The sequence below is a fragment of the Bactrocera tryoni genome, chromosome 1, assembly GCF_016617805.1.
Source record: "Bactrocera tryoni isolate S06 chromosome 1, CSIRO_BtryS06_freeze2, whole genome shotgun sequence".
In the NCBI taxonomy this organism is placed as follows: Eukaryota; Metazoa; Arthropoda; class Insecta; order Diptera; family Tephritidae; genus Bactrocera; species Bactrocera tryoni.
Window position 1 is genome coordinate 13,097,614 of NC_052499.1, and position 103,543 is coordinate 13,201,156.

The following is a 103,543-nucleotide window of genomic DNA, read 5'->3' on the forward strand; positions in this document are numbered from 1 at the left end:
TTAAGTTTTGGTAACCCAGCCACCGTTGTTATGCCAGTCGTAATTACTTTTACATGTAACGATTACTACAACAAATAAAACTAACAGGGTTATTCAACTGAAAGTGCGCAACGCAATCCTTGCTCAACTTTATATGTATCACCTTCACTCCAGCCGCTGTTATCACGCTTGGAATGCATAATTTCTTTTCTACTTTCCTTTCTTTTCTTACTTCTTGCCTTTTTGCCTTCAATGTGTAATTCACCACACAGCTGTTAGCATTTTCAATCAAAATTCTGGGCTGTCGCTGGCGGTTGACGCCATTACAAGCGTCTCAACGCGCTAAACTCCTGAAATCGCGCAATAAAATTTCATTATAGCTGCTACATTTGTCGCCGGACCATTTAGTATCTTTGCAATATCCATATGTATGTATAGAGTAGTAACCAGGATTTCCTGTCGCTTCGCCGTGCGCCAACAGTATGAAAATAAGCGCAAGACTACGAAATTCATCACTGCTTCATGGAACAGGCTCGCCGGTTGACAAGAACTATGTAAACGTGTCCGTAATGCACGACCGGTAAATAAGCACAGTATTTGCATAATTTACATTTGAGTTTCACTCAACTTTTCGCAGCCAGTTGAAGTGTTTACAAATGTATGTTAGCTTTTCTTTAATTTTTTATGTCATAGTTTGTATGACAGCTATATACAACTCTGGTACGATCTGGAGAAAGGTTTGTATCTTTCGGGGAATTTAGCAGCTTTTGAGGGACGCGAGCAAATTCCAGATTAGTGTCTTTAAAAACTTAGGGAATAGTTAAGCTTAATATTAATTATTTTTTTATAGCAATTATAATATTTCCATCCAAATTTGAAGAAATAGATATAACACTTGCTTTTCAAAGCCCTACGATATCAGCTGCTCCTTACTTATTCATACTTTATTTTTCTGTTTAATATTTTTGCGTAAGTGGATTTTAAAAATTATGGAAATGCCTTATTCTCTCACATTTTCTTCTTTCTGCAAAGCTGTCAAAGTTGCTTATCAACTGTCAATACTCTCAAAAAAAACATTTAATTTTCCGCTTGTCAAATTTTTAATTGTCTGATTTTAGGGTGTACGTAATTACTTCCACACTTCCACAATATTTCCACACTTAATTTCAACTTGCCAAAATCCCGCTAATTATAGCTTCACTGTGGCCATCACTGTCGGTCATTAGCATTTCTTTGGACATCGTAATCTTCGTGTTTCGCAGCAAAGTCTTATACGAAATGTAAATAACGGTAAAATATGCAAACCTAATTTTGTTTTTGTGTAGGTTTTTTCTCCTTCGCTTTACTTTTTTTTTTAATATATTCTTTATTGTTTCACTTTTAACGCCCTTTTTTATAGTTCATTAGCATTCACCGCATAATAACCGTTATGTTAATACTTATATTAAAAATGTAGAGCAGGTTGCTGAAATTAGTATATATGTTAAAATATGGCATAATTTTTGTGATTTTGTGTGCATCTTCTTTTTCTTCATTACTGGCGTAGACACCGCTTACGCGGTTTTAATGGCGGTTACAGCCGTGTTAACAATAGCGCGCCAGTCGTTTCTTCTTTTCACAATGTGGCGCCAATTGGAGATCCCAAGCGAATCCAGCTCCTTCTCCTCTTCCAATGCTTCCCCCGCCGGGTACTGCGCCGAATATTCTCAGAATTGGAGTGTTTTTATCCATGCGGACGACATGATCTAGCCAGCGTAGCCGCTGTCTTTTAATTCGCTGAACTATGTCAATGTCGTCGTATAACTCGTACAGCTCATTGTTCCATCGACTGCGGTATTCGCCGTTGGCAATGCGCAAAAGATCATAAATCTTCCGCAGAATCTTTCTCTCGCAAACTCGTAACGTCGATTCATCAGATGTTGTCATCGTCTATGCGTCTGCACCATATAACAGGACGGGAATAATGAGTGACTTACAAGTAGCACCTGTTGGCAATATTTATTTTGCATTGGATTTCGAGGTTGACATTGTTGCTGCTGGTTCCAAGATAGACGAAATTATCTACGACTTCGAAGTTATGACTGTCAACAGTGTCGTGGAAGCCAAGTCGCGAGTGCGACGACTGTTTGTTTGATGACAGAAAATATTTCGTCTTGCCCTCGTTCGCTACCAGACTCTTTTGCTTCGCTTCCTTATTCAGTTTGGAGAAAGCAAAACTAATGGCGCGATATCAATATCATCGACGTACACCGATACGCGTTTATACTAGAAGATTGTGCATTCTCGATTCAGCTCTGCCGCTCGAATTATTCTCTCTAGCAGTAAATTGAAAACGTCGCACGATAGTGAATCGCATTGTCTGAAACCTCGTTCTGTATCGAACGGCTCGGAGAGGTCCTTCCAGATCCTGGCGGAGCTTTTGGCATTGCTTAACGTCAGTTTCCTTATGAGCTTGTGTTCTTACTTTTAACATGTTATAATATTTTTTTTAATTGATTACTAATCCGTAGCGCTATCGATTACATTGCGAGATATGTATTACAATGAGATGCCTAAAGTCCCTTCTAAAGGTGGTTTGAAATTACGATCAAGATCTAAACTCCATATTCAACCCAATTACAATTCATTTGCCCACATTTGCCAGCCATTCTCGGTAGAGGTACGCAAATAATGCTTGCTTTAATGGCGGTTTAAACTGCTCCACATTTTAACTAATTGGAAGTTTATGATGGGAGAACAATTTCGTACATCAGCAACTGCGGAACAAACTAAATAAAGATATTCTTATACGCAAAGTCCGTGCCTGCAATATTACAAAACTGTTTTTCAACGTCCTATTTGATATCCTACCATGCCACAATTCCCTAAACTACGATTTGCGCCCTGTAAACGTTTTGTACATTTGCCCTACGCTCAAATTATCACCTGCAAATGCCGAAGTCGTGAGATCTCCGAGCTCTCCCACAATTATTGATTGGTTATTTGCACATTTATTAAATCAGCGTGTCAAATGGCAAAGGAAACAAACGCGCATGCCAATGCCATATTGCGCTTGGCTGAAATTTAAACACATCTACTCCCACATGCAGCTCACAAGAAGCTCCACGAAAGCGACATTAAATGCTCAGGAGCAGCCAAATGGCAAAACAAAGCCTTATCGAAATGTTGAACACGTCAAATGTAATAACGATTTTGCACAACGCGGATGTTGTATTTCCTTACTGCCGTTGGCGGGAATATCTTGAGGTATTGCTGCTTCGCAGGCCGCCTGTGCGCCAAAGCCGTCTTCACTTTGCTAAACGCTGCTTTTTATCCCATTTCCACTACTCGTGTTTCAGCTCGATTTCGCTTTGAATGCTGCTGAATGCTAGCGCGATTATCTAAAATGATTGCACCCGAGGCACCTGAGCATTGATAGTATTAATACACAGAGGAGCGTGAGAGATGTGAGATGTCGAGCTGACGAGTCGGGCTATGAGACAGGTGTGTGTTTTTCAATGCGGCTTCATCGTTACTTTTGTGCCTGCCGATTTGGAGTCATTTCACTTGGCTCCATGCGACAAGATACTTATACGAGTGGGATGAAAATCGCTATCGCATTATTGTTTTAAAAGGGAGAGTTTTTAGAGAATTTTCGCAAGGATTACACATACATTAGTTTTCTCCAACTATGCGTGTATTTATAATAGAAAGCACGAGATAGATATAGAATTAGGTATATATACCAAAATTATAGGAATGTTTCGGCTAATCGAATTCCGGATGTCTTGAAAACTTAGAGATAAAGAGGAGGTTGGTATCACAGATGAGCGGAATCGGTCCATTGACACGCTCACAAAAAGTGGTTAAACGAAATATCATCAACTGTTTTAACTTCATCAAAAGTAAAATCCTTCTGTGAAAAAACAAAGATTCAGCGCTTGGACGTATTCCAAGTCTTGACTCTGGCATATGATGAAACTAAAGAAAGCAACATTAATCGGTGAAGTGCAGTGGAAACTTCGATAAGTCGTGAAAACCTCGATAAGCGAAAAAGCCTTGATATTTCATAGTATTTCTTTCGGTCCCTAGAAAAATTCGCGAAAAAATGCATGTATTTCGGTCCCTTTGATATCGTATTTTTCTTGAGACAAAAATTGAAAAATGTGTATCAAAGCCTCTACTAGCTCGTATCCTCAAAAAGCCTCGACTCGTATTTTTTCACAAAAACCGTACGACTATTAAAGAAAACAAATGATTTCGAGGCTTGCGGTTTTGTTAAAGAAAGACGAAATGTGTAGTCGTAATCCCGGCGAAGATGTACTTCACATAGCAGAAGTGGGCTCCGTTGATGATGAGTTGAGTGATTACCAGAAACCTCAATGAAGATGGAAATTCTGGGTTTCGGCAAACATCGACGATAGAGAAACGGTGAAACATTTGAAATTCCCTCAGTTTCCACAAAGGTTGCAGAAAGCTTCAATTAAAAATTTGCGTCTTTTTTCCTGGCATCAAATGTTGAAGACACTATTTTTATGACATTGTAAACATTGATGGTACCATAGACAAATGCGCCAAAATAATGTCAAATCAAAACATATTACGGATTTCTTTAAAATGAACACTTTTCTTAATTTTTTTGTACAAATTTTAGAAATACATACATACATATATTGATTGAAGAACATATGTACTTTATATTTTAAAATTTAAATATGTACGACTCTTTGTTTTATGTAAAATTGAAAAAATAAATAAAAAAGCTATATAATTCGTATATTCTGTATGTTGCCTCTATAAGTTGTATAGCGATAGCAGAAAAACTCCATAGCTCGTATTTAAATTGGTCCCTTGCAAATACGAGTTATCAAGTTTCACTAATACATAGATGTTTTCATAGAGGAGTCTAGAAGATGTGAATGACGACGAGCGTGCCGGAAGCCCGAGCAAGAGACGAAAACATTAATGAAATAAATGAAAATAGTATTGGACAATCGTGGGTTCACCATTAGAGAAGACGACAGACAGACGAACTAAACATATCGATTTTTACCAATAGTTTAGGTATGAGTCGGACCTTCGCGAAGTTTTTGTCAAAATTACTCCCTTCCGACCAAAAATAGCGTTGCGTTGACATTGCTCAGGAGATGTTGGACTCAGTCCATAGCAACCCAGACCCAGATCTGCTCAAGAAAGCAATAATTGGTGACGAATCATGGGTTCATGGCTATGACGTCGAAACCAAAGCTCAATCATCCTAATGGAAGCTACGGCATGAGCCTGCACCGAAAAGAGCGTACCAAGCTAGTTCAAATCTGAAGGTTTTGCTGAAAGGTTTCTTCAATTACAGATGTGTCGTGCCTCACAAGTTCTTACCAAAGAGTTGTACGGTCAATAAAGAATTTTGCTTGCAAGTTATGCGCAGTTTGCGTAAAGCAATCCACCAGAAACAGTCAGAAACGCGCGGATTTGTGGAAGAACAAAAATTGGCTTTTACCATGATAACGTCCCTGCTCAGACATCGTTGGTTTTGCGCGAATATTTGACCAAAAAACTTCACATAAATGGTGCCGCAGCCACTGTGCTGTCCAAGCTTGGTCCCTGATCTTTAAATGAGTACGTTAACTTACTAAAGAGAAACGACAAAGTCAATTAATTTTACCTCTAAGATGGTATGGCAGGGCTGCATGCACAATTGCCGTAACACCAAGCAATTTTAGGGGAAACCCTATACTCAGGAACCATTCGACCAATTTTAGCAAAATTTGTTACTTAGCATTACCTTGATATCTTTATATTAAATAATCGAAATAAAATATTTACAAACAGTGACTTCAATGTGTCTCTGAGACTGCAATCAAACTATACTTTTCCGTACTAATTTTTCCCAAAAAGATATGTAACTGTACCACTGTAACACTGTACGCTGTACTATAGCCATGAGCAAGTTGTGCTGCGGAAGGTAATAGGCTTCCTAGTGGTTTCAATGAGGTGCGCTTGCCGCATACTCTCGGCATGCTCTTGCACTGGGCCACTGAGCCACATTGCTACGTCAAACCTCCTTTCAGAGTCTCCTTAGCTTTTATTAGTCTCCTTTTCTTGTGCAAACCCGGCAAGTATACGAGCATTGTGTTTGCGTTTTTGTTGTGCTCATTCGTATTATTTTGGGCTTTTAGTATTTTGTACCTTCCGCCCCTGTCGAAATTTATTTCCTCCGGTTTTTTGCTCATTTTTTCTTTCCATTAACATTAGGCGAACAGAATGTTTTGTTACCGCGCTTATCTTTGTTTAGTGGCTGCTACCAGCTTTTGTGCAACGCCGCTGTGCCAGTGCTCCATATCGATTGTAATTTCTGTAGTTGGTTTTGCTTTCATTTCGCTGACATATTTACACGATTTAATGCTCTAATGATGCGCAATTTGTCGTTAATTTTTTGGTATTTTGGGGCTTACTCATTTCATGCGAACGCAGGTTTCGTTCACATTCGTACACGTATATTACGGACATAGTATGTATGTTCCTATCATACAGCGCTAATTACAGTTCATGTTTTGTAGTACTTACCAGAACTGGCGAACATTGCTTGGGCGCTTTTACGATTTTGAAGATTGAAATTGAAACCGAAACGTATTTCGTTAAATATTTTACATTTTGTTCATTTTTTCAGCGAAAAACTTCTCAAACAAAAACTGATCTATGGGAGATAATAACGAGGGGTTCTAAAAAAAACGGCGTTAAGAACACAAGCATGGTAAAAAAATTAAAAATCTTCAAATCTATTAAAAATTAGATTTGATTTTCTTGTGTCTTTCATTACTCAGATCTTAAAACCCAATAATTTAATATATTAATATAAATATTATAATGGAAACCACATACATTTTTATTTATTAAAAGTCCATCACTATTTCTTCGAAGCTTCCTCTTTTTGAAATATCGAAATTTAAACCTGATTCCCTTGAGTTTACAACCACAACCGTTCATTAGCGATGCACCTGTTAAATTTCAATGTTTACACGTGTATAACATAACCGTTCAACCAGGCATTGAACATTTATGTACAACAGCGCTTACAATCAACCAGGCGCAGATACACACTCATATCATATACATATGTACATATTTATATACATGTACATGTGTATGTCTAGACGTCTCGCTCAAGGCAATTTAATCCATTACATTTATGAGTAATATGATCGTAAGTGCTCATAGATTACATTGTATGTACGAATGCATAAATAATACCGGCAGGCAGAAAAGTATTTACATATTTACGGCCTAAACATACATTTGTATATAGGTAGACAGGTAAATCCAATCATATAGTACATATCATATACAGCGGTATGATAGTAGCAACTTATTCAAAAAATGTCTTTTCCTACGCAAATTCAATTGAAACGATTGATAAAGGGCCATTAACATTAAATAAGTATATAAAATATTTCCGCTAAATTGTATTCAAAAGTAAACAAATTTTATCTTAAATATATCTGAAATTGTTATTGAGTTGAAAAAAAGAACTATTGACCTAAAAGTTGTGTTCCAAAGTAAACTTTTTGAATCTAGCGCCCCCTGGTGGCGCCATCTATATGTCGACTGGTGCGTTAGGATCTGTGAAAATTTCATGACATTTCATCGATAGGCAGTGAAGTTATTGCGTTTTAAGTGTCAGTATGTTTGTGTTATCGGTGCGAAAATGAGCTTCGAACAAAGTGCCAACATTAAATTTTGTTTTAAAATTGGTAAAACCTTTACCGAAACGTTTCAATTGATGAAACAAGTTTATCGCGATGATTGCCTATCCCGTAGCAGAGTGCACGAGTGGTTTCAACGTTTTCAAAGTGGTCGTGAGGACATAAATGACGATCAATATGTGGGCCAATCAAAATCTGTGATCAACGGAAATTCCATCGAAACTGTGCGTGAATTCAACAAAAATCAGTCGAAATCATCATTGAAATTCATGGAAATGGAATTGAATATCTCCAAAACATCAATTAATCGCATTTTGACCGAACATTTGGGCTTACGAAAGGTGTGTGCACGGTTTGTTCCGCACAAATTGACTGACGACCAAAAATAGCTCAGAATCCAGCATTCGATTCGACGCTCGTGACCGATTATTTGACCAAAAATCATATTTTAACCATTAACCACTCCCCGTATTAACCTGATATGACACCGTGCGACTTCTTCCTTTTCGGAAAAATTCATTTGCCCATGAAAGGAAAGCGTTATGCAGACGTAAAGGCCATTCAAAAGGCTTGCACCGGCATACTGGCGGCCATACTGGCCAACGAGCTTAAACACTCGTTCGACATGCTTTTGGACCGTGCAAAAAGCTGTATTGAAGCAGAAGGAGACTATTTTGAATAATATAAATTGATTTTGCCGAAAAAACCATTTATTCTGTTTTTTTTAAGTCCTGTTTACTTTGGAACACAACCCGTATAAATAAGATTTTCGTCGAAAATATAAGCAATTGTTGTTTGTAATTTTTTATACTGTCATTAGAAAGTATTTTTGAATAATGTTTCGTCCGAACTGTGTGGAGGTATGTTCTTCAAGATATTGCCCCTTTACACCGAAAAGTCTACATAATGTCCTTTATAAACTTACTCTTTACTGCAATTAGAAGTTGTTATAACGGGTGTATAGTTACTTTTATCAATAGCCTCTTTTTCACAGATCATGCGGGAGTCGTGTCAAGTTGACATGTTATTTTTGTTCAGTTCAATTCATCATAGAAAGATTTATGCCTGAACAACGTTTACAGATGGTTCAACTTTATTACGAAAACTCACGTTCTGGAAAGAATGTGTTTCGCGCGCTTCGCTCAACTTATGGTCCAAATAATCGGCCTACTAAGCATAGTATTCGTAACACTATCACCCATCTTAAGACCCAGCATTCATTATTGGATAATATTTGACCGAATAGATCACGTCCAGTAGGCAGTGAAGAAAATATAGCGCCCGTAGTTTTAGTGTACACGAAGACCTTGGAGAGTCTTCGGCGCCGTTCGCAACAACTCGGACTGACGTATGAAATGATCGAGATCTTCAATTGAATGCGTACAATATACAACTTGTGTAGGAACTGAAGCTGCTCAACTTTAACAAGTGACATCGCTTCGCTTTATGGGCTCTTGAAAAGTTCCAAGAAGATCCGACATATTCGAGCCAAATTATGTTCAGCGATGGGGCCGATTTCTGGCTAAATGAGTATGTAAACAAGCAAAATTGCCACATTTGGGACGAAGAGCAACCTGAATAGATTCAAAAGCTGTCATTTCATAAAAAAAAATCGGTTTAGTGTGATTTGTGTACCAGTGGAATCATGGGTACATATTTCTTCAAAAATGATGCCGCTGAAAACATAACCGTCAATGACGAGCGTTATCGCGCCATGATAACCGACCATTTGATGCTTGAAATTAAAGCTTGTTGTCTCAGGGACATTTGGTTTCAACAAGACCCTCATAACCCATCAATCAATGGATTTATTAAGAGAACATTTCGGTAAGCAGATAATTTTGTGATACCACACAGTTAGTATTTTTGCTGTGGGGATATGTAAAGTCTAAAGTCTATGCGGACAAACCCGTTTTGATTCAGGCTTTGCTAGTTACCAGTCAAAATTCAAGAACGAGTCATCAAAAATCATACTAAACTGTTTTTGATGCTTGGTATATACAATAATGAATGACAAGCGTATGCTTGTATCTTCAGGCAAGCAAAGGTGCGTACATATGTTAATATCAGCTAATGAAATGCTCGTGAATGTAGCGAAAACTGTCAGTTTGCATGCATAAAACAACCGTTGCGCACAATAAATGGTTGGCGGGTATCATTTACGGCTATCAATGGAGAATTATCTAGTCAATATACGTACATACATAAGCGGTTATAAGACGAGTATGTAGAACGGAGAAATAAGGCCACAAGGCATACCATAAACAGGCCTGTCTGCGTGTTGACAAGAACGTCCAAGGAGGCAAGGAGATAAGCAACTACATTGCGGCTGCAAGTTACTTATTCATGCCAACACTTATGCTACCGCCTAATACTGTGTTAATCGTATGTGTAAATATGGACGTATATGCAAAAAACCTAGAGGCGCCAGAGCACATCAAGAACAGCATGTCGATGATGTTTCCCAGTTGCTGTTATTGTTGTGTTGTTTCAACCGATTATGCCATAATAATCGCTGTGATAATAACCGCCGCTGTGTTGTTTATTGTCATTTTACACATTAAATTCGCTGATATGATTCGGTTCTGCGCTTCTTCTCACTTCCACGTATCCTTAAATACATATTAAGACAGCATTCTTCGAAATTATTATATGTAAAAATTAAGGATTCTTCAATATGAGCGCATTCTGAAACTCTACTTATTGAACTGTTTGCCTGAGCACTTAGATCACTGCGTAGTACAGTCTTCTCGTGATACACGAGCGATATGTAAATGGAATGAAGTCGCCGGCAAAGAAGCGCAGTGAACTTTTTCACGGACTGGTCAAAGCTTATACAGAAGCTTAGAGAGGGAGTTTTCTACAAGGTGTTCATCGCCAAGCATAGCTTCAGGCTACCGTATCACTGTAGCGTTTTTAGTAGCAAAGGACGTATTGCTCCGAAGTACAGCCTCTTTCATGGAGGTGAGCAATCACTCCACACTGACAGCACAGCGCCAATATTAACAATCATTTCGCTCAGTGTGCATTAGTTGATAAATTAAGCTCCTTCATTATCAGGTTTCTTTGAGTGTCTGATCCTAACAGAATCACTGGAAATTGCAAAAGCCGATGAGCTTGCAATTGATAGTATCCTTGTCTCGCTTACATCAGATTAGAAACATGCTGGGTTCGTTGTCCGCCATTGTCATCTTGCGTTCAAGCACTGGAGCTGTGGACCACGTGTGAACTTAGCAAGCAATGGTCAGCAACTAGCTCCTGTGCATCTACGAGAACGTCCTCGTTTAGAGTAGAATGCATGAGATCCACTAACTATATTAATATACCTTTAGCAAACTTAACCTTGCCGAAATTATAGAAGTTCTCACTGAATATTGCCCAATCGGCGTACATCCGGTAAGTCTAAAAACTCTTTTACAAGACTGATTTTCACGGAGATTAGATAGTTTAATATATACTTAACTAACGAGAGCAAGAATAAATATCTCCTGTCATCAAACAAACAGTCGTCGCACTCGCGACTTGGCTCACATGTCACTGTTGACAATCAGAACTTCGAAGTCGTAGATAATTTCATCTATCTTGGAATTGGAACCAGTATTAACACCAACAACAATGTCAGCCTCGAAACTCAACGCAGAATAACTCTTGCCAACAGGTGCTACTTCGGACTGAGTAGGCAATTGAGAAGTAAAGTCCTCTCTCGACGAACAAAGACCAAAATCTATAAGTCACTCATTATTACCGACGTTACGAGTTTTCGAAAGAAAGATTCTGCGGAAGATTTATGATCCTTTGCGCATTGGCAACGGTGAATATCGCATTGGATGGAACGGAGAGCTATACGAGTTATACGACGACATTGACATAGTTCAGCGAATTAATAGACAGCGGCTACGCAGGCTGAGTCATTGGTCATGACGTCCGAATGGACAAAAATACTCCAGCTCTGAAAGTATTCAACACATTACCCGCCAGTAGAAGTAGAGGAAGAGGAAGACCTCCACTCCATTAGAAAGACCAGGTGGAAAAGAATCTGGCTTCGCTTGGTATCACCATTTGGCGCCACATTGCGAAAAGAGGAAACGACTGACGTGCTGTTGTCAACTCAGAATAACATATTTGCGACAGGCTCAAAGCACTCTGTCGATTTATGAGAGTCTTTTGGGTCAATACTTAGGAACATTTCGGCATCACCTAACCTTAACTTAAAACAAAACTTCTACAACAACTGTTCAGTTACTTTAAGCTAAAGAAAGCATATCTTTAATTGATTTCCTTTATCAAAATTAAGCTTGAAACGGAGTCTAAAGTTCAGTTTCACCCACACTTTCATTACATATTAAATCTCACCCAGAATTACGGTTCCAGTATGCATTCAGGTAAATAAGATGCTAATAAGCTGTTTAGTGCCGCGCATTTGTTTATTTATCAGCTATCGGCAGCTGCCAGCTGCCTCAAAGCATTTTACCCAAACCAACAAATGAGGCATTTGCGCAGGAGTATGCACATAGTTGTCATGATATACTCACATATGCACATTTATGGCAAATATTTTGAGCATGTGCAATATACTTAGTAGCGCTTATAAATAGCTCCACACGCTTGCCGCGTCTCGGCATATTCCATATGGAACTCTTTCATTGCCGCAGCACACTTCCGCCACGCTGCAACCATGTCGGTCTTTGCCAACCCCCGCAATGAGTTTGTTGTTATTTTTATCCGGGAATCCGATTTTGCAGCATAAAGAAGTGCCAGCGTTCATAGGTGTGTTTAATCTATCTCGTTGCTTTGATTTTCCAACCATCCAACCATTTCATTGGTTGTTGTTGTTGGGCGCCAGTGCTGTCGCCTTAAACACAATATAAGCGCTTGCAACAAAAGTGCACTCAATTGCATATGCTAATATACATATATATATTGTATGTACATATATAGGCAGCCGTGCAGGCAAGCTGCCAAGGATTATTTTTATACCATGCACGTTTCTGGGTGTGTGTGTGTGCCCATATACAACATACGTGCACTTTTTCATGCACTGAAGTGGAGATTAGTCCTTGACATTAATGAATGGTTTGGCTTACAAAGAGTCATGTCAACTATAGACACGCTGCACACATATGCATTTTAGCGCATATTTATTGTATTAAGTCAAAGACATGTGGCATTCCTTGGGGCAGCATGTGAAGCAGCTGCTCAGCTTCTTAGCTGTAGTAGGTGTATGGTGTGTGTGTGTGTGTGTGTATAAGGGCATGAGTAAATATCATTTAGCTGGCAGGCGTGTGGCGGCATTTAAGTCAATGAAACTTGTGTTTAAAGTGTAAAGGATACTTAAGGAGCGCAACTGCGCAAAGTCAAAGTGAGCGCTTTGTATTATACTTGTACTTTTGAATTAAAGCAATGACTCAAATAAGAGTTAAATAAGTGAACATGCCGCGTGTGGATTAAACATTAGTAATTAAAGTGTATTCAAGTCGGCTTGCTGTAAAATTTAAAATTTTTATAAATATTTAAATACTTTTTAATACTATGTAAGTAAGCGAATATCACAAATTTATAATATAAGCTGCATTTCTCATAGCATAGAATGTTTAAAAATGTCTTTATATTGATTTTGATCGGTCAGTTTTTAGCGCAGCTATATGCCGTAGTGGTCAGAACTCACAAATCGTTTGACGATTCATGCCCAAGTCGTAAAGATTTATTTTTAAATAAAAAATTTTCTACACAGAACCTGATTTTTATCGGTCAGTTTGTATGGCAGATATATGCTAAAGTGATCGTATCTGTCTGAACATATCGTACGAAGACTATAGCCTGACAATAATACCGAATTGTGTGAAGATATGTTGTCAAAATAGTTTTCCACACAAAGACTTCATTTTGATCGATCAGTTCATAAGGCAGCTAACAGGTCAATTGAAAAGTCTCCGGCCTACCATTTTAAAACATATTTTTATTTTTTTGGTTTTTTTTTTATTCAACATAGTTCTCTTCAAGGTTGATAAACTTATTATAGCGACCCTTCAACTTTTCAATACCAATACCAAGCAAGCATTCCTTTGAGATGTGAGAGCAGAAAAAAGTAGTTGGGCGTCAGATCTGGAGAATAAGGTGGATGCGGAAGCAATTCGAAGCCCGATTCGTGGATTTTTGTCATCGTTTTCACTGACTTCAGACATGATGCAGTGCCTTGGTGAAACAGCACTTTATTTTTCTTCAAATATTATTCATACGGTCCAATAACGCTATGTAATAGTAGCTGTTTATGACCCTTTTAAGGCAGTCAAGAAAAACTATGCTATACGCATTCCAAAATACAGACGCAATAAACTTCTCAGCCGGCTGTTAAGTTTTTCCACACTTTGTAGCGGGTTCAACGTGTGCAATCCACTGGGACGGCTGTCGATTGGATTGAAATAAAGAGTGAAATAATCCAACGATGCTTCATCCATTATCACATTTCGATGCAAAAATTCAGGTTTATTTGGCTTGAACATCGCCAAATATTGCTCCGAATCATCAACTCGTCATTGTTTTGGTCGAAAGTGATCACGCGCGTCACCCATTTTTCATAGAGCTTTCTCACACCCAAATATTTGTAAATGATATAATGTACACGTTCAGTTGATATCTTTAGAGTACCTGCTATATCCAACAACTTCACTTTATGGTCATCCGAGATTATTTTGTGAACCTTTTCATATTTTCGTCACTGTCTTCGGTGTTCATTTTACTTAGCACCTCAACGCACTTAACCCTGATGGTTGATTTCTCTGGAGCAGTGTCCGGAAACTCGCTATCAAGCCAATTTTTTGCTTTAAGTGTATTTTTTTGCTCCAAAGAGCAATATTTTATCAACAATTTATATTAATTTTTAATAATTTTTTCACCATAACAAAAGTTGCTTCTTTTAAAGTGATATATAGCAATTCACAAAATTATAATCCGACTGCTGTCAAATTTCTGAAGGTTAGGGCTTACTAAAAATCCATGTGTGCGGACGGGAATTTTTCAATTGACCTGCTATATACTTTAGCAGCGCGATACCGATCTCGATGCCGACAAGTGAGCAACTTTTTGGTAATATAAGGCCATGTGCAGATTTTCATACCGATATCTCAAAAACTGAAGAACTACTTCGCATATATACAACGGCTCATCTTCTCGACAATCGCCGAAAAAGCAAACGTTCTCAAGTCTATCGGGCGGAGTTCGCAGAATTAGTTTCTAATGTTAATTAACCTAAATAAGCAATAAGAATACGCTTAAAACCCAAAAGATTTCACAATTAAAAACTAAAATACTCTTAGTAGAACACAAGATTCCTCAAATCCAAACAATATTTAACACCAGCAGATCTTTTATATTTGGCGCAAGTATTAATTGCCAGCTGCACCTGAGTAGCTTTTACAGCACTCATTACTTTTAGTTTGCACACACAAGTTTTACTTGAAAAGTTTTCAATTACTTTCAGTAGTATTGGTTTTAAATATATGTAGTATAAGAATTCCCAAAAAAGCAAACTTTTATCTTTACCATATTCTTTATCTGCTGGCAATTTACGCAAAGACACCACAACACAATCTCTAAGAGGGATCAGCAGCGCTGCGCTTCGACCACAAATACAGTTGAAAGTTTGTTCGAGTTAAAAACAGCATTGCGGCATGAATATGTACGTAGATACATACATATATACTATAGTATACAGGGTTTGTCCGGAAAGTAATAGGACTGATTTTCTTCCGCCGCGACTGGACTTCGGAACGTGCGCGCACCGACTGGATTCGGTAGAGGGCGTTCCTAGCTAAGGAACGAGCGGCTCAGTTAGCGGTCAGTTGTCTCCGAGCACCTGGAGAGTCAGGACAAACATTTTCCCACGACGTGTTTCTATAAGAGGTGCAAGCCGAAACTGCAGATCTCGTTAGAGCAGAGTTACGCGATTAAATTCTGTGTGAAACTCGGTAAATCTGCGACAGAGACGTTTGATATGACCAAGCAGGCTTATTTAGATGTTGCTTTAGCAGGAAGTGAGGTGTTTCTGTTTGGAGGGCCGGGAAGAGGTCGCTGATGAAGACCGGAAAAATTAGCATCTTAAGTGAAAACGACGCTTATTATCTTTTTTGACATCAAAGGCATCGTTCACCATGAATTTGTTCCAGGTGGACAAACCGTCAACGCCTAGTTTTAAGTGGAAGTCCTCAAGAGATTCAAACGAAGAGCCACTCAGTGGTCAGAGGGGACCCAAGCAGCATGTATCTCACCACTCAAGACTATTCCAGACAATGCCTTCCGTGACGGTTTCAATGGTTGGAAATCGAGCTGCCAGCGCCGCATCGACGCAGAAGGAGCGAATTTTGAAAGTTTTTGAGGAATTGTAACGATTGGTTCAATAAATATTTTTAAAATCGACTCAGTGCTATTACTTTCCGGACAAACCCTGTATATACATATATACCGTAGTAACCTCGTCAATGCAACAACTACACGCTACAGCAACACGCTCAGCTCTATATCCATTTTTGCGAGTCGTTGCATTGGAGAACATTTTGCGCTGCGTCTGCATAGTCTTCAAAGCGCTTTACATCTTCCTCTTGCAATGCATGAAGTGTTGCAACAACTTACTGCATTTATTATATGTAAATAAAACGAATATCACGGCTTTAATGCTTCCATTACTTGCTGATATCCTTCCGTTTTTCGAACTTGAAACTTTGTTGCATGAAATTGTAGTTGGGTTAATTACAATGGCACCCAACTAACAATAACAACCACAAGTCGGCAGGAATAACACGATTTCTCAATTTTCGGCTAACAAACTTTAATGGTCGTCTGCACACACAATGTGCAACGCGTTGCAGCAATTCACCGAAACTACCGCTGCCACTATTACTGCTGCAAATACCAGCTGAATGGCAGTTGCAACATTGCAGTAACTGCGGCCAGCACCATGTGAACGCATGTGTGCAAACACATTGCACAACGAAATTTGCAAAACGTCGAAATCTGGGTTTTTATATGCATAAAGTAAACGGTACAAAAAGGAAAACGCAAATTAAAAATCATTGCCACATTACCACCATCATGTGGCAAGTGGCAAGTGGCGGACAATGGCAGAGAGATATCAATGGACTGACAGACTTTGCGAAAATCGCAGTTTAAGAGCGCGAAATTGTAGCAGCCAAATTGAACAACAACAAAAAGAATGGGACAATGCGAGGAGAGCAAGAAAGTTAACCAAATTTTATTGCGGTCAGGAATAAAGCATTGTCGGGCTATTCCCACCATTTCGCATAATCGCATAACTATATGTAAGCATATTGTATGCCAGCTGCCTCCTCCAAAAAAAAAAAAAAAAAAAACAAATAAAAATGAATAATATCAAAATTGCATTTGTCCAGAATCGCTAAATTTTTATGGCTTTACTTTGACTCTAGTCGAACGGCAGCTTTATTGCCACCAAAATGCGTCATTGCACTTTCCGCCACACTTTCGAAATAGCAGCGGTCATAGCAACACCAATACGTAGTAGCACGTTGCATGCAACATTTGTTCAACACTGCACAACTTCCAGCTATAAAAATTCAGCTTCAGCTGCACTTGTGCGGGCCAACACGTCGCACTGGCAGCTCGTTAACTCGTGACTAGCGTCGTGCGCACTCAGCAGCTCCTTTACAGCTGCGGCTAAGAAAATCTTGCAAAAACGTAGCAGACGCAACTACCGCATGTTCAGTGTAAAAAGTATCTCAATGTCTATAATTAGCTGTAAATGTGCACTTTTCACACCCAGTCGCGTACACAAACTCATCTGGTCGCCGCATCTTGCTGCTGGCAGTTTTCAAGCAGACAATGCCGTAAAATCAATTGCCAAAAAAAACTACGAAATTTTCTTGAAATTACTATTTGCTTTATTCTTATATGCATCGCTGGCACGGCCGGGTCTATAAAATACTTGTATGCTATGACCAATCAATTTTCAGGGGTTCGTTTTCCAGCCATATGATACACCCTAGAGGCTCTACATCTACGTATAAGAATTTTGAACCGTTGTTGCATGATGACCTGCTACCATGTGACATTCTGAACTGCGGTTCAACAACTGCACTACCGAGCCAAAGAACTTGAGGAACTGGTTTACTACAGGTTTTTAGGTTAAACAAAGGTTTGGTTTAGAAAATGTTTAATGGAATTATCTTTCCCCTAAAATCAGTAGTTGTGCTCTCAAAATTGTATGACGATAAGCTTTAATAAGGTAATAGACCCTTTTTGAATGTAAATACGGTTCCGTTCCAGCTCTCCAGACCCTCAGGCCCATTGAAATTGAAAATGCCATACAAAAAATTTAAATACCGAGTCTTTCGTAGATTCAAAAGCTCATCAATACATAAATCAACACTTTGACAGTTTTCAGTTCCTTCCAGTAGTTTCTATTGCATCTTTAATCCACATAAGAGGACAGATCAGTAAGTAGACTGATTTTCTAAACTGAGATGTAAAGAACAGTCAAAGTTGCTTTGTTATGCCAATATTTGTTAACATGCCGTTATCAAATCTGGAGCTTAACCAATCTATTCAGAAATATAGGAGATTTAATCGTGGAGCAGGATACATTTTATTCGAGCTATTTTCTATTCAACAACAACAGGCAACAACGTCAGGCTCGAAATCCAATGCAGAATAACTCATGCCAAACAGTTCCTACTTCGGACTGAGCAGACAATTGCGAAGTAAGGTCCTTTCTCGACGAACAAAGACCACAATCTATAAGCTACTCATTATCCCCGTCCTGCTAGATGGTGCAAAAGCTTGGACGATGGCAACATCTGACGAGTCGACGTTACATGTTTTCGAGAAAAAAGTTCTGCGGAAGACTTATGGTTCTTTGCGCATTGGCAACGGAGAATATCACATTCAATGGAACGATGAGCTGACATAGTTCAGCGAATTAAAAGACAGCGGCTAGACTGGCTAAGTCATATCGTCCGTATGGATGAAAATACTCCAGCTCTAAAAGTATTCCACGCAGTACCCGTCGGGAGAAGTAGAGGAAGCGGAAGGACTCTATTGGAGGCATCAGGTGGAGAAGGACCTGGCTGAACTTGAATTAGCGCCAAATTGCGAAAAGAAGAAACGACTGGCGTTCTGTTGTTAACTCGGCTATAACCGCGTAAACGATGTCTACGCCAGTAAAGAAGAAGAAGATTTTCTTTTCTGGCTTGCGTAACTTCGAAAAATTCAACTTACTGGCTTTGAGGGTTTAAATTCAATTGAACTACTTGAACAATTTTCTAATTTGTTTAACAAGATCATTTTTTTGGAGCAAAGGAAGGTATCCATTTTGGGAGGTTCCAAAAAAACAGTTGTTCAAATCAACGTCGAATTACAAGGTGATAATTTTTGATAGAAAATCCTCCGTCAAATCATATTCATATTTTGATTATTTGCTTTTCGAACTTTGACCACTGTGCCACACTTTCTTTAGCCTTTCATTGCCGCGCTTGCTTTATCTTGCGAATTATTGCTGCGAAAGGCAAAGTTACTACAACAAAAGAGCCAGCGAAACAAAAACAAATGCAACAACAACAACTAAAATCGTGTAATAAACTGCCTGGGTCTGGTTAAATTGCATAAATGCAAGCACGCGACCGCGACTGCAGAACGCATACACTTGGGTGTCTTCTATAATTGTTTGTAAAATTTATGGGCGCATAAAAGTATATATATATGTATATGTACTTACGTATGTTTCTGTCAGTGTGTTTGTTTATTTGAAATTTAATAGCCTCACACTGATATTTGCTCTATCTTCTTTCATGGCTTTCAACCTACTGCTTTCATAAAGCAAACGCAAAGTGCAATGAACTCCACAATCGACAGAGATAACAAACGAATTGCAGATGATTAACAATTCAAATAAAATTTGTCACTATCGCACTGTAAGTGAAAGAAGAATTACAGCAATTAAGTATGTGTTATGAACTGGAGTTTTTACTCATTTTCTATTAAAGGAATTTCCCTTGTTTCTACTTGTGTTCATTCCGTGACGTTTAAAGGGAAACAATAACTTCTCGTTGATTTGACGCACAGCATATGGACGTGCTATATTTATAAATTAATATAAGTATTTTTTTGTGGACAAATAAGCTTCAAATACCTCCTTTAGCTAGCTCCGAATGGTTATTGGAATTCAATAGTTTTAGCACACAGGTCACCCATCATCACAAGTTCTCAACAGGGAACTAAATAAAATACCTAATTTCTTTCAGTCTTATTTCCGGAGATTGAATACTAATATACCATCTGATCAAATTTGACTCGGACTAACGAAAGTTACAATTTCATGTATTTTAATTTTTAATGCAAATCTTTATTATCGTCTTCAAAATAGGCATATAAACATACCAACGTGGAATAACAGTTTCCGTACACTTGTTATAAGCCTTGGCTGGAATGGCCTTTTAGGTCTTCAGCGAATTTTGTGTGTAAGGTCCTCAACCACACTGTCAAGCATCTCGTTTGCGAACTCTACTCGACTCGCATGATATGAATATTATAAACACCAAAGACATGGAGTCTGGTCCAATAAATACTTGTGTCCTTACTAAGCCATTCCACTTGGCTGCGTCAACAAACACCTTTATAACAGCTGTAAGTACATAAGTATATAATGGGTGATCGAAGTAGAGGTACTTTTCCTATAGCCTCTTCTTGACAGATCACGTGTGAGTCGTGTGCTGCCATGTTATTTTAGTTTAGTATGGTGGGAACAACATTTAGAAATGATTCAATTTTATTACGAAAATTCACGTTCTGTAAAGAACAGCACGCAGCATCAACTCGGAGTGACGTATGGAAGGACTTGACGCATTTTACGTCCAGATCTTAAATTGAAAGCGTACGAAGTACAGCTTGTGCAAGAGCTGAAGACGCTCGACCTTCCCAAGTGACATCACTTCGCTTTATGGGCTCTTGAAAAGTTCCAAAAAAATCTGACATTTTTGAGCAAAATTTTGTGCAGCGATTTGAGCCATTTCTAGCTCAATGGTTATGTAAACAAACAACATTGTTACTTTTGAGATTGTTAGTTTTGAGAAGAAGAGATTCAAGAGCTGCCATTTCGTCCGAAAAAACAACGGTTTGGTATGCTTTAAGGGCCGGTGGAATCATCGTTACATATTTCTTCAAAAATGACGCCGCTGAGAACGTAACCGCCAATGGCGACCGTTATCGCCCCATGATAACCGACTATTTGTTGCTTGAAATTGAAGCTTGTGGTCTCAGCAACATTTGGTTTTAACAAGACGCTGCCACTTCCACACAACGCATCAATCAATGGATTTGTTGAGAAAACACAAACTTCGGTGAGCAGATACTAACACGTTTTGGGCCGGTCATTTGGCCACCAAGATCGTGTGATATCACACCGTTAGACTTTTTCCTGTGGGGATAAATAAATTCTTAAGTCTTTGCGGACAATGCCGCTTCAATTCAAGCCTTGCTGCAAAACATAACGCGTGTCTTTCGCCAGTTACCAGTCGAAATGCTCGAACGAGTTATCGAAAACTGGACTCAACGGATGGACCATCTGAGACGTAGACGCGGCCAAATATTTGAAAGAGATAATATTCAATAAGAAAATGCCAAAGAATGTTCTTTCGAATGATAATAAACATTACCCATTAAATTTAAAGTTTATGTGTTTTTTCTTTCAAAAGTAGGGAAACTCGAAATGGATCACCCTTACATATGTACTTATATACAAGTATTTGATACTCACAAGTATGTAATTATTTACTTGTACAGCACAATTATACGGGTCCTTTCACTACATTTCATGCGATATGTGCACACTTTACTCAAATTTCACGCTCTATTCGTCTACACCCGAAATAGATGATGCACACACGCATATACTATGCGTACAAGTGTGTTGACTTTGTCTTCTATTACTCTATATTCAATTTGAATAATGTCTATTTTTTGAGTTTTAGAAGTAAATACTATTTCGTTGTACATACATATGTGGCTTAGAAGTGTCTACGACAGCAGCGGACCTTTGACAACGTTGAGATTTCAAATAACAATACCCTAATTTTCCGCAAACCAATTTTGTATGTTTGTTAGCCGGTAAGTGTGCTGAAATATCTTGTTTTATTTACATGATACTTGGACCATGCTCTCGATATTTGTTGAACTTCTTTTGTGCGAATAGTGTGTTATCTATAGCACAGATTCTATGCTTTAAGCATGTATGTATATGTATGAGTGTGTGTGTGTGTATCTGTGATTGTATGAAGCATGGTTCAATGGAGTGCAGTATAACTGTTTGCCGGCAATTTGATTCTTTTGTGTGCGACATGTGTATGAAAAAAAATAGAGCAGAAAGAGGAAAGCGGAAATAAATAAATTATGCAAAAGATAAAAAGTAAGGCTTGGTAAAATATGATGCATATAAGATAAAGGATAACGCATAAAGTACATATTTTATGTGCCACTACGGGCAGTTGAAGACACGGCGTACAAAAGCAAATACATGAGAATGAAAATAACTAAATAAAAATAAATGTGAAAGCAAAAAATTCTTATGAAGCAGAAACAAAGCAAAATAAACGTAAACAAAGCACATTCTACAGCGTCAACGTGTCCTTTGCAAAACTGCGACCATACCGAAGCGTTTGTAAAATGCAAAAACAACAACAACAAAGCCTTAGCGGATTTAACAAAACGACCATTTTGTTGCGGACAAAGCCACAATTTCTGCATCGCCACAACTCCCGCCCCCCTACACGCTCGACATAGTCAGTGAAATACTATTTGCCACAACAAAATGCTTTCGCCAGCATACATACACATACATGCAAAACATAAATATGTCTTCCTTGCAGCATAATTTTCTAGCCACTTACTGGTGCTTTGCTTTACTTTAGCCGACCGGTACTGTTATTTATGCTGCCACAAGATGTTACACGTTCGGCGTGTTGATCGTCGCCTTTTTTTGTTGTTTTTACGTGTTTTACGGCATTAACTTAAAATTTGCATTTAAATGTATTTGCACTTTGTGAAAGTTTTGAGTTGTGTAGACTGGAAAAATCTTTTACCTCTTTTTTTTTATTTCAGAAATTTAACTTAGACTAAATTATACGAAAACTGCTACAACACGCTCGCAATATACGCACGCGAACTTGAATATACTACACAAGTTTATTATGCAACCAGCCACTTTGTTGTGCTGGTGGAAGGCGCGCATAAGATTTCCAGAATATGTTAAATTTTTTCACTTTATTGCCATAAAACGCTACTAATTTTGAAGAAATCATTGAGGTCAAAGGTTGTGCTCAACTCATTGCAGTTTTAGGCAACTTATGTTATAATAAGTAAATACAGTTCTGTCTGTCCCTAAAGCTAATATTCTTGCGTTTACTTTGCAATTTCAAGCCAAATACAAGCTAGATTCTCCGAGTTTAAAAGAATTTATAGCAGCAGCAGCAGAGGTCAGCTACCACGACAGTCGGGTCGTGGAACGGAGGAACGGAAGCGGAACGGAGCTGGATTTTTATTCCTCGAAATTACTGCGGGAATGCTTTCTTCCACAACAACATGAGATGACTTATGTGCTGTTGTCGCTGAAAGAGTTATCAATACATTTAAGAAAATCTTATTTTTATTCCCCAAAAAAATCAAACTTAATACTGTACAGGGTTTGTCCGGAAAGTAATAGGATTTTCTGATTTTCTTCCGCCGCGTCTGCACTTCGGACCGTGGGCGCACCGACTGGATTCGGTAGAGGGCGTTCCCGGCTAACGAATGAGCGGCTGATCAGTTGACTCCGACACCTGGAGACTGCGACTTCGACAAAAATCGACAATGTGATTCGTGTGCGCAAAGTTTTGAACTCAGATCGTCGACTAAGTATTTTTTTATTTGTCCAGATGTTAAATTTATCAAAATCTGTGGTTCATGACATTGTGACGGAACACATGAACATGCGCAAGGTGTCGCAGCTGATTGGAAGTTGCACCACGACAACGACGCGGCTCACACCTCCTTTCTTGTGAACAGTTGCCTAACGAAGGTCGGCATCTCAATGCTTCCGCCCTACAGCTCTCCCAGACTTTTTTTGTTTCCTTGCCTGTAAAGGCCAATGAGAGGCCAGCATTTTGAGATAACAGAGGATCCAAAACAAACAACAGGGATCCAAACAGCATGCACCTCAGCTCACAAGGCTATTCCGGTGAATGCCTTCTGTGACGCCTGCAATGCTTAGAAATCGCGCTGACAGCGCTGCATCAACGCAGAAAGAGCCTCTTTTAAAAGTTTTTGAAGAATTGTAACGATTGATTCAATCAATTTTTTTAAATCGACTCAGTGCTATTACTTTCCCGACAGACCGTGTATAAGGTCTCTCACGTTTCCTTCTGGGTGTTGCAAACTTCGCGGTAAACTACTTGGGTTTCGAGGTATCAACATTCAGATGGCACTCATCCCTGGCAAGAAAGTATAGCTGTAAGTTCAACAAAGAAAATATAATGTTTCTCAATGAACGCTGCAGATATGGAAGTTACCAGAGACGAAGTTATAGCCTACAAGTATGAAACTCCTTATACATACCTACAATGTAAATACTTGTAGAGGTCTAACCCGCTTCGGATGGTTGTACTTTTGAACCGCGTACAGAATAGTTAGGCTGACGACCATTTGACGCTTTAAATAAAGAAAAGTGTGACACTAGTTTGCATAGGCATAGCGTTTCAAAGTAACATAAAAAACATACTGACGTCTGACCACAAATATTAGTTTTCTTTGTTTCCATTGGATCTTACAAACAGAAATATTTTAGCTTTCATTGTTATTGTACAGCTGCTAGTGTTACACGTTGTTATCATCTCTTCCATTTGTCTGGCTATTCTTATACATAGTATATGCATATAATGCATTCCCTTCGATTCGTCAGTTAGATAAGCTTTCTTAACTTAACCGAGTACGCTGTACGAAATGGTATACCACTATTTTCGCTATGTACTTAACGAATGCACACGTTTGCTTGTTGCACGTTTCTATCGGGAGATGCGTGCGCCGCATATGCAAGCAATATAGGTATACTCGTAATGTCGAAGAAGCGCCGAGTGCGAGAATTCGATGAAAAACAAACAACAACAATGTACAACCATGCGCTTTTGGTGACAATGAACGCCAACGACCGCTGTGGCAGCGCAACGCCTCATACGAACAAGGAGCAATGACAGCGCACGTTGAGTTTGTGGCAGCCACGAGTTCGCTTTGTTATTATTGCCGGCAACTGTGACATACCGCCGCACAAGTACACACACACATATACATATATATATACAATTTTGTGTACGTATGTAAGGTTGTACGGTAATAACGTACCACACGTTAAACAGACCTCGCTTCCTGCCTCTCACTCGGTTCTTCGCTTAGTCGCTTTTCTGCCCGCTCAACCAGCGTCATGGCCAGCCAAATGCCTGTGGGAAAGTCAGTGTCGGCAAAATCAAAAACCAACAGCTCGAAAGTTTGCAGTTTTGATGTTTTTGTTTAACTTATAACGTTTTTTTGTTTTCTTTTCTTTTCGTGCAAATCAACCCCTGACGTTTCGTACTCATATTATACTCGCTCCCTTGCCACATGTCGCCGCCGCAGGCGCATGCTTCCACCCCGCTATGCGTTGGCCTCTCGTCAAGTCAAAGCGATGATAATGGTGTTCACCAATTTTCGGCCAGCCACACGCCATTTACTTTTCATACATTTTGAATGTCAGATTTTTTGGACTGCTAGTATTTATCTAATTCAGTTTCATGGTGCAAGCACTTTGATATACCCATGTTTATGCCGACACATGTACTTACATATATACTTAGCTAGCGAACAGAAAATCGTGACTTTGCTTTCGTTAAGATTCGCACATCCCAGACCAAAGTCTGGCTAATAAGTAGGCTTCAAGTAAAGCTTTTGGAAACAAGGATTTTTCGTAATTTCATAATGGCAGTCGAAAAAGTCTTTTCGTATTTTGTCAATAGATGTCGTTGCAGTCCTATATCTCCAGTGCTACCAATCACATTGTGTCATAACATATAGTGTTAGAAGGTGAGATTTTAAACTTCATTTAACCAAAAAAAAATTAAATTCGGGTCGATCTGTCGTTGAAAAAGTCGATGAAATTATGGAAACGATTAGCCAGGACCGTCACATAAGCAGCCATCACAACGCTAAGAAACTTAACATTCATCATCAAACGGTTTTGAACCATTTAAAAAAGGGTTGATTCAAGAAGAAGCTCGATGTTTGGGTACCACATAAATTGTCTGTGAAAAATTTAATGGACCGAATTAATATCTGCGATTCTTTGCTGAAACGAAATAAAATCGAACCATTTCTGAATCGAATGATAACAGGAGACGAAAAGTGGATCAAATACGACAATAATATGCGAAAAATATGATGGTCCAAGCGTGAAGCTCAACAAATGGACGAAAAGCCAGGATTAAAGCCTTGAAAGGTGATGGTGAGTGTTTGGTGGGATTGGAAAGGAATCATCCACTATGAGCTGCACCAGCCTGAACGAATGATTGATTTTACATTTTACTGTCAACAACTGATGAGATTGAAGCAAGCAATCGGAAAAAACTGCCAGAATTGATCAACGGAAAGAGCTTCGTCTTCCATCAGGACAACGATAGACCACGCACATCTTTGATGACTCAGCAAAAACTGGGAGAGCTTAGTTGGGAAGTCTCTAGCGGAAAAATGGGAAAAAGTGGTGGATCGAAATGGTACATATTTGGTTCGTTATAAATATTAAAAAAAAAATAAGTTGAAGTTTGATTAGAAATGCGAAAAGACTTTTTCGACTACCCAATATCAATAAGTTACAATAGTTTCAACTTAAAATTTTTTGCACTGAATATGAATATTTAAAATTTTTTAAAAATTTTTACATTCATTAAAAATAAAAAATAATAAAAATATATACTTAAAATAATGTTTCTAATGTTATATACATATGTATGTATATCTATGTAAATTTTCTATGCTTTATAAATATCCTTTCAGATATCAGCAGTCCAGCGTGTACCATGCCTCCATTGCTCAAGTTTCTAACAAAAGCATGCACAACCAAAATATAAATACCCACATACCACTTACCACAATTCCACAACAGACCTTCTAACCCAACGAAACAACTTGCAGACGTCAAACATTTTATTTGTCTGTATATTTACATACAAAGTTATAAGTACATAAAACTTTATACATACATGCAAATGCCCTTTATGTAGTTATGTACGCATATGAGTATAGGATATAGTATTTTATGCAGCATTTCGCCGGCAGGCGCACGTGGCACAAACAAGCGGTAAGCAGGGCGTCTAAAGGTTGTTATAGGAGTGAATATTTGTATATGTGTGCACATATAATAGATGATGTACATATGTATATGCAAGTATATGGAAACGTGTTGGCAATGGAAGTACAAAACGTATCCTGCGATAATTTATCTATCATTGCAACATACACAGATATATATATTTATACATACACATGTAGTTAGGGATAACTGTAGTTGGGATAAATATAGTCTGCTCTAAATGTGTGCAGCTATTGTGTATTCAAACCAAATTTTCCTTCTATATAAATCCACCACTAGTCCTCCGGACGTTGCATATACTTTATACTCCATAGATATTTGAATTTAAAAATACTTATATTTGAAGGCATTGAAAGTATTTTTGATATTATAAGTTTAAGTGTGAAAAACTATTCAAAATCACGCCCTTATAAAAACTCGTAAACCAGTCTTCACAAAAATAATAATTTCAGAATTTCATTGCACACATTTGCATTCCCCATATCGGCAGTTCCAACAAATAAGAAGTGGTTTGATTTAAATCTCATCGGGTGACCTCTCGGACCAACTGGTTCTATAAACGAAAAGGCAGGCATCGTGCCTGACCGGCGCTTAGGTGACTGTGACGCCGTGTTGTAATGTGATTTGGAAGCCAGAAGCTGACTTCAGGCGAAGTTGGCTGCCAGCTGGTTCTATAAAAGAAAGGCAGGCATCGTGCCTGAGTAGTGCTTAGGTGACTATGACGCCGCTTTGTGATGCGATTTGGGAGTCAGAAGCTGACTTCAGAGGAAATTGGCTACCAGCTGGCTCTATAAAAGAAAGGCAGACATTGTGACTGAGCAGTGCTTAGGGGACTGTGACACCGCGTTATGATGTGATTTGGAAGCCAGAAGCTGACTTCAGGGGAAGTTGGCTGCCAGCTAGCTCTATAAAAGAAAGGCAATCATTGTGCCGGACCAGTGCTTAGGTGACTGTGACACCGCATTGTGATGTGATTTGGACTTCAGAAGCTGACTTCAGGGGAAGGTGGCTGCCAGCTGGTTCTATAAAAAAGAGACAGGCATCGTATCTGACCAGTGCTTAGGTGACTGTGACGCTTCTTTGTGATGTGATTTGGAAGTTAGAAGCTGACTTCAGACGAAGTTGGCTGCCAGCTAGCTCTATAAAAGAAAGGCAATCATTGTGCCGGACCAGCGCTTAGGGGACTGTGACGCTACGTTGTGATCGATTTGAAAGGAAGGCATCGTGCCTGACCACTGCTTGGGGTAATCTCATGTCGTTATGTGATGTGATTTGAATCTGAACAATTTCTTCGAAGATTGCATTATTTACTTAGATAATAACTCATGCCAAATTTCATGAAAATGTCTCTTCAAATGAAAAGGTTTTTCATACAAATAATCGATCGTTCAGTTTATATGGCAGCTATATGCTATAGTGGTCCGACATCGGCGGTGCCAACAAGTTTTTTAGTGCAGCTTCTTTTTCAAAAACTAAGCGACTAGCGTATACACATATAGACGGATAGACGAACATGGCCAAAAGGACCCAACTCATTATGCTGATCATTTATATGCATATATATTTTATAGGGTCTCCGTCTTTTCCTTCTGAGTGTTACAAACTTCCTGATAAACTTAATATACCCTCTTCAGGATATACATAAAAAAAATCGACTAAAAAAGAATTATGAAATAAATTTACTAAATGAGGTTAAAAATATCAACTTTTAAAGCTTTTCAACTTACGCACAAGGTACGAATAGAATAGAATGGCTTATAAATTATTTGTCTTAATGCAAAGAGGGATATGCAGTAAGGCCATGAATGTACAGTGAATAATATAAATATGACAAGCGGCTTATTTGCTTAACAGTCACTGACTCGCTACGATTGGAAAGCAGTGGTTTCAATATTTTAATGCATATACACATACTCATATATATTCCTTTGTATAATGCATATATGTACATAAATGTAGGCACAATATGCCCCTCTGAGGTGGTTATATAATCGTGAATGAAATACCTACTCACACGCCGCCGCAAAAGCAAAAATAGAAAATAGGCAATAGGCAATAAACAATACACAATGAGCATACGGGATTATTGTATCAATAATTATGCCGGGAAAATTGTTCATTCATTATACTATTTGTTTGTTGTTTATTTGTTTGATTTGTTGAAAGTCGAACTAACTAGCTGATCAACTGATTGTTGTATATTTGTTAGGAAAGTCGGATTGTTACTCAAATATTAATTCAGAATTTATATGTACTATGTTTATGTACATACATATATTAAATGAGCTGTGAAAAATTTAAAAAGCCTTAACAAGATAGACAAAAAAAATTGCAAAAATTTACCCGAACTGACAAAAAAACGAGTTTTCGCTTATTTTATTAAAAAAAATGTTTATCAACCATTTTCAAGGTTGAAGGCTACTGAGGCAAATCCAATTTTCTATACATCTGCACCCGAGACTTATAGCTGTGATGTTCTTCAATGCTTTCAGCGAGGTTTTGGTTATGCGATTTCGGTTCATTTTGGAGCGCATCTTTACATATTGGCGACGACGTATTCTTAAGCCCACGCCTAATAACCAGTAGTGATGTTTTTGATGATGAATATAGGGTCCTTAACTACGTTTCAAGCATCTTTTTTCGACCACTACTCGACTTCGTTTTTGTCAAAGATTTAGGTGTCTAGCATTGACATTATATGCTACCATCTGATATCCTTCTGATACCAAAACGTCAATCAAGCAGTGCTGCCTTTTTAAATTTGTCGATATTTTCAACATTAACAAAGATGGATTAGGCAAGTTTTCGATTACTTCACAACCTGCACTGTAAGCTTTGTGCCACTGAGCTATTTGCGTTCGTGATAAACTAGACAACCCAAAACAATTCTGTAAAAGATTCAACGATTCAAAATTCGCCGTTTAAACTTTTCGCGCCATAAACAAATAACTGCCAAATGCATACCAATTGACATATGGCGATCAAACTTCGCACGAACCTAAAAAGAAGCTTAAATTTTCCCATTTTCCCCCCAAAAAAAAACTGTACTCTTTCGCTTCTTTCGATTTCAGCACAATAACAATTATAAATCACGCTCGAAAATATAACGGTATACAGCAGATTCGAGTATTAAGCGAGTGACAATGATGTATTTGTATACCAATACAGAGACAATTATGCAAAACAGCAGCAGTATATACAAGAACTGTGGCTGCAGCGTGTGGAATGCATGCAACCTATGCGACATTCGTACATGTTAAAATTCCAACTGATGCGCATTACATGTGCAAACGCCTAAAATTATGCTTAGCTTTACTATATGCTGAAATAGAAACTGTAGCCCCGCATATCTTTAAACATAAATTATATGTATGTATGTATGTTTATGTGAAAGTATAAATGCACTTATACAGTGTATGTATCCGACATGCCTTGACCACCACGAAACAAAATGTCTGAGTTTATACATACATACATACATATGCGCGTTCAACAGCACTACGTATATACATATGCATACCATAGACATTAATTCAAATTTGCCATCAGCATCGGCATGCAGACACAACAATGGCATGCATCACAATGTTGAAACGAACACGTCAATCGTTTGCACAATGTTCAGTAATGAAGGTTTTTGAGTGGATATGCTTTAAAACCGAGCATACCATATAATAAAAATATGTATAAGTGGAATACAATATAATAATAAAATTGAAACATTTTCACTAAACAACTTACACTTAGTTACAACATTTCTGAGCTTTTTTTATTCGAAAAAAGTGAGTAATTGCGAATTTGTAACCATTTAAAGTGTGTTTAATTTTTTTGTGCTGATATTCTCTTATTATTACGAGTACATTTTTATTTTGATCCTTTAAACATTTATAACAATATATTATTTTAATTTTTAGTTCATAAATAATTAAAATTTTAACAAAGAGTTCATAATTAATGCAAATATATATATAAAACTCTTTCGGAATGCATTATTTCATTATGCGATTTCATTTAAAAAAGTCGGTGATTCAAAAACTTTTCAACAGCAGTCGATACTCGCCATCACGTTTTTTGTGAACACGCACTGTCTATGTACGATGTGTGTTCTTTTTTTACGAATGTTAAAACGGTGTCGAACACAAATACAATCAACAAATTAAACTTTTATACGCCGCCCAAACATGCAGACATACAGAAAATTGCCATACTCGCTATGTTAATGTTTCCGCACAAGCAATCTGCGCTCCGATAGGCTCAGTGTTGCCACTATTACTGCGATTTGTTAGTTTAAAAAATTGTTGTTTTTATAAAATAACAAAATTTAGCTTGTCTTTTATTATCACTTGTACTGTCTCGCCTATAACTGTCAATAGCTTATTATTCTATGCAAAAACTTATAAGGGAAACACAATACAAGCAAACAATCTGACGACATCTGGTTGCAGGAGGCTTAACGCTAAGCACTGAGAATTTTTATAGACAACAAACGAAGCTGTTCAGAATATTAACTGGTAGTATGCAATTCCTCAATATAACAAGATATATCAATCGAATATGATTATATTATTTGCACACTAATATTGTTTGTGCTATGCGTCGATAAAACCATAAATAGGTTCTAGAGTGTTTTGATATTTACTGGCTGTTTTCCGTTTCAAGTAAAACATCGTAGCTGTTAAATGTCTTATTTCACGGTGTTTTCCTACCAAATGCATTTACGTCAGCGCTCAGTAGTTTTTAGTTGTGCAAAAATAGCTCTCAAATTTAGTGTAAGAAAAACTATTAACCACAAAATTCATAATAATTTCGTGATAGTTTTTGCATTTTCCATTATAAAATAATTTTTGTATGTTTTTTTATAACATCCGCTACAAATGGCAACACTATTCCCTTGCTCTATGGGTGGCTGGTTGACTTTGGTTGATCCATTGGATTCCAATTGTTGTTTTTGTTGTGGTTGGTTCGATGGCAACGAGCAGAGAGCATAACGTACTTTTAAACGACAGTTTGAAGGTTTGAACTGTTTGTTGTCTGGCTAAATATGTTACGCGAAAGCCCCAAGGTAGCTTGTTGGGGTTGCTGTGTTATTGTCGGTTGCTTTGCTTTCCTATTATCTTTTTTTTACCGGTAAAATACGGCGACAATAACAAACCAACGACGGAATGCGATGGCTATAGACGCGAACCACCCTCCGGTGTGTCGCAAGCAAACAAATACACCTGCAAATATGATTACGAGAAGCGTGGAAAGCGTGTTGTTTGCCGAGTAGTGAAATGTTGGTGCATGTTATCGATGCTTTGCGTCGTCTGCAAAGTTTTATTAAGCAAATGTGTCCGAAAAGGAAGTCAGTCAGTGGGGATAGCATGAAGCGATGAAAATTATGCGTAAATGTGTGCACAAACACAAGATACTTGATGGAAATGGATTTGTATACGAAGTTTGACTGTGTTAGAAAAGATATTTTCCGGAAGTAAACGATATGATAGATACACTTAGAATACACGCATAAGAGTGAAAAAAGCGATTGCAATGTTTTATTGGAGACTTTATATTAATATTTGTATTAACAATCTAATTGGCATGCTTATTTTTTCAGTGAAAGTATATTTTAAATAATAAACACAAAATAAAAAAAAATTACCTAAATTAATTTTTTACTACAATATATCTTTAATAAATCAATATCTAGAGCCACCAAGAGCCATTTGAATTGGCAATTGGATTATATTTATTAAGCAAAATTTATACAAGAACCACAGCAACGCACAGAACATAAAAAAAATTCTGAAAAATACTTATTAATGTACTTGGAATTAATAAAGCCAGGATATAACCTACCGAAAAAAGCGTCCTTAACAAAAAAGGAAACAAAAACAAAAACAGAAAATTTATCACCTTCGGTAAACCAGAGAACATAAAACATGTTCTCTGGGTAAACAGACCTAAAACCAACAGATCGTGTATGCCACATTTTAAATCCAATGAGAATTAGAGCAAGTTTAACTGTTATGCGCCGAAGTTCTTGGGACAGCTTGTAAAAAAGAAAAAAACGAGGAATAATGTACTGTTTCTACAAAAAAGAGAGCAATATTCAGCGATGGATGCGGTCTCTTAGCAAAAAAGACATTAAAATGTTTAGCGTTAATATATTCAAAATAAAAAAAAATAAAAAAAAAATTAAGAAAAAAGAACAATGTACAATTGCAAATATGAATATAAGCATAATTGCAAAATTGGCACAATAAAACTATGAATGATTTATATTTCAAAAAATCATGGTGTTGAAATCACTTTTTACCTAAATAATCACTTATTTAATGAAAAAGTTAATAACTTACCAACTCTTTAAAACACTTCCGCAAATTTTTGTTTTCTTATAATTAATCTTGCTTTTCCCATAAACACTTATTTGCCGAATAAACAAATTTATACTTTTCACAAATAATTTTCAAATTTTTATAAGCTTTCATAAATACTAAGCATTTTTGGCATACATGTATATAGACACATATTTATATTTAATTTTGATATTGATTTACTTTTAACAATAGATTTTCTTATTTTTTATCATTTCATTTGTTTACTTGTATAAATTATTGTTTCCACAAATCACACTGTTTTGGTTACATCGTCTTAATGAATGTAATGTGTGCGTATATATTTCTATAATTTCTATTGATAAATAACTGTCGCGATATTTTGTAAAAGAAATTCACTTCCTTCGCTTTTCAACATAATAATCGGTTATACACATACAGGCATGCATACGTATCACATCGACACACATATGTATGTGTGCATTTTTGCCAGACACCAAGCACTTCATCAATTTACAAAATGTTTTGCACACCTCGCTTGACTTTCAACAAATTTCCGATTTGTGCATCATATCTTTGAAATCACTATCTAAATTCCACTCGCTCTGAATTTGTTTTGTTTACTATTCAATATTTTTAACATATAAGCAACCTTTTAATTTAACAAAATTTGTTTGTGCTCCTATGAAAACGAAATTGTCTTCCGCGGAAGAATCGCACTCGAACAATACATCACACGAAATGACGCATAAAAATGTTGCATTGCATAGCGGAAGCGAGAGAACTCCAAAATAGTAAACTGTTATACGCAACGAACGAATGCAACCGGAGAGAATGTTAACGATTATGTAAAATGAGAGAAATGAGAATATGTTAACACGACCGTAAAAATGAGGAAAACAGATCGTAAATTTTCCAAATGATTGCTGATTCAGCTGAACGGTTCATAACTTTGATAGAAATGGCATAAAATTAAAAATAAATAGCAGAGAACGTAAATTATTTCCAGAGAACGTTTATCATGACAGAGAACGATATACGATATACGTTCTCTGTAATGCATTATATTAAACGTTTTCTGGCATTTGTTCATCCGCCATTATTACCAGCAATTTATTCGCCATTTTGCCGTTTCTTTCGTTAATATACATATGTACATATTAGGACGAAGTAATAAAATAATTATATAGTGCTACTAGCAAATACCATTTTTTATTTGACAACTCTTTAAAAAACTACACAAAATATTCCATTCCACAGAATCCAATTGACTTCCACTTACTTTGTTATACAAATACTATTGAAATCAAATACAATGTGTCCATTTCACATCTATATTAATTAAAAGATCTAATTTTTATTTTAATTTCTTGTTAACAAATGTTACACCAAATGGTTTTGCGGACATACATACATTTTAAAACGGAAAATTTTCTTATTTTAAATAAAAATGAACGTTAAAAGTCTACAGTAGCGTAGATCTGTTGTGTGCTGTCTTCTTTAAAAATAAACTGACCATTTTATTCATTTCTAAAATATGGTGCAATTCTGTACATGCAAAAAACTATTATTATGATGTACCCTTAATACTATTCATTTACTCTAAATCCAGAAGAAAGTAGACAAGTACTAAAATTAGTTGAAATGCTTAGAGATACATAATTATAATAGTAAAACAAAACTTACATATATACACGAATAAAAACAGAATATACTCTTTATCAATTATGTCCATTTACAACAACTTCCATTTGTACATCCGGTGATTTATTATGTGTTTCAAGTAGTAATGATTTTACTAAATCAGTGGTGAACTTCTCTACCAATAACAAAGCGTCCTTTTGATTCATTTCAATCAATGATGAAGTTAAAAACTGCCCAAAAGCAGTAAACTTGCACAAGTTTGGATTAACATTATGGCTGTTATCTATTTGTTTGTCGGGACTTGACGGTCTCATTTCATGATAGTTTGAATTATTATTTGGCTCATTTGCATTATTGGATAAATCTGTTCTTAATTGCCTCTCTGGCGGAGCAGCAACCGGAGGGGTTCTACAAATGGTCACATAAACGTTACCTTTTTATCTAACAAAATAAATAAAACATAAAATTAAGCTAACTTACGGTGGATAAGGATTCGCTTCATCGCATCCATCAGTATCACTGCAATAAGCAAAACGCACAGGTCTTATGCTTTAAATAATTTTTAGTCATACAAATAAAAAAAAAAAACAATATTGAAGTGCTCACCTTGAATTCGAAAATGGTGCCGATTTTGGTCTTACAATTACTTCTTTAGTAAACGATCGACGAGCTTTTATGTGATCACCTAAATATGTTAAATAATTATACATTGGCCATTGCGATGTAATACTTGGATCGTTATATTGGTCCTGTAACATCTCCACTCGACGTTTTTCCAAGTTATAACGATTGCGTAGTTGAACCATACGATTTTTTACTATAGCAACTGTCGGAATTGAGAAAGTAGTTAATATTTTTAAGTATTTACTTATTACTATACCCATTATTGATATTAAAAAAATTCAATACCTTCGCATAAATGAAATACTAATTTAAACATCTTATCTTACCATTTTGTCCCACACTTTCGGCCATATCCATCCACATTCCTTCCAAGTAATCTCTATTCCTATATTGAGGATGATTGCGATCATAAAATGCTGGTCTTTGTTGAAATTCACGTGCAAGCAGTACATCGATATCATCAAGCGCGGATCCTTCGCCGCGACGTGGGCGTCCACGTTTCCGTCTTCCAGCCATTAATTTTTTTGTTACAAGCCCCCCAAGTGTTACTCAAAATCAATATTTTATAAAACAATTTGTATGTATATTTTTCCTATTTTTATATTGTTCTTTGTCACGTTTTATTAATTTTTTTACTGCGGCGTTTATTGCAAAATATAGACATAGATCGATTTTAACATATTTTCCATGACCGCTTTTATAATGAAGTTTAGTTAATAATTGTAAAAATTATCGCTAGAAAATAGAAATATACAAAATGTAGAGGTGCCACCGGTTTATTTTATTTGAAATACATACTAATCTTTAATAATATTTTTTATCAAATTAAAATATTAGACAAAGCTTATTTAAGCTGAATAATTATTTCACCTTAACAATTTAAGATTACTTTACACAGACAGACAGAGTTACCGGCTCACAAAGTACGAAAAGAGTAATTAAAATGTTTAGAGAAATAATTTATTTTAAATATGTTAGAATTTTTAACGCAACCAAATATTACATTTCATAAAAACAATTAATTATTTTTTTAGAAATAAATACCTTATAATACAAAAAACGTATAAAAATATATATTTTTTATAGAATTAATCAAAACGAAATTTATTTAAGAAATGTAGGTTAAGATTTCAAATCCGTTTTTTTGATTTTGTTTTGTTTATGAAGGCCATACTAAAAATTATGTATATGATTTATATCCTTAAGAATATTAAAGTATTGTTTAAATTTAAGTGTGTATATATAATATTTTCATATTCAGTTAATGGATTCTCCATCATGCATATCTGTTTATTGTATTTAGTCAGCTGATATGTAATGTCTAAAATTGTCATTATTTGTTGACGTATTTCCAATGGACTTATTTTTATAATTCGTACGGTTATATTATAAAATCGTTTGAACTTCTCACTATACAATTAATATATGTTTCACTAAACTACTACTTACGAAATGGTTGATGTACAAATTGGGCGAAGAAATGCCTGCATTGTTGTACTTGGCGACATCGGACGCAGTCCACGCATGCAATACCACGCAGTTAGTTTGATCGAAGAAAATTATAACGTTGACTTTATTGGCTATGTTGAAACAAAACCGCTGGACGCCCTAACTAACGCACACCACAAATGCAAAATACATGAATTATCACCAGTGCCTGTTACAAACCTCACACCTAAACTGAAGTTAATTTTCAAAACATTCTGGCAGACTTTAAGTTTGCTCATGGCGCTAGTTTCTATTCGTCGTTCAAACTTTTTACTTGTGCAAAATCCACCAGGTGTTCCAACCTTAATAGTTTGCTACCTTTATTGTGCATTTACTAGAACAAAATTTATCATTGACTGGCATAATTACACGTACACTATTTTAGCTTTGGGCACCGCCAGCGGTGAAAAGAGTTATTTTTGCCGTTTAGCTAAATGGATAGAGCGATCATTCGGGGGCAAAGCAAATGCACATTTTTGTGTTACCAAAGCTATGCAAGAGGATCTGTTGCTAAATTGGAATATTGGGTAAACACAATGTAGATACCAAAAATATTATAATCAAATTTATATCATTCTTTAGTCCAATACCAAAAATGTTATAATAAAATTTATATCATTTTTTAGTCCAGCAGTTGTTCTATATGATAGACCGCCAACACAATTTCATCCAATTGAATTGGCCCAAAAGCACGAACTCTTTATGAAATTGTCCAAAGAATATCCACAATTTCTACCAAAATGTTACGCAGATCTAAAAGAATCGGGAGTTATTGAGACAACAGCTTTAACACAAAAACTAATTAATGGGAATGTTTCTTATAAACCACAACGAATAGCTATTGTTGTATCGAGCACTAGTTGGACGCCAGATGAAGACTTTGGGATACTCCTTAAAGCATTAGAAGGTGAATTTATTTGCTTAACATAGATACTACAACTGTCATAAAAAATAATGAATTAAATATTGTTGTTCAGATTATGAAAGCACTGCCTCTGTGCGCCCAAACAATTTCCCGCACATTTTATGCATTATATCCGGCAAAGGACCACAGAAAGAAGAATATGAATGCATAATTTCTAAACTTAAGTGGTCTAAAGTTTCAATAATAACACCTTGGTTGGACGTGGAAGACTACCCTCTCATTTTAGCTTCTGCTGATTTGGGGGTATGTTTACACTATAGCAGCAGTGGCTTAGACTTACCTATGAAAGTTGTTGATATGTTCGGTTGCGGGCTGCCAGTTTGTGCTTATAATTTCAATTGGTGAGTCAAATCTTTAAAATACATAAGAGCTTATATACAAAAATAATAACTAATGAATATGTCTTCCAAAAGCCTTGGCGAATTGGTAACCCACGGACAGAACGGATTCATTTTCGATAATCACAAAGACCTAGCCGACCAACTAAAATTTTGGTTTGAAAACTTTCCTAGTAATCCAAGTTTACTAGAATCGAAAGAACGCTTTCGTAAAAATTTGCACGAATTCCAAGCATTGCGTTGGCACGAAAACTGGAGAAATAACGCCCTACCTATATTTAATTCTTACACTTAATGTAATTTTTTAATACCACACATAATATAGTAAGTATGTTAGTATTTTGCTATATTATTTATTAATGTAATTATTATCATTTTGTTTTTGTTTTACATACGCTTTGTAATTTTAAGATTCGATTTGTGAAATAAAAATATTTTAATACATTGTAGAATTGTTTTTTTTTAGGACACATTTGAAACATAGTTAAATGTATGTGAGTTCTAAAGAGAAATTGTTTATATAAACTCAATTAGTAAAAAATAAATAAAATGTCAAATAAGATAACTTCGTCTTTTTATAAACTGCTATACTTCTTGCCATCATCATCAGTCTAATTTTTTCCCATTTATATAAAAATATTTAATAAATAGTTATCCGCGTAACCCGCGCCCGCAAATAATAATTCTTCATAAATCCACCCTTAAATCATTATACTTCGCAAATGGAAATTGTGTGATGGAGTACGAAAAGAAAAATGTTAACAGATATGTATAACATTAAAAAACTCTCACATGCGTTCGCGACAAAGTGGACAATATTCTGTATGCTGCTTGCATTGTTTGATGCAAGAATCGTGCAAAGCGTGGCCGCATCGCAGATATGTCATATTATCATTCTCCAATTCCAAAAGACAAATGGCACAAGCATCTCCGGGAGATCTGCAAATTCAAAACCAATTTACAAACTTATAACCTAATAAATTAAATACACTTACGAATTAAATCTTGGTGTATATCCATCTGCAGAGCTTGTACTTTTTCGGCGTCTTTCTTGATGATAGCCAACCTGTGGTGGACGCACAAGTAAAAATGCAACCAGGCCTACACAAACACCCAACATCATTTGCCATACAGGAATCATAGTTCAATTTGTTTTTATATACAGAATATACTAAATTTTTATGTAACGGGCGTAATAGTACCGCTTTGAAAAACAATCGCTTTTGCGCGACAATTAATAGAGTCAAAATCTCGAACAACAAATAACTAGTGATGAGTGATATTTCACTATTTTGATTTTTTCACTGCGATCACTTTTTGTAAATAGCAGTTCACTCTATGAATAGCGATAGCAGTTCCATCCCGTGAATTGTGATATCAGTTCAATTTCTGAATCGCAATATCGCTCATCACTACAAATAACAAATAAGAAAACTGACACGAAAATACAACTGTCAAATAAACAAAATACATAAAATTTACAAAACGAAGGATTTTTTGGACCAAAACGAAAATGAGACACATTCTACCCAATTCTATATTTGGAAAAATTGCTATCGATTTTTTTGGAATTTTGCGATATAAATTTAAAATTGTGAAAACGCCACAGTTTAAATTTGTAATTATGAAAATGAAGAGTATGGCATCAACGTCAACAATCATATGTCTTTTATTTATTTACTATATTATGTATCCTTATTTATGTGATATGTGATAATGAAAGGAATTCACATATTTGAGTGTTTCCGTTAATTTTTACTTTGTTTATTTGTTCGTAATATTTTTCCTCAGCAAATTTCACTGTACATAAATTTTACCGGCCAAAACATGCGACTGAACGAGAACACGAAAATCGTTGGGAAGAAAGTAATTTTAGTGCCATACTGTGCAGCACATGTACAAAAATATCACGAATGGATGAAATCCCCGGAACTACAAGAGTTAACTGCTTCAGAGCCACTCTCGCTTCAAGAGGAATATGAAATGCAACGAAGTTGGCGTGAAGATGAAGACAAATGTACATTTCTAGTTTTATGCAGAACTACTTATGAACAAACTAATGATGAAATTTACTCATTGGTAGGAGATACAAATTTGTTCTTGAGAATGGAGGATGGTGGTGAAGAAACAGACTCAAGCTACCAAGTGGCCGAAGCAGAGATAATGATAGCAGAACCAGAAGCTCGCGGTAAAGGTTGCGGATGGGAAGCAATGCTTTTGTTGTTGAAGTATGCTTTACTGAATTTAAATATTAAACAATTTGAAGTCAAGATTGGTACAAAAAATGAAAAATCGTTACGCATGTTCAGTAAAATGCACTTCAAAGAGGTATCACGCTCGGCTGTATTTGAAGAAATCACAATGGTACTAATGATCGATGAAGAGTGGATAAAATGGTTGGACGGACAAGTGACTTTGCATTGTGAAAATTACAGAAATAACGAATAAATGATCATAATGTTTAATGTACAATTTGTAAAGTTCTGTTTGTTTATTTCGATTAGAAGGACAACGTTTTGTATATGTACTTACATAAGCGTGTACATAACTCTCTAAATTCAAAAAATATTTTATCGTTTGGTATATATTATTTTCGTCGAAAATATTTATTATTTAAGTTTTTTAATTGTTAACGGAGGGATTGAGTGGTTGGAAACCTAGCACTAATTCGAAAAAAACGAGCTAGTTATATCTAGTATATGTCCAAGGATACTATATTCGATAAATGAAGTATTGAAAACATTTTGTGTGAAAAATTTAACCAATATTTATAATTTATTTCTTTTTCGATTAATCACAAATGCCAAAAATAAGATTAAACACTCAAAATATGTTCACAATGAAGCAAACAATAAAGGCAGAATAATGTCAATATTAACTATGGTGATAAAATGATATTCATAAAAAAGTATTGTATCCAATTAATAACTCAGCAATTTCAGTATAAAATTGTCGTTTGTCAAAATTGATAAATACATATTTAAATTTATTTTAAAAGCCATTTTATGCTTTTTTAATTAATAAAAAGAACAATAAACGAAATAAAATCGATTAGCTTTTAAAACGACTCCAACTATGAATATCTACTTCACAAATTTTTTTCTTGAAAGCATAAACCAACATTTTGATGAAAACTAATTGCATGTATTCTTACAATCTCCGCTTAAATAATATAATATATTTTATATTCATTTGCAAGGCTAATAAAAATCAAGAAGCAGACGTCTTAAGTTTGCCAGATCCTGTATGTTGCTGTCTTCTCTCTTTACTTTTGTGATGAACTGAGCAGAATTCAATTATTTACTTATAATTTTTGTATACGTATTAATGTTACTTTAAATATGTAAATCTGTGCGATTGAGGGCTTGTTTAAGCCATCGCACGTGGACCATCGATTGGCATTCTATGTAACACTTCGTCCAGCAGTTGTAGAGCTCGATGCAAATGCACCTCTATCCAACAAGGTGTCTCCTTTATTGATTGTCTTGGATAATCAGGTCCCCAGCCTTTGACAAAACTTAAACGTAAAATACACAAACGACGTAAATCGTCAACACCGATACCAGCTGCTGCGGTAATATCTAGAAAAACGAATTTTACAAATAATAGATTAAATGCAAAGTGAAAACTTAAAGTAATGCTCTCGTTTGTCTTGTTTACTCACTTCGCGGCGCACCGCCCATTTGCGAGTTTGGGAGACCAGCAACCGCTGCAGCTTGAGCAGCTGCAGCCGCTTGTGCATTTGTCGCCAATGAATGCATTTGTTGATGGCACTGACGCAAATCAAAAACCTATGGTTGAAGAAATTTTGTCATTAAAGAATATTTTTTTTTTTTTGTAAGTATTCGCTCACTTTAATACAGGCAACCGGATATATTTTATGTACAGCGTCGCCTGGAGTTCGACCAGCTTCACGATCGAGATAATAACTTTGTACAAAAACAGAATTGTCACTGAGACAGCGCAACCATACGTCACCTTCTCCGCGCAGATCTAGTTGTACTCCTTTACCAATGTGCAGTCTATAGAACATGGAATATATATGTATTTCTTAGGCATATAGATATTGATCCGCTGAAACCCACCTAGCGCGTTCCGATTGTTCAGTGCGATGTACATTGCTTAATGCGCCTAGACAAAACCGATTGCCACCCGAAGGATCGACATATCCGTCGATAATGACATTTGGTTTCGCCGATGGCACTTTGAACGTTTCCCCCACCTGTGTGTCCAATTCGAAGTAAGCGATGGAACACCAATATTCAGGCGCTGGTTGGCGGGACAACATTCGTGGCTGTTGTTGTTGTTGTTGATTACCAGTCATATCACCACTCAATGGGGCATTCCCTGTAAACAAGAATATACTATAAATAATAGTGGATTAACAATATATATAATATTTAAATCTTACAGTATCCTGTTGAATGTGTTCGTGGATCAGGTGGTTGCATTGATTGCGTGTAGGTGAGTGTGCTGGATCCAGTCCATGTACCACCTGCACCCACTGTTCCACCAGATACTACTTGACCACCAGAATTGGTTTGCGTAGCGGATTGTGGTCCATTGGCTCCAACATTACCGGCACCTCCTACTTGCTGGCCATAATTGGATGGCGCACCACCACCCGTTACATAACCATTCTGTTGCAGATGGGGTGAATGTGGCTGTTGTACACCACCACCTGGGCCGGCGTTATTCAATGCAGCATTAAATTTGGCTTCTGCGACATTGGGCAACTGGGATGTTGTCGGCGGACCATAGTATGCTCCTTGATTTGGACCAGCAGTTCCAGCACCGCCACTAACGTTTACGCCGACACCATTATTGCCACCGCCACCGGCGCTCTGAGCTTGCTGCAATGCATCACTAGGTGAATTTGCTTGAGTATGATGGCCCGCTCCAGTTAAAATATTGCCATTTGGGCCGTTGCCTTGAGGATTCTGCAATTGTGGCGGGGGAGGTGGCCCCATAACGGGTCCACCGGAGTTCATTGGTCCAGCCAACGGCATACCATGCGGAACAGCTAACATTAAAAAGTAAAATGGATTTAGGTGTTAATATTTCATATCACAGCCTTTATGTAAAAGTTTCGATTTAATTTTTTCATACAGTAATTGCGTTGTAAATACATAACAAGTCAAACAATACAACTTAATAATATATAATTTACTTTTGTGATATAATAAAAAAAATATATAAACAAAGGAACCAAATAAATTGCAAAGGCTTACAAAGCGGGTGTTGGGAAACTTGGGCCGCACGTTGTTGCTGCTGTTGCTGTGATTGTGGTGGTTGTTGTTGCGGTGGTTGTGGCTGCGTTTGTGGTACTGGCTGTGGCTGACCCAACCGTGGCGGTGGCGGCACCATCCAAGCACCACGTGGCATACCGCTACCATCGCCAGGCTCAATTTTTGGTATTGTGCGTCCCGCAACGAACATAGAATTCATTGAGTGATTTGTATCAGCAACTAAAAATGTCAATTAACAGAAATGAAAAGTAAAATATAATCGTGACCCGTAAATAATGATAAATATAAAGTCTACAACACAAGTGAAAACAACAAATAATAATAACGAAAATTTAAAAAAATATTCATAAAATTATAATACCTCCTCCTTGGGGGTACCCATAGCCTGGTCCAACCAATTGTGATGGATGGTGTTGTATTGTGCCAATGTCATTTCCATCTATGTCCATACCTCCCACTAATGGGCCAGCCGAGTATTCATCTTTTACTAAACGACTGGGTCCGGACTGCAGACTTAGACCAGATAAATCAATGCCTGGTGATACAACTCGCTCATAATGATATGGATTCACGCACACTGAATCACATTTGAGATCAAAAGCATATGCACAGTATTTAACGTGCTTTAATTCATTTTTATGAAGATCTGGCCATCGCCAAATACGGGCATATATAACATGCGGAAACCCTTTTCGCCCTGCAACCTAAAAATTAGAAGATGTTAGGAAAAGTTTATATGAATAGAGTCTAGAGTGGTAGAACAAAAATAGAAAACAATCATAGTAATATCTATATGTTCATATGTAAAAAATTATGAAATCACCTGCAATCTACCATCCAGCGTTCGTTGTATAGTCACGCATTTGCTTGGATGTGCACCATTTGTGGTGATAGCTGTTATCAGTGAATCCAATTCGTCACGCTTTTCTTTTAACTTCTTTACCAGTGATTCTATAGCCCGTTTTGCAAAACCCTCACTTTCCCCACCTTGTCGATGGCACATTAATGAATGAACAATGCTAAGACATGCATCTGCTGATGTGGGAGCATTTGACGGAGGTGGTGGCATCTGTACCATGTCGCGCACTATTAATGCTAAAAGAATTTACGAAATATATATATATATATATATGTATATAGTTGTCTATAAATTATCTATTCATGTACTTACTATCTTGTGACGGCACTGGCCCATATAAGTGACCCCCAGGTCCGCCTGCACCACCCCCTCCGGCTAAGCCCACCATACCTGCGTAGTCCTGGGGAACACCCAGACCGCCCCGGGCATCCACTTTGCCGGTGTTCGGGCTATCGCCGTCACAAAAGCTAAATCCAGATGACGACCACAAATTGACTGCTCTTTTTAGGCGGACAATTAGCCGCCAACGAATCCAGACGGGAAAATATGTATATCAAATTAAAATAATTAGTTTAAGCGTTGCAAATTAGTCTCAGTTGCACTTGAAGGAATTGATTTATTAATACACAATTCAGTCTAATGAAAGCACTGCAAGTATTTCAAGTTGTCGCTCTATTCGATTAAAATCAAAATCGTTTGATTACATAGGAAACCAATTTTAAAACTTGGTGTGAATACAATATTACAAGGTTGATCTCTCTGCTACATTTAATTCTAAGACACCACACCGATTATTTTTTTTATGTTCATTAGTATATTTTACTACAATAATTTCATTTTTTCCAGTCTTGTCCTTCGAAAATCATAGCGAAAATTCCCTTACTTCTTTTCCTTTTCTGTTTTATTTCACTTTTTCTTCACACACTCATGTATATGCTGCAATTCTATTTTTATGCACAATTGATCGTAGCGCAGCTTGTGGTCAAATGCAAACAACGCCCGCCTTGCGGCTTAATTTCGAATTCGCAAGTTTGTATTTTTAATTTATTTTTGCTGTTTCTTTACATTCTCACAATTCCAAACAATTTTCTTTGTCCATTGTCGACTGTGTCGCAGTTCGTCACTCGGCGCTCTCCACCATCTGCACTCGCAAACGAATCCACATAAAACTACACTAATTAGATACAATTTTCGTCAAACATTTTTCTCTTTTTACAAGCATTACGGACGCTTCCGTACAAAAATGAAACGCGTACAATTGCACGGTATTGTTAAAAAGATATTTATACAAATTTCAAATAATTAATTAGCGTATTTACACTTAAATTATTATTTTTATCAGACTGCCGCAAAAATTTCCCTTGCGTTTTTCTACGAAGAAAATAAATATGGCGCCAGTGCACTTTTTCGTGGATGTCTAATATTAGGAAGTATATGGAAAGTAGTATTAAAAAATACCTTATGATTGACAGCTGTTACCATGCGAATAATAGGAGAAGTAAAACAACAGATTAGTTTTTGACGTGATGTGTCAGTTTTTATTCAGTAATTTTTGGTAACATTTGTGAAAATACATAGTGATAGCAGAATATTATATCTCGATATACTATGCAAAATAAATATATTTATTCAGAGCATATAAAATGAAGCATTCTACTTCACCCACACCATCACTGGCTGGGTCCAGTTATGCGCCATCCTATGCAACATCTCGCGGTCAATCGCCACTACCGCCGCCTGCAAATCATACAAGAAATTGTCTATCAGCAACAAGCAAAAGTTACAAATACCTACGGCGATTACTCAAGTTTAACCAAATGGACTTCGAGTTTGCTGTTTGGCAAATGATATATTTGTTTATATCACCACAAAAAGTTTACAGAAATTTTAACTACAGAAAACGTGTGTATTATAACTCATTTCATGCAAGTATATTGACAAAAATCAAAATATTTATTATATCTGTTTAGAGACTAAATCACAATTCGCCAGAGATGATCCTGCTTTTTTAGTTTTACTTGTAATTTGCCTTTGTGGTAAGATCCTAATTACCGAAAAAACATGTTGCACTTTTTTAATTTTCTTTTTGTGTTTTTCATACATTTGATACTCTTAACAGTGACCTCTGTGGTACTCGCATGGACAATGGGACTAAACTTTTTGCAGAGTATTTCATTCATTTTATATGTTGTGTTTGTGGATTGCATCTTTGCAGGGATCATTGTAGCTTCGTTCCTCTGGATAGTGACGAATCGTTACTTGCGCAGCAGTAGTTTGGAACCTGATATCGAGTGGGGCTATGCTTTTGATGTTCATTTAAATGCATTCTTTCCACCATTAATACTACTACACTTTGTTCAGCTGTTCTTCTATGATTGGGTTATAAGCCAGCCATGGTTTTTTTCGCGTTTACTTGGAAACACATTTTGGCTTTGCGCGCTGAGTTATTATATATACATAACATTTTTAGGCTACAACTGTAAGTATATATAATACACTGTATACATATTAAATCAAACAATTGAAACATTTATTTCCTTCAGGTATACCACATTTAAAAAATACGCGCCTGATTCTAATACCTTTACCGATAATATTTCTTTTCTATCTGGTGACTGTGATCATTGGCTGGAATGTGACGATTTCATTTATTAATTTTTACAAATATCGTGTTTACTAAAAATTTAAAGCAATAAGTTATATATGCTTTATTAATAGAATTGTTTATTTATATACTTATAAGAAAGTTTACTACATATTTATGTAGATATAGAAAGATGTGTAATATTGATATTTCTCAGAATATAAACTGAATCAGTTTTTATTTACAGAACTGTATTCTAACTTTCGTATGTATGTTTTAAATTATTCACATAAAGTACATGTTTATTGATTATGAAAGAAAAAACAAGTAACAATAATCTTTATTAGATCTACGCCAATTTAGTGGGTTTAACAAAAGAACGTTTACGCTTGTTACGTTTTCGTTGTAATTCCAAACTGTGCAATTGGGAATGTACTTCTGCAAATATTTCTTTTTGTTCTTCCTCGGGGATCGAAGAGCGATATTGTTTCATCATATCATATTTCTCCCATGGTTTTTCATGTGCCAATGCCTGTCGGCGTTGCTTGTCAGTTATGTACTGGTCCACATTAGCTACTCCCTGTAGGTTCTGCCGTTCCCACCGCTCCAACCATGGTCGTGGACGCAATATTACTTTAATATCATTAATTGGCACTTCAGCACTATCATCTAAATTCTCCGGTTCCATATTTATATCAACAGTGCTATATTCTGGCAGTGCGTCCCGTAAGTATAGCAGATGGTCATCCAAACGTTTTTCCAGACGAAGCACTTCAATTTTATGTATAGTTGGATCGTACAGCTCGTAACGTACTTCAATACCTTGATGATCAATAACGTTGCGTAATATGAAACGAGCCCGAAGACCACAACGATCGCGATGAATACAAATACCTGGAAAATTAAATGTGGTACATTCCGTTAGACAGCAGTAGTCGCTACATTAACAACAGCTCACATATTTTGCACTTACCTACGAAACGACTGATTTTTCCAGCTGCATGTGGATCGGAGCTTGTTACAGCTAATATTGAACCGACATAGAATTCCGGGATATCAATTTTAATGCGACGGTCTAGCATGTCCATGCGCTCAAGTTTCTCACGCACTGGATTACGCCATTCGACTTTGGGATCCGGTAAAAATTCCGGATAGATAAAACGATAATTTTGTGGAATAACAGATTTTCGCCCTTCAATAGACCCTGTGGAGTTTGGTTGACTTTGTTTTTGAATATAAGGTGGTATTTCATTTGCCTGAGGTTTTGTTGAAAATGTGACTGCATAACAAGTGAGTAGCAAAAATAAATTAAATCGTCATTCACTCATATGTTGATAAATTTTATATACCGATTCTGATAAAACTGTTTCCTTTCCTCCAACTGGTAGTAAATACACGGTTTGTTATATTCATTTTTAATAAATTTTAATTCTTAAATGAGATTTCAATACAATTTTACTCCGGTCTATTGATTATGGTTGTTCAGTCAGAGATATACATATATCTTTATATTCTCTGGTTCAGTAACCCAATATTAAATGTCAAAACAAATCAGATGTTATATCCTTCTATTACAAAATGTCATTGTAAAAGATGCAGTTTTGTTGTTTTTTGCTCCTGAAAAATTAATTAATACGTCTTCCCTTAAGGTTGGTCAGATATTATTAAATCAAAAAAATCAATATATCATTTCAGATATCATTCCATGTTATGTTATAATAATAAAATTACACAGAAGAAGAAAAATGTATTTAAGCTTGGTAACCATTGAAAGATATGGTACTTCATTTTCATTCTTAACCCAAGTTGGCAACGCGTTTTATTCATGTGTTGGTGACTTGCTCGTCGAAATTCAAGAAATTCCTTTAAATATTGTACATTAAAAAAAATATATAACATAAGTGACTGACACCCAACAAAGACGTGTTGATTCAACAAATAGATGCTACAAAAGTTTGCATTGATCAGAGTTATTCTTTTACAGAAAGACATCGACTACATGATGCCTATTTACACATATGAGTGTACATGTGTGCTACATCTGTGTGTGTTCATTAAATCTTGATGAAAGTATATAAAGACCGTCATTTCACAAACAGATTTCGCTTCGTGTTGTGCTTTGCGAAGCCTTTTCAGGTGATTTTTCCCCATGCCGGATGGAATAAGAATGGAAAAGCCATGTGCTAGGATAATATGCTTTCATACTTGTAAACACTGTTCTATTGTGGGGTAAAGGACATGTAAAAACTTTGTTTTGTCAGCGACTACAAAAGGTAGAATACACAACTGCACACGTGTCAAAGGCCTTGCGGTGCTTACGTGAGTGTAAACGGGATAGATAGACTACTAGAAAGGTGGAAACTGTCGAAACAGGCAGTATTCGCGACAATCGTGGGAATTTCTTAGCACGACTTTCGACGAGCCATTCGAAAAGTGCTATTTTATGTGAACAGACGTTAAAAATTTTACGTTCTTTGATGTTGCATTTCTTAGTAAAATTAAGTATTTACTTAGGTTGCATGAATTTGTGACTATTTATAGCATCAGTTAAAGAATATTACACGTGCCGCAAGAATAGTGATACTTCAACCACATAAGTTTTCCTTGCAATCTAGTATTTTGTGCACTCGTGACGATCCGGTCTTGCCCCTCCACCGCCGTATGTTTTGCGTTATACCTTTCGTCTTGCTACATACATATCTAACATTGACGCCGCTATTTTATTGAACTTATTTACATATTCAAATCATTGCTGTTGTAAAAAGACCTATTTCAAAGTTTTGGACTATTCTTATTTTGTTAGTTCTGTGAGCAGACAACGGCCTCAAACTGGCGGAAAAGAAGGTCGCTTTGACATTATGCCAGACTTCTGTGGTAAGTATGATGAAAATGTGCAGTTAAGATTTTCTGCCAAATCTGAGAGGTGGAGTCTTAGCATATTTCATATTAAACCATTTATTCCCATACACCACATATGTCAACCATATTATTTTTGCTACACATATGTAAATAACTCATTTATTTCTGAGTTGTTGATAATAAGGGTTAAACTTTTAAGTGAGAACAAGGAAATCTACTTAGAAATTTTGTATCATTGGATGCGAATATATCAAAGCACTTTGAATGATTAGCCTTGCTATGAAACAAGATAACACTAAAAATAAATCAGCTGTTTTGTGTTTACAAAGAATACTGAAAGTAACGAAACCTTATTTAGATATCAGAGGCCAGGTATATTTAATTACTAAGAAGTACCAAGCGGGCTCATCTTTGAAAAATTATATTAGCAATTTTCTTAATAGTGTTTGTATCCCTTGCCGATTGTAGGAGTAATACTAAATTTGAAGTAATATGTGATTGCATATTTTAGAGAGAATGTTAGACTTTCTGTTAAGTACTTTAAAGATATTTAAGTTTTGCAACAATCGTTCAATATTTTGATTGCATATATGTATGTATATGTGGGATGTACATTTGCCACTCCTCGAACAAATGTGCATTACAAGTAAAATGAAGTGCTTCTGTAATTGTATCAGCTCAAGCGGGAACAACAAACTTAACTTACTTTAAAACCACTTTCACTTTTATGTTGAGGTTCAGTTTGGGATACATACATATGTAAATGCACGTATGTAAACTTGGCTATATAATTTTACGGTATAAGTTACTTACTACAATCAGTTTTATCCATTGAAGTATTAAGAAATAATAATTTTTTTTTTTTAATTCTGTGTATCCTTTTTTTTTAGCTAAAAGTTTACTATGCTGTTATCGAAGATGTAATTGCGAATGTGCGCGACGCTTTTCTGGATGAGGGTGTCGACGAACAGGTTTTACAAGAGATGAAACAAAATTGGCGGGCAAAACTAATGGCAAGCAAAGCTGTGGAAATAAATCCGGAACCTCCAGAGCCACAACCGCCACCAATTGTAGCCAATAATCCGAAGGTAGGGTGGTTGACTTTTTTATTTATTAAATAAACGTATTTGTTCAATTCAAGTAGCTTTATTATTAATATTAATTCAGGTTATCGAATTAATTAAGAAAAACCGTGAACATTTTTTGTTACCCATATTCGTATAAATATTTTGCAATCGACAATTAATATTTTATGTTAAAGAGTAGGATAAAAATAATAAATTGTCCTAAATTCATATAATAATTATTATTGTTTATAGTTTATATTATACAGGTCAAATTTTTTTCCTTAATGTCAGTAATAGAAAAACAGGTCTTTTGTTATATGCCTTGTTATGAACTAAGAACTCTAGATAACTCTGATTTTAGATATTTTAAAAGAATATATAATTGATTAAATGATATAATAACACCTCTTTCTCCCCAATTTACTCTTCGTTATTTCTACTGAAACAAAATAAATAAAATATCACATTTACACATATATTATACAACTGGAATTTGTGTAACAAACAAAATTCACTTCGCCAAATATTGACCATTTAAATACTTTACAATTTGAATATTCCTCCATGAATTCGTCAACCTATGTTTGTATGTGTTCGGCTGTGCATTTTACGTTAACATACTTATTTCTACGAAACTAATGCAACACAATATTATTACGACACCAAAAACACATTCGCAACACTTCTTGGAATCTACCAAATATGATCCATTGATGGAACTTTTACTCACGTAGCCATCAAAGGTAATTGAGCCACTCAACTTGTTGTTGTATATATGAGTAATACATATGTAAACATTTTTATATAATCAATATCCACATTTTTTATAACATCCCCGATTTCGGCTAACCATTTGGTAAATTTTTAATACATAAATATTTTTAGTTTTATTACATATCTATAGTTTATTTCAAAATTCTAAATTTCCTTCTAACAGTCCCTATATCAATTGTCTCACACTTATTTATAGTAGTAGGTATGTACGTTTCGTTAGTAAACTAAAAACATAATTATTCCAAACAATGCTTATAGGCTGCCACCGCCAAAGCTAAGAAAGCAGCAGCGGCTGCCGCTGCAGCTGCAGCTCAACAAAACAGCAGTAATAATGCAACCAACGATATAAAACCAAGCATTGCACAGCTACAGTCGAACGTGGTAAATGGAGCTGGTACTATCGGTGGTCCGACCACATCAGCTGCAGCCAACAACTCGGCCGCAATGAATGGAGGTCTTAAACAGGAGTTGGGAAAGTCAGTGTCGACACTAAGCGGCGGATTGGGCAACAGCTTACAGAAATCGAATGTGATTGGCAGCGCGCAAACAGGTGCAGCACCAGTAGCTTCTTCATCAGGAATAGGCGGTGGTGTAGGTGGGTCACAGCCACAATCAACAAATTCAACCATACCGATTGTAGCCACACTTGATCCGAATCGCATTATGCCTGTAAACGTGAGTAATACTACTTTTATCAACAAAAAAAAAGCATTTAGCACGTTTGAATGTTCGTATTTGCAATCCAGATAACATTACCCGCTCAAACTGGCTCCATGAACACAGAATCTCGCGTGCTCACCATACATGTTCCAGCATCGGCGCTTCAAGATAATCAGCTAACACAAATTTTGACCGCGCATTTAATTTCGTCTATAATGTCGTTGCCAACAACGCTGGCCTCCTCAGTGTTGCAGCAGCACGTGAATGCGGCGCTCATTAATAGCAACATGCAGAGTAAGTATTGGTTGTGACTATTTTAACAAAGCTCATTTCAAAAGTAATTGATCGCCTTGTAGTACTTATATTTCTATACATACATATATGTATGTAGTTGTTAATAACGTGGTTTTGAAAAATTTCAGAAAGTTTCAATGCTTCAAAGCAACTTGATGGCGCTGTAGACACTTCAGACGAAGACGAAAGTGAAGAAAGCGATGATAACATGGACAATGATGATGACGATGATTTAGATAAAGACGATGACGAAGACGCGGAAAACGACGGTGGCGCCGAAGAAGAACCGCTCAACAGTGATGATGATGTGACGGACGAGGATGCCAGCGATGTATTCGAAACGGATAACGTTATTGTTTGTCAGTACGATAAGGTACGTTTTTGATCTAATTAGCATTTATGGTGGCAATCATGAGAACTCTATGTGTATTTTTTATTTGCTTTTACAGATCACACGTTCACGTAACAAATGGAAGTTTTACCTCAAGGATGGTATTATGAATATAGGTGGGAAAGATTATGTATTCCAAAAGTCCAATGGAGACGCGGAGTGGTAAAAACCATTACCACAAGACAGTAATGTTATTTGCTACTTTTAATGCTACCACACATTTGCTTTCTGTAATTTTTGAGCAATTGTTCATGCCAAAAGACAAAATTTTTTAATTTACAGTTGTTATTAATTCTGTATCAGCAAGGCATAGGTACATAAGCATTCATATTCATATTATTTGCGCTTATATATTGTATTAAGTTCGACATATTTCCCAAGCACACAATTTAAATAAGGATTTATATGCACCGTTGATTTGAGCAGAAATTGCAGTTTGAAAGCTTGATAATCTCTTTGCCAAACATAATTGCATCAAATAAAAAGAGTTAAGCACATGTATATATACACATATATATGTATATGCATACTTTTTTGTGCTCTGGTAGAATACCTGATATATGGCAAACAGTACATTGATAACAGCAAAGCAAACAAATATTTACATAGAATTCGTTATAGATTAGAAAAGTAGCAGGAAAAATAGTGTTGATGAGAAAACACATTTACTTTTACATATAAAACCGTAATAGCTTTGTATTATTATAAAGTTTAACAAAGCTGAAAATAGTTATTGTATTATCTAATTTACATTATTACAAAATAAAAATATCAAATTCAAGGCTCTAACAAATATTGTTTCTTTTGGACATAGTTTTGAAATGCTCGAGGTTGACCTCTCAATTGTGCATATTGTAATCTTTTTATATAAAATACAGCATATGTACATACGTACGTGTGTATAACAATTTATAATTACTCTGTATCTAGAATCGAAAGCGATTTCAGAAGTACATACATATTTCCAGGGCCGTGGAAAGAAAATTGGGGGCCCAAGAATGATTGCGTGAGTTTCTGGGTCAAAAAAGTCCTTAAAACATTGTTACAAACACCGGACCTCCCTGAGAACCTCGGGCTCGGGAGGAATTGTTCCCGATCTTAAAACCCGCTCCCCTCCTTCACTGAGTATGTATATCAATAGCTCTTTAAGGGCAAACATATTTTTAGGAATTTTCCCATCTTTGGGAACACTTTATAGGAAAAAAAAGCGAATTTTTACGAAAAAGTTGTGTAATTTATTATTGTAAAACAATTGGTGCAGTAATTTTGAACTTATTTATACATGAATTCATTAAGGTTAAAAAATTGAAACCCACCCTACCTCTCCCTTAAACCAGTAGATATTCCCATTCGTCAGAACTATATTATGATTGGTAATTAATTTTTATTTTAATTGTATCCTTTAAAATTTACAGATATAGCTTATGGATCTAATTAAAAACAAAAAATAAGGAAAACACCTGCATTCTTGAATTTACTCTTCGAATACAAACGCCATTTACTTGCCTTATCTTGTTTAATGTATTTATCAGCAACAAAATGAAATTCTTCTTCTTATTGAAATTATTACAATTGTTAAAATACTGCATTCATATTGTTGTTGATTTAAAATATTTCATTACAGATATATTTTCGCTTAATTTTTTTATTGCATTTAGTTATTTATTAGTCACAAAACACATATGTATATTACTAACTGTACTTAGTAGGGACAACAACGTTATTTCGTTGTGTGGTTGTTATTTTTATACATTGTTTTTCATTATAGACGGTTATTATTAACTATATAAAAATATATGTATGTGCTTTTTAAATTCTCAAGTGTTCTATTTTGTGTCCATCGGTGTCTGTTCGTTTTTTTGTGATAACAAAAATTGTGTTATATAATATTTGCAAATGTGTTGAATAGACAAACTCTGTTTAAAATAGCTCCAAATGGAAAAAAAATAAAATATGGCTTAATTATAGTGATTGCAAGAGCAACAATGAGTTTGAACATATTCAATTACAAAAGTTATCGAATACACAAAATGACATATACTGTACTCAAAGTCGCAAAAAATCATGTGTTGAATAAATCAATGGTTCACTTTGAATTACAATGTCTATGCTGTGGTTTATTGATAAACAGCAAAATTTGTTAAATATTTTATATACTATTGATAACAAAATCCCGTTTTTAATATTCCTTAAATTCTACACTTTTAATTCAAAGTATTTGCAGTTTTTGTTAGTGTATAAAGTTGAAATTTCAAAATGCAGATAATATAAATTTGCTGCCTTTCGGATTTTATTTTTGGAAAAAGCTTTAGTAACCAAATATTCGCCATGCAAATACAGGCCAAATATAAATGAAAAATACGTTAACAAATTAAATATCGAGCAAATATATACATATACATTTATACATGTGGCATTTCAATTTCGTCTGTGACTTTATTTACTTGATCATAATAATAATAACAAAGTTCAATTTTAAAAATAAGCCTACAACCTAATAATAAAATCCAGAATCTTATTTTATCAACGTATTAATGATAAACCTTTTCATTTGAATGTGGTAAAATCATATAAATCAAATGAGAATTGAAATTATTATCGGTTAGCTTTTTAGCACAAAGTTTGTAAAATTCTTAAAAATACAAAACTCACACTAAACCCCCATACAAAAGATTACAGCAAGTACAATAGATATTTTTTTTTAATTATAAAATTAAAGAGTGTTGCTACTTATTTTAGAAATAGGGATAAAACAGCTCTATGTTATATATTTGTATAACTGTTCTTTAGGGGGAGTAGGGTTTTTAAATTTTGTATGTCTTAACTATTTATCCAAATTTACTGATAACACTGTATGTTCACGAATATCTTGAGTGTGACGCATTACTGGTGTACACTTTCGAGATTTCTATATTTTGCGATTTGAGTAGCCACACTTTTTTTATAATTTGTGTCTACTAAATAAATTGAAAAAAATAAGTGCTACTACACAAATTAATTTCTATAACTTATGTTACATGATGCCAAATTTATTCAATGTTCAACTTGTAGTTACAAATTCTCAAAACAAATTTTTGGTGCCTTTCCTCACCTTTGATTTGTGCAGATGGCTTAACTAAATCTAAACAACACATTACCATACAAATAAAAAAATAGTTCGTATTCGTACAAACACTAAGTAATTATGTGTGTATCTTTAATATTTTTTAATCGATTCCATATATGTATGTATGTATAATATTCAGAAAATTATTATCTCACTATTTTTACTTTGATATTAGTACATTGTACATATGTATAATAAATTAAAAATATTTTATCAGTTATAGTAAATATGTACCCAATTATCGTTTCCTTATTTAATTGCCTGAAGCTGACTGAATGCATACAGTATAGAAAAACGCTGTTCCACATGTCTGTTCTAGTAAATAAGAACTTTAGTCAAGCTGCGCCTGCTGTTTTTATCCTAAAGGCGGAAATAAACAACGCAATGCATTAATGGCCGTCTGCAACGCTGAATGCTGTTGTTGGTTTGTATGGCTGCGGTTGTGACTATTAGAGATTGGTGTGTTGGTGCTATGTGTGCAGCTGCTGCTTGGCAAAACTACATCGTATTAACTCGTCAGCAGTGCAATATTGATCTCCTTAACCATCTTGACACGATGCAGCATCTTTTGTAATGACTCCTGACTAAGCGCTTGAGTGGAATACCAAACCGGTGAATCGGGTACGCAAGAGCGTTCAGGTTGTAAATAAAATACATCATTGCGTGTTTTTACGCTTTCAGGACTACAAAATCGTTGTAAATGATTAGTAGATTTATTTTAGTTTATGAATTTTATTAGTGACTTACCATTTCGAGAGGTAAAACTCATAGAGACGGACTGGGCAGCGCAAAGGATTTTCTTCGTTCTCTTGCTGTTCATAAACCTTTTTCTTACGAGGGTTAGCATCTGCAAAAATTAGTGCAGATTTTAATTAAATATTATTGTTTTTATTTTAAAAGAAAACTTACCAAGACCAGCTTGTGGCGGATAGAAACGTAGAAGTACATTTCTGGTACCTGGCATTTTAGCATTTTGGGCTGAGCGTTTCCAATGTTTCATTATGTGAGAGAACGATAGTTGCATATGCTCTTCTACAGTCTATAAATTTAAAAATTTAAAGATTTCAAATTACAATTGAACCTCACTGACAGCATTAGATTTGTTTGATGTTACAAACCGTTAAATTGAAGTGTTTCGTATTAAAAAACATAAGTGTACTGAGCAGGACATGTGGTGAATGAGCGCCAAGCTGTTTACACTCCCATAAATGTTCCTCTTCAACTCGGGTCACAATGTACTCTGTAATCGCAATCATAATTTTTAATTAAGAAAAAGATTTATAAATGATTTTTTTATATTGTTATATTAAAAAAATCGTCTTACGTGAATCATTGTAGAGGACTGAAAATTTACGGGCCACTTCATCCAAACAGTCGGTGAAACGTTCATAGTATGGATCCGTGAAAATGTTATCAATTCTGCCATTTTCATACAGATATTGCTGGATGCCTAACAAAGCATATGAACACAGCATTTGCTATTAAAATTTCTTTAAAGGTTGCGCAATATTTTAGTTTGTAAAAAATTGTTTAATCTATTTTTTTAATATACATTTATTAATAACTACAAAATTTTTAAATTATTTATTCAAAAAAGTGGGGCACACACTTACTTACGATAGACGTATGATTATTTAAATGTATAAAATAGAATTTAGCTTACCTAAAACCAAGTAATATATAGTATCTGGAGCATATTCAGTGCCGTTTGGCTTACGCACCTCCTTTACAAACAAACATAGAGAATAGTTTAATTCGTCTGCGGTCATTTGCAAAAGTTCTGTTTTGAATGGTCGACGCCTGGTCGTACTTTTTTCGATGTCGGCATTCTTTGTCATTACCCATTGCTTCCACGCGTTCACACCAAAAGTATACTTCAAACACATGTTGGCGTCGGGTTTTTCTGCAGGTTGAATGGGTTGCGGTGGAGGTTGAGATGGTTCTATATCCAGTCTAGAACGTTTCACAGGTGAACGGTTATTACTTCGAGGTGATACTGGCGACGTTAAACCACCGCGTTTACGTCCACGTCCGCTAATATAACAAAACTTTATTTTAATATTGCATAAATATATCATCTAAATTAACAAACCGTTGTGTTTCCATTATATGGTGAGGTTGCTGTTGCATATGGTGAGCACTCATGTGGCTCATAGAATCATCGTGTCCCACCATACCTGGTGGTGGATTCGTTATCTCACTAGCAGTCATGGCCGATTCAAGATCAACAGCAGGCTGACCGTACTCACCAGTTGCCATTTTTAATGCCATCTGTAGCACTTCTTCACCATATGAATTGTTAGTCACTTCAACAGGTTGTACATCATTATTGTATTGTAACGGAACCAAGCTCGGTTCAGTTTTCACTTCATCTTCTGAATCCGAATCAGATTCGTGTTTTTCTTCGGCTACCATTTCAGCCATCATAAGCAATTCAGCTTCAAATGGATCGGCAGGCATTTTGTCTTGGATTTTTTTGATTTCCTTAAGAATGCCCTGAGCCGAATTTCGTGTAGTTGGTATAAATATTGGTACGGGTATTGGCAATGGTATTGGTACTGGTACCGGGAACGGTGCCGAATACATGTACATAGGTTGTGGCACATAAATCGGCACAGGTATTGGTATTAGCACCTTGTTGGAGTAGTCCTTACCAGTTTGTGTAGCTGTATTCGTAGTGTTCGGCGTAGTTTGAAATCCGACTGTTACCGTTTGTGGTTTACAACTGGTCTGCACATTTCGAACAGCAGGTGGATATGGAGGCACAGCAATAATTCTCGTTTCCCCAACACCTTTTTCCATATGGCCAGATACCGAATTACTCTGCCCTCGCTTTCCTATTGATTTAGCATTTGACGTTGGCAGATCTATTGGTGGTGGAGAAGGAGACGCAGTGTAATCTATTTGTTTTCTTGGTCGTCCTCTAGAGGGTACAATCATAGGAGGTGTGGTTATTTGTGGCACAGGTGGTGGCGAATCTAATTTTCGACCTCTACCTCTGCCTCGCCGTACAGTTACGTTACCAATCATTGTTTCGGTCTCACCACTTGCTAGAGAAGATACCGTTGATATAACTGGCATTGTAGGCCCCTTTTTACCTACAGGTGTTGTTTTTGCAGGAAGTTTGATCTGCAACAAATTATACGGAGTTAATTTTAAATCCAAAACTGTTACTCTCTTAACTGAAAAATAAATCGAGGTTAGGTTTTTTCAAACAGCAAATATAACGATACTTGCACAAACTCTTTGCTAGAGAGGGATGACAATATTTTTATATTCAATCTACTACGTTAGATAAATCGTAAATAAAAGTTGCCAAACAAAGCGCAATATAATTAAATAATCTATCAAATAATTATATTAATTTTATATTTATAGTATATATGTACATTTTAGATAGTTCAAATTACAAAAAAATATATATACATATATAAATAATATTCCGAGACGTTTTGATCTAAAAATATAAGCTGTTAATGAAATTATTATTTTTACCTGTATTTGCGGTTTGGTTTGTTGCGGCATCTTTAGTTTTACCCTCTTAGGCAATCCAGTGGGAAAAGGTACATTGTTTTTGTTAGATCCGCTTTGTGTCACAGTAGTGGTCTGTTGGGTCGATGGTGAATCATTTTCCAAAGTAAGCGGTGCTCTTGCAAATTGACTCTGAAACTGCATAACACACTGATATGTGCAAAAATTACGCATCGAAGCATCCGACATTGTGAGGTGGTATTGTGGTGTAGCGGAAGTGTTGCAATTGTCACAATTGGCAACAGTGCGGGAAAAAGCGTTAATAGATACACCGTACAAAGTTAAACAATTTAGAGAACACATTAGAATTTCTTGTGCATCTTGTTGTTTGTAGATCATATCGAAATTATATTTCTTTACTTTGCACCATTGACATGAGACAATACGCCGATTAACAATTATATACACATTAAGACAGACACGTGTACAAAACACTTTAGTTCGTCTTTCTGTATAAATTGTATATGACTCCGAGCCCTTGCGTTCAAAATACTTGGAACACATAGCACACTGATCGGCGACTATATTGCTTACGAATTTGAAAGCTGAAAAGCATGGATTTGAACAGAAATTATGTTCTTTACCATCCAGCATAATTTCGACACGCACTGGTTTATCATTATTACACACAGCACAAGTATCGTTACGAAGTTTCTTTTTGGGATTGCACATACTATCATAACGACGCATACAGGCTTGTGAACAAAAATCTTTAAATTGTTCCTTGTCACCCACTGGTGCAAGAAAGCCCTCACTGCCGGAAGAAATGTCCTTTTGACAACACGAACATGTTTTTAATCCTTTTTTAAACTCATTAAGACAAGCTGCACAGCAGAATTGACGAATGTCAAAACCAAATCGTACACAATATTTGCCTAGGGCAGGATGTGGTACTTCTCCATGACATGTTTGACAATTAGCACCGATTGTGCGTTGGTACTTGCCGAGACAAATTTCATTGCAGAAATCCATTGTTTCCCAAAGTAAATTTTTGTCACCTAACGTTACTTCATTGAAACATTCAGCACAACGACGCATAAAACTGGCATTTCGTTCTAATCGTGCTGCCTCCGCTTCAGCAGAGGTCCGAGCTACTACTCCCGTATCTCGCGGACCTTTTGTCTTTGTCACAGCAGTCGTACTGGAAGCAACAGTCGAAACTCCCGCTGAAGACGTTGTCGTTGCTGGTAATGTGGAACCAATGTTACGCACACGGATTGAATGTCGTTTCAATTTAAATTTTTCTGGCTCCTCAGAATTTAAAAGGTTGTAGCAAACATCGTTACAAATATAGTGATGCTCGTCATCCTGACGGAAGAAGTATTTACATAACTTTTCTTCCTTGCATTGTAAACATGTGTGACAGTTTGCATCTTTATCTTTCACATCAGATTTGTCTGCACCCGCGTCGCTGGGTTCACTCCCATCAATTTCATTATCTATTATATCGACGTCTTTTGCTTCATTAGTTAACTCTTCGATAAGAAACTTTTTCCTTCGAATGAAATACTTTCCAGGATGAGCAGATAAAAGGGCATCGCAACATTTTTGTTCACACAAATAGTCAAAATTACCGCTTTCGGGATTCTTAAATCGAAAGCCACACATTTTTTCGTTATCACACTGTATACATTTTTGTGTTGATGATATAATCCAAGCAATAATAATTTTTTGTGAAGACCCCATTTCCGTTGTATTTGTTTGCATTTCCTCTAATAAAGGTTCGTCTGCATCAGGCGCTTCTGCTATTTCTTCTGCTGCGTTTAGCTGCACTCCTATATAAATATAAATTATACATTACTTTTGCAATTAGTTAATTCGATTAAAAATTAAAAAAAAAAAAAATAAAATTTAAATATATTTATTACTTAACTTACGTTAATAGAATGTTAAGCCTTATTATAGGTAATTATAAGAGTATACATTCATTAATTATGATAAGACAAATATTATCTTAGTAAATAGTATTTTAGGCGCTCACCTTCGCTGCTGCCACTACCAGCATCAGCGGCTTCAGCTTCAGCTCCAGCTGATTCAGCTTGAGCCTTGGCTTCGACTATCCAAAAAAAAGAATATTTTAAATTTACACTATTGAATTACATCTATCTAGTGAACAGCTTAAAGTGAAACATATGTACATATGCTAAAATGGATATTCTTTTCTATAATATTTTATACCATACTCAAAAATATTACTCAATAATAGTATTTGAAAACAACTTAGTAAATTTGGAATAAAATAAAGGAATTAATCAAATACTGAAGAGTTTAACTATAAACCAAAATTTGACTTCTAAACATAGGATGTATAATCAATAGTTTAAAAATATCAATAATTTTAAATCGGCACTCACCTCTAGCGTCACTAAATTCGGAGTCATCTTCAATGGCAGCTGAGGTATTTTTTTCTGAAACCGAATTTTCTTCAGCTACAGCGGCATCAACAGTGACTCCTTCTGTATCTCTTTGTTTTTCAGCCTCTGCATCCTCTTTTTCGGCATTTTCCCGAGCTAAAATAGCTTGTTCTTTTTCTGCTTGTGTTACTTCAGACTCAGGGTCATCTGGTATAAGACAAATATCCGAATCTTCTGGTTCTTGGACATTTTCAACTGGTTCTAAAATCAAATCGAACTCTCAGTAATTATTAATTTGAAATCATAAATGTGTATACATACCATCTTCCCGTTCAGTTTCAAGTTCAGGTTCTTCACTTGTAACTATTTCCGTGATTTTATTTGTGTCATCGGTATTCTCTTCAGTAGCATCGAGTTGCTTGCTATCATCACCAACTACATCAGTAATATCGCCGTCTTCATTTTTACTGTTTTCTTCTTCTTGTGCTGCTACATCTATATCCGTTCCTTTTTCGTTAACATCACTCTCAGGTTTACTATTGTCATTGCAAGGCGCATCGTCTTCCAAGGCTTCAATGGCTTCCATGCTAACATCTTGCTGTTCAACAGTAATATCATGACTTTCTTCATCAACTGATTTATCAGTACCCTTTTTTTCATTTTCATCTTCAATAGCAGCATTTGTTGTTATATTTTCTTCAGGTGAGTTAGTGATTGATGGCATATCCACATCTCCATCTGTCGTTTGCAAATCGACCGCAGGTTCACTCATTGCTCCATTATCAGCTTGATTATCCGCATCCTTCGTTTCAACCGTCTTGTCAATTGGTTCCACAGAAACATCCAACTTTTCTGTTGCTGTTGGCAAAGTCATGTCCGACTCGCCCAACATATCTGATTCATCGGTGGCTGCATTATGACCTCCACCAGATACGTTCGCGTCCACTTCTTCAAAATCTGTGGACTCCTGGGTTTTATTGTCTACTGTCTCAGGTTCTTTATTTTCTTCTTCATTGACAATTTCACCTTCAACACCACCACCCTCATCACCATCGTATGGGCCACTAGCCAACTTCTCCTGTGTGCTACTGCCTTCATCTTTAGGTACACCTGAAGAAGTTCCATTTGAGTTTTCATCGACGTCAAATGATCCTTCCGAAATTTGTTCGAAATCCTCGTCGTTATTTCCTTCTTCAGTATCTTTCGTGACGTCACCTTCCACGACTTTGTCGATTGAGGCTTGTGAAGTGTCTTCATCTAATTTCGGTGGTTCGGACTCGGGTCGAGCACTAGACTCAGCATCAGTGTGAAACGAGTCTAAACTTGAGATTTCCTCCATTGGAACACGGTTGATTGATATTTAAATTGTAAGCAAGTCTTAAACATTAACTAAAAAACAAAAGTTTAGTTATAAATAGAAATGAATAATATATATATACATTAAAATGATTATAAATGAAATATGAAATGATGAAAATTCACGACGAACAATTAACAAATATATTAAATTATTCACGTAATTGCTGTATAGTAAATGTTTTCCCGCCGTTACAATACAACACATTACATACATAAATATATGATGTTTGGATGAATTTAGTAGAGTCGATATTTGATTTAAGCTCATCAAAGAGAAAACTTGTTTACATTATAAAAAGCGATTTATTTTAAACAATAGTCACAGTAATTTTCATAAACTAACACAATTCGTAGACGGACCCAATGGTATCGAGGTGTATGCACAGTGTGGCTACCCTGAAAGTACAGCACGCACAGTGGGAGCAAATACTTGTATAAATACCACATTAACTGCCAAACCGTCCCCCTCACAGGTGAAATAGACCTTTATTACCGGCGACATTTTTATTATACACATATGCACAAACCTTTCAATTAGCGAAAACTTAAATCAAATATATTCCACGTAATAAATAGCTTATTACTTTTGCTTCAAACGAATTTTACTGATTGCACGATATAATACGACTTTCAACAGAAACAGCCCAAGATACGGAATGAGGCGGAAAAGTAATGACATAGGAACGAAACGATTTGTCGATCTCGAGAACTAAACTCACTTTTGTTGTCAATTTTAGAATTCCACAACGTTTTTAACACTTTTATAATAAACGTGACTTAATAATTTTTATGACAATAATCTCTCTTAAAACTCAATTTATTGTTTACGATTGTTTTGCAGAATTCGCGCTCAAAACCTTTACACAAAATTGTTATAAATAAGCGCAAAATTGTGGTTTACCTCCTATCGGCTTTGCAAGAAACATAACTCTATCAATTTCCAACAGTGTGGCTGTATTCTACTGTGGAAAATGGCGCAAGTAGAGTTGTCAACGCTGGAAGCGTTCGGAAAGTTATTCGGCAAAAACATTTATATTATTTCTTTTATTTTAAATATTTATATAAATTGCACAATAAACTAAATAATTACAGTAAAAATATAACTTAACTATATCGAGCATCATCAAGCAAAATACCTTAAATCTCCTAACTTATGTGGTTAACTGCCATGGTTTCAAATTTTTGTAATAGATCAAAGAAGTAAAAGAACAAAAAGAGTGGCGTAAAGTATAGAAATGCAATGACAAAAATTTATATAAAATATAAAATAATAATTTAGCACTTCTACCTAGAGGAAACATGTCACTATTTGATTTATTTATTCCTATAATGAGGATTTTTATATATTCATGATGCGATAATTTGCAAATGTCACAAGACAAAATGGCTGATTAGGAAATAAATGCGTTTCGATTTCACCGTTCCAATTTATTATACATACACATTTTTGCTCTTCATGTGGTTACGAAATCACTGGTCCTATTCAATATATATACATATATATATTTGTAACGAACTTCTTATAAAACGAATACATGTAAACCTAAGCGAAGTACCTATTTTTATCACATCACCTTTTACAAATACGTACGAATATGCCTCTTATTATTTTATTTTTTGATTGTAAGCAATTATACAACCCTGAAAATCAGTAAAAGATTCACATCTATTACACTAAAACAATAAAAATACTATGATACAAATTCGAATTAGTTTCTACAGGTTTATAAGTCAAGTAAAATATATTCTATGTATTAAAAGCAAGTATTTTAACAGAGTATTTTAATTTTCTAGCTGATAGTAATTGCTGTGACCACCGCAAAATATTTAACAAAGTATTTTTACCCATCATTTTCTGAAAGACTCTAAGATTATTGGTTTAAAAAATATATATGTATTTAAATTTGTAGTCTATATGAAGTATTTAAACTCGTATGTAGGTATAAAATTGGTTAGTTTACAAAATTCCTAATTTGTAATAGAGGCAATGTATTGTTTCCCTCTAGAGAAGAAGAAGCAATTTTTATTTTAGGGAAATTTCTCACAGTTTGTTTTGTTATAGTTACTTCTGATATCAACTCTTCAAGATCTACGAATGTTATTAAAAAACAAAAACAATAAATACAGATTCTTAACGTAAATATGTTTTGTAAACGGCAAGTAAATTTTGGTTTTTATAAGAGATATATGTATATTAATAATAATAAACACCTTGACAGCAGAATGCCTAATAGTAAGGAGAGGCGTATGCGACTTCTTCAAGATGATCAGCATCTTACTGACTGTGAATTTCTTGTCGGGGATTCACCAGATAAAGAACCACAACGCTTTCGCTGCCATAAAATGATTTTAGCTTCTGCCTCTGAAGTTTTCGAACGAATGTTTTACAGTGAGTTTAATGTTGATGGACCAGTACGTATAACAGAGGTAGATGGCAAAAGTTTTGAACGCTTCTTACGCTATGTTTATATATATGAAATAGAAACAGAAGAATTTCTATCGCTGAAAGAGTTAGGTGAATTATTGTATTTAGCAGACAAGTACATGATGCAAGATTTAACCGATGAATTAGTAAAACATTTGAAACATAAACACAATTGGGCTATAAGAGATGTGTGGCCAATGTTTGATTTGGCATGCCTTCATGAAAACTTACCATTATTATTGTTATGTTATGAGGTATTTGCTGTCATGGGCAGATATTTGGTTTTTATACTTAATTGAATGTGCGACTCTTTTTTTTAGGAAATAACAAAATACGTCGAGACGCTGTTATCTGTCGACTCCTTCTATGAACTGAATGCCAACCATCTGAAACGAGTGGTGATATTAGTTTCGCAACAGCCACATATATCAACAAAATTTTTTCTGCAAAAGCTAGAGGAATATGGGCGTCGAAATAAGTTGCATGAAAATCGAGAATCTGAACAGTTTTTTAAATTGGTGGAAGCCGCATGCCTGTTGGATTTCAACAAGCTATCAAAAGCAGATTATGAGTCGGGACCTGCACAATCATATTTGTTTAACAAAAAGTAACCAAATTATTAGATGTTAATTTAAAAAACCTATTAGCCGTTAGATTCGTTTTACATAATATCATTATATGTATGTACATATGTGTATTTGTTATTGATTATGTGTTTAAAGAAAGTAGATAATGCGTAATAGGTTTATAATTGAAATTTCAATCCAAAATGAAATATTTAAATCGGCCAAATTAAATTGGACCTTATGGTCTGCAAAAACATTGAAAGTTTTTTCTTTTGAAGCAACAAAATTAAGATGAACACAGCTATATGTTGTAGCGGCAGAAGGCATTCCTCAAGTAACTTGAAGAAATGCTGCCGGCTTTGCCGGATAAAAATTCGTTTCCGTTCTCATTACGTAATCGTGGTAAAGGTGATACACGTTATCGCTTTCTATGAGTTAAAATTTGTAATGTGGATAAGATTTACTATATTTATTATCATGATCATTTCTTTTGATTTTTCAATAAAAAATCTACACAGTGTAAATTCGTTATTTACAGATCAATAGTGTGGATGCTGTAAGCTTCCGCATTTCGGGGACTTTCCCATATAATAAGAGTTGTAAATTCAATTTTACATGGTTTGCTTTGATACTGGCTAAATTTGCAAACTTAATAACGAAAAAGTATTGCCTGGAAGAGTTGTAAGAGCAACAAATTGTATGTTTCTATATACATTAATATGGCAAAAATATTATAATAACTTATTTGCTAATAAAAACAATTTTAGGCAAATCTAAAATATACAAACGCATCACCGTTCTCTAATATATTCAGTTGCAATTGCTTTGCAAACAATATTACCAATATGGATTAAAGAATTGATGTATTGTAATTCAATAACAATAGCATATATACATATTTATGTCTTTGTTATATAAATAAGAAATTAACGTGTAATGTACATATTATACGTATATCCATGGAAAACAATCTTGGCTGGGGGAGCACACTAAAATGAGTATGTTGTTAATTGCTACTTTGGGTGGTGCCTAACTTTACATTGAACTTGAGAACGGCCAGTGTGCGTAGTTGAAGAATGCACGAGAACAACTTTACGGCGGGTCCTAATTTCAAATCGAGAATTTCGGTAAGATCGGATTGTTGAAGCAACAAAAGTGCACTACCATCGACATCTTCACGCAAAAACATTGCAGTTATGTCGGCATTCCGTAGTACACATTGAACGAATGCACATGTATCCTTTGTTGACCAAAGCAGGGGGTTGCGTTTAATACGTTGCATATCGAAAGCGACATTACGTTGCCAAATATTATAGTTCTGTTGCAGACGCGGACCATAGTCACAGAGAAACTCTTTGGCAATCTTTATTTGTGGAATTAGAAGAGATGTTGATTGTTCCGCAGTTGTACTGTCTACCGGTTGATAAATTCTTACAGCAGTTGCAATGGACTTGTCCGTGTGTTCAGTTTTTATTAAGGATTTTTGTTGATGTTCTCTTGCAGAACCAATTTCAATTCTGTTTGCACTTTCTTGCGGAATTTGTTTTTGTTTTTGCTGTTTTTCCTGCTGAATTACGTGACGTGTTTTTATATTATCCAAAAGTTGAATATGTTGCAATATATCCGCTTCGTTCAAATGTGGCGGTTGAGATGGCTGCGACTGCTTCCATTTTAATGTTGGCTGTTTTTGCTTCATATCTCGCTTACCCATTATTTCTGAGCGTACAATCTCTTCATGTTCCAAACGCGGAGGCTTTTCAGTTTTCTGTCGCCAGTTTTCCGCCGTATATGGACAACAATCTTGTGTCGTATGCGTATTTATATAAAGCCGTTTGGCATTACCGATGCCGCGACAACCAAATGTTGAGCAAACCATCTTGGTTGAGCGCATTCTATAGCCAGGTGGAGGTTCTAGATCATGACTAGTTGCATCACACCAACCAATCGGATGCAAATCCGCACTATCATCTTCCAACCAAAAGCAATAATTACTTGGCCAGCAATCCAGATGTAACTTAACGCGATGTCCTTTGCGACCGATAACTGTAGCCGGACGTATTAGTGAGGGATTACGTGGATCAACAACTTCCAGTTTCATATTCGGCTTGAAATCTATTGGATCGCGGGTGGAAAACATCTCTTCTGTTGCGGCCATGCCACTGCCATGATTTTTTATATAGTCAGCCCAAGAGAATGTAGTATTTTCAAATTCGGGTGGTACGATTAATTGTTGTCTTCCTACATGCCAGCCACAAGGATGTATGTAGGGTGAACTAATATCCACCCAGTAGTCGTAGCAATCATCCCAACCATCAAAATGTACACGTATGCGATTGTCTAACACATCCGAAACGGAGGCAACACACAGCTTACCGGTGTCGTTAAGATCCTCGGCCTCCAAATGCATTCCAATCTATGACAAAAAAATCATTATAAATATGTTTTAATATAAAAATATTGAATATTCAAATAAAGTACCTTAAATGGATTATGAGTACCCAGGGATACATTCAAATGTGTAAATAGGGCACGTTGCGCTGCTATAGCTTTACATTCTGCTAAATATTGCAGCCAGTTAAATTGATCAATAGTTTTACCCTTTGGTGGCTGCAAAATACGTTTGGTTTTCGTACACCAACCTGGTGGAAAAATGTCCATGGAATCGGCATTCACCCAGAAGTCGTACATGTATTCATATCCATCAAATGTTAACTTCAAGCGATACCCTTGTATATCAACAATCGTGCATACACAAAATAGTGAACAGTTCTCTGGATCAATAGCTTCCAATTTCATACCAATCTGAAAACGATTGGGTCCAGTTGGAAATGGATTAATAAATAGATTTACAGGTGCCGCGATGGCATTGAATTTTTCTGGGAGATATGTGGACCAACGGAAGGATTTTTTACTGGGAGCTGGAACGTTTGATTCTTGGGTTTTTCGCTTGCGTGAAAAGGTTGTATATTCCTCATGCCGGCGTTTACGGGACTCTCGTTTCAAACAATCTAAAGAACAAAATTCTACAAGAAATACAAATTAATTAGCTATTCATAGTACTCTTATGATCAAGCTCATTTGTGTATAAATTACCTGGAGCCAAAAAATCCAGTGCTGGTCCATGACAATTACACCGCCTACATAAATACAATAAGCCATTGTGATTTTCACTTAAATATGGTACCGATTCTCGCTCATAAATAGGCTTTTCGTAAGCTGTGTGGATACGTGTTCGTGGCGAGCAACGTTCATTTATTTCAATAAGATTAAATTCGTTCAATTGGAAGCGCATATTAGTGCCACGTGCACTACCGACACGTTGATTCCAGGTTAGCATATTGAAGTTGGATAACATTTTTAAAGCACACGATAATGCGTCTTCTACAGCGGTTGTAATGGCTTTTGCAGGAGGTGGTGCTGTTAACAAATTGCCAGCAGCTGTCGAAGTGCTGGGTTGGTTTAGATTGGCTGACATGTTTTTGGTAACGTTCGAAGATGACGGCATTTGTAAATCATCATGCAAACTATGGTGACTGGAAGAGGTAGATGCAGATGATGTTGAACTAACGGAGATTTTTTCATCACAATAAAGTGATTTTTCTAACGCATCTTGAGTGTGTTCTACAGAGGTCTGGGTATCTTCTGCTTTTGAGTCCTGAACTAAAGTTTCGGTCTTCTCAAAATTATCAGTATGTTGCTCTCCTGGGTCAGTTTCAACATCATTAATTATAATTTCAAATTTTTTTGATGTGTCCTCAATATGGTCGTTTTCCATACATGCATATTTTTCCGAAATTTTTTCAGAAGATGAAAATGTTGGTGGTTCTTCTATTTTGGGAATATCTGTAATAACCTTTTTTGTAGCATTATATAATGCATTTCTATCCGTATCTTTGAGTGGTGGTGGTGGTTTCATGTTGTTTTCAAACTCTTGTTGGTTTTCCATTATGTCTTCAACAATTGGTGATCCTTTGATATTATTTTCTTTTTCTTGATTTATTTTTTGCTCTTCACCAGCTTTTATTTCGTGATTCACCTCATTATAATCAATTAAATCTATGATCTCATACTCGTTTTCAATAACATTGCATTTGGAATTCAATGTTTGTTTACGTCGCGGAGGACTAGCTTTATGTTTTATACTTTTTCCTTCAGATGTGGTCGAGTGACGACGCTCTGACAATGTATGTTCAGATGTTAGCAAAGAGGTTTGTCTCTGTTTCACCATAACTGGAGCGTTCGTTAGGTGGACCTCCTTGAAAGCACAGCTCAGTGATTTGGACCGTTTTGAACGAGGGCTGGTGCTGCTTGTAATAACTCGTTGAACAGGGCGTACTTTAAGAAGTGATTCCTGTTTTTCAACAAGTTTTGCTTGTACCACTACAGGTTTAGACAGATCGATCTCTACCTTAAACGAGCTGCTATTATTTACCGTTAAATTTGTAACTGAAGCTGTTTTCGTGGCGGGCGCTTTTGTTTCAATTGATGGCTCTGGTGATGAAGTAGATGATTGTTGAGGTATATTTTGTAATCGGTTAAATGAAAAATCTGTAGAACACTCATCAGTTTTTAACTCCTTGCGTATGTTACTTTGGCTTATTATACTTGAATCACCTGCTGCCAGTTTGGCAGCTTCTGAGAGGGGGAGTTTAGCATTAATAAGAGGTTGTAAAACACTTGTATTTTGTAACGCATTGATTTGTTGAGACGGTTTCTTTAGGATTGTAGTTATACCGATTGAGCTTGAGATATTTGATGGAGCAGAAGATACTGGTGCTTTCATCAGCGTTGTTGTAGATTTGTTGGAAGTATTTTGGTGCTTGACACTTCCAAGATTGGTCATTGTTGATGACGACTTCAGAAGAGTTTGAGATGAATTAGGAGTATTGTTTGTATTTGTTGAGGTTGATTGTGTTAGGACACTACTTTTTGGTGGGTTCCCAACTACGATTTGTTTCACAAGTTCCTGATTCAATATTGTTAGAGAAGTCAGCTGATTCCCATTCTCAACCTCGCTGCGAGTTGATGTGCCAACCGTGCTTTTGGCGCTCCCAGGTGAAGAATATTGTTGTCGATTACGGACTAGTATAGAAGCTGGGATTACTGGAATGAACAAAATTTATTAAAATAGATTATAAACTTAAAATATTGCAGTCCTGCATCTAGATATATTTATTTAACAGAATAGTTACACATATATTTTTTTAAGTACCATGTGTTTTATTTATTTTTCACGTAGACAAATTCGTTGATATATTTGATAAATTATTCTAAATAGAGAATTGGTAGAACACCAGATTTTGATAATATCGGGTGTAGTAAATGTCAAATTACATTTTTAATTTTTTTAAGCTGTTAGTATTCTTTATTGCTTTTTACATTACTGTGATTCAAGATGCAACTTTCAATTTTTAAGCAACAAAAATGTACTTATGCATCTTAATAAAAACGAACAGTATGATGATGTTTCCATCAACCACTACTATAAATACTATGCACATAGTTTTTCCCTGACATAAAGCAATGTTTTCGTTTAATATTACCTTTATCTAAACAAAACTCCATTCTTTAATCACAATCGTTACACTTTGGTTGGAGTATTCAATTGAAATAAACAGCAAAAGTTGTTAAATAATAAGGATGCAGGTTTGTTTCTTAATACTTGCATTCACACAGAGTTGCATTTATGGCTAGCGTTTCTGTATATACTAAGGTCGTCGTTTATTCGTATTGTGTTAAGTCTTGAAAATTATGCTAGTTTTACGTATGACCTTAAAAAGCTATATATTGCGAGGGAAAATATGGTATATTTATAGAACTCAAGGACACCAAATATGTATTTTTATATAAGAAAGGCTTGATAATAGAAATTTTGATTTCATAAAAATTCGACGAGAAAAATGTTTGTAACTTTGTCTATAGATTGTGCATATCGATACAATACAATACTTATCCTACACATTTTGTTCTGAGAATCAAGAATTAATGATATAAACTTTTTTGACGACTTTCTACAGTCAGTAACACAACAAAATTGTTGTACTAGTTTTCGATCACCTTAATGTACATCTTTATTCATTGTACATAAATATATATTCATATGCATAAATACCCACATTCACATACATATTACACGTTTTGTAAAAAATGACGAATTCCTAATATGATAAAAATGCGATTATTTAGATAAAGCTTTTTATTTATATGTACTATATCTAACTTATTCTCCTTAATGATACTTGTATACTTTTTTCTGATCTTAAAGTTTTCAATAAAATATGTATGTACATATGTATATAAATGCATGTGGGTTAATGGTTGAAAATATTAAGATTATAAAAGCGTATGAAAGTATCCATTATTAAAGGTATTACTTAAGAAATGTTTCAAAATATCTGCACAACAATTCCGTTCCACTTTTCTTACTTGTGTTTAAAATATTATATCACATTGAATGTGCAATGTGTACATATTTAACAATCTTTGAATTTACAAACTTTATATTTGGTTAGAAAGGCTCTTAAAAATCAAAAATAACTTGATCCGATAAAATTATTCAATTATGGCTAATTACACACTTTTTTGGACACAATCAATTTGGAGTAGCGGCAAAAAAACGATTTATGTTACTCATATCCATTTATTTAGATACATTTGTCCATTATGCGTTACATAATTGATTGGTTCAGAAAAATGGCAGCTACCAAAATGATGTTAAGCACAATATACACATTTGTTTTAATATAATTAAAGAGCAGATAACATGCCTTTGGAATAATATTGAACAATTTGAAAACCAGTTGAAACTTACCAGAATTATGTAACATTTCCAAAACTTCTCCTTCTACTTTGATATTTGTTCCATCTGCTTGGTTCCCTATACTGTTTGGCGTGGCTGAATTTCCACCTCCATTAACACCAGTGTTAATAGGCACTGTGGTTGCTGATACCGATATAGTAGAGTTATGAGCATTTTTTGACATTACAAAACCTGCGTTATTTTGTTGGCTATTCATGACGTTGCGGGCACATGTAATTGCGTTTATCATAGAGGGAACAGATGATGAACACGTCTGCATTGTATTTACATTCCCAGTGTTCAGAGGAAACGGGCAGGGCTCAATGGCTGGTGTAATGAATGCCACTTGTGGTATAAAATTTAAAGTACTATTGCTGTTTAAATTTGTTGTCTCAATATTATTTGACCTCCGATCTACCAGATTTGTACAAGTAGTATCTTCTTCACTAACATTCATAATTTGTACTACAGGAGTCTTGAATTGCAATGGCAAAACTGATAGAAGTTCCCACTAAAATGAAATACATATAAGCGTGTGCTTATATCTAATGAAAAAATATTGTAAATATATTGTTAATCAGTTGATTACACAATTATAATAAGGTTTTTATTCATACCAAATGTACTCTATACTCTTTCTTAGTTTTAGTTACTTCAGGATCAGTTACTTAAGAACGATTCGAGTTTTTGTTGTTCATAAGTTGATAATGTTGATGAAGTAACTATTGACTTTACATTGGCCTTGACAGTTGAGAAATCAGTAATTAAATATGTTTTTTTTTTGTTTTTAATATTTAGTATATGGGTATGCAGATGCATTTCTTGTTTTAACACTTTAATTATATTTTTACTTTTAAAGGTTGGAAACATTCTTGGCACAATACGGTATAGTTATTTACATATTTTCTTGTATATACATTTTCAATAACTTTTATTATATTTTTATCACATTTTTACCTGTCGCGGTTTATATCCGGAAGGATTCTGGGCGCATTTAAAAGTTTCGCTCTGCTCCTCTAAACCGCGGATGGATTGAAACGAACAAAATATGATGGGTACAATGCTGGCAACGATACTGCGACGTTGACTGCGGCGCGTTGGTAGGGTGGCTGAGCTGCCTCAAACTTTTTCAAATTTTTTGATCCTGGTATCAAAGTCAAAAGCCCGCTATTATTTAATTATTCTATTTTCTGTATACACTATCTAAAATACCAAATACACTCCGTACAAACTCGGTTTTCAATAAAAATTGTGTTTCTCTCTGACAATGGCAAATCAAAATAATGAGTATAAAACGCAGCAATGTTTTTGCAAAGTGCTTGTATTTGCTCTAGTTGAACTAAAATCGTATTGAATGATTACCAGTGTTGCGTTGTTTTTGTGCGCTCGTGTATTCTTTAATCCCGTAGTATGTTCCTCACTTTTTGTCGCAGAGGAAGTCAACTTCTTTTATTGCATATTTATGTAACCCTGCAAATGAACGATTTTTGATAAAAGTTTTGTTTTTTAACTTAAGATAAAGAATTGGTAAACATAGCTCAAAACAAATGTAATCAAAACTAGTTAATTCTCATTCATAAATTGATGTAAACAAGTGCTGCCAACCATAGTATTTTTTTTACGAACAATGCATACCAAATGTACTCATATTTACATATGCATATGTATATATTTTGAAATATTAATAAATATGCAACATTTTTATTTTTGGAAATAACTTAAGGACTTAATACAGCATTTGAAGTATTCGCAAGAATAATAAACATGTATATGCGTGACATATGTATGTATATGTCTGTCATTATTTCATATGTCGAACATAACCTATAAAGATACCTTTAAATTAGACTGGGGATGCTCATATTATTATATTATATTATAAATATTAGGTCACAAAATGTAAAAAATTCAAACCACTATCTTTGCCTTTAATAGTTATCTATAACGTTTGACTATGATTAATAATTAGTTATACTTCTTTTAGAATAGAAATAAATTATCAATTTTATTATAAATTTAAAATTTTTTCAATAGATAAATTGCATCGTGTACAAATGTATGTTTAGGATTACGAGATGCAATAGAGGAAAGTATATACTTACAATATGCACATATCTACTTGCATTTGTTTGTGTGTTTATACGTATAAAAAATGGCCTACAAAATAAAATTTTCATTTTCAAAATGTAAAATTTCTCAAATAAGGCGCGTAGAGTCCACAACTTGTATTTACAAATACTTTTTATTGACACCGTTGAACTATTTCAACGAAACAGTAAATAAATGTTAAGGAGAAAGAAATCAATACCAGTTTAAAAAAAAATGTTTTTTGAGGTGGTAAGAAACAGTCATTTTCGCAATGGGCTATATTAATACATAATTTAGTGGTACCTTTTTATATGCATATGAACGTTTTAATACATACATATCTACCCAGTTATGCATTATGGAAGTTATTTACATATTATATTAAGATACATACATACATGTATTCTGTGTTCGAATTGCGATTTATAGCAAGAGAAAAACTTGTAACAATTGATAGTAAGTAAGGAACATTTTTATATAATACAAATGTCGCCATCATTTAACATACATTTTCATTTTCTTATTTATATACATAGCATAATTTAAAGACACGTTGGATATTTCACTTTGGTGGCTTTTATTTTATAATTATGAACTTCGAGTCTTGGATTAACAGAGTTGAATTTAATAGATCCTTTGAAATTCTATGCAATTAGTGTACGTCATACATACATATGTATACGTATGCGCAATTTCAATTCACTACAAAAGTATAGTGTATATGTACATACAATATGCATTATTTGTACACATGCATGTTAATGGGAACGCAATGATTAAAAGATGCAGCGCAACTTGATATATGTATGTACATTAACAGGACAAACCCCTAGACACAGTAGCAACAAAAGGTACCCATGATAGGCAGTGAAAACGACTGCATTTAAACAAATTTTACTGATTTTAAAAAGTGAAGTTATTTAAAATATTTAATTTGAATGAGCTTCAATTTAATTAAATGCAGTTATCGATTATTATTTTAACAATAATATAGGTCTCGCAAATACTGATAGCAAATCGATGCATTGTGTGTAAAACTTTAAATAACGAATTTGATATTAACCTGCCAATATATTTAATCGATATAACAAAAATACCTACTACCGAAAATGAAAGAAATGTAAAAAATATACATATATGTATGTATATCTGAACATTACTATTTTTCAACATTCCTTACATACATTTTCTTTTATAACTTCCGTGCCCTAGCGGAACACGCAATAATATCCGCTTATAATGCCTAAGTGTAATAAAACTTACCAATGGTATGTGAATATATCACTAAAAACGAAATTATAATTGAAATATGTAACTGTAATTATTTTGCTTTAAATATTTTTTTCGCAATTGTTCTTTAGTTTTAATATTGCTCACCTTTCTTTTCTTCCCAAGCTATGTATGACAGTGCTTTACTTGTCGTCATTTCAGTAGCTTGAGCAACCCTGCTACTGTCAATCAATAGAGTAGTTTGGTGAATATTATTGAAGAAATTTGAAGAAATTGAAGATTAGATCATTTATTTACTATTTAATTAGAATAAATATATATATATATATATATATATATTTCATAAAATCTACATTTACTAATAAGTAATTTCGCACGAGTTATAGTACGACAATTAAGATATTGAAATTCAACATTCACTAAGAATTTTAAAAGTATGTCACTAATCGATAAATTACAAGAGCCTGATGACAACATACCATTGGCCGATGAGGACACACAAGGTATATAAAATATGAAATTGAATTTGACAACAACTTACTATATATAATTTTTTATAGTGATTATTAACGATGATGATCCACATCAACATATGCCAAATGGACATTCGATGGATTCGCTCCGCTCGTCATTTACTAACCGCAGCTCCACCCCTGACTCATCACACAATTCATTAGAAGTAGATGTAAGTCCCGATGAGAAGGAAGAAAAAGCTCGCCTTATTACACAAGTATTGGAACTGCAAAATACACTCGACGATCTTTCACAGCGTGTTGATTCTGTAAAGGAAGAAAACTTAAAATTACGTTCTGAGAATCAAGTGCTTGGACAATATATAGAGAATTTAATGTCAGCTTCCTCTGTATTCCAGTCAACAAGTCCAAATGCAAAAAAGAAGTAAAACATTAACAGGACTAATAGTAGCTCCTTAGGCGGTTCGATTAGGCTTAAAAATAAATATATTTTTTTTTCATTGCTGAGTTGCAAATGTTCCGATGTTCAAATAATCTAGTGTAATTTCTATAAGTTTATTTCATCAAATTTTCCTTACATTATTCATTAGTTTTTAACAAAAAAATGTTTATTAATTAAACACATTTTTAGCATACAGTACACAGCGCTTTGCACACATTTACTTCGCGATACCAAATAAAATGCCTTTAACTGAACAATAATTTTTATTAAAACACAAGCCTTTTCCACAAACTAAATATATCATACTAACCCAAATTTTTGTCTGACTAACGCTTTTGATGTTTTTTTAGATTTTGAAATTTTTTACAAATAATTGAATTGCAATTTATTTCGTCGAAAGTAATTGCAAATTGAAAGGAGATTTTGCAAAAAAAAGGTCTCCGTTAGGGCCTTCTGCAGGAAAAAACTAATATATGAGCAAATTTCCTGGCTTTACGCACTGTGGTTCGGACGTTCGGCGAGTTACATAACGTTTCGTTTTTTTGATATATAATATATATGTATGTATGTATGTATATACATATAAGATAATATAATAAAATGATACCAGGTGTATTCCGACCAACGAATGGTTTTTTGATTGGATTAATAATTTGCAAGCCACAAATAAAAAAAAAATCGTGCAATATTGATCTTTCGTCCAAAATAAGTTTGTTGTAATAATTTTAATTTTTCAATATAGTAATAATACTTTAAAACTCCATCAGCGTGAGAAAAGATTGACCTAGCCGCACAAAAGAAAACAAATTTATAACGGCTCGAATAAAATTCGCCATATTATTTTATTTATTTTTTTGTACATAATATCATATATACATATATAAATCAATTTACTTCTATAAATCTTTCTTCAAAATTAAGGAATACGATTATTTCTAAAATTCTTAAAATCTATTGTTTGGCTGTCCATATGGATTATACCTCTGAAATCTATTATTTTGGTGACCCCCTCTATGCGGGTTTTGTTGGTGGTTTCTGTAATTATTGCCACCAGGGAAATTGTTTCCATGATTGTTCTGAAAATTGTTGTAACCAGATCTAGACTGAAAGTTTTGTTGAGGATTTGGTCCTCGCGGATAATGTCCCCGATTGTTTCCACCCATGTTAAAAGAGTTCCTTCCCAAACTGGCCTGAACCATTCTGTGTCCACCGGCACTTAAATGCCCAGTTGGGAGGTTTCTATTGAAACCGATAACTGGTCTATTGTGACCAGACTGACCTTCTGATCTAGAGTTTAATACATTTGGTGGGTCTATTGCATTAGTAAGACGTATGGCAGGAAAAATAAAATCGCTGTCATATTCTGGATCCCGAAAACGGAAGGTTATTATTTCGTTCGACATTATATTAGGTAAACCATTTATTGGTGATTTTAATGTGCCAGAGATTTTTATGTTATCTTCTGCTTTTAAAATACTTCCAGCCATTCCATCCAAAACCACCTTAATTTCTTTGTCCATAGAATTAAGTGATTTCAATTGATGTTTCAACCACTCAAATTTATGATGCAATTGTCCAATATATAAACGGTTGTCGCCTCTCTTATTTCGCCGGACTTCCTCGTCTGTTAGTTTTTTATAAAGAGGTTCAAGTGCTTTAAAAAGCCTCCGCTCGTCAACAAAAGGCAGTAAAGCTACTCCTTGCCAAGCAAACTTTTTTCCATTTAAATCAATTTTAAAGTCCTCTGGGTAAAAATCGATAATTGGTGAATCTGGATCAGACATTAATGTTGCCCATGGTTTTGGAACATGAGAAGAGCTGGCGGCTGGAAATACACCCATCAACTGTTCTAGTGGATTAAACGGTTTTGTGCCTTTGTCGAAACTGGTAGATAAGCCAGTAATGTTCACAAAATCGGATGCAAATGGTGCGTAATGGTATGGAAAATACCAATCCCATGATGCACAACCTTGATAATAATATTTTAGAACCCAGCAAAGTCCACGCACATATTGCAAAGCAACTGAATATCGAAAGCCTTGATTATTAGTTCCAACATCAAACTTCGATTCGTAATACCGATTTTTGAAACCAGCTTCATATAATCTAACTTCGTCATTGTCATTTTCGTCAGAATCGTTATCAAGACCTGCTTCTGCAGCTGTTCTTTTAACCCCTTTTTCATTTTGAGTTCTTAATTTTACAGCTTCTTCTTTATAGTTAAATGCCTGCTGTGAATTCGATGCTCCTCGATTTACCGCTGTTGGTTGGAAAAATGAGGACACACCAAGACTTTCAGCTTTATATTCGTTTTCTCGCTGGCGCTTCTGTCTTGCCTTAAATACCAGCTCTCGGCGTTGTCTCTCTTTAAATATATTATCTTCAACATTACCCAAATCCGTTAGAATCATTTGAACACGTTGCAGATTGACTTCTCCTGAATTCGTTAAATAGCCACCAGTCTTATATACACATTTTTTATATAATTCCACCAATCGATCCACTGCTCCTTCTCTAATTTCAAGACTTGGTAAATGTGGTAAAAAGTCATTTCCAACAAAGAAGCACATAAAAACCCAGTCATCCAAAGCACGCTCAAAATCATATTTAAATGGTAAATTGGGCATTTCTAATGTCTTTTTAAGGTATTCTCGAAGAACACTCAATCTTACGAAAATAAATCTAACTTCAGCGTTTATGGGAACGTCCGGTTTAAAGCTTTCATCTTTCGACCCACTTGCATTTCCTAGTCCTACACATTTCTGCATTTCATGTCCATATTGCTTACATATATCACATGGGCGAGGTTTATTTGGTAGAAACTCTTCTCGTATGATTGTGAAATTCGGTTCATGAGTAGCAAGCCCTAACATAATCAAATCGGCATCTGCACCACAAAGTACATGTTGAGTATTGGCATCGTGATCTGGTTGAGCCCTTTGTTTTCGAATATAGTCCATTATTTTGTGTTCACCTTCACCAGGGACATTCGCATCTGACAATACTACTTTTATTCCTTTCCAAGCTGGGTTTGTGTTCATACGGTCGTGTATATAATAATGTAAGCACTTACTTAATCTGTCCATAAACGGTGTACCTGGTGTTATACAATTGGAATCGAAGTGTTCCTCGTCAGTTTTTTCAGGTGGAAGTATATATCCCTTGACTAAAAGTTCGTCTCGAATTTTTTGTATTTCCATTCGTTTTTCATTTGTTTCCTTAGCAGCTCTGAAGCGCCGGGACCTCTGTTGATTCATTTTCGCTCTTGGCGCTACACCGTCAATTGCCATATATAATAATTTTCGAGGGCGGACAATACCAAACAATCTGTCAATGCATTCAAATATCGCTACCATCATTTCATCTTCATTTTTCGGGGCTGGCTTATCTTCAGGATGTGTGCATGGATGTATGATACCATTCATATCCAAATAAAGATTATCAAATTCAATTCCATTAGGGTTTGGTAGTGTAGCGTCCTCGTATATTGTTTGTCCGGTGTTTGGATCCAAATTCTTGTTTTCTACACAATCAACGATGACACATGCATATTTCTTACTTAACCATCTAAAAAATGCCGGAACTCCCATTATAGTAACTTTAAAAACTCCGAATTTTCTTACAAATTGCTAAAAAAAACGAGGAATTTTAGTTCTTAACCAAATAAGCGGACAACATGGACAATGTTAATTATCAATAGACACGATATTGTGAATAGCAATGTAATGATTCATTGCAGCTAACTTTTGGCTGATGAGTTTGCTTTCAGCGTTGTTTTAGCTTTAAGTTTTTTTAATAAATGCAATTCTAAGAGTATTTTGGAAAAAATCAGTCCTTCAATTTCAAACATATTCAATATAAATTATAATTAAACAATGCGTAAAATATTCTATCTAATAAAAGCGATAAACATCTTTTACTTATGACCTTCGCCAACAATAAGCGGTTCTCCAATGAATTATTTTCAACGGTATGGCAACGCTAGTGTTGATTATAAAACAAAAGGGATCAAAAATACAATTTTGCCAATGCTAGTGATTTGTTATTAATAGTATTCAGAAAATTGCTGTTAACAAATGAAGTGCAAAGCCAAATAAAAAGTACAGACTTTTATAAGAAAACTTTTTGAATTAATTGTAATGAAAATACTGTAGCAGTAGTGGACAAACAAATTATGTGAAGCTTATACATTTGTGAATCGTGATAATTGCGAAAGGTTGTATCGAAGTATGTGGCAATTACATGAAAGTAATAATACAAGAGGTGTTAAATGACTTTCTCACAGTATTACATTTAATTTTGGAGTGTGCTATTATTACTGTGCAAATCAATAAACGACTAGTGTGAGTTCATATCGTTTTTGCTTTGATTGAAAATAATAAATGAGATATAAAGTGATAATTGCATACATATAAAGAATACTTTTGTATATCACTTTAACTCGTTCACAGTAGTGCAATGCAGTTGTGCATCATCGACGTTTCCATTTCCTTTATTTCGTCATACTCTATGTTTTTGTTTGGGGCAGCTGTTCGCGACCCAAAGTGTTTGAAAAATATCGATAGTCAACCCATTTGTTTTTCCTATCGATAAAGCAAAACATTTATAAAATATTATTATATATTATAATAATGAAATAATTGTTTATAACAACGATTGGCATAACTCCAAGAAATTCAAATTCAAAATCAAATCAACATTTAGTTGTCAAACAGATACTTCTATTTGTTAGGCTCATAATAGTCATTCAAAAGTTTCTCTAATCGATAGTACAGAGTGATTTCGATACTCCGCACAGCTGCTTGAGTTAATAAAAGATCTTTGTTGAACGTAATTTTCTCATTGGAATTAATTAGATTTTTTATTGTCTTGTCTAGCAAATTTTAATTTCTGTTACTTATATTTTTTATCATAAATAAACTCTAGAATACGTTGAAGATTACGAAGTCAACAAAAAATCCCAGATAATACAAAATTTATTTAATGGAATACGTTTGTATATATAAACAAAAGTGCATTGAAATGAATTGCAGCTGTAGTGAAATACAAAAAGAAACACTATAACTTAGTGATAGCCGTAATAACAACAAAAAGGCATTTAAATTATTATGGCGTACAAAATCTTCGAAATGAATTATTGAAATACTTATACATATTTGTTATTGGTAAAATTGCTTGACGGGTATAAGAGGAAAACACTAACCAAACCAACTACAAATCATTTATTCGTGGCAAAAAAGAAAATTTGTCTACACTTCCCAGTCATCCTTGACATCTAATTCTTTGGTATTAAACTTTTGTTGGTCATCTGAGTGGTCAATGGCTGACTTCGATGCAATTTATGAAGACGAACAACTGGAGGAGCACTATGAAGATCAAATGGTCGCACCTGTCCCAGAGCCAATCATCATACGAGGTGCTGGTAACATGACAGTGTAAGTTATATGCAAATAATTAAGAGAGAACTTCTTATTAAAGCACTGTCAATAAACATTTATTAATTCATTAATTAATAAAAAACAACGTCGAAAAAGATTAAGCAAAAATTGCTTTTATTTTTGTGAAAATGTCTGTAATAAATACAATTTTCACTTTTTTCCCTTCGCCCATTACTTAATTTATGGTCTTAATTAAAACATGTATTTTTTCTTATTACTTTGAAAATATCACAAAATCTTTTTAAGTTTGAATAAAATATTTCACTTTTTTTGGAAAACAATTATTGAAATTAGGCCGTTGTCTCCTCGAGGAAACCCATGTAACCCTTTAAAACAATTGAGTAAATTTAGATGAATATTCTTGTTCATTTCAGTTGTCAAAACATTATTCTATTCCCAACTATTATTATTATTATTAATACAAAAAAGTAATAAAATATAATAAATTTTTGAAATAATTGTAATTACAGATTTGGTTTGAGTAATCGTTTCAACATAGAATTTCCCTCGGGTCTAGTTTCGCGTGTTGCACCTGAAGAATTCAAGGCAACAATTGGACGTATTAATGGTATTTTGAAGAAAACATTACCAGTAAACGTGAAATGGCTATTCTGCGGCTGTGTATGCTGTTGTTGTACATTGGGTTGTTCTCTTTGGCCGGTCATTTGTTTGAGCAAACGGGTATGTATGATCGCACATCGCATAGAAATAACAAATTTAGCAGCAATTTTATTACTGCTGATTACTAAAAATTAAATTATACATGTTGTGCAATTCTAGACGCAAAACACTCTTGATAAGCTGCTTGAATGGGAGAATAGCCATTTGTATCATAAACTAGGCCTACATTGGCGACTTCATAAGCAACAATGTGATTCAAATTCGATGATGGAGTATGTGCTGCGTATTGAATTTATACCGAAGACGCCTATTTATCGTCCGGATTAAATAAGCAGATTCGATCTACAAGAACATCATTTTAAGCGGGGAATGGGGGGTTTTAAGTCGGCCTAGCTTTGATTATGTATAGAGTTTGAAATAACTTTTATTAGAATAACTGGAAGGAACTATAAATACTAATTAAAACCAATCGAAACTATTAGTTTGTATATATGAACTTATACGTATTACATATGTATATGCACTTGCTAATAACTAATATATAAACGGTAAAAAATGAACCGTCAGCTGATATTGAATTGCCATCTGTGCGCAACTAATTATTATAAATATAGTTATTATGAATGGAAATGTAAGGAAGAGTTTGAAATAATTTTGTTGCGAACGATTTAAATGATATTTTGGGGTTGCTTTTATTTATCTTTTTTTTGCTTTCACTCATGCGCATGCTATGGTCACTTAGAAAAATATGGCAAAATTAATTTCTGCTGATTAATTTCTGTAAATGTGATGAAAAGTATAATAAAACATTTCTAATTTAATTTTAATTTACAAGAATTTAAAGAAAACAACTAATATTAATTGAAAGCATATGCTTCAATGAGAAGATTGTAATCGCTTAGAATTAAGTCACTTACATTTATTTAAAAAAATGCTAATAAAGATTGTATATTTAAAATAAATAAAGAAAGTTTTTGTTTTTTCGGTTAACAAGTAGTTGTAATTTCCTCTTTTTATTACTCTGAGTGTGAAAAAATTATCTTAAAAAATGTTTAAGAAATTATTATTCAAAAGAAATTATATATTTTTATATTGGTATAAGATGGTATGTACATATGTACATATATGTATAAAGCATGCCATTATTTCATTTTTAGATTTTAATTTAAAATATATACTAAAGTTTAACACGATTGTGTCAAGAGGAATGAATGAGTACTAACAAAAACATTTCAAAGGGAAAGCGTTAATAAATCAAAAATTCAAAGTAATATGTAGTTAGGTAAATTAGTATGTTCAAAATTGTTAATAAAATTGTGTACCCTATGAGTTTAAGTAAACAATATGGTTTTATAATTTTGTCCTGTGACCTTGTTTAAATTGCATAATTTTTAATACTATACCTTGTCCAAAAAAAAGATGACTTCACTCTTCTTTTCAAATAAAAAGATATCCATACAAAGATTTGAGTTTGTTCGATGAGTTTTTGGGCCTGCCGTTAGATGACTTCGATGACATTCAACTTGAACTTTACCATCCAAGCTAATCGGCTATAACTGTAACAACAAAAACATCGATCGGTTTGTATGGCACCAATATCCTATAGTAGTCCGATAAATGAGCAACTTCTTGAGGAGAAAAAGACGTGTACAAAACTTCAGATCGATATCTTAAAACCTGAAGGATTTATATACAGGCAACGGACGGATAGCCGGCTAATTCACTACTTAATTATCGAAGAGCGCTAACAGAGTTCGTTAATCTCTTTCATACACAAGGTTTTTATGAATGGCACGGGGATATACCGAAAAGGGCTCAATGCATTACATTTCAAGTAAATCTTTGTTTAACAATTTTCATAAATTTCTTTTTTTTTATTTATACATTTACTTTAAAACAAAGATGTTATAATAATCCAGAAAATATAACGTATTAAATTTAACTTAAATATTCATTTCAAATTAAATATGCTTTAAAATATAGAATTATGGGCAAAACAATATTTCATTCTATTTCAAATTAAATTAAAGTTCATCTAAACATTAATTATTTTATGCTTATATATTATCAAGTCTTCGTGCGGCTTTGGAATGTTGCGCGATGGATTAAATTAATTTGTTTTCGATGAAAATTCTGTAGGACTTCATTAAAATAATAATGCATTAATCTACTATTTGATCACATGTTATACACAAAAATATTGCGGGGCTCCAAAGCTTTGAAAATAGCTTTTTTACCTCCAACATTTTTGCTTTAGGGAGTACGTACAAGCGTTTTCACGCTGGAATGTGCATTGCACTTAACTTATTATTAAATGTTTAATACATATGTATCTATGTATATTTGAACTCTTCTACTTTAATTCTATTAGCCAAGTATTTGTATGGGATCGGAGGTAATGCTATTTTTTTCACCACAATCTTTGTCTTCTAGCGTATTCTGCGCTCCACCTGGTTTTTGCGCCATACCACCAGTACCATTATTCTGCAGATACTCGCTAACATCATACTCGTATCGATTTTGTTCATCGTCCTCATCGTCGTCTTCAGTTAACTCCAGTTGTGCGTGTATATTTCTCATTAGTACTTTGACGTCTTTTTTACTCTCCTCCAATACTTCTTTACGTTCAACTTTTGCTTTGTTTAGACCGTTGAGAAGAACCTTCACATTTTCCCCAGAACGTGCTTGCATTTGTCGTGTGGGCGCTTTTCTATTATTCGTAAACTGTTTCTGAGCCTGTTTCTCCAGCCTCTTCTTACGCTTTTCCAATTTTACTGCGCTTCCCAAGAGTTCTTTGCTCATCTGCTGAAACTGCTGAGCTTGTTCCTTGAATGCTTGCATCAAGAGCGCATCTTGTCGCATCTGAAATTCGTGTTCCTCTCGCGCCAATTTCATTTGACGCTTGAAAAATTCGTTGATCGCCTCGCGTTGCATTTGACGTAACGAAATAGCCATATCTTGCAATACTCTCGTATAGCCTTGGGTGCGTTCGTTGTTATCTGGTGAAGGCTGTTCTCCGCCATGATGCGATTGCGCTTGATATATAGAATTGTCTTCCTCATTTGAACTGTCATTAAGTCCATCGTCGTTGAATTGACTACTATAATCCAATTTCGCCTGTAGCGATGTGGGCTTTGTAAGCGTTTCGGGTGCGCGGCTTACACGCTTTGGCGGCATTGCATTCATGATTGATGCCTTTAGACGTCGCTTTCGTGATTCAATCTGTTGAACTTGTTGTTGTTGTGCCTGTTGACTGGTTGACGGTCCATCTGGGAAACCGTAAAAAGGTTGAGGCGCTCGGTGTTCGTGTGGCGCCACTGCTGCTGCATTAAGGTCGGACATTACAACTTCTTGTTGACGTATGTAAGGGTGCACGGCAGTTTGATGTCCTGGAGTTGTGATCGTGACTGTCTGTGGATTTATATTGGCAAGTTTTCGCGTAAATGTCAAAACGTTGTTGTTGGAGTTGCCTTTGCCATTAATGGCATATGTGCCACTACTATAGGCGCTACTAAGCCGTAATGTATGTGATGACGGATTTATGGTAAGTGGTGGCGGTGGTAAATTTACGTTAGAATCGGTCGTAATCTCGCTGGGCGGCATCTTAGCGAAGCGGGCTATGCGTAGCGGTGGTAATGGTGCTGAACTTGATGTGTTGTTTGCAGCTCCTGGCTGTGCTTGGGATGCACTTATGCCTGATTTAGGCGTACTCGTAATGTTTGGTATTGATGTGGTAGTAGATGTGTTGGTAGTGGTTGAAGGGCGTGTGGACCGTCGGCTTAATATCATTATTTCTGGTAGAGATTGCCGTTGAGGTTGTTGATGTTTTGACTGCTCTTCGGCTGGTACCTGCGGAGAATGCGATGTCGATACTGTTAGTGCATTGTCTTCGTCTGTTACTTCTTGTTTAACTTCGGTTTGAAATTGTATGCTGGCTGTTGACTCCTTTTCCTTAACATCTGAACATTCATAACCTGTATTGAGACAAATAGAAATTTATATGAGTTAAATGTTCAGCTAATAATAATAGGGGAGTAATATAAAATTAAAGTTGAAACTACAACCTCAAAACTGCATATACACACCTGTATCTGCGGGTTCTTGCTTAACTAGTCCCAAACGAAAACCAAATATCGGATGTGCCAGACCATTCTCTTCGTCTGATTCGGGACCAGCAACACGACTATCCAATGAACTTTTGTCCGTCACACTATAGCCCCCTTCAACACCAGATATAACCAATTTGCTTTCACTGCCATTACTACAATTATTTGGTGTGTCACCATTTGAATCGTCACCATCGAGTGATGTGGTTGAGTTTCCACAATCACTGGTCGAACGGCCTGAGCAGCTGCTATTGGCGTTTTGCAGCATTTTGTGCAATTCCTCATAGATCGGTTGTGGTATCATTTTTGGTATAATGCCATTGCGACGGGATGTCGTGTAAGTCGATTTGAGAAATTTCCACTTGGTCCAAATTTGTACATGTGATTTCTTTCGGAAGCCGCGTAAATGCATTATCCTTTCCACTTTACGAAATACTAGTTCGCTCTTTATAGTTTTAACGCTAAGCATTTCGAGCGCTTTTATTTCTTGCATAATGATCAACATTTCCATGATTTCATTGGTGCGCCAGAGATTGCGCGGCATGGCGTTGTTGTTCTGTATGGGCGTAAGTAAGGCATCCACGTCGCCTACAATGCCGGTGGCGGTCGCTGCCGTATTCAATAATTGATTAATGTGCTGTTGTTGGTGCTGCATGCTTAATGTTATGCTCATATCTGGATTATAACCGTTAAGGTGGTATTGTCGCCTTGGCATTAGCATTTATGAGCTGTTTTAATATTCAACCGAAAGCGGAGCGTTTGGTTGGCGCGGACTGTAAAACGATAAGAAAGCGGCACTGCATTAGGATTATTACTGTTATAAACAAATTAATTTAATAATAATTTAATTATTAGGTTAGGTTAAGCTATACTGATTTTCTCTCAAGCCATACATACTAAACCTTAGTCTATAGATCCTTTATAATGCTAGATGAAGGTTCAGTTTAATGAAGCTGAAGTTTACATAGTCAATGCTTCTTACAATGTTTAATAGCGGCTTGATATCTAATATTGACACCGTTTGGCGCATTTCCTGTACTGGTTCGGTGCCAAGTTTCCTTTTTAGCGTATTTTATGTACTGGTTCGGCAGCCAATTGAATGGCACATTATCTAATCTCATCTACTATTCTGTTTCCCGGAATGTCCTTGTGGTCCGGAACCCCGTACATGTTCAACGGCTTTCAGGCAACCGCTATATCTACTACAAGTATCTCCCTGCTTCTAAGGATATTTCCTGACGCAATGCGAAGTAAGATTATTGTTTTAATTGCAACTTGGCTATCGACGTATGTATTGATGTTATGCCGTTTCCAGAGACTTAAGATTGAGGTCACAAGTTTTTCATAGGCTCGAACGACATTGTAATATTATTTTTATATATATTTTCTATCGATCGGCTAACTTACTCCCGAGTACATTGTGGGAAATATTTATAATTTTTATAAATATGTATGTGATTTTGGGCCGAGTTACCCTTAACCAGATATTTACTATACTTCGAAAATTGATTGAAACCACTCATAAAATACGTTAAAGCACCAAAAGTAGTAATAAACCTATATGTCGCCACTTCTGAAAATGTAATTCCAGAAAATATCTTAGCCTCGTCTAAAAAGGTATCAGCCTGGCACTCTGACTGTCATACTATTTTTGTAATCTAATGCGGAAAATATTTACAACGGAACAAGACAAGACAAGTCGAAATATATCCTGTTATTAAATAAACATCTCGCTCAATATTCATAATATTAATTCAAAACAGGCAATTATTCCAACACATTATTGCTAATATTCGTAAGTAAAGTCGTTTGTTGTTTTTGGTCATAACCTTCTTATACCTCTCCATACTTCTCGAGAAACATTCTGTTAAAAATGTATGAATGTATGTATGTTTTGTGTCACAAGATTGAGCAATAAGTTAGTTCTAAGAGGTGGACTGAATTTGATGCGATGTCCAAATGTCTGTAGACTGACTAGATCTGAAGCTTAAGAAAAAGTCGAAAACTCCTCTGTACTGGAACGTTTATGTAGAGAAAAGCTAGGATTTAATTTGTGTAATATTGCTAATTAGCGGGTATAAAGAAAGCACTGAGGTTCTATGTAGTCTATATTGCTTACGTAGTTAAAGCAACAATCGAGAAAAAGACAATTGTTAATCTAAAAAAAAAACCGGGCAAAACTGTGATTTGAGATTAAGGGATATCAAAACCGGATAATGCGGTTATTCATAAGGAAAGAGGTAATGTCGGTACATTATGATTACTTATGCAGGACAATAACTCAAATGAATAGACTTCTCCGAAAGCAGTATTAAAACCTGTTTTCAGTTTTTTAATAATTAATTATATTTAATTTATTACGTCTATAACTATATTCGTGCGGTTTGCTAATGTTTCGAACAAGCGTTGAAAATCTTTTGTCTGCTTACGACAATCCTGAACGCAAAAAATTATAAGTGAAACCTGATCAACCAGCCATATCAAAGGCAATGCCTAATATACACGATGCTAAGGTATTGGCTCTGTTTTTGGTGGGATCACAAGGGTGTGCTGTATTACAGGTATAGGCGCAAAAAGCGAGCGGAATTAGCGACTAGTCACGAGGCAATAATATTCCATCCTGCCAACGCTCGGCTTCATGTCGCGAAACCGGTCAAAACTATTTGGAAAACATCAGCTGTGAAGCTTTGTCGCACCACCTTATAACCCAGAGCTTGCCGCTTCTGACTCCCTATCATATGTTTCTGGAATAAAGTTCTAACAGAACAGGTTATAAAAATTTGGTTGGCATAATTCTTGGCCCTTAAGTCGGCGCAGGGATGGAGTCTAAAAAATGCCAGAATCATGGAAAATATTATAACTGTATGTATGTACATATTTTTTATAAACTTTAAGATTTTAATAATTTTCTTAACATTTCAAAATAATAACCATGTTTTATGTAGCCTTTTTTCCTCAATGCTACTTAAAAATTGTCTTTTTAAAATTATGCAACTAATTCAAGTGTGAAATCCTTTTAAAATTCCAAATCCTGGCATTAACAATTTTTTAAAGTTACTTTAGTTGTGTTTACAGGTACGATACCGTATTGGCATCAGAATATTCCGTAAAATATTCAGTAATTTATTTTTTCGCTATGAAAATAAGCAAAAGTTCGAAGTTTCTTCATCTTTAACTTTTATATGACATTATACTGTAAAACCGTTAGGTGTCAAAAAGTTTACATACATATATCTTATATTATACTCACTTTAAAAAACCCTTTACTTAACGGTATAAAAAGTTTATGGTTGTAAAAATACGGCAAATAAAATTACTTGTGTACATATGTACTTATATGCATGTATTTTTTATATGATATCAATATAATTGGATACAATATAATATACGTACATGTAAGTATGTATACATGTATGAAAAATTAAACTCAATGGAACATAATCAAACATACCAGCAACATCATTCCAAATCTGCAACTATTTACTTCCCTACGCTTCAACGTTTTGAATACTCTGTCGCTAAGAACGATAATGGGAGTGCAAATGACAAACTCGCGAGAGCGTAAACAAATGAAAAAAGCACGTACTGCAGCGAATGGCGGTAGGTTCTGTAGTTCGATGTAAAACGAACGCTCTCAATTTAAATTTCTTGATAAAAAATTTCAATACTGAATTAACAAACACAAACAAGAACTACATATGTATGTATGTATGTATAAACGCAGTAATGTAAGTAAACGATGAAAGATTTCTCAATACACAGTGGTATTAGTGGAAAGACGCTTTCCTCTAATTTCAAATAGCAGGGAATAAAGCTATTGTCATCCACCACACACCGATGGGCCGGTCTACTGACGAACCGATTTAAGGGATTTCAATTCGCAGCTGTAGAATTTGTCAACTACAATAAAAAGAGCAGTAAATCGGCAGCGACGACGTAAACGTTAGTAACTATCGAAGTGTCAATTAGCAAATTCTACAGCAACAGAATTTCTAATTCTGCGTCATGCCTTTTGGGCGGTTTTTGAATTTTTAGCAATCCCATATTAAACTTTATAACAAATTGTTTATAAATTTTTTTTTGTTTGGTATGCAAATAATTGTTATTTCACTGATTTTGATAGTAAGCAAAGTGTTTTTGAATATTTTTTAATTTGCATGTTTATGTGTATGTGCTTGTATCTTTTTTCCACGCTCTCTTTTGTGGACACACTATAGGCGCTGCTGTTATGAAAATTTCGAAAACCAACCGCACTAAGCGAACCAACGAGAATGACTGAAAAACTGAATTTACGAACTCGAATAACCAACTCGCCACTTTGGCTTTGGCCGTTGTCTGCTTGCGGTGGGTTGTGCGTCGGCAAACGTCGTCAACGGCATGATTTCAATACGGCTACCATAAAAAGCGTCGAGTATCACAGATCTGCCACTATTCATTTTCGTATTCATATCTACGTTTTTGTATTTACTACGAATATTGACATATGGTATGTACATATATATGTAGGCACATAAAAGTTTGATTTCGCAGTATGGTTTCCCATCCCAGCTTTAGGGTTTGCTTTCGAATAGGATTTATGTAGCGTATTGGATTTTTTTAATTTTTTTCCCAACACAAAAAATTACGTACAAACTTACACGTAAGTTGGTGTTTTTGAAAAGCTTTTTTTTGCGCAGGTTATGTTAACCAATATCATATATTAACACACACACATACATATGTAAATATATACATATAATACATATATACATACAGTGTGCGACAAAACTAAAGCACGGAATCTACCTTGTCGGTATTTAACTGGATAAAATCATAAATTAGGCATTACGTGATGTTTTATTGATTTGTATTATTAGTTCATGTATTCTTCTTTTAAAATTAGCAAAAATTAAACAAAATAACTTATTAAAAAAATATATAAAATACCATATATGAAAAACTCCAAAAATTTGGTGCGACAAAACAAAAGCACGAAATGGTTTTATGATTGAAAAATTTATGTCTTTCAATATTTGGTTGCGTATCCCTTATTTTTCAATACAGTTGCACATCGGCTAGGCATGGACTCAATTAATTTATTTGATATGTCCCAGGAAATGCTTTTCCATGCTACCTTCACTTGAATGTATAAAACGGCCTTACCATTGGTTCTCTATGGGATTGAGATCAAGTGATTGTGCGAGTCGCTTCAAAACCTCATTCCTGTTATCAACAAACCACTTTTTTACACAAATAGCAGTGTGTTTCTGGTCGTTGTCATGTTGATAACTCCATTTTAAAGCCATTTCTTCTGCAACATGTGGCAGCATTAATATTCTGAGAAATATTTTTATGCTTATATTTGTCCATTATACTGTTTATATGATGAATTTATCCTATTGCATTCCCTGGAAAACAACCCCACACTAGTACATTGTCTCCACCATGTTTCACCGCGCTTGTTTTATAACGTTGATTTAGGCGTTGTCCCTTCGGTCTGCCTACCAGCTTCAGCCCATCTCAATCTTTGATATTAAACTTCGATTCGCCAGAAAAAAGTACAGTTTGCCATTTGGTAATCGCTCAATTTATGTGCATCCTCACAAATTCCAATCACGCCAGTCTGTTCTTTAAATAAATAATACGGCTTTTTTGCAATAACTTGCTACAGGTAGCATGAAAATTCCCCATCGACAGCTCGACGTTGTATGGATCTCTGTAATATATTTAACCGTAATTGTCTTACAATAGATATTGCCGATATAAAAGGGTAATTTTTTATTGCCCGAATGACTCCGTTATCCTCTCGTTCGGTTGCTCTCCACGGCCGTCTACCTCTATGCGCTGTAACCAAAGAGCTTGATTTGCCAAATCAGCTAAATGTTCAGGAAACATTAGGATGATTTATTCCAAACTTTTTTGCAATAGTCATAACCGATTCTTTTTTCTTAAAATCTTTAACAAATTTTTTTCTAAAATGAACAGAATACTTATTTCGAGCCATTGAAATATCTTTCTCTTTAACATACAACCAACCGTACTGAATGACGAACTGCAACTGAATATGCATTAATATTTTTCTAATTAGGTAATAACTACACATATCCAACATTTTTGATCATTAAAAACCGTTTGACAAACAATTAATGTGCAATTAATGTAAATTCTTAGTTATGTGCTTTTGTTTTGTCGCACCAGATTTTTGGAGTTCTTCATATATTTAATTTTATATAATATTTTAGTAAGTTAATTTGTTTAATTTTTACTAATTTTAAAAGAAGAATACATGAACTAATAATACAAATCAATAAAACATCACGTAATGCCTAATTTATGATTTTATCCAGTTAAATACCGACAAGGTAGATTCCGTGCTTTAGTTTTGTCGCACACTGTATATATATATATGTGAGTTTGTATGTATGTAAGAATTTTTATATAATGTATTATCAAGTATTCCCAAGATTTTGATATAACATTTGCCTGCTTTAGTCTTGATTACTTCTGATTACATTTTTTACTTGCTTTTCATCATTAGTGTTTTTTCTTTGTCGTTATACTTTGATTTGTTTTTCAGTTCGTATTCGGGTGTGCACTCGTCACGTTCGAAACGAAAGAGCGTAGATACGAATAATCGCAACTTTAGCGAGTAGATATCCAGTAAAGTGTTTTTGTTTCCACACTGACATAGTATTTCAGCACACAATGTACCAGCATTGTAGAAAAACATTTCGAAAACTCGGCTGTCAGGCTTGTTGCTATCACATTCTCACTGAATTTCATACACCAACACACACTTGTTTGAATGCTGGCGCATTGAGTGGAGCGTTCATTCCAACCACCTTTTGATTTGATTCTCAAACCATTCCATCGTTACCACGTGATGATGATAGATTTCAATTCAAAGCGTAACCCAGCACACCATTAATCTGATAAAAAAAAGAAAGACCGAACAATCAAAGAGAGGGGGAATCGTTGAAAAATAGTTCTTTTAAAAATGTGCATACATACATACATACATATAAACGAATGAAGAATTCATCATGTACTACTCATTCATAGTCACTTAGACCTTTAGAAGCAGTTTTTAATATTTTTGCAGCCAAAAAAAAAACGTTTTCGATAGTGTATGCAACGATGGGTACTAGTTAAATTTCGCATAATAATTTATAATTGCCAAAATTTTGATTTCATTCTAAGTTGGCTGTATGTACATATATAAGATAGCTAGTTAGGGTCTAAAGTGGGGAAGAACCTTTCATGAAATCAATGGGTTATAGAAAAATCTAGCTGTTTCGAGCATACATACATATGTTCGCTTTAGTAGTTCTCATATAAATCAAATACTCCGAAATAACAGCTAAGAATCGTAAAAGGTTTTAAAATAATGACCGAAAATGTATCACGAATGTATATTTTGCTATGTCTAATCTTTTCTTATTTAATTAACATAGAAGCTCAAAAATATTCTGCTAGTTGGTACACAGCTAGTCATAAACTGAAACGTTTGTGTAAGTTTGTAAGTATGTACGTATGTATGTATGTATGTGTAATATACATATATGAATGTTTACTATTAAAACAATAACGTCGTGAAAAAAACGACTTAAGATATAACCGAACAAAGTTCGTATTTTCGAACTGTTTTTGTAATTTCGAAAGTACCAAAATTCACACAAACATATATGTACATATCAGCTTCGAATTCGAAATTCTACTACTTAAACACTCGAAAATATCGAGCTTTTGCAAAATTAGGTTACTTCAAGGGATGAGGTTTGTTGATTTTGAGTGGAGTGGAATTAATGAGAGGAAAACGCGTCAACTTGCAGTAATGATTAATTGAATATATGTACATATATGGATATGATTGTGCCTATGCATGCGCTGCAGAGAAACTTTAAAACGCTGAAGCTGTTTTGCAAGTGTGTTTGTACATGCATACAACACAACCGCGTTGCACAATTCTGGTTTTATAGGGAGCTTTTATTCTTTCCGGAAAGATTCTTTCGATGAAAATTATATGTTATTCAATGATAACAATCATAGCCTTACTGTTCCCCTAAAATGTGTGAATGTGTAGCCACTTAACTGAAGTATTTATAAATATGCTTATGCTCGTCCTTACTGAAGCTGTCCGTTACACGGCCTGACGATCCAATTCTCGGCTTAATGCTCTTTCAAACTGACATGAGCTCGTAGTTTCAAACATCACCGGTTTTTGTACAAATCTCGTTAATTTAGTATTGTGTTATGTTATGGTAGTAGGTAATGTTAGAATTTGAGAAAGAAGATAAATTCGCAATGAAGTGAAACTGCATAACATTTGCTTTAGTGCAAACAGTTACATGGCAACTAATCATTGCAGAAAACTTGCCTTGGAACTTATTTGTGCAGTTGCATTGAGAGAGGAATACCGAAAGGAAATAAGATAAGAAGAGAGTATATTTATTTATAAAAGAGTATGGTAGACAAAAATGATTATAAGATTTTAATCGTGGTAACCACTTAAATAAATTTCTTTATCAATAATCTGTATTATATAAATTATTGCAAAAAGCTTGTATTATTTGGGGCGCTGATCAACGCATTGTCTTGAGCTATGCGCTTTTAAGCACCGTGAGTTTAGGCCATCAAAGGCAAACACAACAGACGATGTCCGTACAGTGACATACGGTCGAAATAAAAATAAAAATTGACAAAATTGCGGCGTTTAAAAATTTTTGATTTTACCCAAAATTTTGAACGTTTTTGGTGTGCCAAAATTCGATTTTGATCAAAACGCTGGTAGGTCATTATACGAGAATACAGATTAAAAAGTTAAAAAGTAAAAAAGTTGTTTGTCTCTGAATAATCAGTGCAGCAAAAAACAAAAAAAATCAGATGAACTGATAAAGCTGACTGAAATGAGCGACAACACTTTCGAAGCCTGTTACTAAAATACTAAAAAAATTCTATGAAACTTTAGTTGAGTATTTTAAAAAGTATGGACTACCGAGATATGATAAAATTTTTTATTTTTTTTTTAATTTCAAACCAGTTGTGCCTCTTCAGTATGGTTAACCTCCAAAACTTCTTCGATACACTTATGTATTTTACTAATTTTAATATTTGATTTTAATTATATTGTTTTCATTGTACACTATATAACCCGTTATTTTCGATTAAATGCTCAGCAACTGATGGCAACTTTATTAATAAAACAGTTGGAGCGACCTCAAGTAGATCTTCCCCAACCACTAAAGAAATGAGACGAGTGAGTTAGATGACGCTCAGGTAAATGTGTTATTTTGATGTAGATGCATATAGACATACATATATGTGTATGTATGTACATATGTGCGCATGCACTAGCTGAGAGCAGTAAGGTAGGACCGGTATGATAGATAAAACCAAGTCTAATGGGTCTTACTCAGAACATTGAGAACAGGTAGAAATGAAAGAGTTTGCCAAGTTGTGAGTAATTACAAAGAGAATTGCGCTAATAGAAAGTAACTATGCATACATAGCATAGATGAAAATGGACTTACAAGTGTGTAGAATGGAAAAGGAGGAAAAGCAAACTTACCGGTCGTTCGCTCGCTAAAGTTGAAGCTGCAAAAAGGAACACAATTTTCAAAATAACCAAAGACGTTGTCGTGAAATGCAGTTTCTACTTTTGTTGTTTTTGTTGCGAATGATGCTGTTGCTGTGGCGTTCTAACTACGAGCAAGTTGAGTGGGGCAGGTTAGGAAACGCGATTGGTCATGCAATGAGTATGCTGCACGCACACTTATACACATATACATACATATATATTTACTGTTAAATATGAAGTAGTAGGAAATTCGATTTTAGCTTTTAAAATTTTTAATTAGTAATAATTTCGGAAAACACCGTAACTCAATTTTGTCTAATCATTTGAAATGATAAATACGTTTCTTATCAACTGCAAGCAACTGATAACTACAAGATAACGAAACACAAAAAACTTAATTTTTTTTTTTAATTTTGAATGAAAATTTTTGCCGCTTGCCGTTCAAAAAACTAAAATAAACCGTTAATAAATGAAGTGTAACTACATATATTTTGTAAAATCAGTTACCAAATATACACACGAATATGTGTGTGTACGATAAATTCAAACAATCTGCGAAAATTGCTTCCATGTACATACATATGTATGTGTGTGCATGTATAATACTAAGAAATACCGGTGAGCACACAATGGCCAATCAACCAACCGTTGTAGAGCTCCGAATGTAAAAATTGTAAATTAGTTTGCACACAAAACACATCTCTCGAGTTAGAATCGCGAGTCGAAACTAATTTTGGAATGGAAAACTTGCCAGTCTTGTAGTGAAATTACGAAAATGCGCTGAAAACAAGCGTTAGCACTCAGTACTTGATACGCGCCACGACAACAGCTCTTCTGCTCGACAAGCAACTTTTTATATTTATTAATTTTTTTTTTATTGTTTCATACATTTATACACACACACACATGTATGTAAATGTTGGCGTTGTTGTATTGAAGCCGGTACATATACACCGGCAACTGTCTCATTGTTCGAAAATGTCATACGAATACTTTGAAGTAGTAAGTAAGTGCCAGCAGCCGATACGAAAACGATACGAAAATACGAAGCAGCTGTTGGGAAATTGTATACGCCACTAAAATGTTATTGACGACGCGCTGTGATTGCACAATGGACTCAGAATATTGAGCTATTTTTTTGGTTGGCTGTATTCTATTATTACTTGTGAAATTTTTACTGATCCTGAGGGTATTTATTGGTAGTCGGAAAAGTATTTTCGTATTTCTAATCAAACTTCATACACATATTTTTTTATATTTATATTAATAAATAAATAAACGAATATGTACCATTTTGGTCGACCACTTTTTGCCATTTTTCCCCTAGAGACATTATTCCATAAGTGTAAAACTTTCATCAGTATAATTCGAAATTTCGAAATTTCCAGAACGGAAGCGATCGAACCATTGTTGTGCTACACCAACTGATACAGCATCGTCTCCGTAAGCTTCACAAATTTCATTGGTGGCTTGCGTGTCATTCTTCCCCATTTTATACAAAAATTTCAAAATATAACCAATTTCCTCATTATTTTCATTAATTTTTAAACAGCTGTAACTTTTTTTCAACTTCCCCAAATTTAATTTTATTTGGTTAAATGCAGCTTAAAATCTCACCTTTACAACACTATATGGTGACACAATGTGATTGGTAGCACTGGAGATATACGACTGCAACGACATTCATTGACAAATACGAAAAGACTTTTGCGACTACCAAATATATTAATTAAATAAAATAATCAACAATGTTATGCTGATATTACGGCGACAATCTCGAAATACTCAAAAATTTTTTTCTTTTATCTTTATTGTAAGCAATTTTAATTGATGGCGCCAATTCATTACAACAAGCAAAGCTAAGTAATTTTTATATTATTTCTCTGAGCCACGGTACCGGAAGTTGTCCATTGTCAACGCGTCTGCATCAAATATTATAACGGATATAATGTAAGTAAAAGTACTTAGTTCATCGAGAGAGGACCTTGCCGCACAATATACATACATATCAATATTTGGTGTTCAAGCTGCTCACAAGGTTTTAAAGCGGTTTTATCATGCCAGATGCCAGATTCATAATAGTCATGATCCAGCGGGCGATAAATAATAATAAAATCGAATTCTAATGTCAAAAGTTCATCTTAATTGTTCTAAAGTACAATTTCTACAAAGCTTCGTAAATTTTCCCACAGTTCGTTGTAGTGTTGACAACGATAGCTGTCACGATCATTATATATGTACATATTTTTCAATGGATGTTGCAGCTTTCTCGCCATTTTTCATTTCCGTATTGATTTTGCATTTATATTTTTTCAGAGTCTTGTATCACTCATCTTTTCAGGACCAAACAAATAAATACGGACAATTTCATGTATGTAAATGTATAATATTTGCTTCGAAACAGTAATATAGTTCATGCAACGTATGGAGAGAAGTTTTTAACACAAAAATGTTTGAAAATAATATTGACCAACATTTTACATAATAAATCAAAGGCAGATAGTCTGTTTGCTTGCTTGCAGTTCGCTCATAATTACTTGTAATAACGGGAGAGTTTTTTTCCAGTTCTTATCGGACAATCTAAAACTGTTAGAATTTCAAGTAAATGTAAAGATATAATGCCCATGTGACTGGTTTTTACAAAAAAAGTTGATAGTGGGATAAATTCATATACTATATACTCAGATAAGATAATGAGCTTTGTGTTTACCAAATAATAGTAATGACAACTTTATAAATATAATATTAATAAATTTAAACACGTGTAAGTTCTTAAGGGGTTATATACAGTTAGAATTTCCAAAAAAAATCGATTTTTATTCCATTTTCTTATTGTACATATATTTAAGAATACACACAGAAAATTTCATAGCATTCCGGTGAATAGTTTCGAAGTTACACGCGAATTTGAAAAGACGTTTCAGAGTGCTTGGAAGTACAAGGCCAAACTTTAAATGCGGTTTTCAAAGTCGGTGATCAGCATTATTCGAAAACGGCTAAACCGATTAGTCTCAAATTTTAACACGAGCTTCTTAAATACATTTTTTAGTAATTAATCGAAGATTTTTTTTCTTTGATAAATAATTTTTATAAACGATTTTTTTTGAGAAACCGCCATTTTGTCAAACAAATTTATTTTGCTTATTCCTTCGACTTATTTACTAGATCTAATATTACTTTAACGAAACATGTTTGGTTTTTTTATTTTCAGAGCATCTAGTTTAGAGATATAGTGGTTACCGCGAAATGTTTTCTTTTTGAGAAGAGCTCCGGTAGGTCAGCTGTAGTTCCTTTCAAAATTAATACTTTTACTAATACTAAGTCTTAAAATACAGTTGAAAGGTGTCATAATAATTTGATCAATAAATTTAAAAGTTTTTTCAGAAAAAAAATCTTAAAATTTCTCTTTTTTCGGCATTCTAATTGTATATAACCCTTAAAGCTGTCACGAGTCTTAACAGAATGATCTAATGTTTCGAAATATGAAGTCCAATACTATTAAAAAAAAAATACATTAAATCGCAACATTTGTTCTTTAATAATCGTATTTATAATGCAGGTGTTTTGGAGTGCTTTTAAAAAGTTTCCAATACAGCTGTTCGGTGTTTGGTTTTGCTTATCAGAATTAGAAACTAAAATGTGTGAAGTTACCAAATAGTTCTTATTTTAATTTAAATTTATCCTTTTTAAAAAACAAATATATGATTAACATACATTTTTACGATGAGTCAAATTATTCAACGAAGAGGGTCGAGAACGCATTGTAACGAACCACGTTCAGGACGGCAATCAGCTAATGATCAACACGTCAACAAAATAAAAGAATTGATCCATAAGAATCGAAGATTAACAGTCAGAGATCTTACTGGCATCGTTGGATAATCGGAAGGTGAATCAGTGAAAACCATATTGAAAGATTATTTGAGACTAAGAAAAGGGCAAGCACGATTGGTTCCAAAATCACTAAATTTTTTTAAAAACAGTGTCGCGTTAATGTCTGTAGAGCAAAGCTTTCCGACTAACAGGATGTCATGAAACGTATTTTTACTTGCGATGAATGTTGGATCTATGCTCATGACAAGGCAACAGCCGTTCAATCGACCGAATATCGTGGCAAAGGTGAAGCGAAGCCAAAAAAAAACCACGTCAAGGCAGGTCAAAAATCAAGGTTATGTTGACAGTTTTCTTCGATTATCGAGATGTGGTGTACTCCGGATTGCTTCGGACCAACCAAATTGTCAACAACGAATACTATTTGAGTGTTATGCGTTGTTTGTGCGAAGCTATTCGTAAAAAGAGGCCGGAATTATGGGTCAACAACTCTTGGTTTTTGTACCATGATAATGCAGCGTCACATACTGCTTTGATTCTTCGTGAGTTTTTCTGCAAATTTTCAGCCAATCTCGTGCCGCAACCACCGTATTTGCCTAATTTAGCTCCTTGTGACTTCTGGCTATTCAGCAAACTCAAATGACTGCTCCGGGGATACCGTTTTGAGTCACTTGAAGACACTAAACGTGAATCGCTACGCGCATTGAAGGCTATTCCGGAAATTGGCGTTAACAACTGTTTGAGGGATTGGAAAAAACGTTGGCACAAGAAAATTGTGATCAAGGAGAATTTCTTCCATGGGAACGACATATATTTTAAAGAACGAATTAAGAATTCTAAAATTACCACTTTTTCCTCATAGTAGTACATATATACATTTTTTTATAATTCTCCCAGTCAGTAAAAACTAAAATGAAGGTTCGCACATGACGATACCAATACTTGGGCTCGGCATTATTTACATAAATTGGTATACATACAATAGTACATATGTATTTACGTCGCCATGAATAAGTTCATGTATACAAATTACACAATACATATATTATATACACAAAAAATATGGCAATAATTATTGATTTTTTAATGTGCCAATGTGCATTACGAGTGTGCTGTTCCATGTAAAAAACTCAGAATATATTGTAATTTAAAACTTGCGATAACAAGTGTGAATGTGCTGCTGTGAAACATTGATAATTTGCTAAATGGAGTCCCAAAATCGGTCTTGTATCAACTGTGGAACTATTTCTTATTGATATGTTGTTTTATTTGATGCATACATTATTCAATATTTTCTACAAATAAAAGACAAAAATGGCACATTTTTGAGTTAAATTATTAAACGGGTTTGGATAAAGAAAAAAAATTAATTTCAAATACTTCAATTACAATGTTTTTTAAGAGGGTGCCTTATTGTACACACATTGTGACACTTAGCACTTCTGTCTACCAAAGCTGAGTCAGTTGCACGATCTGCACAGAGAAAAGTTAATGAACTGATGACAACTATACGAATACACCATTAAGTGTGCATAGAACTAGGTAGTATAATATAAAGGATGGTGAGACAAGCATTCGAAAATGGTATCGACTTGCGAAAAAACCGGTTCAAAAACTACGAAAAATTCTGACTCAACTAACCTAAAATAAACCAAAACAGAAAACAGAATCTATGAAAATAGCTTACAAATACACGATTTGCAGAAGCGATTCGAGTTGAATTGAATTGAAAAGAGCAAGCGGACGAAGAAGAACAGAGCGCAGCTGAGAATAAGAGCTTAGAACGCATCTTCATTGAAAATACTAATAGCTTAGGAAAAAAGTCATGCTAAAAAACTGTGTGTGTGAGATTTTAAAACATATGTATATACATATGTGTGTGTATATACGTATGTATGTATATGTGAATGTATGAAATACACTCGCGCATACAGAACTTTCAAGATACTCTGTATAAATACATGTATATGTATGTATGTACGGCTAAGAATTTTCAGATGAATGAACTTTAAGCCTTACAAGCTATTAAAAAGATTCAAACACATACACATCTATAAGTATGAATGTATAAAATCTATACTTTATATGTATACATATGTACATATGTATGTATTAAAGGCCGCTGTTCCGTGAAAACAATTTTTCGAACGCGCAGCAACAACATTAATTTTGGACTAATAATAAATGTTTTATGATATTTAAAAATTGATAATATTAATATTTGGTAGTCGAAAAAGTCTTTTCGTATTTCAAATCAAACTTCAACATATTTTTTTTAATATTTACAATTTTAAATAAGTAAATATGTACCATTTTGGACGACCACTTTTTGCCATTTATCCGCTAGAGACATTATTTCCACAGTATAAAACTTACATTAGTGTAAATCGAAATTTCGAAATTTTCAGAACGGAAGCGAGCGAACCATTGTTGTAATACACGAACTGATACAGCATCGTCTCCGTAAACTTCACAAATTTCACTGGTGGCTTGCGTGGCATTA

At 35.0% G+C, this 103,543-nt stretch overlaps 15 protein-coding genes across 40 annotated transcripts; 7 read left to right on the top strand and 8 right to left on the bottom strand.

The window, feature by feature from the left end:
* Window positions 1–34,696: 34,696 nt before the first annotated feature.
* Window positions 34,697–36,506, bottom strand: LOC120766436. Of its 6 annotated transcripts, none has more exons than XM_040091944.1 (5): window positions 36,426–36,506; window positions 35,954–36,362; window positions 35,610–35,829; window positions 35,484–35,546; window positions 34,697–35,411 (listed from the first exon to the last, which is right to left on the bottom strand). In XM_040091944.1, exons 2-5 carry the CDS (start codon window positions 36,141–36,143, stop codon window positions 35,081–35,083), a joined length of 804 nt encoding a protein of 267 aa, XP_039947878.1. In that variant the 5' UTR covers window positions 36,144–36,362; window positions 36,426–36,506; the 3' UTR covers window positions 34,697–35,080. The 6 variants fall into 6 exon arrangements, with proteins under 6 accessions (XP_039947878.1, XP_039947879.1, XP_039947876.1 ...); XM_040091945.1 differs by having other exon boundaries at window positions 35,484–35,522; window positions 36,426–36,505; XM_040091942.1 differs by having other exon boundaries at window positions 35,484–35,552; window positions 36,426–36,505.
* Window positions 36,507–36,972: 466 nt separating this feature from the next.
* Window positions 36,973–38,827, top strand: LOC120782468 (chitobiosyldiphosphodolichol beta-mannosyltransferase). Its single transcript, XM_040114761.1, has 4 exons — window positions 36,973–37,642; window positions 37,742–38,022; window positions 38,093–38,381; window positions 38,454–38,827. The coding sequence occupies exons 1-4, from the start codon at window positions 37,080–37,082 to the stop codon at window positions 38,671–38,673; spliced, it is 1,353 nt and encodes a 450-aa protein (XP_039970695.1). The 5' UTR covers window positions 36,973–37,079; the 3' UTR covers window positions 38,674–38,827.
* Window positions 38,828–38,944: 117 nt separating this feature from the next.
* On the bottom strand, window positions 38,945–39,719 carry LOC120782469 (RING-H2 finger protein ATL5). Its single transcript, XM_040114762.1, has 2 exons — window positions 39,374–39,719; window positions 38,945–39,317 (listed from the first exon to the last, which is right to left on the bottom strand). The coding sequence occupies exons 1-2, from the start codon at window positions 39,517–39,519 to the stop codon at window positions 39,167–39,169; spliced, it is 297 nt and encodes a 98-aa protein (XP_039970696.1). The 5' UTR covers window positions 39,520–39,719; the 3' UTR covers window positions 38,945–39,166.
* A 350-nt stretch (window positions 39,720–40,069) lies between these two features.
* LOC120782858 (N-acetyltransferase 9-like protein) lies at window positions 40,070–40,858 on the top strand. The gene has a single exon (XM_040115395.1). The coding sequence runs from the start codon at window positions 40,206–40,208 to the stop codon at window positions 40,824–40,826; it is 621 nt and encodes a 206-aa protein (XP_039971329.1). The 5' UTR covers window positions 40,070–40,205; the 3' UTR covers window positions 40,827–40,858.
* A 642-nt stretch (window positions 40,859–41,500) lies between these two features.
* Window positions 41,501–45,802, bottom strand: LOC120782828 (mothers against decapentaplegic homolog 4). Of its 2 annotated transcripts, XM_040115351.1 has the most exons (9): window positions 44,799–45,802; window positions 44,451–44,722; window positions 43,989–44,331; window positions 43,610–43,846; window positions 42,790–43,401; window positions 42,464–42,725; window positions 42,232–42,400; window positions 42,043–42,169; window positions 41,501–41,959 (listed from the first exon to the last, which is right to left on the bottom strand). In XM_040115351.1, the coding sequence occupies exons 1-9, from the start codon at window positions 44,872–44,874 to the stop codon at window positions 41,748–41,750; spliced, it is 2,310 nt and encodes a 769-aa protein (XP_039971285.1). In that variant the 5' UTR covers window positions 44,875–45,802; the 3' UTR covers window positions 41,501–41,747. The 2 variants fall into 2 exon arrangements, with proteins under 2 accessions (XP_039971285.1, XP_039971292.1); XM_040115358.1 differs by lacking the exon at window positions 43,610–43,846.
* Window positions 45,803–45,986: 184 nt separating this feature from the next.
* On the top strand, window positions 45,987–47,338 carry LOC120782851 (protein unc-50 homolog). The gene is made up of 4 exons (XM_040115383.1): window positions 45,987–46,388; window positions 46,457–46,522; window positions 46,606–46,965; window positions 47,030–47,338. The coding sequence occupies exons 1-4, from the start codon at window positions 46,130–46,132 to the stop codon at window positions 47,164–47,166; spliced, it is 822 nt and encodes a 273-aa protein (XP_039971317.1). The 5' UTR covers window positions 45,987–46,129; the 3' UTR covers window positions 47,167–47,338.
* Window positions 47,274–48,578, bottom strand: LOC120782842 (39S ribosomal protein L19, mitochondrial). The gene is made up of 3 exons (XM_040115371.1): window positions 48,420–48,578; window positions 48,044–48,349; window positions 47,274–47,964 (listed from the first exon to the last, which is right to left on the bottom strand). The coding sequence occupies exons 1-3, from the start codon at window positions 48,481–48,483 to the stop codon at window positions 47,420–47,422; spliced, it is 915 nt and encodes a 304-aa protein (XP_039971305.1). The 5' UTR covers window positions 48,484–48,578; the 3' UTR covers window positions 47,274–47,419.
* A 634-nt stretch (window positions 48,579–49,212) lies between these two features.
* On the top strand, window positions 49,213–53,919 carry LOC120766203 (transcription initiation factor IIA subunit 1). Of its 4 annotated transcripts, none has more exons than XM_040091568.1 (8): window positions 49,213–49,729; window positions 49,874–49,944; window positions 50,820–51,017; window positions 51,731–51,739; window positions 52,029–52,445; window positions 52,517–52,724; window positions 52,853–53,097; window positions 53,174–53,919. In XM_040091568.1, the coding sequence occupies exons 3-8, from the start codon at window positions 50,913–50,915 to the stop codon at window positions 53,279–53,281; spliced, it is 1,092 nt and encodes a 363-aa protein (XP_039947502.1). In that variant the 5' UTR covers window positions 49,213–49,729; window positions 49,874–49,944; window positions 50,820–50,912; the 3' UTR covers window positions 53,282–53,919. The 4 variants fall into 4 exon arrangements, with proteins under 4 accessions (XP_039947502.1, XP_039947503.1, XP_039947501.1 ...); XM_040091569.1 differs by having other exon boundaries at window positions 49,213–49,343; XM_040091567.1 differs by having other exon boundaries at window positions 49,213–49,944.
* Window positions 53,920–54,479: 560 nt separating this feature from the next.
* Window positions 54,480–64,406, bottom strand: LOC120766201 (zinc finger MYM-type protein 3). Of its 5 annotated transcripts, none has more exons than XM_040091564.1 (12): window positions 64,367–64,406; window positions 62,428–63,495; window positions 62,107–62,367; window positions 61,734–61,808; window positions 59,717–61,527; window positions 58,314–59,350; window positions 57,885–58,255; window positions 57,546–57,671; window positions 57,340–57,461; window positions 57,131–57,260; window positions 56,969–57,068; window positions 54,480–56,904 (listed from the first exon to the last, which is right to left on the bottom strand). In XM_040091564.1, exons 2-12 carry the CDS (start codon window positions 63,443–63,445, stop codon window positions 56,730–56,732), a joined length of 5,226 nt encoding a protein of 1,741 aa, XP_039947498.1. In that variant the 5' UTR covers window positions 63,446–63,495; window positions 64,367–64,406; the 3' UTR covers window positions 54,480–56,729. The 5 variants fall into 5 exon arrangements, with proteins under 5 accessions (XP_039947498.1, XP_039947495.1, XP_039947496.1 ...); XM_040091561.1 differs by lacking the exon at window positions 64,367–64,406 and adding an exon at window positions 64,185–64,360; XM_040091562.1 differs by lacking the exon at window positions 64,367–64,406 and adding an exon at window positions 63,993–64,084.
* Window positions 64,407–65,512: 1,106 nt separating this feature from the next.
* Window positions 65,513–66,712, top strand: LOC120774729 (BTB/POZ domain-containing protein 3). Of its 5 annotated transcripts, XR_005705264.1 has the most exons (4): window positions 65,517–65,621; window positions 65,685–66,144; window positions 66,211–66,582; window positions 66,613–66,712. XR_005705264.1 is itself a non-coding variant. In XM_040104511.1 (3 exons), exons 1-3 carry the CDS (start codon window positions 65,608–65,610, stop codon window positions 66,499–66,501), a joined length of 513 nt encoding a protein of 170 aa, XP_039960445.1. In that variant the 5' UTR covers window positions 65,513–65,607; the 3' UTR covers window positions 66,502–66,712. The 5 variants fall into 5 exon arrangements, 4 of the variants coding, with proteins under 4 accessions (XP_039960445.1, XP_039960418.1, XP_039960429.1 ...); XM_040104511.1 differs by having other exon boundaries at window positions 65,513–65,621; window positions 65,685–65,892; window positions 66,211–66,712; XM_040104484.1 differs by having other exon boundaries at window positions 66,211–66,712.
* A 198-nt stretch (window positions 66,713–66,910) lies between these two features.
* LOC120774694 (lethal(3)malignant brain tumor-like protein 3) lies at window positions 66,911–76,792 on the bottom strand. Of its 5 annotated transcripts, XM_040104451.1 has the most exons (7): window positions 76,607–76,745; window positions 74,468–74,725; window positions 74,213–74,399; window positions 73,268–73,800; window positions 69,550–71,559; window positions 68,935–69,479; window positions 66,911–68,869 (listed from the first exon to the last, which is right to left on the bottom strand). In XM_040104451.1, the coding sequence occupies exons 4-7, from the start codon at window positions 73,710–73,712 to the stop codon at window positions 67,463–67,465; spliced, it is 4,407 nt and encodes a 1,468-aa protein (XP_039960385.1). In that variant the 5' UTR covers window positions 73,713–73,800; window positions 74,213–74,399; window positions 74,468–74,725; window positions 76,607–76,745; the 3' UTR covers window positions 66,911–67,462. The 5 variants fall into 5 exon arrangements, with proteins under 5 accessions (XP_039960385.1, XP_039960368.1, XP_039960376.1 ...); XM_040104434.1 differs by having other exon boundaries at window positions 74,213–74,725; window positions 76,721–76,792; XM_040104442.1 differs by having other exon boundaries at window positions 73,268–73,793; window positions 74,213–74,725.
* Window positions 76,518–77,814, top strand: LOC120774781 (short coiled-coil protein A). The gene is made up of 3 exons (XM_040104561.1): window positions 76,518–76,611; window positions 76,960–77,076; window positions 77,134–77,814. Exons 2-3 carry the CDS (start codon window positions 77,010–77,012, stop codon window positions 77,472–77,474), a joined length of 408 nt encoding a protein of 135 aa, XP_039960495.1. The 5' UTR covers window positions 76,518–76,611; window positions 76,960–77,009; the 3' UTR covers window positions 77,475–77,814.
* Window positions 77,815–78,295: 481 nt separating this feature from the next.
* On the bottom strand, window positions 78,296–81,191 carry LOC120774719 (5'-3' exoribonuclease 2 homolog). The gene has a single exon (XM_040104473.1). The coding sequence runs from the start codon at window positions 81,076–81,078 to the stop codon at window positions 78,433–78,435; it is 2,646 nt and encodes an 881-aa protein (XP_039960407.1). The 5' UTR covers window positions 81,079–81,191; the 3' UTR covers window positions 78,296–78,432.
* Window positions 81,192–81,476: 285 nt separating this feature from the next.
* On the top strand, window positions 81,477–84,501 carry LOC120774760 (cysteine-rich hydrophobic domain-containing protein 2). Of its 4 annotated transcripts, none has more exons than XM_040104523.1 (4): window positions 81,477–81,831; window positions 82,415–82,923; window positions 83,397–83,607; window positions 83,707–84,501. In XM_040104523.1, exons 2-4 carry the CDS (start codon window positions 82,808–82,810, stop codon window positions 83,872–83,874), a joined length of 495 nt encoding a protein of 164 aa, XP_039960457.1. In that variant the 5' UTR covers window positions 81,477–81,831; window positions 82,415–82,807; the 3' UTR covers window positions 83,875–84,501. The 4 variants fall into 4 exon arrangements, with proteins under 4 accessions (XP_039960457.1, XP_039960464.1, XP_039960475.1 ...); XM_040104530.1 differs by having other exon boundaries at window positions 81,477–81,736; XM_040104541.1 differs by having other exon boundaries at window positions 81,477–81,715.
* Window positions 84,502–85,420: 919 nt separating this feature from the next.
* On the bottom strand, window positions 85,421–97,449 carry LOC120782201 (putative uncharacterized protein DDB_G0277255). 2 transcript variants are annotated; one of them, XM_040114349.1, is made up of 3 exons: window positions 97,201–97,449; window positions 87,633–88,426; window positions 85,421–87,521 (listed from the first exon to the last, which is right to left on the bottom strand). In XM_040114349.1, the coding sequence occupies exons 2-3, from the start codon at window positions 88,372–88,374 to the stop codon at window positions 85,915–85,917; spliced, it is 2,349 nt and encodes a 782-aa protein (XP_039970283.1). In that variant the 5' UTR covers window positions 88,375–88,426; window positions 97,201–97,449; the 3' UTR covers window positions 85,421–85,914. The 2 variants fall into 2 exon arrangements, with proteins under 2 accessions (XP_039970283.1, XP_039970282.1); XM_040114348.1 differs by lacking the exon at window positions 97,201–97,449 and adding an exon at window positions 91,105–91,930.
* Between the last annotated feature and the right edge of the window lie 6,094 nt (window positions 97,450–103,543).

Bases quoted from the DNA above. Each gene is read 5' to 3' on its own strand.
- LOC120766436 (XM_040091942.1), bottom strand. From the start codon at position 36,143: ATGGCTGGAAGACGGAAACGTGGACGCCCACGTCGCGGCGAAGGATCC. The intron at 35,553-35,609 runs GTGAGCACTTCA...AATTATTTAAAG, and splicing joins GCACCATTTTCGAATTCAAG to CATAAGACCTGTGCGTTTTG. The intron at 35,412-35,483 runs GTAAGTTAGCTT...GACCATTTGTAG, and splicing joins GAAGCGAATCCTTATCCACC to AACCCCTCCGGTTGCTGCTC.
- LOC120782842 (XM_040115371.1), bottom strand. From the start codon at position 48,483: ATGAATATAACAAACCGTGTATTTACTACCAGTTGGAGGAAAGGAAAC. The intron at 48,350-48,419 runs GTATATAAAATT...CTTGTTATGCAG, and splicing joins AAACAGTTTTATCAGAATCG to TCACATTTTCAACAAAACCT. The intron at 47,965-48,043 runs GTAAGTGCAAAA...TTAATTTTCCAG, and splicing joins AAAAATCAGTCGTTTCGTAG to GTATTTGTATTCATCGCGAT.
- LOC120782201 (XM_040114349.1), bottom strand. From the start codon at position 88,374: ATGCTAATGCCAAGGCGACAATACCACCTTAACGGTTATAATCCAGAT. The intron at 87,522-87,632 runs GTGTGTATATGC...GTCTCAATACAG, and splicing joins GCAAGAACCCGCAGATACAG to GTTATGAATGTTCAGATGTT.
- LOC120774694 (XM_040104434.1), bottom strand. From the start codon at position 73,712: ATGAATGTTAGTGAAGAAGATACTACTTGTACAAATCTGGTAGATCGG. The intron at 69,480-69,549 runs GTAATTTATACA...TATTTCTTGTAG, and splicing joins ACTGGATTTTTTGGCTCCAG to AATTTTGTTCTTTAGATTGT. The intron at 68,870-68,934 runs GTACTTTATTTG...TTTTTGTCATAG, and splicing joins GTACTCATAATCCATTTAAG to ATTGGAATGCATTTGGAGGC.
- LOC120766203 (XM_040091567.1), top strand. From the start codon at position 50,913: ATGAAACAAAATTGGCGGGCAAAACTAATGGCAAGCAAAGCTGTGGAA. The intron at 52,446-52,516 runs GTGAGTAATACT...TTTGCAATCCAG, and splicing joins ATCGCATTATGCCTGTAAAC to ATAACATTACCCGCTCAAAC. The intron at 52,725-52,852 runs GTAAGTATTGGT...GAAAAATTTCAG, and splicing joins CATTAATAGCAACATGCAGA to AAAGTTTCAATGCTTCAAAG.
- LOC120774729 (XM_040104484.1), top strand. The intron at 66,145-66,210 runs GTATTTGCTGTC...TCTTTTTTTTAG, and splicing joins TATTATTGTTATGTTATGAG to GAAATAACAAAATACGTCGA.
- LOC120782468 (XM_040114761.1), top strand. From the start codon at position 37,080: ATGGTTGATGTACAAATTGGGCGAAGAAATGCCTGCATTGTTGTACTT. The intron at 37,643-37,741 runs GTAAACACAATG...ATCATTTTTTAG, and splicing joins TTGCTAAATTGGAATATTGG to TCCAGCAGTTGTTCTATATG. The intron at 38,382-38,453 runs GTGAGTCAAATC...GTCTTCCAAAAG, and splicing joins TGTGCTTATAATTTCAATTG to CCTTGGCGAATTGGTAACCC.
- LOC120774781 (XM_040104561.1), top strand. From the start codon at position 77,010: ATGTCACTAATCGATAAATTACAAGAGCCTGATGACAACATACCATTG. The intron at 77,077-77,133 runs GTATATAAAATA...AATTTTTTATAG, and splicing joins GGCCGATGAGGACACACAAG to TGATTATTAACGATGATGAT.
- LOC120782469 (XM_040114762.1), bottom strand. From the start codon at position 39,519: ATGATTCCTGTATGGCAAATGATGTTGGGTGTTTGTGTAGGCCTGGTT. The intron at 39,318-39,373 runs GTAAGTGTATTT...TTGAATTTGCAG, and splicing joins TATACACCAAGATTTAATTC to ATCTCCCGGAGATGCTTGTG.
- LOC120766201 (XM_040091564.1), bottom strand. From the start codon at position 63,445: ATGGAGGAAATCTCAAGTTTAGACTCGTTTCACACTGATGCTGAGTCT. The intron at 58,256-58,313 runs GTTTGTTAATTT...TTGTTATATTAG, and splicing joins CATATAATGGAAACACAACG to CGGACGTGGACGTAAACGCG. The intron at 57,261-57,339 runs GTTTGTAACATC...TTAAATTTATAG, and splicing joins CGAAACACTTCAATTTAACG to ACTGTAGAAGAGCATATGCA.
- LOC120774719 (XM_040104473.1), bottom strand. From the start codon at position 81,078: ATGGGAGTTCCGGCATTTTTTAGATGGTTAAGTAAGAAATATGCATGT.
- LOC120782851 (XM_040115383.1), top strand. From the start codon at position 46,130: ATGAAGCATTCTACTTCACCCACACCATCACTGGCTGGGTCCAGTTAT. The intron at 46,523-46,605 runs GTAAGATCCTAA...TACTCTTAACAG, and splicing joins ACTTGTAATTTGCCTTTGTG to TGACCTCTGTGGTACTCGCA. The intron at 46,966-47,029 runs GTAAGTATATAT...TATTTCCTTCAG, and splicing joins AACATTTTTAGGCTACAACT to GTATACCACATTTAAAAAAT.
- LOC120782858 (XM_040115395.1), top strand. From the start codon at position 40,206: ATGCGACTGAACGAGAACACGAAAATCGTTGGGAAGAAAGTAATTTTA.
- LOC120782828 (XM_040115351.1), bottom strand. From the start codon at position 44,874: ATGGTGGGCTTAGCCGGAGGGGGTGGTGCAGGCGGACCTGGGGGTCAC. The intron at 44,332-44,450 runs GTGATTTCATAA...TCTAATTTTTAG, and splicing joins CGCTGGATGGTAGATTGCAG to GTTGCAGGGCGAAAAGGGTT. The intron at 42,726-42,789 runs GTAAGATTTAAA...TCTTGTTTACAG, and splicing joins AACACATTCAACAGGATACT to GGAATGCCCCATTGAGTGGT.
- LOC120774760 (XM_040104523.1), top strand. From the start codon at position 82,808: ATGGCTGACTTCGATGCAATTTATGAAGACGAACAACTGGAGGAGCAC. The intron at 82,924-83,396 runs GTAAGTTATATG...TTGTAATTACAG, and splicing joins GGTGCTGGTAACATGACAGT to ATTTGGTTTGAGTAATCGTT. The intron at 83,608-83,706 runs GTATGTATGATC...GTGCAATTCTAG, and splicing joins TCATTTGTTTGAGCAAACGG to ACGCAAAACACTCTTGATAA.